The following is a 144,179-nucleotide window of genomic DNA, read 5'->3' on the forward strand; positions in this document are numbered from 1 at the left end:
CATGTGAGCTGTCCCACCACATCTCAGTAATTGCAATGAGATCATGGCCCCGCGACCTCACACAGATCTCCAGCTCTTCCTGCTTATTCCCCATGCTGCGTGCATTGGTGTATAAGCATTTCAGAGAGGGAGTTGTGTGTGTAGTTTTCACCCTTGAGGGGTGGTATGCCTTCTGGCTTTCAGAAATACTGGCACACTGGCCCACGAGCGCTGAGCAACTATGCCCTGGCACCTCACTGGCAAGCCCAGTACCATCCCCACCCCCCTTCAAATCTAGTTTAAAGCTCTCTCAATGAGCCCTGATAACTCTTGTCCTAGAACCCTTTTGCCCCTGGAAGTCAAGGTATTCCCACCTATTACCAGCAGGCCTGGCATCTTGTAAGTCAGGCCATGGTCAAAGAACCCAAAGTCCTGCCAGTAGCACCAGGCTCGGAGCCAGGCATTGATCTGCTGGCTCTTCCTATTTACCCCCTCATCATTCCCCACAACTGGAGGGATAGAGGAGAACACAACTTGTGCTCCTGATCCCTTGACTAGCCATCCCAGGGTCTTGAAATTTCTCTTCATTGCCCTTGGACTTCTTTTCACTCCCTCCCTGAAAGATCAAAAGTGGGTAGTAGTCTGAGGGCCATACCAGGGAAGGAAGCATCCTCTTCACGTCCTTGACCCAGGCCCCAGGGAGGCAGCAGACCTCCCTATGTACCAGGTCCAGCCTGCATATTGGGCCTTCTGCTCCCTTCAGTAGGGAGTCACCTATGACAGTTACCTGTCTGTTCTTCTTAACCACAGAGGTTTTGATGCAGGGGGAGGTCTGACTAGACCTCGCTGACACCTCCAAGGTAGGAGAACTATCGTGCTTATCGCCATCCAGGTTCCTTTGCAGAGCACTGTACCTGTTAAATAATAGCACCCAGGAAGATGGGGTAGTTGCCAGGCAGTCCTGAGTGCAGCGCCTGTTGCGCCATGCAGGAACTTCCTGACATTGCCCCCTGTCCTCCAGGTTACTGCCTTCAGTTGAGGTGACAGAGGACAGGGAGTTCTCTGTTGCAGGGGTTCTGTCTGACTGCTAGGTTTCTGTTGTGGGATGCAGGATCCTACTCCAAGCATCTATTTTCCTCTCACATTCCCTGATGGCCCTCAACATGCTTACCTCCTCCCTGAGCTCCATCACTAAGCAGGGGAGATCCTCTAGCTGGGCACATCTCCCATAGGCGTGCCCATCACTACCATCCGACACCAGCATAAGAGCAGGGCACACCCTGCAGCCTGATGTCTGTGTGGTAGCATGTTCCCACAGGAGCTCCATCTGAGAGGCTGCATCAGAGCTGGTGGTTGTGGAGCTCATGGATACCACAGTCTTCTTGCGAGTAGTTACCATTGCTAGGTGGCCAGGTTGGCTGTCTTTCAGCTCTATCCTGCGTGAACTGCTGTGCAGATTACTGTCATGGGACTGGTGTGTCACACCCTGTTTGGCTGCCCAGCCCAGGAAGTACACCCTCCTCTAATACTCTCAAGTGGTTCCGTGGTGACACCCAGGCACCGCCCACTTGCTGCTTGTTTGCTCAGTGCCCAATGACCTGGTTGCTGTTCTCCTGAAGGGCTTCTTTTATGAGGGGGGAGAGTGGTCCCATCCCCTGCTCATTCACACCTGCCGCTGGGGGTGGTGGCTCCGCCCTCAGCTCCTCAGCTGCCTCTGCCCCCCGGAAGTGCTGGGTAGCTGCTTGGGCTGGGCGCTTTTCCTGGCTTTAAAACCCTCAAAAACGAGCCCCTAGCCGACCCTTTTTTTGCCGTGATTCTCTTCCCCAGTACAGACTTACCTGCACTAGAGCTGGTCTCCTCGGTGAGTGACCGTTGGCGTGTTTACGCCTCGTTTAAATCTGCTGCTGGGAGTGGTGGCTCTGCCTCCTGGAAGTGCCGGGTAGCGGCTCGGGCTGGGTGCTTTTCCTGGCTTTAAAAGCCTCGAAAGTGAGCCCCTAGGTGACCCTTTTTTGCTGTGATTCCCTTCTGCAGTGTGGACTTTACCTGCACTGGAGCTGGTCTCGGTGAATGGGGACACCTGACTCAAAGCATTATTGTAGATAAATCAATAGCCGCTCAATTTTGCAGCGTAGCATGCTGAATGCTATCAACATCAGTAAGCAAGCTAGATATGATTTCAGTTGTGAGGTTTATCTGTTTACTTGCCCAACACCCTATCTTATTCAAGATATTTAATGCCGTTGCTGTTCCTAGCGATGGAAGAATACTTAGCTCTATTCTTTGTCCGAGATTCGGAAATGTTATATGGTCGCCACAGGATGGAGTGAAGGTATGAACTGTTCTCTTGGCTCTGTGTTTCCTGTGTGCTCTGCTCACTGTGTCTTTGGCTGTATGCAGGCCTCTGCTCGTAGATCTGCCCCATCTCCCCCTTTTTTGTTTAACACCAGACCATTTATTAACAAGGTCGCCATGACTTGTGCTTCTACTCGTTGTGACGCTCTTAGCAGGTTATATACTAAACACAATTAAAAACAGAATCAAAAAGAACCCTGCTAAGGCAATAAATACCCAGATTCCTAAATTTAGCCCAGAAAGCCAATTTCTTTGGATTTACCCACGAGAAATCCTTTTGTAATATTTCAAATGCATTGCGGTTCATTAAGTCTTGAATCTTTAGTATTTGAGCTTTTAGCTGATCATGTAAAGGATGAATATTTTGTTGCAACGACATGTCAAAAGCACCTTGGAGATGGTGTTTAACCATTTCCCAGCCATGTAGCAACGTATTCCAGGGGAGAGATGTAACACAAAGTCTTCGAGAGTTGTACTCCCAATCGCAATACAGAGAAAGACGTGTTTTTAATGCATTTTGCCGATTCCCTATCCATGTTACTGCTGTTTTATACCTTACTCGCGTTAAATTTACACAATAAGATTGATTACATTCTTGTATACTTGCATTTTGAACCAAAGCAAACATACGGATGAGAAGTACAAATCATTACAGAATTTTCTTGCTCACAACTTCTATTTGTTGCAGTATTATCTGTGGTTGGCATGCACCCTGATTTAAGGTGCTTCTAATACACCTTCGGTTGTTCAGGCCATTGAACAGTTCTTCCAAAATGTCGATCTACTGCTGTGGATGACAAAGAAGACATGTTTAGAAAATTTAAAACATGAGTTGCTTTATACAATCACTCTTGAGGGGTCATACCTATGGGATTCCCCCTTTTTTGTTTAGCAAGCATGGTTTTTAAAGTATGATGCATACGTTCCACAATTGCTTGCCCAGCCGGGGAATGAGGAATACTGGTGACATGTTTAATACCCCATGTCTGTAAAAAAAAAAAAGACCTGTACTTTAGCGGACACATAAGCTGGTTCATTATCAGTTTTTATAGTTTTCGGTACTCCCATGACTGCAATGCATTGCAACCAATGTCGAATAACATCACAAGCCTTCTCTCCTGTATGAGCAGTAGCCACAACAAAGTGAGAAAACAAATCAGCTGAAACATGTCCAAATTCCATAATGTGAGTAACATCAGATTGCCAAAGTTCATCAGGTGTAAGCCCTCGTGGGTTAACCCCCACAAATGATGGCAGAGGAGCCAGCTGCTGACAATCGGCACAAGTTCACACAATATCATGTGCTTGTTGTTGTGTTAAAGAAAATTGCTTCCTATTAAGGAAATGCCTTCGCATTTTGATGAAAAAAATCATACAACATTTTAGCTTGCTGCATAATGTTCAGAGTTGTTACTGACAGAGTGTGATAATCTGCAACTGTGTTTCCCTCAGTTAAAGGACCAAGTAAACAGCTATGAGAGTGTATGTGGATGATAAAATAAGGAAACTGTCTTTTTCATAAAAGCAACATTAATTGCAGTAAGAGACTAAATAACAATTGGTTCTCTACTTGTTTTATAGATGCTCCTTCAAGTCTTTGAACAATACCAGTAACATATTGAGATTCTGCCTACATTTAACAGTTCCTGTTGAAATAAGTCAAAAGCCTTTACTGTGTCCCTGAACCATCTACAAACACCGTACAGGTGCCAGCAAGAGGCTTTGGCGCTAGCAGGATGCGCGGCTGTAAAGGAATTTGTGAAAGTGACTGTAATAGTCTGTGCCAGGGCAAAGAATAATTTATTTGCCCAATATAATCTCCTAAGGCAATTTGTAGGTTAAGACTTTGTGATAACCAAGGGTCAAGGTCATCCTTTTTGATGGGGACATGTATGTGGCTTGGATCCATTCCAGAAAGTTGCTGACAGCACAAACGACCCTGGAAAAACAATCGTGGAAACATTTCAACCATCATAGTTACTGGTTTTGAAAAGGTATGTGGCAAAAATACCCACTCTAATGCAGTCAGGCTCTTTGCGAGTGCATCATCCCACTGTCCTATCAGGGCGTAAAGTTGAAATTCTTGTAGGAAGGTGTTCAATGCGTCTTGCAGCAGTAGTAGACTATATCTTATCTGCAACATGCTGTAATGCCTTCTGAGCTGTTTGGGTTAATGAACATAGAACTTATGGGGGGGGGGGCGGGGGCAGACACAGTGCTTCAGGGCATCCCCTGTATCTTCAAAGTATGCTCATGTCTCTCTCCCCCTCTCTGACCCGAGACAGCCCCCTTATATCCTGCACTGGATTGACTGGAGAAGTACAGGCTAGAGTCGCTGCATGCATGGCCAGTGCACGCAGCGAGTCCCACCAGACTCTCCTGCACTGGATCGAGTAGAAAAGTACAGGCTACGAGTCACTGCACGCATGGCCAGCGTATGCAGCGAGTCTCACCAAACTCATGATCCAGCTTTGCTAACAGTGGCTGTCTGATACGTGACTACATTGTTGTAATCCCTTCTTGTTATCTTCTTCTGTGAAGGTCGGGTTCTCATGGATACACACATAGTTTTTACAGCAACATATTCTACAACTCGTACAAGGGTATGATGCAAAGTGGCATCTACAACTGATCGTATAATGCTTATTAAACATGGCAAACAGCATACTCAACATAACAGACAAATTCCTTCCACACAGGCGATGAGTATAATTTGCTTCAACCAACCCCACCCCCAAGTCCATCCAGCAAAGAGATTTCACCCAGTGGTCTCCACAAGTTGCCGGTTTGGTCGGTGCAGTTCCTGCAACTGGGCGTGGATGGATTTGGAGTGGTCACTTAGATTCATACAATACAGTCCTTTAAAATCTTGACAACCATGTCTGTGAGCTGAAAGCAAAAAATCAGTAGCAGTTCTGTTTTGCAACATCACATCTCAAATACTATCTGCATCTAGCAATACCTCGGAAATAGCTGGACTAGTAGCATTGCTAAACTTATCCTTGGCAGCAAGAGAGTCCTTGTTATCACAAATCCTTGGCAGCAAAAGAGTCCTTGTTAGCAAGAGCGCATGCGGACTCCCTGTTCTTGCTGGTGCTGTGCTTTGATCTTCTTCCACAACAGGCCAAGATTCTCAAGCAGCTAGATAAGGTGTCTGTGAGTCCATTACAGGCTTATGTCATCCAAATGTTTTTCTTGCCAGCACCCGAGACTGAATAACAATTGGTGTGATATATGTGTTTTCCAGCACCCAGGTGCGAGTCCCTTGAGTGTATTTACAGTCCTCCTCGCCGATCTTCCATTGCTTTCCCATATTCCACTCCCTTGCTCAAGAGACCGCTTCTGCTGGGGTTCATTTTAGTCTCGCAGGGTATAACACAGAGCAATCTACTAAGGCATGCAATAACATAGACACATATAGGAAAAAACCAAAACCATATCTCTATGGTACTGCTTTGAATCAGGTGTCCTATTTCTCTTTTTCTGATGCTTTCTCGTAATGCGTATGGCATACTTTTGTGCTAACGTGGCACATTTCCCATCTAATTGTTCCTGTTTGGTTTCTCTTTTTTTTTTCTTTTTCTCTTTTTTTTCCCTTTTTTTCTTTTTTACTCTTTTTTTCTCTCTGTTCCCCCCCCCATCACTTACAACTGACATAAAAGTCTGCCTTTGCAACAAGAGCTCAGTTTCTCATTTTTCCTTAAGTTTCTCATTTTCCTACAGAGCATCCTATAGATTTTGGCTCAACTCCTTTTCCCAATCAACCATGATCTTATAGGCAAACAACAAACAGCCAGCGATACGCCCTGCACGGGCGAGCCGTTCCCAAGACCGTAAACGTGTTGGCTGGTGAAAACTCCACAAATATTTCAGGACTTCCATCGGTTCTACAGCCCATCCTGGTGTATCTACCTGGGGTGCGCTCGCCTTTACGTCTAAACATTGTGTATATATAAACTTCTTCACTTGACGGAGTGTCAGCCCTAGTTGCATACGAGAACAGTACCACATTGGGCAGAACACCTGCTCAAGGGGAGTCACCTAACGACACTGCACACAACAAAAACCAAACAGTAGCATACATGCTGATCAGCAGGTATAAGCTGGCGCCCACACACACTTACACAGCAGACATACAAAAACAGCACTTCTATCTCAGGGAGACGACTGGGGAGGGGAGGGTCTGAGGCGGGCAATGGCAGGAGCAAACAGCTCCGGCTCTGTCCTGCTCTGCTGACATTCTGCCTCCTCCATCGGCCTCAGGTGGAGCAGAGGGGATCAGCAGGGGATCGTCCCAGACCTTCGGACCTGGCCTGTTCGATCCCCCTCCCGTGGGTTGTAATGCTGCAAAAGCCCCGTCTGCCATGGCTCGCTCCGCCTTCATATCTTCTAAGGTCGATAACACCAACCACCATGTCATTGCTAACGGTGATGCCTCTTTGTCTCCTTTACTTATCACTTCCCACAGTTTTTTTCCCAACAGCCTCCCATATTTCTGGTTTAAAAGCTATCTGGGGCTCTGGTGCGAATCCGTTCTCTCTGCACCAGGTTAACAACCTTCGGAGCATACGCTCATCGTATTTCACCCCTCTCTTAGAGAGGATATGCAGGAGAAGTCTTAACATAACCCCTTCTTCTTTTGTTACTTGCTGCCCCATCTCCTGCCCTGGCTGCTCACCTCTCTCTGGGTGTCCGTGGCCACGTCGTCTGTTTCCTCTATTCCGGATTGCCGCCCAATCCGCCCGGTCTCAGTCCAGTTGAGCCGTCCTCCAGCCGGTGGGTCTCCTTCTGGGTCTTCCGCCCCTCGCATTCCGCTGCTCAAGCCAAGCGCCGATCGGTATCACGTCGGGGTCACCATCTGAGGAGAAATAACTGGACTCCAGCCGATCCAATGTGAATCAACAGAATCCGTTTATTAAGCACAGATCATCATCTTTTATACCCTGTGTTGTAGCCGTACATGCCACTTGCTTATTTCTGATTAGCTAGTTACACTGTCCACGCGCTGTCCATGCAGTTCATTCACACATCAGATTGGTTACAAGAGTTCACATAGTAAATTGCTTAGTCATTAGCACAACATGTTTTCTGCCTTCTCAGTCCTGTTTTTCCCATGTATTAATTCCATCTTCTACCACCTGTTTTGCCCTTAATCTAATCTCTCATAGTAGGGAGGCTGGCTCACATGACCATTTTCTCTCAGATACATTCCTACAATATCACACCAATTGTTATTTAGCCTCGGGTGTTTGCAAGAAAAACATTTGGATGACTTAAGTCTGTAATGGACTCACGAACACCTTATCTAGCTGCTTGAGAATCTTGGCCTGTTTTGGAAGAAGATCAAAGCACAGTACCAGCACGACCAGGGAGTCCGCATGCGCTCTTGCTAACAAGGACTCTTTTGCTGCCAAGGATTCTTGCTAACAAGGACTCTCTTGCTGCCAAGGATAAGTTTAGCAATGCTACTAGTCCAGCTATTTCTCAGTTATTGCTAGATGTAGATAGTATTCGAGATGCGATGTTGCAAAACAGAGCTGCTACTGATTTTTTGCTTTCAGCTCACAGACATGGTTGTCAAGATTTTAAAGGACTGTATTGTATGAATCTAAGTGACCACTCCAAATCCATCCATGCCCAGTTGCAGGAACTGCACCGACCGAACTGGTTAGAGAAATGCGAAAAACAATTATGCAGCACGGACTAACCTCCCCTTATGCACAAGGACTATTAAATAACATTATGAAAGGACACATACTAACTCCATTCGATATCAAGCAGCTAGCCGAAGTTATTTCTACCCCAACACAGCGAGTTCTTTTTATGGCTCACTGGAGAGACGCGTGCAGCATCGCCGCAGTAGATAATTTGTCAAGAGGGGACGGCGATCCATTACAGGGAGCGAGCATCCCTCAATTGTTAGGGGAAGCACCTGTTGATACCCCACAGCTGCAGGCGAGATTAATTCCAGAGATACTAAAACAGTCATCAGACCTTGCTTTACAAGCTATCGTAAAAGTTCCTGACATGGAAAAGTCAACTCAGTCTTTTACAACTGTCAAGCAGGGTCCTAATGAACCCTACATGGCATTTATTGACCGCCTGCAGGAAGCTATTCATAAACAAGTGGAGAACATAGAAGCCAAGGAAGCACTGATGTTAAAGCTTGCAGTGGAGAATGCTAATATCGATTGTAGGCGTATATTAAAAGCCTTAAAGAATCCAGGCTTAATAGATATGATAGAAGCTTGCAACCAAGTGGGATCTCTCTCTTATCAAACCAATTGGTGGCAAATTCTAGAGATGATACGGAAACAGGAGGATATCAGGTAAGATGTGAGCAATAACGATGCTGCTCTGTCTGGGGCAACCACTGCACCTCCTAATTTTAAAGCAGATGATTGCCCCCCCGTCTTGCCGAAATCAGAACAAGCCAAAGGGAAAGGAGGCACTCAAGTTCACTCTACCCTATTCTGTAATAGCCCTGAGGATGATCCTGGGAACCCCTTTGATCCTGGTCCAATAAATCCAGAGACTGAACCTGATTTATATTCACCTTTAACCCCAATTAAAGCTATGCCTGCATCTGCTCCAACCACAGAGGAGATTTTACAGCAACAGCGACGAAAGTCGTTATTGCGCTCCTCCATTCTTAATCCTTCTCCATTTGCGCCAGGTACTGCATCTGTTCCTCCTTATCAACCGCTTATACGTGCGCAGCCGGAATCGGGGTATTGCGGTGTATTGTCAGAATGTCAGCAGAGAAGGATGCAGCCAGAGCCGCTTCGCTCCTGCCATTGCCCGCCTCAGACCCTCCCCTCCCCAGTCGTCTCCCTGAGATAGAAGTGCTGGTTTTTGTATGTCTGCTGTGTAAGTGTGTGTGGGCGCCAGCTTATACCTGCTGATCAGCATCTGTGCCTACTGTTTGTTTTTTGTTGTGTGCAGTGTCGTTAGGTGACTCCACTTGAGCAGGTGTTCTGCCCGGTGTGGTACTGTTCTCGTATGCAACTAGGGCTGACACTCCGTCAAGTGAAGAAGTTTATATATACACAATGTTTAGACGTAAAGGCGAGCGCACCCCAGGTAGATACACCAGGATGGGCTGTAGAACCGATGGAAGTCCTGAAATATTTGTGGAGTTTTCACCAGCCAACACGTTTACGGTCTTGGGAACGGCTCGCCCGTGCAGGGCGTATCGCTGGCTGTTTGTTGTTTGCCTATAAGATCATGGTTGATTGGGAAAAGGAGTTGAGCCAAAATCTATAGGATGCTCTGTAGGAAAATGAGAAACTTAAGGAAAAATGAGAAACTGAGCTCTTGTTGCAAAGGCAGACTTTTATGTCAGTTGTAAGTGATGGGGGGGGGAACAGAGAGAAAAAAAGAGTAAAAAAGAAAAAAAGGGAAAAAAAAGAGAAAAAGAAAAAAAAAAGAGAAACCAAACAGGAACAATTAGATGGGAAATGTGCCACGTTAGCACAAAAGTATGCCATACGCATTACGAGAAAGCATCAGAAAAAGAGAAATAGGACACCTGATTCAAAGCAGTACCATAGAGATATGGTTTTGGTTTTTTCCTATATGTGTCTATGTTATTGCATGCCTTAGTAGATTGCTCTGTGTTATACCCTGCGAGACTAAAACGAACCCCAGCAGAAGCGGTCTCTTGAGCAAGGGAGTGGAATATGGGAAAGCAATGGAAGATCGGCGAGGAGGACTGTAAATACACTCAAGGGACTCGCACCTGGGTGCTGGAAAACACATATATCACACCAATTGTTATTCAGTCTCGGGTGCTGGCAAGAAAAACATTTGGATGACATAAGTCTGTAATGGACTCACAGACACCTTATCTAGCTGCTTGAGAATCTTGGCCTGTGGTGGAAGAAGATCAAAGCACAGCACCAGCAAGAACAGGGAGTCCGCATGCGCTCTTGCTAACAAGGACTCTTTTGCTGCCAAGGTTTCTTGATAACAAGGACTCTCTTGCTGCCAAGGATAAGTTTAACAATGCTACTAGTACCGCTATTTCTGAGGTATTGCTAGATGTAGATAGTATTTGAGATGTGATGTTGCAAAACAGAGCTGCTACTGATTTTTTGCTTTCAGCTCACAGACATGGTTGTCAAGATTTTAAAGGACTGTATTGTATGAATCTAAGTGACCACTCCAAATCCATCCACGCCCAGTTGCAGGAACTGCACCGACCGAACCGGCAACTTGTGGAGACCACTGGGTGAAATCTCTTTGCTGGATGGACTTGGGGGTGGGGTTGGTTGAAGCAAATTATACTCATCGCCTGTGTGGAAGGAATTTGTCTGTTATGTTGAGTATGCTGTTTGCCATGTTTAATAAGCATTATACGATCAGTTGTAGATGCCACTTTGCATCGTACCCTTGTACGAGTTGTAGAATATGTTGCTGTAAAAACTATGTGTGTATCCATGAGAACCCGACCTTCACAGAAGAAGATAACAAGAAGGGATTACAACAATGTAGTCACGTATCAGACAGCCGCTGTTAGCAAAGCTGGATCATGAGTTTGGTGAGACTCGCTGCATACGCTGGCCACGCGTGCAGTGACTCGTAGCCTGTACTTTTCTACTCGATCCAGTGCAGGAGAGTCTGGTGGGACTCGCTGCGTGCACTGGCCATGCATGCAGCGACTCTAGCCTGTACTTCTCCAGTCAATCCAGTGCAGGATATAAGGGGGCTGTCTCGGGTCAGAGAGGGGGAGAGAGACATGAGCATACTTTGAAGATACAGGGGACACCCTGAAGCACTGTGTCTGCCCCCCGCCCACCCCCCCCCCAATAAGTTCTATGTTCATTAACCCCAACAGCTCCGAAGGCATTACAGCATGTTGCAGATAAGATATAGTCTACTACTGCTGCAAGACGCATTGAACACCTTCCTACAAGAATTTCAACTTTACACCCTGATAGGACAGTGGGATGATGCACTCGCAAAGAGCCTGACTGCATTAGAGTGGGTATTTTTGCCACATACCTTTTCAAAACCAGTAACTATGATGGTTGAAATGTTACCACGATTGTTTTTCCAGGGTCGTTTGTGCTGTCAGCAACTTTCTGGAATGGATCCAAGCCACATACATGTCCCCATCAAAAAGGATGACCTTGACCCTTGGTTATCACAAAGTCTTAACCTACAAATTGCCTTAGGAGATTATATTGGGCAAATAAATTATTCTTTGCCCTGGCACAGACTATTACAGTCACTTTCACAAATTCCTTTACAGCCACGCATCCTGCTAGCGCCAAAGCCTCTTGATGGCACCTGTACGGTGTTTGTAGATGGTTCAGGGACACAGTAAAGGCTTTTGACTTATTTCAACAGGAACTGTTAAATGTAGGCAGAATCTCAATATGTTACTGGTATTGTTCAAAGACTTGAAGGAGCATCTATAAAACAAGTAGAGAACCAATTGTTATTTAGTCTCTTACTGCAATTAATGTTGCTTTTATGAAAAAGACAGTTTCCTTATTTTATCATCCACATACACTCTCATAGCTGTTTACTTGGTCCTTTAACTGAGGGAAACACAGTTGCAGATTATCACACTCTGTCAGTAACAACTCTGAACATTATGCAGCAAGCTAAAATGTTGTATGATTTTTTTCATCAAAATGCGAAGGCATTTCCTTAATAGGAAGCAATTTTCTTTAACACAACAACAAGCACATGATATTGTGTGAACTTGTGCCGATTGTCAGCAGCTGGCTCCTCTGCCATCATTTGTGGGGGTTAACCCACGAGGGCTTACACCTGATGAACTTTGGCAATCTGATGTTACTCACATTATGGAATTTGGACATGTTTCAGCTGATTTGTTTTCTCACTTTGTTGTGGCTACTGCTCATACAGGAGAGAAGGCTTGTGATGTTATTCGACATTGGTTGCAATGCATTGCAGTCATGGGAGTACCGAAAACTATAAAAACTGATAATGAACCAGCTTATGTGTCCGCTAAAGTACAGGTCTTTTTTTTTTTACAGACATGGGGTATTAAACATGTCACCAGTATTCCTCATTCCCCGGCTGGGCAAGCAATTGTGGAGCGTATGCATCATACTTTAAAAACCATGCTTGCTAAACAAAAAAGGGTGAATCCTGTAGCAGTAGATTGACATTTTGTAAGAACTGTTGAATTGCCTGAACAACCGAAGGTGTATTAGAAGCACCTTAAATCAGGGTGCATGCTAACCACAGATAATACTGCAACAAATAGAAGTTGTGAGCAAGAGAATTCTGTAATGATTTGTACTTCTCATCCGTATGTTTGCTTTGGTTCAAAATGCAAGTATACAAGAATGTAATCAATCTTATTGTGTAAATTTAACACGAGTAAGGTATAAAACAGCAGTAACATGGATAGGGAATCGGCAAAATGCATTAAAAACACGTCTTTCTCTGTATTGCGATTGGGAGTACAACTCTCGAAGACTTTGTGTTACACCTCTCCCCTGGAATATGTCGCTACATGGCTGGGAGATGGTTAAACACCATCTCCAAGGTGCTTTTGACATGTCGTTGCAACAAAATATTCATCCTTTACATGATCAGCTAAAAGCTCAAATACTAAAGATTCAAGACTTAATGAACCGCAATGCATTTGAAACATTAAAAAAGGATTTCTCATGGGTAAATCCAAAGAAATTGGCTTTCTGCGCTAAATTTAGGAATCTGGGTATTTATTGCCTTAGCAGGGTTCTTTTTGATTCTGTTTTTAATTGTGTTTAGTATATAACCTGCTAAGAGCGTCACAACGAGTAGAAGCACAAGTCATGGCGACCTTGTTAATAAATGGTCTGGTGTTAAACAAAAAAGGGGGAGATGGGGCAGATCTACGAGCAGAGGCCTGCATACAGCCAAAGACACAGTGAGCAGAGCACACAGGAAACACAGAGCCAAGAGAACAATTCATACCTTCACTCCATCCTGTGGCGACCATATAACATTTCCGAATCTCGGACAAAGAATAGGGCTAAGTATTCTTCCATCGCTAGGAACAGCAACGGCATTAAATATGTTGAATAAGATAGGGTGTTGGGCAAGTAAACAGATAAACCTCACAACTGAAATCATATCTAGCTTGCTTACTGATGTTGATAGCATTCAGCATGCTACGCTGCAAAATTGAGCGGCTATTGATTTTTTGCTGTTGGCTCAGGGTCATGGATGTGAAGATTTTGAAGGTATGTGTTGTATGAACCTTTCTGACCACTCATCATCCATTCATAAGCAGTTACGGGATCTGAAGGATAACATGTCCAAATTAAAAGTGTTCAAAAATGGTTTCGATGATTGGTTAAGATCATGGGGTATAACGGGATGGTTATCAGATTTATAAAAGCAAGGGCTCATGCTACTGTTGGTTATATTATTATTGATTATGGTAGCCTCGTGTGTTCTCCGCAAAGTGACTGACATGATAGAAAATGCCATGCATAAGGTCTGGCTGGCTCAAGAAGAAAAAGGGGGTATTGCAGGAATGTGTCTGAGAGAAAATGGTCACGTGAGCCAGCCTCCCTACTATGAGAGATTAGATTAAGGGCAAAACAGGTGGTAGAAGATGGAATTAGTACATGGGAAAAACGGGAACTGAGAAGGTAGAAAACATGTTGTGCTAATGACTAAGCAATTTACTATGTGAATTCTTGTAACCAATCTGATCTGTGAATGAACTGCATGGACAGCGCGTGGACAGTGTAACTAGCTAATCAGAAATAAGCGAGTCGTGTGTACGGCTACAACACAGGATATAAAAGATGATGATCTGTGCTTAATAAACGGCTTCTGTTGATTCACATTGGATTATCTGGAGTCCAGTTATTTCTCCTCATAGTTTTATATAATCTGAAAAAAGACTGCTACCCCTCTGTTCAAAATGCCAAACCTCATAGATTTCACAAACCCTGAAGCCCTTCTCCAGAGCCTTGTTCAGTTCTGGGGTACACCAGGCACCTACAGGGGCTCTTTCTTCATCACTGTGGGTGAAGAGATCCTGGCAGGTTTCACCACAAGTGCGTCACAAGGGAAATAGCTTTCCATTTACCCTCATAGGAAGCACAGGGAGAAAGAGCACATGAGGTGAGTAAATCTTTATTTTGACCATTACGAAGTAGGCTGTTAGGGTGTCAACATTTTCAGAAATAACTTTGGGGTGTCCAAGAGGGTATAGTTTTGTTTTGTTGATGAAGCAATAGAGGCTAGTAAAATCATAGTAATGTATCTTTTCATCAGAAGCTGCTTTGTAATACATACAAATGGCATTTACCCTGCCACCGAAAAGCACATCTCTGGAGACCAGCAGTGTGTGAAGTTTTTTCCTGGCTAAGAACTCTGCAAGCTCCCCATCTGATTTTGTCATAGCGACCCACTCATGCTCCCATATAGATCTGATGTTAAAACCCGCTCACTTTAGGTGGTCTGTCTTGTGTTGTGTAATACAAATATCCAAAGGTGGCTCCCACCAGAGGATTCGTTTTCATGGTAGCATTTGATACAGCCATGGAAAAAGCACCCATTAAATTCAAAAGCTGTTAGCACTCCATCAATGACTGCATAGCCATCCAAGAAGTAGGATCCTACTTGATATTCACCACCTTGTAACACATGATGGATTTGAATATTTTCCTCTTCGGCCACGTACATGAACCATTGAACAGAGGGGGTTGAATTTCTCTTTTTCCTCCAATGATAACTGTAAGGAGGAATGCAATCGTGTTAGGTTAAAGGAACATAAACTGGTATGGGGCCATGCAAGTAGGGGTCCACATAGTATACTGCAAGGGATCTATACAGTGTTTATCCCTTCACCTTTTCACTGTCCTCTTTCTCATACAACGTGCAATGGGTATTCACCATAATCTCATGTATGATCAGCAGGCCTCCCTCAAAATTTTTACATCTCATTGTCACCAGTAACTCAGGTTTTTTTGCAAGTCAAAAATCTTCTCCTGATTAGCTGTGTGCCATTGCTAAGATATGTTTTTACTCTTCAAGTCACATGCTGCCCACCCCATAATATTCTGGTAGTGGAAGAGGTCCACATAACGTGGATATTTAACAGTGTTGAAAAAATGGGGAGAAAAACCTTTGCAGCCCTCTGTACTGGTTTTGGCTGAGATAGAGTTAAATTTCTTCACAGTAGCTTGTATGGAGCTATGTTTTGGATTTGCAATGAAAGTAAGTGTTGATAACACGCTGATGTTTTAGTTACTGATGAACAGTGCTTACATAGCGTCAAGGCCTTTTTTGCTTATCACTCTGCCTCGCCAGCAAGTAGGCTGGGGGTGCACAAGAAATTGAGGGGACACAGTTGGGACAGCTGACCTCAAACGACCAAAGGGATATCCCATATCATATGACGTTGTGTTCAGCAATAAAACTGGGCAGTGGAGGTTGGTAGGAGCTGCCGTTGCTTGGGGACTGGCTGGGCTTCAGTTGGTTGGTGGTGAGCAATTGTTTTCTTTTGCATCGCTTGTTTTTCTAGGGTTTTATTTTCCTCTCTCTTTGTTGTTATTTTTCTTACTTTTTTTTAATTTCTTTTTAATTATTAAACTGTTATCTCAACCCATGAGTTTTTCTCACTTTTTACCCTTCTGATTCTCCCCCTGATCCCACTGGCGAGGAGTACTTAGTTGCCGGCTGGGGTTAAACCACAACACCCTCAATAGCCAAAACTTGGGAAAAACTGCTTAGTTTCCTGGGTATGAAACACATACTGTCTATGAAACACATACTCAGGCTGGGTACTTCTATATACATCAGTTTATCACTTTGGGTGATTAACTGCACATCCATTTTTTCCTTCAGAAGCCAAGTAACAACAAAGTAGAATCATAGAATCATAGAATGGTTCGGGTTGGAAGGGACCTTAAAGATCATCTAGTTCCAAACCCCCTGCCATGGGCAGGGACACCTCCCACTAGACCAGGCTGCTCAAAGCCTCATCCAGCCTGGCCTTGAACACCTCCAGGGATGGGGCATCCACAACTTCCCTGGGCAACCTGTTCCAGTGCCTCACCACCCTCACAGTAAAGAATTTCTTCCTAATATCCAGTCTAAATCTACCCTATTCCAGTTTGAGGCCGTTACCCCGTGTCCTATCATTACACTCCCTGATAAAGAGTCCCTCCCCATCCTTCCTGTAGGCCCCCTTCAGGTACTGGAAGGCTGCTATAAGGTCTCCCCAGAGCCTTCTCTTCTCCAGGCTGAACAACCCCAACTCTCTCAGCCTGTCTTCATAGGAGAGGTGCTCCAGCCCTCTCATCACCTTCGTGGTCCTCCGCTGGACCCGTTCCAACAGGTCCATGTCCTTCTTCTGCTGAGGGCTCCAGAGCTGGATACAGTACTCCAGGTGGGGTCTCACCAGAGCAGAGCAGAGGGGCAGAATCACCTCCCTCGACCTGGTGGCCACGCTTCTCCCGATGCAGCCCAGGATGCAGTTGGCTTTCTGGGCTGCAAGTGTGCATTGAAAGCTCATGTTGAGCTTCTCATCCACCAACACCCCCAAGTCCTTCTCCTCAGGGCTGCTCTCAAGCCATTCTCTGCGCAGCCTGTATTTGTGCCTGGGATTGACATGACTCAGGAGAAGGACCTTGCACTTGGCCTTGTTGACCTTCATGAGTTCTGCACAGGCCCACCTCTCAAGCCTGTCCAGGTCCCTCTGGATGGCATCCCTTCCCTCCAGCGTGTCGACCGCAACACACAGCTTGGTGTCATCGGCAAACTTGCTGAGGGTGCACTCAGTCCCACTGTCCATGTCACCAACAAAGATGGTCCCAGTACTGACCCCTGAGGAACACCACTCATCACTGATTTCCACGTGGACATTGAGCCATGGACTGCAACCCTCTGAGTGTGGCCATCTAGCCAGTTCCTTATCAACCAAGTGGTCCATCCATCAAATCCATGCTTTTCCAATTTAGAGACCAGGATGTCGTGCGGGACAGTGTCAAATGCTTTGCATAAGTCCAGGTAAATGACCTCTGTTGCTCTCCCCTTATCTACCAATGCTGTAGCACCATCGTAGAAGGCCACTAGATTTGTCAGGCATGACTTGCCCTTGGTGAAGCCATGTTGGCTGTCACCAATCACCTCCTCATTTTCCATGTGCCTTAGCAGAGATTCCAGGAGGATCTGCTCCATGATCTTGCCAGGAACAGAGGTGAGACTGACCGGTCTGTAGTCCCCTGGGTCTTCCTTTTTTCCCTTTTTGAAAATGGGCGTTATGTTTCCCCTTTTCCAGTCAGCGGGAACTTCACCAGACTGCCGTGACTTCTCAAATATAATGGAAAGCAGCTTGGCGACTTCATCTGCCAGCTCCCTCAAGACCCATGGATGGATTTCGTCAGGTCCCATGGACTTATGCACCTTCAAGTTCCTCAGATGGTCCCGAACCTGATCTACTCCTACAGTGGGTGGTTCTTCATTCTCATAGACCCTGCCTTTGCATCCTGCAGCTTGGGTGGTGTGGTTGGAGCCCTTCCTGGTGAAGACTGAGGCGAAAAAGTCATTCAGTACCTCAGCCTTCTCCATATCCTGGGTGACCAGGTCTCCTCTCTCCTTCCAGAGAGGGCCCACATCTTCCCTAGTCTTGCCTTTACCCCTGACGTACTTATAGAAGTTTTTCTTGTTGTCCTTGATGCCCCTAGACAGATTTAATTCTATCTGGGCTTGAGCTTGCCTAATCTGGTTCCTGGTCACTCAGACAGTTTCTCTGTATTCCACCCAGTCAACCCATCCTTGCTTCTACCCTCTGTAGGCCTCCTTTTTGCTTTTGAGCTTGTCCAGGAGCTCCTTATTCATCCATGCAGGCCTCCTGGCTGTTTTGCCTGACTTCTTCCTTCTTGGGATGCACCGCTCCTGAGCTTGGAGGAGGTGATCCTTGAATACTAACCAGCTCTCTTGGGCCCCTCATCCCTCCAGTACTTTTTCCCATGTTACCCTGCCAAGCAGATCCCTCAAGAGGCCAAAGTGTGCTCTCCTGAAGTCCAGGGTAGTGAGCTTGCTGTGTGCCCTCCTCGCTGCCTGAAGGATCTTGAATTCTACCATTTCATGGTCACTGCAGCTGAGGCTACCCTTGAGCTTGTATAGCCTTTGGCATGACGCTCTAAGAAAATATAGGTCAGCATGGAGCTTAGCATAATCACCAGGTTCAAGCAACTGGCATAAATGATCAAAAATTTGCTCTACACCTCAAACAAATGTTTCACAAGCTTCATGTAGTAATACCTGATCTAAATTAACAAATTGGCATTCTTCTGCATATGGTTTAGCTCCGAACCTCTGGATCAGCCAGTCCCACTGCTGAACATGCTCCATGGAAGCCACAAGGTGGACTGCTGCCTCTTCCTCCACCACCTCAGCTACATTTGAGGGTGGGAGTAAAGCTGGGCTTTCAAATTTCCCCTCAGGACTTGAGAGTGTAGCAGGCGGCCTCCACAGTGAAACATCCTCATTGTGTTTGACAGCCTCTTGCTAATGGGGAAGTCCCTTCTAGGGGGTCATCTTCTGTCCTCATGGGAGTCATGCTCACTGGCCCACCATGGTCAGAAAACCAGTTTGCATTTAAGGGCCCTTGTGGTCCCCATAACCCCTTGCCAATAAGATGCTTGCAGCAACACAAAATTTGTTTAGCTTTCCTAATTAACAGTCTTTGTTTTAACAGTTTTTTTTCTGTTTTGCTAGTCTGAAGCCAAGAACTCAGAACTAACAGACCCACCAGCCCTTTTATCACCACCATCCTGCCTGCTATTCATCTGTGCTCAAAAATAATCATGGTATTTGAGTGCTAAAACCATTTGCTTACTGTTACATCTGCCCCCCAAAACTGGTGTAGCTGTACTAATTAATGGCCTTGTTTATAACTGTGTGCTTTGCTTCGATGTCCTGTGAACAATAGCCACAACCTTATCAGCACAGCCAGCACTTGTATGACCCCCTTGACATCCAACAGCCTCTGTCATAGCACCATCGCCAGCACTTTTATCAACAGCATCCTGCTGGCTACTCCTCTGAACCAGATAATAATCATGGTTTTCAGCTCTGCAACACAACCAGTGCTATTACTGATCCACTTGCTCTTTCTGCAGTAGCTGTAGACTCTAAGAGCACGGGGCTGCTGCCTGTGTCCCAAAGCCTGAGCCTTGCTGCTTTTGCAGGAATCAGGACAATCTAACAGGACAGTCTTGCTCAGTCTTCTGCCTCTTATTTGCAGCATTGAGCAAGGAAACACATTTAAACTGCACCCCAAAATGGTGTTACAGGTAGCTGTAAGATCCCCCACAACCATAGGGGAAAGGGAGCTCCTCCACTACCACCCACCTTCTCTGTGTGACACTGACCTCGAAATCCAGTTTGCAGTTTACAGGGCTGTTGGCCAGTTCTTCTGGTTCTTGTGGTCTTTTCTGGGATCCCCTTCATGCCTTTTCCTTATTGTCCCCATGCACATGTTCTTCTGAAGCTGGAATCTGGTTCTGGTTTTCCATTTTTGCAGACAGCATTGCCTGTGTCTTGCAGCACTGTGCAAAGCCCAAAGTCTACCCCACTAATACTGTATGGTCATTCTGTTGGGCTGGGGCCTGATGCAGGTACCTCTCAGTCTGGCTCACAGGATTGGGCTCTTCTTTGCACGTGACAGGATTTCTGTTGGAGGCCCCTTGGTGGGTCTCTTTGGGGCTGTAGCCCTCAGGCATGTTCCGACTTGTCCATGCATCCCCATCCTTTTGGCGCACCTCCACCCTCTTGAAGTTCCCCTCCACCCCAAACAGGACAGGGCTTGTTCTGCAGCTTGGTAAAGTGGGAATCTCTGACCTGGCCTTTTACTTTTGCTTCTATTCACATTTAAACACTAATTATTCATTCCATTAGCCCTTATTAAAGAATGTTTTATCCTTTTTATACCTATGATTTTATATATTTATATATTTATAAATGTGTATATATTAAAAATGTATACACATATATACATATATAGAAGTATGTATATAAAAAGTTTGTCTATGTATATATAAATTTAAACATACTTGTACATGCCTTTACATGTATATTTCTATGTATGTGTATATTATATATACTGTATATAAATGAATATGTTTTCATGTCTGAGCACTTCCTGGTCCAAAGGAGGAGGGCAGCCAATCACAGGTTTGCCTGAGAAAATGTGGGTATGATGGTGTCAAGAAATGGCTGTCAGCCAATCACAGTGCAATATGAAAACATGTGGGGACTGAGGCTGTCAGAAGTGGCAGCCTCCCTGTATGTAATGACAGGGGGCTTCCTTTTCTGATGTGCTTCCGCGTACACCAGGTGGGGTGGCTAGTCTTGCCAGCCAATCACAGGGCTGCCTGAGAAAACATAGGCATGATGGTGTCAAGAAATGGCCATCAGACAATCATAGAGCACTATAACATTTAACATAATGGTAGTTCCCTGCTACACAATAGTGGCCAAAAAAAATGGTGTTCCACTGTGTATGTAGGGGGAAGGCCTTCCACGTCTGATATAATTCTGGCTAAACCCAAAGGAGTGCCCAGTCCTACCAGCTAATCACAACAGAACATGTGACTGGAAGAGGGGAGTGACTTCTGGGTGAAATAACCCCTGAAGCAGCTGGGAGAGGGTGGAATTTCTGTCAGAAGCTGGGTGTGGGACACCTGTCACTTCTTATCTTGTATATCAGTGGTACCTATACTGCTTGGGCATTTTAATGTTCCTGGACTAGCTATAGAAAAAGCTACCTAGTGCAATTGTGAAACTCAAGCATCATTTCTATTCACATAGATAGCCAGCTGTCCTGGTTTGAGGTAAAACAGAACCAATTTTCTTTTCAGTAATTTTACTTTTTAGTTAAGCCTCTTCCAACTAACTGCACTTTCTGAAATTAACAGCATATTCTTCAGACAGGGTCTGCTTCCAGAGTGATAATGCCTGATGTTTATGGTTAATGCCAAGGAATGGCATGCAGAGAGGCTCTTGCTTATACTTATTGCTATAACAACCATAGTCAATTAAATTTGTTGTGTGTCACATTGGAGGGCCAGAAGCGGAAGAGTGTAAAGCAGTTGCACCTGTGGGGAGGAGCAGACAGGACAGGTGACCCAAAACTGAACAATGGGGTATTCCATCCCAGCTGCCTCATGTTCAGTATAAAAGCTGAGGTATCAGAGGGGTTATCCTCTTTCTTCAATGGCTGGGGAGGACTCTCTGCTCATCTGACTTTGATCCTGATCTGTGTGTTGCTGAGTCCAGTCTGGGACTTTCACAGTGCCTGCTAGTGATGTGATCATCATCCTGGGAGACTGATATTGTGTTTGTATATATTGTTTATATATTTCATTATTTTTTAATTATTATCTCTTTTTTTATTATTAATATTTCATTATAGTACTTTTAGTTTTCTTTTCTACCCATAAGTCTTACTCCCTTATTTTCTCTTCCTTCCCTTCTGGGAAGGGAGAGAGAGATTAAAAGAGAGCATCTGTTGTTTGTTTAATGCCCAGCCCAAACCACGACACCAGCACACTGTAAATACCTCTTCTGAAATACAGTATTATGTCTGAGAAAATAGGAAAAGAAGGATGGACTATGGCTGTTAGCATCATTCATATTCATTATCAAGGATTAATTTGGTTAATTTACTGGTTCTTAACCTTTTGCCTTGTGATTTTTAAATGGTTACTCTCTGCTCAAAAGGGATTCCCCTCCACAGTTGGAATAAAATATATTCAGTTGTTTCTTATTTTTGCCTCAGTGAATACACTATGCTTTCCTTTTTAATAAAGAAATATACAAATTTTTGTAACTGGATTTTTTTCTTCTTAGCATAACTCAGAAATAACAAAAATTTAATATGTGAGATTAGCATGTAAGTAGTCCCCAGTGGATAGTACACAAATGATCCCAAAGGGTGCTGGAAGGGGGTTGGATTTATGCCAGAAGCTGCGAGTTGAGGACCTGTCACTTCTTATCTTGTTGATCTGTTTAACCCCAGCTGGCAACTATGCAGCTGCTCACTCGCTTCTGCCTCTGCCAGCAGGATAGGGAGAAGAATCAGAAAAAAAAAAGGAAAACTCATGGATTTTAAAGATGGTTTAATAGGTAAAGCAAATGCCACGCACGCAAGCAAAGCAAGGAATTCATTCACCACTTCCGATTGACAGGCAGGTGTTCAGCCATCTTCAAGAAAACAGGGCTCCATCACATATAACAGTTACTTGTGAAGACAAATACCTTAACTCTGAACTACCCACCCTTCCTCCTTTTTCCCCCAGCTTTATATGCTGAGCATGACATCATATGGTATGGAATATCCCTGGGGTCAGTTGTCCCAGCTGCGTCTCCTCCCACATTTTTGTGCACTCACAGCCTACTTGCTGGTGGGGTGGTATGAGGAGCCGAAAAGGCCTTGATTGCTTAGTAACAATCAAAACCATCAGTGTGCCATCAATACCACTCCCATCCCAAATACAAAACACAGCACCACACCAGCTGCCAACAAGAAAGTCAACTCCATCCCAGCTGAAACCATGACAGCATTAGTGGTACCTATACTACTGGCCTACCCTGTTGGACTCAGCAAGTTTTTCCTAATGTAACTGATGAGCTCTCCAAGAGAGCCTTAAAAATGTTTCAGTGTTGCTGTGCTGATCAAAAGCTGATGGCTGTCGTTAGGAGTTTTAAGTCTGACTTTATCATGTTGCTATACATCAGAGTTCAACTCTTTGTTCATCCTTGTATATGATTGTCACCTCAACTTCTTAATTTAACTCTGAAGTCCCCTGTAGGCTGAATATACCGTATTGCTGAGGTACACAGATATGCTGTGTGTACATTTACAAAGAAACTGCTCCAAATACATGTGTCCTTCCCCAGCAATTGCTTCTCAGCTGAACAGTGTGTATAGCATTTTATTTCATACTGAATTAGTTTTTCTCTGGCTATAGCATTATTCCTGCCCTTTCTGTAAACAGAGCTATAATCCAACCAAGCCCAGAAAATTATGTATCACAGGGAAAGATAATATGTGACACCTTGTCCACGTTGATTAGGCTTGTTAGAACCTGCTTTGATTCTTACATCGGCAAATCCAAAGCTCTTATCTGAGAGATTAATGAGTATCTGAAAAGAATAGTGTTACTAATGAGGATCTACTGAAATTAATCATCTGTTATTATTAACAACTGCAAAAGCTAAACTTCTAAAGATTAGATTATTTAAGACAAAATAGAAGCAGCCAAAGTGAAATGTTACAATTTAACAGGTTATTTTCAAACCAAAACCAGGGCATCAGTTGTATTTTTGAGGGAGGAATTCCAGCTATTTACTTCTAAGATAAATTTTGATCCTTTTGGAAGGTTTATTTACACTGAAAATTTTAAAAGAAGGAACTAGAAAAATTTCATTTGAAGTTGAATAATGAAACTTCTTTATCATAGTGGATAACCTAACAAAGGTTGTTGCTTTGAATACTGCTTCTGCAGATGTTTAAAGAAGCTGCTTCTGCTGACATCATTGCAGTACTAAAAAGAGGACAGATGAGAGAAAAAGAAAGCATATGTTGGTTTAATAATACTTTCCTGATTCACTCAGTATGTGATTTTTTTATCCTTTTCCTTCCTCTGTCTGACCATATGTTAGTTTTAAATCAGGTGGGTTAAGCAATCCTGGAAGGAAAAATAGCTCTTCTTAGTAATTCATCTGGATTTAAAACTAATTATTTGCTGTGTATCTGGCTTAATTTTTAGGTGGAGTTGTGAGGTTACCTTTTCCATTCATTTTATGTCATACCTCTGTTATGTCCTCTCTTATTCCTTATCTTCCTAAACAGCCTTACTCTTTTAAATAACTGTTCTAATGAGCATTTTCTATGTTGTAATAATTTTCATTGCCCTTTCTTAGACTTTTTCATTTTTCTCATGTTCTCTGATATTTTATCATTTGAGATAGGTTGGTCAGAATTGAACACTATATTTAAGGCATTTCAGTGATTTTCTTTTTCAAATAACATTAGAACACTTCCAGTGTTATTTCTAGTATTTTTCCTAAGACAACCTAACAGCTTGGTTTCTGTTGTTTTTTCCCCTCAGTGCTACATATGCTGAAGATCCCAGCATCTAAGTTTTGAGCAGTCCCCCAGGGTCCTTGGCTTCTATAGGTGCTCAAGATCAAACCTGTTCCCTATCGATCTCAGACCTTGACCCAGCTAGACATGATCTAAACAAGCTCTAAACAACCACACAGAAGAGGCAGCTGGATGAGGTACAACTGATAGCTCTAGCCCAGGGATCAATGCACTCAGCTAGAAATGAGGCATGCACTGTTTCCAATCTCTTCTCTGTCCAAGAAGAGTCGAACCACTGTCTCCTATCTCTTTGGTGAATGTTCTAGCTGGTAAGTTATTAGGCAGCTATTACTTCTGTCAAGGGCTATTTTTGCATCTTGCTCAGGATTTTTTGTAAGAAGAAAAAAGACTTTTAAGGACGTGAATGTAGGAAGATCAAGATTATTGTCCCCTTGCAGCATAGATTTAGGTCTCTAATTTAGGGAAGGAGAGATCTGTCCTACAGATCTTTCCTATGATAGGTATTTTGAATGACACTCATGGTCACCCAACTGTCAACAACTTATGTTCTACAGCAGCACTTAGGACTTCATCTTGGGATTGTGGCTTCCACTTGGAGAGACCTTGAGATGCTGGATTTGCAGACTTGTGGAACTGAAGCTTTTGTCCCCATACCTTCCCTTTCCCTCTGTAAATCCAGGTCTTCTCTGGGACTTCCCAGTCAACTCTACCTCAGGCCTTTTCCTTGCAGGCTCTGCTTGCCTCTTTTATGTATGCTATAATTTTAATGCTTTTCATATAGCCAAAAAGCCAAAAAGATGTACTGGCCAAAATCAGGTCTTGGTGACACCAGATGGACTCAGATTGTGCCTGTGGCTTTACTTTTATTATACATGAATACAAATTGGCAACAGCACAGTTCATTCCATAAACTCTAACCGACAGGAGAATTTGGCCCACTATATATAATGGCATGTATTCACAACATAAACCAATAATTATATTACCACACAGTACAGCAAATTGGAATTTTAGGCAATAAAAAAGCATTATCAGTTCCAAAGGAGCAATTACACTGCACACTGTGAATGCATATTAGGAATAATACACAAAACTCATTTTGGTGTAAATTGACATGATGGCAGATCTGAAGACAGAAGAGTGTAGGAGACTTGGGCATTCTGTGCATTAAAGAAATTCTCATCAATGCAATTAAATTGACATAAAAACATACGTGCATACCTTGGGGGAAGATCTTCTGCTGATGTAAAATACTGTTGATTTCAGTGGAACTAGGTTAGCTTAAACCAACTGCTCTTTACCCTTTAGCAGAGATAAAGTAAAATGGTACAAAAGGGGGCTTATGCTTTATTTACCTAATGAAATAGAGCTTAGCAGCATAAATTCTACTTTTATTAATGCATCTGCATTGCATTAATGGCTTTTCAATGCTAATTCTGTAAACACACGGGATGTTACTGATGGGTCCAACTATGCCCTCTGTGCTGTCCGTGCATATCCTATGAAGGCAATGGAAGTAGCATGAGCGTAAATGAGATTCGTGTTTGAGACCCAACCACTGTCTTGCCTGGACAGATGGACCCTGATCTGTTCTACTGCTTGGGTGAAGGTAGCAGACATAATTACTCCTTCTATTATTTTTTTTTTCCCCTCCTAAAAGTTATCTTGAAAGTATAAGAGGTGGGAAGATTTGACATAGCACAACCCTGAAGAGAACGTTTGCAAATCCCCTGATTCCACTTAGGTTGTTTCATTCAAAAATCATTGTTTCTCATGCAGCCTGTGAGTCAATTTGTAGGCTTTGTAGGGCTAGGTTTAGAATCTGCCATATTTATTACACTTGTTATGGAACAGACATGGAGAACACTAACCATAATATGTGAAATCAGATTCTTTCACTCTTGCATTGCAAATCTCATTGGAAGCAATGAATTTCCTTTATTCCATATTCATAAGTAGGGAAATATAGATTTTATATTTTTTTTCATTCTTATTACCAAGAAAGACTTGTTAGTGATTTACTTTTGATGTTTATGGATTTTTCTTAAGCACATACAGTATATAGCAAATTGGTTTTAGACAATAAACAATAACTGTATTTTAGGACTCAAAGATTTCAGTACAATATTATATTCACAACCCTGGTAAATTTGTCTGTTCTGCTTTTCTTATGGAGACAGGAAAATAAAAGACAAATAATAGACAAATAACAGTAATACCTTTCCTTCTTGTTTTATCTTTCAATTCACATTTTTAAGTTAATGATACTTACTAAAATGTGCTAAATATAAAAAAATGTTGCAAACAGATGTTTGCAATTATGGTGCCTGTTACCCTTCAAGGACTCAGTAGAAAAATAGAAGGTTTTAATCTAAAGCAGCTTCACAGGCCACCAGAGCTAATAGTTAATTAAAAATTAAATCCATATTCTATGTAAGTTATTTATGTTAAATCATGTGTTGCTGTATAAATAATATACATTTAAACAGGCTATTGTAAACATAAAATAATTCACAATAAATAGAAAGTATTATTCTGCAATAGAATGTTTTGGCCAAATCCAATTTAATTTTCTCACTTAAAACAATAAATTAAGATCTTACATTTGTACTTTATATGCAAGTCACAATGGTTCTGTTCATAACCACACTGTCTCTCTTTCATATATACAATCCATTTGCAAACCTTCCATGCTCTACACAACAAAACCCCATACATTACTATCATTTTAGGGGCTTGGATTTTTACCTCCCAAAATCATTTAACTTAATTTTATTGCAAAACAAATGAAAGTCTAAATTAGGAATAATTTGAGATTAAAATCAAGCCTTGTTTAAAAGTCTAAGAATTCAGCCCATCTATACTGAAAACAAATGTCATGCATAACTTTGGAGACCATTCAATTTTTATTGTAATCAGGCTACTGAATCATAGAATCGTAGAATCACAGAATCATAGGGTTGGAAAGGACCTCTGGAGATCATCTAGTCCAACCCCCCTGCCAGAGCAGGGTCATCTAGAGCAGGTTGCACAGGAATGCATCCAGGCAGGTTTTGAATGTCTCCAGAGTTGGAGACTCCACCACCTCTCTGGGCAGCCTGTTCCAGTGCTCTGCCACCCTCAAAGTAAAGAAGTTCCTCCTCATGTTTAGGTGGAACTTCCTATGCTCAAGTTTGTGCCCATTACCTCTTGTCCTGTCCCCGGGCACCACTGAAAAGAGCCTGGCCCCATCCTCCTGACACCCACCCTTTAAGTATTTATAAGTAGTGATAAGGTCCCCCCTCAGCCGTCTTTTTTCCAGACTGAAGAGACCCAAATCCCTCAGCCTTTCTTCATAAGAGAGGTGCTCCAGTCCCCTAATCATCTTGGTAGCCCTTTGCTGCACCCTCTCCAGCAGTTCCCTGTCCTTCTTGAACCGGGGAGCCCAGAACTGGACACAGTACTCCAGATGCGGCCTCACCAGGGCAGAGTAGAGGGGGAGGATGACCTGCCTCCCTCAATCTGCTGGCCACACTCTTCTTGATGCGTCCCAGGATGCCTTTGGCCTTCTTGGCCACAAGGGCACATTGCTGCCTCATGGTCTTCCTGTTGTCCACCAGGACTCCCAGGTCTCTTTCCACAGGGCTGCTCTCCAGCAGGTCAGCCCCCAACCTGTACTGGTGCATGGGGTTATTCCTCCCCAGGTGCAGCACCAACTTATATAATAGAAACTTATATAGAAACTTATATAATACTCTATGCACAGCCTATGTTAAATATAATTTAATGAAGAGTTTCTACCTAAATGCATCTACCTGAGAACTTATCTATGAAACATTAATTGATTTTTTTATTATTATTCATGTCTGGTAGTAACAAATACTGAGCAGCTTTTGCTTTGTTTGTGTAGGTGTTGTTAATGCACTTTCCGCATCCATTTAAATGTAAATCCCTGTGCAAATCATTTGGAGGAGAAAAAATAAAGGAATGTATTCAGCTGGAGAAAAAGCTGGAAGAACAATAGAAACCATGAACAGAGTGTCAGTGGAAGGCTTTACATTAAAACATCCTTTTTGAAACTCCAATGTAAACACATTCGTGATTGAATAGAAAGATTTTACAAACCAATCAAGTTTGGGACTGTTTTTTAATTAGATGGATGATTTCCAAAGAAAACCTAGGTACTGTAGGACTTGATGCTGATGAAATGGTAAGTGGCACATTTCTCTGTAGTATGGCTTTTATTAATGCTTCACTGTAGGCCCTCCTTAGACTTAACTTAAACATATGCTTAAATTTAAGCACAAGTATTCACTGTGAAGTCAGTGGGATTATTCATATACTTAAATTTAAATAGGTGCTTAAATGATTTTCTGGATTGAGGTCTGAATCCTTGGAAAGGTGCCTGCTGCAGAAGATGTCCATTAGGACAGGAGGAAAAGGGAGTCCCTAGTTGTCTACAATTGTGTTCCCGTGACATGCTTTGTAAAGATATGATACAATAGATGGTGATACAGTAGCCTTGAACAGCACAAAACACTGGGGTGGAAGGCCCCTCAGGCCTTACTGATACCGAGTTAAAAAGAACATACGGTTCCCTCCTTACTGGAATAATGTAGCTAAGTTTGAAATACTTTGTAAGCGGATGGGTTAAACATCTGCTAGGTTTAGTTTGATAAAAGGAAGCCTTGAGACATTGTATCCTTGAGTAGAATAGATAGGGAGAGATGCTAGAATAAGCTAGTTTTGTGAAAACAAGAGTTGCAAACTAGGCCAAAAACAAACTGAGTATGCACGAAGACCGAGTTCAGCGGACACAGTGAGGAAGACTATCGATGACCACCAGAGGACCCTGGAAGACCACCAATGGACATGGATGCGCATGCGTCAAGGACATTTACATATATTAATGAGTTCTAGGTGATAATATGAATATGTTAATAATTTCTGGGAAATGTAATGAATATGTATATTCTGATTGCTTATAACCTTTGTAGTTGAGCAACTCGGCGCGCACACTAGGCGGAGTGATCCCCTGTGCACCCAGCACTGCAATAAAGAATGTCTGCTTTCTAACACTCCAAAATTGAGTCTTAGAGAGTCCTTAATTGCCGGCTTATGGTATCAGATAAAGTAGGTAGCACTTGAGTAGCCACTTTATTTAGAAATAATTACATTAATTAGCTATCATAATGCTAGTGTAAACTGTTCATGCTAATAAAAAGAAATGTGTTAAACCTATGAGATTTTTCCAACAGGAACAAAATGTTTCCAAGATTATATTCAGAGGTAAATTCAAGTGGATACTTCCTCTTTGGGTTTTTACAAATGTCTTCCTGAACACTGCACTATGGCTTGGCCAGATCTCTTTGAATTCTTGCCTTTTCATTTGGAAAAAGGGGTGGGGGTTTTTTTTCAGTTTCTGGTAAGGTAATGTTCTAGATAGAAAACGAATGCAGCATTTGACTGGGACCACAAAACTCTACTGCCAAGAGCAAGGGTATCTGTGGAATAAGCAGTGATCTGTATCACAGTTTGTAGAATAACACTTCAGGGTACTTCATGATGGATGGTGCTATACGTATGTAAGTTATTTCTTGGAAAAAGCCAAGACTTAAAATTGTATTCCACTCATATAATTTTGAGTTAGAAGTAGAAAACCCAGGAGCGTACTTTTCAGTGCATCTGTTTTTGTTGTTGCCTAAGAGGTGTGCAATTGGTGGGCATCTAGCATATGACAGAATATATTTGAAAAGATTAAGCTTTAACATATTCTGTGATGTGGAAAACATACAGTGTGGAGCATTTGCAAACAAAAACTGATCTCTATTTAACATGGCTGCAAAACATAGCCTGTAACCATTAATAATGTTTGTTGATTGGCTGTGTTTGATATACTAGAGCATACAGAATTCTGTTTGAATAGAGACAACATAAACATTCAACATCTTTATTTTGGATTTAATAGGGTTGTCTTGGTTGCATAAAACAAGCAATGATAAGCTTGATTAAGTGACTTTATTTCACTTTTGTATTTAAATAGCTGAGTATGTAATTTGTAGCTTAACCTACTCAGTTAACTTTGTGTTACCGTGGCAAAAATATACACACTGGAATTACATTTGACATTCTTTTAATTTTTATAATTTCCAATCTAGACAGCTCTATGAGCTTAAATATGTTAAAAAAGGAATCAGAGGATAGACCTGTTTGTGGCTATTAAGCATAACTGCCTGGATGCAATCTCTAGCACAGAAAGTCACTAAATTGCTGTGGGGATGAAGCTAGAAGGAAATGTGAGGGGACAAATAATTTCTTATATGCCCTATTGCTTTTTTTTTTTTCAAAGCATCTGCTACTGGCCTTTTTTCACACAAAGGACGCATGTTTGATGGACCTTTCATGTGACTCCATTTGGCAATTCTTAGGTATCACTGTCTGGTAGGGAAAAAGCATTCACTTGAAAGGCAGGTCACATCAAAAGAATTCTGCTCTAGATAACACGATTATATCAATATTTTAGGACAACTATTTTTAGACAAAATGCTCCTGCAGCAGTTTATCATATTAACTGTGATGGCCTGAAAAGAGGTCCTGGAAATTTGCAAGGTCCAAAATATGAATCATTAAATTCAAATAAGGTTTGGGGGATAGTTTTCCTGTTTATGACATGTCTTTTGCTAGGGTAATGCTTAAATCTCCTCTGGGGCTCTTAAAATAGCCAAAATAGTCAGTTGCCAAGGGCAGCTGCTCCGGAGCCATCCCGATCTGCAGTGGAGTGGCAGATCTTGGCACACAGGGAGTTTTCCTGAGGTAAGGGGATGCCAGGGCAGCGGAGGGACCTGCCAGGAGCCAGCAGCTCTCGCAGGAGGCACTGACGAAGCCTGGGAGTTGCCAAAGCAACTGCAACCACCCCCTATAAAAAACAGCCCGGGGAGTGCTAGCAACCAGATTGTGGCATGGCAGTTTTCACAGGAAGGGCATGTGAAAAGGGCACCTCTTTGAAGGAGGAGTACTCCACTGGTCAAGCACCAGGCACTGTTCTGTGACTATCTGCACGGGTCAAGGGCACTCATCGTACTTGACCCTCAAGGCAGAATGGTGGGCACTTGTCTGCAAGCAAAGGCTGCAGATTTGGCTCGGGGATCTGCACCATCTACCCCAGCAGTGGCTGATGCCTTGACCCAGATGGAGCTGCTGAAGGGAGAGGCTGCAGTGAAGACCTCAGACTGCAGGAAGTGCCTCGACCTTTCTCCTGGGGCAGGGATAGGTGGCACACTTGCCTGCAAAAGGTATGCCCAGGTGGAGGACCTCCTGCAGCAGGTGGCTGAGCTGCAGGAGATGGTGAGGAGGCTACGTAACGTCAGGGAAGCTGAGAAGGAGATAAATAGCTGGTTCTAAGTGCAGTCTGCAGTGGATCAACAGCCAATGGCCAGTCAAAAACTCCCACTCTGGCACAGACAGAAGGGAAGGATGCCAGTAACACAGAAGAATGGAAGCTTATGATGGCAAGGACCAGCAGGAGGAAAAGACTTCCCCCGAAGCCTGAGGTGCCCTTGCAGAACCACTTCACTGCTCTGCAGAGTGAAGACCCACTGCACCAGGAGAGATGCTGCAACTGAGTAAGGCAACCTGATCTGCTCCCTGAATAACAACCAGCGCAACTAAGAAAAGGCGACGGGTGACAGCACTAGGCAACTCTCTTCTGAGAGGTACGGAGGCACCCATTTGCCAACTTGATGCATTCTCTAGGGAAGCGTGCTGCTTACCAGGGGCTTGTATCAGGGATGTCACCAAGAGACTACCAAGTCTTGTACAGTCCTCTGATTATTATCTGCTGCTGCTATTTCACATGGGCACCACTGATCCAGCCAGGAGCAACCTGAGGAATATCAAGAAGGATTACAGACCCCTGGGAGCAGCAGTCAGGGACTCTGGGGTGAAGGTATCTTTTTCATCAATCCTCCTGGTCAAAGGGAAGGGGGTGGATAGGGCCAATTGAATGTGACAAATCAACAAATGGCTACAGGACTGGTGCCACAGCCAGGGATTTGGCTTCTTAGACCATGGGACTTGCTTTGAGAAACCTGGTCTACTGGGGCCTGAGGGGGTCCACCTGTCAGAGAAGGGGAAGAGCATCTTTGGTCAGAGGCTTGCCAAGCTCGTGAAGAAGGCTTTAAACTAGAGTTGCCAGGGGAGGGGAACCTCAATCCATCCCACTCCTACCAGTATGATGCCAATACCAGTAATAGATGCCCAGAGCCTGGAGGAGGGTCGCAGGTTGATAGGAGAGCACCTGGAAAGCAGCACAAAGGAATACCAGCCACTCCAGCCAGTAAGTCAGCTTCATTGGGGCCCAACTTAAATGCCTCTATGCAAACGCATGTAGCATGGGGGATAAACAGGAGGAGTCAGAGACGTGTGCACACCTCCAGGGCTATGATATTATTGGCATCATGGAGACGTGGCGGGATGGCTCCTATGACTGGAGTGTTGGAATGTAAGGATACAGGCTCTTCAGGAAGGACAGGATGGGGAGATGAGGAGGGGGTGTCATCCTCTACATCTGGAGTGCATGGAGCTCCACCAGGGGATGGATGAGGAGCCGACTGAGAACTTATGGGTCAGGACTGAAGGGAGATCAGGGGCAGGTGACATGACAGTGGGTGTCTGCTACAGGCCACCCGACCAGGAAGACTGAGCGAATGAGGCCTTCTATAGACAGATAGCAGCAGCCCCACATTCACAAGCCAGGGGGACTTCAACCAGCCCGATATCTATTGGGGGGACAACAAAGCAGGGCACAAGCAATCCAGGAGGTTCCTGGAATGCATGAACAACAACTTCCATCTCAGAATCACACACAGAATCACAGAATGGTTCAGGTTGGAAGGGACCTTAAAGAATATCTAGTTCCAACCCCCCTGCCATGGGCAGGGACACCTCCCACTAGACCAGGCTGCTCAAAGCCTCATCCAGCCTGGCCTTGAACACCTCCAGGGATGGGGCATTCACAACTTCCCTGGGCAACCTGTTCCAGTGTCTCACCACCCTCACAGTAAAGAATTTCTTCCTAATATCCAGTCTAAATCTACCCTATTCCAGTTTGAGGCCGTTGCCCTGTGTCCTATCATTACACTCCCTGATAAAGAGTCCCTCCCCATCCTTCCTGTAGGCCCCCTTCAGGTACTGGAAGGCTGCTATAAGGTCTCCTCGGAGCCTTCTCTTCTCCAGGCTGAACAGCCCCAGCTCTCTCAGCCTGTCCTCATAGCACAGGTGCTCCAGCCCTCTCATCATCTTCGTGGTCCTCCGCTGGACCCGTTCCAACAGGTCCATGTCCTTCTTGTGCTGAGGACTCCAGAGCTGGACACAGTACTCCAGGTGGGGTCTCACCAGAGCAGAGTAGAGGGGGAGAATCATCTCTCTGGATCTGCTGGCCATGCTTCTTTTGATGCAGCCCAGAATGCGGTTGGCTTTCTCGGCTGCGAGTGTGCATTGACGGCTCATGTTGATCTTCTCATCCACCTGCACGCCCAAGCCCTTTTCCTCAGGGATGCTCTCAAGCCATTCTCCACCCAGCCTGTATTTGTGCCTGGGATTGCCATGACCCAGGTGCAGGACCTTGCACTTGGCCTGGTTGAACTTCATGAGGTTTGCATGGGCCCACCTCTCAAGCCTGTCCAGGTCCCTCTGGATGGCATCCCTTCCCTCCAGCGTGTCAACCATGCCACACAGCTTGGTGTCATCGGCAAACTTGCTGAGGGTGCACTCAATCCCAATGCTTATGTCACTGATGAAGATATGAAACAGTACAGGTCCCAATACGGACTCCTGAGGGACACCACTCGTCACAGATGGACGTTGACCCATTGACTACTACCCTCTGGATGCGACCATCCAGTTGCAGTGTAGAGCACATTTCTAATGTCCCATCCTGTTCGGACTGGTCCAAGTGCAAATGCATGCACAATCTCTTGTTTAATTTGCTCAAAGGCTTGTCATTGCTCAGTGCCCCACGTAAACTCATTTTTCTTTTGAGTCATTTCATAGAGAGGTTTCACAATCTGATTATAACCTGGAATATGCATTCTCCAGAAACCCACAACCCCTAAGAAGGCTTGTGTTTCCTGTGGGGACATAGCTGTTATTTTGTTAATCACATCCATTGGGATCTGACAACAGCCATCTTGCCACTTAATTCCCGAGATCTGGATGTCTCATGCAGGTCCCTTGACCTTACCTCTTTTGATGGCAAAACCTGCTTTCAATAGAATCTTGATTATTTTCTTACCTTTCTTGAAAACTTCTTCTGCTGTATTACCCCACTGCTGTAGCCACCCCCACAGAGCATTTGTCACCATCCATGAGTCAGTGTAGAGACAAAGTACCAGCCATTTTGCTCACTTGTCAATGTCTAAAGCCAGCTGAATGGCTTTCACCTCTGCAAACTGGCTTGATTCACTGTAACCTTCAGTGGCTTTTGCAACGTGTCATGTAGGACTCCACACAGCAGTCTTCCACTTTCGATGCTTTCCCACAATCCGGCAGGATCAATCAGTGAAGAGGGCATATTTCTTCACATTTTCTGTTAGTGGGGCCTCTTCTGCATGCATCACCTCCTCCTCTGGTGACATTCCGAAATCCTTGCCTTCTGGCCAGTCCATGATCACTTCCAGAATTCCTGGGCGACTGGGGTTTCCCATTCGAGTTCGCTGTGTGATCAGTGCAATCCACTTTCTCCATGTACCATCAGTTGCATGATGTGTGGTGGGGACCCTTTCTTTGAACATCCAGCCCAGCACCGGCAGTCGAGGTGCTAAGAGGAGCTGTGCTTCTGTACCAACCACTTCCGAAGCAGCTCGAACCCCTTCATATGCTGCCAATATCTCTTTTTCTGTTGGAGTATAGCAAGCTTCGGCTCCTCTGTATGCCCGACTCCAAAACCCTAGGGGTCGGCCTCGGGTCTCCCCTGGTGCTTTCTGACAGAGGCTCCAGGTGGGACTGTTCTCCCCGGCTGCGGTGTAGAGCACATTCTTAACATCTTGTCCTGCCCGGACTGGCACCAGAGTTACTGCATGGACTATTTCCTGTTTGATTTGTTCAAAAGCTTGTCGTTGCTCAGGATCCCATTTAAAATCATTCTTCTTCTGGGTCACTTGACAGTGAGGGCTTACAATCAGACTGTAATCTGGGATATGCATCCTCCAAAAACCCACAATGCCTAAGAAAGCTTGTGTTTCCTTTTTACTAGTTGGTGGAGACATAGCTGCTATTTTGTTGATCACATCCATTGGGATTTGACGGCATCCATCTTGCCATTTTATTCCTAAAAACTGGATCTCCTGCGCAGGTCCCTTGACATTATAGAATCATAGAATCATTTAGGTTGGAAAAGACCCTTGGGATCATCGAGTCCAACCATCATCTCCACTCTACAAAGTTCTCCCTTACACCATACCCCTCAACACCACATCTAAACGAATCTTAAATACATTCAGGGATGGTGACTCCACCACCTCCCTGGGCAGCCTATTCCAGTGTCTAACCACTCTTTCTGTGAAGAATTTTTTCCTAATGTCCAGCCTAAACCTACCCTGCTGCAGCTTGAACCCATTCCCTCTTGTTCTATCGCTAATTACCTGTGAGAAGATGTAGGAATGTGTCTGAGAGAAAATGGTCACGTGAGCCAGCCTCCCTACTATGAGAGATTAGATTAAGGGCAAAACAGGTGGTAGAAGATGGAATTAGTACATGGGAAAAACGGGGACTGAGAAGGTAGAAAACATGTTGTGCTAATGACTAAGCAATTTACTATGTGAATTCTTGTAACCAATCTGATCTGTGAATGAACTGCATGGACAGTGCGTGAACAGAGACTGTAAGCCAATCATATAGCTGCCGCTAGCGCGTGCTCTTATTGCCTGTCTATATATACTCTGTGAAAACTTGAATAAAGGGAGAACGATCATACTCATATTGAGACTCCATCGTTACTCCGGGTCCGTCTCCCACTCCGACATCCTCCGACATCTGGTAGCAGAGGATGGTTCAGCGCGACTGAGTTCTCCGAGACTGCGGTAAGCAGCTAGAGGAGGGGAGTGGGAAACTTCGGCTGGGAGACGTGCTGCTTGGGCGCATCAGCGGGAGCAGACAACGGCGTGAGGTCGCTCCTCACCTCCCAGGCGCAGCTATGGAAACAGAAGCTGCGGCCACGCTACTCGCTGGGATCCTCTCTAAGAGAGGGATTGAAACACCAGCGAAACTGTTGCTCAAACTGATTAAGCCGGGGCAGGAGATGGGGCAACAAGTAACAAAAGAAGAAGGGGCTATATTAAGACTTCTCCTGCATATCCTCTCTAAGAGAGGGGTGAAATACGATGAGCGTATGCTCCGAAGGTTGTTAACCTGGTGCAGAGAGAACGGATTTGCACCAGAGCCCCAGACAGCTTTTAAACCAGAAATATGGGAGGCTGTTGGGAATAAACTGTGGGAAGTGATAAGTAAAGGAGACAAAGAGGCATCACCGTTAGCGACGACATGGTGGTTGGTGTTATCGACCTTACAAGATATGAACGCGGAGCGAGCCACGGCAGCCGGGGCTTTTGCAGCGTTACAACCCACGGGAGGGGGATCGAACAGGCCAGGTCCGAAGGTCTGGGACGACCCCCTGCTGATCCCCTCTGCTCCACCTGAGGCCGATGGAGGAGGCAGAATGTCAGCAGAGAAGGACAGAGCCGGAGCTGTTTGCTCCTGACATTGCCCGCCTCACCCCCTCCCCTCCCCAGTCGTCTCCCTGAGATAAAAGTGCTGGTTTTGTATGTCTGCTGTGTAAGTGTGTGTGGGCGCCAGCTTATACCTGCTGATCAGCATGTGTGCTACTGTTTGCTTTTTGTTGTGTGCAGTGTCGTTAGGTGACTCCACTGGAGCAGGCGTTCTGCCCGGTGTGGTACTGTTCTCGTATGCATCTAGGGCTGACACTCCGTCAAGTGAAGAAGTTTGTATATACACAATGTTTAGACGTACGGCGAGTGCGCCCCAGGTAGATACACCAGGATGGGCTGTAGAACCGATGAAAGTCCTGAAATATTGGGGGAGTTTTCACCAGTCAACACGTTTACACTCTCGGGAACAGCTCGCCCGTGCAGGGCGTATCGCTGGTTGTTTGTTGTTTGTCTATAAGGTCATGGTTGATTGGGAAAAGGAGTTGAGACAAAATCTATAGGATGCTCTGTAGGAAAATGAGAAACTTAAGGAAAAATGAGAAACTGAGCTCTTGTTGCAAAGGCAGACTTTTATGTCAGTCGTAAGTGATGGGGAAAAAAAAAAAAAAAAAAAAAAAAGAAACCAAACAGGAACAATTAGATGGGAAATGTGCCACGTTAGCACAAAAGTATGCCATAAGCATTACGAGAAAGCATCAGAAAGAGAAATAGGACACCTGATTCAAAGCAGTACCATAGAGATATGTTTTTGGGTTTTTTCCTATATGTGTATGTGTTATTGCATGCCTTAGTAGATTGCTCTGTGTTATACCCTGCGAGACTAAAATGAACCCAGCAGAAGCGGTCTCCTGAGCAAGGGGGTGGAATATGGGAAAGCAACGGAAAATCGGCGAGGAGGACTGCAAATACACGCAAGGGACTCGCACCTGGGTGCTGGAAAACACATATATCACACCAATTGTTATTCAGTCTCGGGTGCTTGCACGAAAAACATTTGGATGACATAAGCCTGTAATGGACTCACAGACACCTTATCTAGCTGCTTGAGAATCTTGGCCTGTTGTGGAAGAAGATCAAAGCACAGCACCAGCAAGAGCAGGGAGTCCGCATGCGCTCTTGCTAACAAGGACTCTTTTGCTGCCAAGGATTTGTGATAACAAGGACTCTCTTGCTGCCAAGGATAAGTTTAACAATGCTACTAGTACTGCTATTTCTGAGTTATTGCTAGATGTAGATAGTATTCGATATGCGATGTTGCAAAACAGAACTGCTACTGATTTTTTGCTTTCAGCTCACAGACATGGTTGTCAAGATTTTAAAGGACTGTATTGTATGAATCTAAGTGACCACTCCAAATCCATCCACGCCCAGTTGCAGGAACTGCACCGACTGAACCAGCAACTTGTGGAGACCACTTTTGAAAATCTTTTTGCTGGATGGACTTGGGGGTGGGGTTGGTTGAAGCAAATTATACTCATTGCCTGCGTGGAAGGAATTTGTCTGTTATGTTTAGTATGCTGTTTGCCGTGTTTAATAAGCATTATACGATCAGCTGTAAATGCCGCTTTGCATCGTACCCTTGAACAAGTTGTAGAATATGTTGCTCTAAAAACTATGTGTGTATCCATGAGAACCCGACCTTCACAGAAGAAGATAACAAGAAGGGATTACAACAATGTAGTCACATATCAGACAGCCGCTGTCAGCAAAGCTGGATCATGAGTTTGGTGAGACTCGCTGCGTACGCTGGCCACGTGTGCAGTGACTCTAGCCTGTACTTTTCTACTCGATCCAGTGCAGGAGAGTCTGGTGGGACTCGCTGCGTGCACTGGCCATGCATGCAGCGACTCTAGCCTGTACTTCTCCACTCAATGCAGTGCAGGATATAAGGAGGCTGTCTCGGGTCAGAGAGGGGGAGAGAGACATGAGCGCACTTTGAAGGTACAGGGGATGCCCTGAAGCACTGTGTCTGCCCCTGCCTCCCCCCCCCCATAAGTTCTATGTTCATTAACCCCAACAGCTCAGAAGGCATTACAGTATGTTGCAAGATAAGATATAGTCTACTACTGCTGCAAGACGCACTGAACACCTTCCTACAAGAATTTCAACTTTATGCCCTGATAGGACAGTGGGATGATGCACTCGCAAAGAGCCTGACTGCGTTAGAGTGGGTATTTTTGCCACATACCTTTTCAAAACCAGTAACTATGATGATCGAAATGTTACCACGATTGTTTTTCCAGGGTCGCTTGTGCTGTCAGCAACCGCAATGTATTTGAAATATTACAAAAGGATTTCTCGTGGGTAAATCCAAAGAAATTGGCTTTCTGGGCTAAATTTAGGAATCTGGGTATTTATTGCCTTAGCAGGGTTCTTTTTGATTCTGTTTTTAATTGTGTTTAGTATATGACCTGCTAAGAGCGTCACAACAAGGATAACATGTCCAAATTAAAAGTGGTCAAAAATGGTTTCGATGATTGGTCAAACTCATGGGGTATAACGGGATGGTTATCAGACTTACTAAAACAAGGCCTCATGCTACTGTTGGTTATATTATTATTGATTATGGTAGCCTCATGTGTTCTCCGCAAAGTGACTGACATGATAGAAAATGCCATGCATAAGGTCTGGCTGGCTCAAGAAGAAAAAGGGGGGATTGTAGGAATGTGTCTGAGAGAAAATGGCCATGTGAGCCAGCCTCCCTACTATGAGAGATTAGATTAAGGGCAAAACAGGTGGTAGAAGATGGAATTAGTACATGGGAAAAACGGGGACTGAGAAGGTAGAAAACATGTTGTGCTAATGACTAAGCAATTTACTATGTGAATTCTTGTAACCAATCTGATCTGTGAATGAACTGCATGGACAGTGCGTGAACAGAGACTGTAAGCCAATCATATAGCTGCCGCTAGCGCGTGCTCTTATTGCCTGTCTATATATACTCTGTGAAAACTGGAATAAAGGGAGAACGATCATACTCATATTGAGACTCCATCGTTACTCCGGGTCCGTCTCCCACTCCGACATCCTCCGACAAGAAGAGACCAGCACCAACCTCTCTACAACGTCCTTTCAAGTAGTTGTAGAGAGCGATGAGGTCTCCCCTCAGCCTCCTCTTCCTCAAACTAAACAGTCCCAGCTCCTTCAATCGCTCCTCATAAGATTTATTCTGCAGGCCCTTCACCAGCTTCGTTGCCCTCCTCTGCACTCGCTCCAGCACCTCGATATCTCTCTCATATTGAGGTGCCCAGAACTGGACACAATACTCAAGGTGTGGCCTCACCAGTGCTGAGTACAGGGGGACAATCACCTCCCTCCTTCTGCTGGTCACACTATTTCTAATACTAGCCAGGATGCCATTGGCTTTCTTGGCCACCTGGGCACACTGCTGGCTCATGTTCAGCCGCTTGTCAATTAGAACCCCCAGGTCCTTTTCTGCCAGGCAGCTCTCCAGCCACACTTCCCCAAGCCTGTAGCGATGCATGGGGTTGTTGTGGCCCAAGCGCAGGACCCGGCACTTGGCCTTGTTGAAGCTCATACCGTTAACATTGGCCCATCGATCCAATCTATCCAAGTCTCTCTGTAGAGCCTCCCTATCCTCATGTAGATCAACACTCCCGCTTAGCTTCATGTCATCTGCAAACTTGCTGATGATACACTCTATGTCCTTATCAAGGTCATCAATAAAGATGTTAAACAGAAATGGTCCCAACACGGAGCCCTGAGGGACACCACTTGTGACCGGCCACCAGCTGCATTTAACTCCATTGACCACCACTCTTTGGGACCGCCCATCCTGCCAGTGCTTGATCCAGCAGATCGTATGCTCATCCAGGCCATGAGCCACCAGTTTTTCCATGAGAATTCTATGGGGGACTGCGTCAAATGCTTTTCGAAAGTCTAGGTAGACAATGTCCACAGCCTTTCCCTCATCCAATAATCGGGTCATCTTGTCATAGAAGGAGATCAGGTTCGTCAGGCAGGACCTGCCTTTCCTAAACCCATGCTGACTAGGCCTGATCCCCTGCTTGTCCATTATATGACTTGTAATGGCACTCAAGATGATCTGCTCCATGACCTTCCCTGCTACCGAGGTCAGACTGACAGGTCTATAGTTTCCCGGATCCTCCTTTCTGCCTTTTTTGTAGATGGGTGCTACATTTGCTACCCTCCAGTCCATTGGGTCCTCCACAGTTAGCCATGACATTGCTTCAATTTATGGCAAAACTGGATTTCAGAAGGATTCAAACTATTTTATTCCCTCTCTCAAAAATTTATTCTGCTGTGTTACCTCATACGATGATGTCATCAATGTATTGCAGATCATAGAATCACAGAATGTGTTGGGTTGGAGGGGACCTTTAAAGGTCATCTAGTCCAACCCCCCTGCAGTAAGCAGGGACATCTTTCACTAGATCAGATTGCTCAGAGCCTCATCAAGCCTGGCCTTGAATGTCTCCAGGGATGGGGCCTCCACCACCTCTCTGGGCAACCTGTGCCAGTGTCTCACCACCCTCATTGTAAAGAACTTCTTCCTAATGTCTAATCTAAACCTACCCTGCTCTAGTTTAAAACCATTGCCCCTCATCCTTTCGCTACATGCCCTTGCAAACAGCCCCTCCCCAGCTTTCTTGTAGGCCCCCTTCAGGTACTGGAAGGCCACTATAAGGTCTCCCTGGAGCCTTCTCTTCTCCAGGCTGAACAACCCCAAATCTCTCAGCCTGTCCTCATAGGAGAGGTGCTCCATCCTTCTGATCATCCTCGTGGCCCTCCGCTGGACCCATTCCAACAGGTCCATGTCCTTCTTGTGCTGAGGACTCCAGAGCTGGACACAGTACTCCAGGTGGGGTCTCACCAGAGCAGAGTAGAGGGGGAGAATCACCTCTCTGGATCTGCTGGCCATGCTTCTTTTGATGCAGCCCAGGATGCAATTGGCCTTCTGGGCTGCAAGTGCCCATTGTTGGCTCATGTCCAGCTTTTCATCCACCAGTACCCTCAAGTCCTTTTCCACAGGGCTGCTCTCTATCACATCATCCCCCAGCCTGTATTGATTGGATTGTCCCAACCCAAATGTAGGACCTTGCACTTGGCCTGGTTGAACTCCATGAGGTTTGCACAGGCCCACCTCTCTAGCTTGTCCAGGTCCCTCTGGATGACATCCCGTCCCTCTGGCATGTCAATCGCACCACTCAGCTTAGTGTCGTTGTCAAACTTGCTGAGGGTGCACTTGATCCCACTGTCTATGACATTGACGAAGATGTTGAACAGCACGGGTCCCAGTACAGATCCCTGAGGGACACCACTTGTGATCCCTCTCCATCTGGATGTCGAGCCATTGACCACCACCCTCTTGATGTGACCATCCAGACAGTTCCTTATCCACCGAACAGTCCACCCATCAAATCCATATCTCTCCAACTTAGAGAGAAGGATGTTGTGGGGGACCATGTCAAAGGCCTTGCAGAAGTCCAGATAGATGATATCTTGTCCACTGATGCAGTCACTCCATTGTAGAAAGGCACCAGGTTGGTCAGGCAGGGCTTGTCCTTAGTAAAGCCATGCTGGCTGTCTCGAATCACCTCCCTGTCCTCCATGTGCCTTAGCATAGCTTCTAGGAGGATCTGTTCCACGATCTTCCCAGGCACAGAGGTGAGGCTGACAGGGCGGTAGTTCCCAGGGTCCTCTTTCCTACCCTTTTTAAAAATGGGTGCGATGATGGTTCCCTTTTTCCAGTCACCAGGGACTTCACCTGACTGCCATGACTTTTCAAATATCACGGAGAGTGTCTTGGCAACTGCATCAGCCATTTCCCTCAGGACTCTGGGGTGCATCTCATCAGGTCCCATGGACTTGTGTATGTTCAGGTTCCTCAGGTGGTCACGAACCTTGTCTTCACTTACAGTGGGAGGGACTTTGTCCCCCAGGTCCCCGTCTTGCAATCCTTCAGCTTGGGAGGCATGAGGAGAGAGGCTGGCAGTAAAGACCGAGGCAAAAAATTGTTGAGAACCTCAGCCTTCTCCTCGTCTGTTGTTACCAGTTTACCATTCTTGATCATCAGGGAGGGTATGCTTTCTTTGACCTTCCTTTTCTGGTTGATGTACCTGTAGAAGCCCTTCTTGCTATTCTTGGCATCCCTTGCCAAGTTCAGCTCCAGCCGTGCCTTGGCCTTCCTGACCTCATCCCTACATAACCAGGCAGCATCCCTATACTCTTCCCAGGACACCTGATGCTGCTTGAACTGCCTGTGCAGTTCCTTCTTGCCTTTTAGTTTGACCAGCAGGTCCCAGCTCAGCCATGCTGGTCTCTTCCCTTTCTTGCTTGATTTCTTAACACCTGGGGATCGAGAGCTCTTGGGCTCTAAGGAAAGCATCCTTGAAGAGCTGCCAGCTCTGTTCTGCCCCCTTGCCCCTGAGGACCGTTTCCCGGGGGGTCCTATTGACTAAGTCCTTGAAGAGCTGGAGGTTTGCTTTCCTGAAATTCAGGGTCCTGATTAGGCTCCTCATCTGGCACGTATCCCTCAGGACCATAAACTCCACCAGTGCGTGGTCACTGCAGCTGTTCTGGAGCTTCACCCTGTTCCAGTGCAGTCTGGATCAGTCCATGGCAAATGGTGGGGCTGTGTTTCCACCCCTGGGGCAGTCGATTCCAGATATACTGGATGCCCCTCCAAGTGAAAGCAAACTGTGTCCTGCACTCTGCTGCCAAACGGATTGAGAAAAATGCATTCGCTATATCAGTTGTGGCATACCACTTGGCTGCCTTGGACTCCAGTTCATACTGGAGTTCTAGCATGTCTGGCACAGCAGCACTCAGCAGAGGCGTGACTTCATTCAGGCCATGATAGTCTACAGTTAGCCTCCACTCTCCATTACATTTTCGCACCGGCCATATGGGACTGTTAAAGGGTGAGTGAGTCTTGCTGATCACTCCTTGAGTTGATGAATCAGGTTCTGGATGGGAATCAGGGAGTCTCGGTTATTATCGGTTATTATCGTCAGTGATATTGCTGATGATGCACCGTTGTGGTGCCTGTTGTTCTTTGACCCTCAACAACCCCACAACAGAAGTGTCCTCCAAGAGACCAGGCAAGGGAGCCTCTGGGCCAGTCACAATGGGATGCTTTTGCCACTCATTCCCAGGCAGGTTCACTTCTGCCTCCACTACAGTCAACTCTTGGGATCCCCCTGTCACCCCAGAAATACAAATGGGTTCTGCCCCTCTATAGCTTGATGGCATTAGGGTACACTGTGCACCCGTGTCCACTAGAGCCTTATACTCCTGTGGGTCTGATGTGCCAGGCCATCTAATCCACACCGTCCAATAAACCCGGTTGTCCCTTTCCTCCACCTGGCCGGAGGTAGGGTCCCTCTAATCCTGGTTGTTGGAGTGGGATACGGACCCGGAGTAACGAAGGAGTCTCAATATGAGTATGATCGTTCTCCCTTTATTCAAGTTTTCACAGAGTATATATAGACAGGCAATAAGAGCAAGCGTTAGCAACAGCTATGTGATTGGTTTACAACCTATGTTTATGTGATTAAGGCAATTATTTCATTGGTACACGTCCTGTGTCCACCCCTTGCTATGTAGCACAACTTTCTTTCTCTATTCACAGATGTGGTTTCTCTTATCTTGTTTACCGCCTTGTTACTTCTGCTCCTTGAAGAATTTCAAGGAGAGTTCATGGTCACATTCGGGCCTGTAGTTAAACAGGCTTCTCCTCAAGGCTCATGTGAAAGGCTGGATTGTTCATCGCAATCAGGTCATGTCCCTTCTCACTCAGCCATTCCTCCACACCTGGTCATAGTATCCATTACTCACTTCTTGCAGAAATGACTTGGAAGTTCCTTCAAGAGGATCAGAAGGAAGATCAGGCCTTCTGCTCTGTCTGGGGAACTGCCCACTGGAAACACTGGGGCAGCACTTTTCCTGGAGGGATCCCCTTTTGTGGTTGTCCTTCCTTGCAACTCCTGTACCCTTGTCTTCAGGATCCAAGTAGGTTGTCCATCCCACTTCCTCATGTCCTCTCCGTGGTCACTCAGGCAGAACCACAGGGTGCCTCGTGGTGTGTACCCTCTGTGTAGTCTCTCTCTTGAGTGGGGAAATGCCTGCTTCTAATAGCTGAGATGCTGGCCCGTGCAGGTGGGGAGCAGGATATATTCTCTTCAAGTTGCTGGACCTTCTGGGACAGTTTCTCCACAGCTGAGACAAGGGGGGAAGAGAGACTTCCTTCATATTGCCGGAGCCGGCCAGCCACCTCATCCACCGTTGGTCCCTCTTCGCCTTTCCATTCCATTACTGCCAGTGAGTTGGCATATGACGATGGTGCGCTCCATACAAACTTCTGCCACATGGGCCTTGTGCATTGGACCTCATCGGGGTCTGTGGGTAAGCCTGCATTGTCCAAGTCATAATAAATCATCTCCCACACAGCTAATTCTCTCAGGTACTGGATACCTCTTTCCATGGTAGTCCACTTGCTTGGGTGACATACAACATCCTCACTGAAGGGGTACCTCTCCCTCACGCCTGACAGGAGTCGTTTCCAGAGGCTGAGGGCTTGGGTGGTCTTCCCAATAGCCTCGTCAATGCCCCCTTCCCTAGACAGGGATCCCAGCTGCCTGGCTTCCCTACCCTCTATTTCCAGGCTACTGGCCCCATTATCCCAACACTGGAGCAGCCAGGTGACAATGTGCTTGCCTGAAAGTCAGCTAAAATCTTTTCGCATATCCCGCAGCTCGCTCAAGGATAGGGATCGGGTAATTATCTCTGGTTCTGCCTCTTCCTCCTGCTCTCGTGATGACCCTGGTTCATCATCATCCCTTACTAAGCAAACTGATTTCTTCGTGTACTTCTTCTTCTGTATGGGGGCAACTGATACTGGTATGGGATGGTTCCCTGGTTCAGCAGCAGTAGCTGCCACCGGGGTTGGAGTAGCTGCAGTGGCTGCCGCAGGGGTTGCAGTAGCCGCAGTGGCTGCCGGTCTGGTCTCCATCTCTTCCCCCTGAGGGTGCTGCATAATACTGAGCAGTGCCTGGTAGATACTGGCCAGGGCCCAGCACAGTGCGGTGAGTTGTGCCTCTCTAGAATAGCCACAGCATTTTCCCTTCAGAGACAGGACCACTTTGTCAGGGTCCTGTAATTGTTCAGGGGTGAAGTCCCAGGCCATTGGAGGTGAGAAGTTCTCTAGGTACCTGCCCATGTTCTCCCACATGCCATGCCACCCCTGACTATCCAGCCTCGGGGCAGATCTCTGGGTGGTAGTCTTAAATAGTTGCTTAACCCTAAACAAGTCCTGAAACACATTCAGGAGACCTAGCAGTAGGACCAGGCTGGTTTGAGCATTCCAAGGATATTCAAAATTCTCAAAAACTATCATACCTGACCCGAAGGGGAAAAGGGAGGCAAAAGAGCTGGGGAAAGTGTCCCCCCCTGTTTCCCCCACAGACTGGGTGTAATTATTAATAAATTCTGAGAGACGGTGCCCAAGGTATGGACAGGACAGCAATACCACATAAACGCCCCAAAATAACTGTCTAACAAGTGATGTTATCATATCATAAGCCAATATCAGACAGGATAGCAAAATGATAATCCTCATCCCTCTCCCAGAAGTAACAAAAATCATCGCAGGGAGTACATAAGCCATATAGGAATTCATATAACACAGCCATGAGAACAAGCTAAGCAACATGGTGACCAGCGACTATTTGCCTAATACAATAAATGCATACAACAAATTCATTTTTACAAGCTCTAGTTGGATTCTGTCGTTATCTCAACCCTTCGAGCCCCACGTTGGGTGCCAAAAAGGACTGTCGTGGTTTAGCCTCAGACGGCAACAAGGAACCACGTGCCACTTGGTCGGGCCTTCCCAATACGGGAAGAATCAGAAGAAAAAGGCAAGACTCTTGCGTTGAGACAAAGGCAGTTTAAGAGAACAGCAAAAAGAAACAAGAAAAACAACAACGTCAGAACGGATAGAGGAATATACAAACACGATTACGGAACTGCCACTCGTCACCGCACATGGCATGGAATACTTGTGTCCCTGCCGGAGCCTGGGGAGATTTAACCCTATCCCCGCCGGAACCAGGACAATATTATGTAGAGCTGTTTATGTTTTAGAAGTAAGTAGGTGAGTTCTTTGCAAGACTACATCAAATCAGTACTGAACAATAACAGGAAACTTTTCTTTTAAATACAAGATATTCAAGATCTAACCATAAACATTGTCTCTAACAGATATACATCCATGGCACATGCAACAGAAACATAAGCACAGAACTAGATGCTTGGATTTTCTGGTTGAAATACTCATATGAATCAGCAGAAATCTTCTCCTTCTCATGCCCATACCATCCCATTTCCTTTATAGCTCCCTAAATCCTATTCACCTGACCCGACTATATCTTGAAAGACAGCCCATTAGGGCTGTCATTTAACACAAAAAACTGAAACACTCTAAACTGTGTTTCAAATCTACTTTGTCCTCTCACAACGATTATTTTGCTTGAAATTTCTCATTTCTGAACTTAGTAAATTGCTTAGAATTTACATCTAAAAGAGAAATCTAATTCTATTTTATTCTTGATGCAATTTAAAATAGTCTATTTATATTTTAAGCTTGGATTCTGTCACCACCTTGCTAGCTTTTTTCCTTTCAAACAGCTCAATGGAAAGGCCTATTGTTCTATTCACAGACTACATTACTATCCAGCATGAAAAAAGCATGGCGGAGATTGGTTGGCTGCAAAGGTAAAAGAACATAGCAAAATCAGAGACAAAATGTCACATGATTTAATTATAAGTCAAGACATATTTGTTCTATTTCCCGTGATCTCACCTGTTTAAATCTCGTGGTTGGATCAACTCCTGTTTGCTTCATGGAGTTCATAACAGATTTCATCTCCACAGCCTCCTTTATGAGCTGGTGGTTTTCCATTTGTTTGGCTTTGAAACTGTCAGACTGAAGCTGCTGCTGGTGATTGGAAAGGATCTGCGATTTGCTCATCTCCTCACCTTTGTTAGCAACTGATGACCCTATTTTAGTGTTATTTTTGTTTGACTCTGGAGTTGAAGGGGCATTTGAAATAGTAGCAGATGGGTTATTTTTCTGATTATTATCACCATTGCCAATTTCCTTCAAGGGGGATTCATTTTTCCCTTCACAGTCTCTCCCAGTTTGTGCCATTTTCTGTTCTGCTAGTCTCTGATCCTCATAGTATTTTTCATACTGCTGTTTGTAAGCAGGGTTAGAGGCCATTAAGGACTTTTGGTCCATATAGAGTCCATAAGCATACTGTTCATAAAAAAGTGACTGGGCAAGTGCAGGGTGTCTTTGCATTATTATTGACTGATGTTGTGGCTGCAAATTAGTGGAATCAGTTTCACCTATCTTGGAATATGACAATTCTGTCTTCTCTTTCTTTTCAGCCTCTTCATCAGCTGTTTTTTTGATCTTCAGTCCCTGTAGGGTGCTGTTGTTCCCAGCTGCTGGGGCACTGACCTGTCCAGAGTGCATGTAACTTGGAGAATTATAAGGTCCGTAGCCACAGTAATAGGGAGAACGGGACTCTTTTGCTTGAGCTGATTGTGTTGTGGTTGAAGAATGTTCTCTTACAACACTGTCCTTATTAGATATAATATCTGAAGGAGAGATGGCTGTAGGAATGTGTCTGAGAGAAAATGGTCACGTGAGCCAGCCTCCCTACTATGAGAGATTAGATTAAGGGCAAAACAGGTGGTAGAAGATGGAATTAGTACATGGGAAAAACGGGGACTGAGAAGGTAGAAAACATGTTGTGCTAATGACCAAGCAATTTACTATGTGAATTCTTGTAACCAATCTGATCTGTGAATGAACTGCATGGACAGCGCGTGAACAGAGACTGTAAGCCAATCATATAGCTGCCGCTAGCGCGTGCTCTTATTGCCTGTCTATATATACTCTGTGAAAACTGGAATAAAGGGAGAACGATCATACTCATATTGAGATTCCATCGTTACTCCGGGTCCGTCTCCCACTCCGACATCCTCCGACATCTGGTAGCAGAGGATGGTTCAGCGCGACTGAGTTCTCCGAGACTGCGGTAAGCAGCTAGAGGAGGGGAGTGGGAAACTTCGGCTGGGAGATGTGCTGCTTGGGCGCATCAGCGGGAGCAGACAACGGCGTGAGGTCGCTCCTCACCTCCCAGGCGCAGCTATGGAAACAGAAGCTGCGGCCACGCTACTCGCTGGGATCCTCTCTAAGAGAGGGATTGAAACACCAGCGAAACTGTTGCTCAAACTGATTAAGCCGGGGCAGGAGATGGGGCAACAAGTAACAAAAGAAGAAGGGGCTATATTAAGACTTCTCCTGCATATCCTCTCTAAGAGAGGGGTGAAATACGATGAGCGTATGCTCCGAAGGTTGTTAACCTGGTGCAGAGAGAACAGATTCGCACCAGAGCCCCAGACAGCTTTTAAACCAGAAATATGGGAGGCTGTTGGGAATAAACTGTGGGAAGTGATAAGTAAAGGAGACAAAGAGGCATCACCGTTAGCGACAACATGGTGGTTGGTGTTATCGACCTTACAAGATATGAACGCGGAGCGAGCCACAGCAGCTGGGGCTTTTGCAGCATTACAACCCACGGGAGGGGGATTGAACAGGCCAGGTCCGAAGGTCTGGGACGATCCCCTGCTGATCCCCTCTGCTCCACCTGAGGCCGATGGAGGAGGCAGAATGTCAGCAGAGAAGGACAGAGCCGGAGCTGTTTGCTCCTGACATTGCCCACCTCACCCCCTCCCCTCCCCAGTCGTCTCCCTGAGATAAAAGTGCTGTTTTTGTATGTCTGCTGTGTAAGTGTGTGTGGGCGCCGGCTTATACCTGCTGATCAGCATGTGTGCTACTGTTTGCCTTTTGTGGTGTGCAGTGTCGTTAGGTGACTCCCCTTGAGCAGGTGTTCTGCCCGGTGTGGTACTGTTCTCGTATGCAACTAGGGCTGACACTCCGTCAAGTGAAGAAGTTTGTGTGTACACAATGTTTAGACGTAAGGCGAGCGCGCCCCAGGTAGATACACCAGGATGGGCTGTAGAACCGATGGAAGTCCTGAAATATTTGTGGAGTTTTCACCAGCCGACATGTTTACGGTCTCGGGAACGGCTCGTCCATGCAGGGCGTATCGCTGGTTGCTTGTTGTTTGTCTATAAGGTCATGGTTGATTGGGAAAAGGAGTTGAGCCAAAATCTATAGGATGCTCTGTATGAAAATGAGAAACTTAAGGAAAAATGAGAAACTGAGCTCTTGTTGCAAAGGCAGACTTTTAGGTCAATCGTAAGTGATGGGGGAAAAAAAAAAAAAAAAAAAAAAAAAAAAAAAAGAAACCAAACAGGAACAATTAGATGGGAAATGTGCCACGTTAGCACAAAAGTATGCCATAAGCATTACGGGAAAGCATCAGAAAAAGAGAAATAGGACACCTGATTCAAAGCAGTACCATAGAGATATGTTTTTTGGTTTTTTTCCTATATGTGTATATGTTATTGCATGCCTTAGTAGATTGCTCTGTGTTATACCCTGCGAGACTAAAATGAACCCAGCAGAAGCGGTCTCCTGAGCAAGGGGGTGGAATATGGGAAAGCAATGGAAAATCGGCGAGGAGGACTGTAAATACACGCAAGGGACTCGCACCTGGGTGCTGGAAAACACATATATCACACCAATTGTTATTCAGTCTCAGGTGCTTGCAAGAAAAACATTTGGATGACATAAGCCTGTAATGGACTCACAGACACCTTATCTAGCTGTTTGAGAATCTTGGCCTGTTGTGGAAGAAGATCAAAGCACAGCACCAGCAAGAGCAGGGAGTCCGCATGCTCTCTTGCTAACAAGGACTTTTTTGCTGCCAAGGATTTGTGATTACAAGGACTCTCTTGCTGCCAAGGATAAGTTTAAGAATGCTACTAGTACCGCTATTTCTGAGTTATTGCTAGATGTAGATAGTATTCAATATGCGATGTTGCAAAACAGAACTGCTACTGGTTTTTGCTTTCAGCTCACAGACATGGTTGTCAAGATTTTAAAGGACTGTATTGTATGAATCTAAGTGACCACTCCAAATCCATCCATGCCCAGCTGCAGGAACTGCACCGACTGAACCAGCAACTTGTGGAGACCACGGGGTGAAATCTCTTTGCTGGATGGACTTGGGGGTGGGGTTGGTTGAAGCAAATTGTACTCATCGCCTGCGTGGAAGGAATTTGTCTGTTATGTTTAGTATGCTGTTTGCCGCGTTTAATAAGCATTATATGATCAGCTGTAAATGCCGCTTTGCGTCGTACCCTTGTACGAGTTGTAGAATATGTTGCTCTGAAAACTATGTGTGTATCCATGAGAACCCGACCTTCACAGAAGAAGATAACAAGAAGGGATTACAACAATGTAGTCACGTATCAGACAGCCGCTGTCAGCAAAGCTGGATCATGAGTTTGGTGAGACTCGCTGTGTACGCTGGCCACGTGTGCAGTGACTCTAGCCTGTACTTTTCTACTCGATCCAGCGCAGGAGAGTCTGGTGGGACTCGCTGCGTGCACTGGCCATGCATGCAGCGACTCTAGCCTGTACTTCTCCACTCAATCCAGTGCAGGATATAAGGAGGCTGTCTTAGGTCAGAGAGGGGGAGAGAGACATGAGCGCACTTTGAAGGTACAGGGGATGCCCTGAAGCACTGTGTCTGCCCCCGCCCCCCCCCCCCCCCCCCGAGTTCTATGTTCATTAACCCCAACAGCTCTGAAGGCATTACAGTATGTTGCAAGATAAGATATAGTCTACTACTGCTGCAAGACGCATTGAACACCTTCCTACAAGAATTTCAACTTTATGCCCTGATAGGACAGTGGGATGATGCACTCGCAAAGAGCCTGACTGCGTTAGAGTGGGTATTTTTGCCACATACCTTTTCAAAACCAGTAACTATGATGATTGAAATGTTACCACGATTGTTTTTCCAGGGTCGCTCGTGCTGTCAGCAACCGCAAAGTATTTGAAATATTACAAAAGGATTTCTCGTGGGTAAATCCAAAGAAATTGGCTTTCTGGGCTAAATTTAGGAATCTGGGTATTTATTGCCTCAGCAGGGTTCTTTTTGATTCTGTTTTTAATTGTGTTTAGTATATAACCTGCTAAGAGCGTCACAACAAGGATAACATGTCCAAATTAAAAGCGGTTAAAAAGGGTTTCGATTGGTTAAGCTCATGGGGTATAACGGGATGGTTATCAGACTTACTAAAACAAGGGCTCATGCTACTGTTGGTTATATTATTATTGATTATGGTAGCCTCGTGTGTTCTCCGCAAAGTGACTGACATGATAGAAAATGCCATGCATAAGGTCTGGCTGGCTCAAGAAGAAAAAGGGGGGATTGTAGGAATGTGTCTGAGAGAAAATGGTCACGTGAGCCAGCCTCCCTACTATGAGAGATTAGATTAAGGGCAAAACAGGTGGTAGAAGATGGAATTAGTACATGGGAAAAACGGGGACTGAGAAGGTAGAAAACATGTTGTGCTAATGACCAAGCAATTTACTATGTGAATTCTTGTAACCAATCTGATCTGTGAATGAACTGCATGGACAGCGCGTGAACAGAGACTGTAAGCCAATCATATAGCTGCCGCTAGCGCGTGCTCTTATTGCCTGTCTATATATACTCTGTGAAAACTTGAATAAAGGGAGAACGATCATACTCATATTGAGATTCCATCGTTACTCCGGGTCCGTCTCCCACTCCGACATCCTCCGACAGATGGCCTTTGAATTCATCCCCTCTGACCTGCTGTCAGAGCCACTATCATCAGATGTATCAGAAATATCCGAGTAAGCAGGGCTGTTGGTTTTAGTGGCTGCAGTATCTGCACCAACCATCAACACATGCAGTGGCCCAATTGAAGATTGTCCATTCACTGAAGTGCTGCATTCCATCCTGGAGGCACTTCCTATAGAAGGGCTGGGTGCATTGTCTGTGAACGTGTAAACTTTATCAGCTTCAGCCTTAATACTTGCCATCCTGCTCTCTTGAGACTCTGACAGTCCATTAGTTAACACTTCATTTTTATTGAGATGGTCCTTTAAAAAACGTCCAGATAAATCTTTCCTAGACCCTTTTGAATCCTCCAGCTTTCCCAGATTAGAATCCATTTTAGGGCTTCCAGTCTCTTTGCTTTCTTACCTGGGAGGGGCCCAATCATGCTTTGTGCAGTCCAGCAGTGTTCCCACATAAGTCTTGTTCTTCCATGTAACATTTACTACTAGGACACCTACCAGTAGGAGAAAAACAATAATCACGGTGAGAACAAGAACTGGGGCAGGTTTTTTGTCTTGTTCTTTTTTTCATTTGTATTTCTTCACCAAAGAGTGAGAAATTTATTCTCATTTCTTTTCTAAAGTTGCAGTCTATATTCTTCCTCTTTTCTGGTTGCAGTGACCTCAAGTTAAAACCTACTTGAAAGAGAGTGAACAAGAAAGAACAAGAGTGCATGTGTAAATGCATGTGGGTTTAAGAGAGAATGTGTGACTGAGAGTGTGTGTAATCAAGATATGGCTGACAGAAGGAAATGGTATTGCATAGAATCATAGAATGTGTTGGGTTGGAAGGGGCCTTTAAAGGTCATCTAGTCCAACCCCCCTGCAATAAGCAGGGACATCTTCAACTAGATCAGTTTACTCAGAGCCCCATCCAACCTGACCTTGAATGTTTCCAGGGATGGGGCATCTACCACCTCTCTGGGCAACCAGTTCCAGTGTTTCACCACCTCCGCATAAAAAATTTCTTCCTTATGTCCAATCTAAATCTACCCTCTTTTAGTTTAAAACCATTACCCCTTCTCCTGTCACTACTGGCCCTGGTAAAAAGCCTCTCTGTCTTTCTTATAAGCCCCCTTTAAGTATTGAAAGGCTGCAATAAGATCTCCCCAGAGCCTTCTCTTCTCCAGGCTAAACAACCCCAACTCTCTCAGCCTGTCCTCATGGGAGAGGTGTTCCATCCCTCTGATCATTTTTGTGGCCCTCCTCTGGATGCAGTCCAACAAGTCCATATCTTTCTTGTACTGAGGACTCCAGAGCTGGATGCAGTACTCCAGGTGGGGTCTCACCAGAGCAGAGCAGAGGGGCAGAATCACCTCCCTCGACCTGCTGGCCATGCTTCTTTTGATGCAGCCCAGGATATGGTTGGCCTTCTGGGCTGCAAGCACGCATTGCTGGCTCATGTCCAGCTTTTCATCCACCAGTATCGTCAAATCCTTCTCTGCAGGGCTGCTCTCAACCCCTTCATCCCCCAGCCTGTATTGATACTGGGGATTTCTCTGACCCAGGGGCAGCGCATTGCACTTGGCCTTTTTGAAGCTCATGAGGTTCACATGGGCCCACTTCTTGAACTTGTCCAGGTCCTTCTGGATGTCATTCTGTCCCTCAGTCATGTCAGCCGCTCCACTCAGCTTGGTGTCACCTGCAAACTTGGTGAGGGTGCACTCAATCCCACTGTCTATGTCATTGATGAAGATATTGAGCAGTACTGGTCCCAATACAGACCCCTGAGGGACAGCACTTGTCACCAATCTCCACCTGGATATCGAGCTGTTGACCACTACCCTCTGGATGCAACTGTCCAACCAATTCCTCATTCACCGAACAGTCCACCCATAAAATTCATATCTCTCCAATTTAGATAGAAGGATGTTGTGGGGGACCATGTCAAAGGCCTTACAGAAGTCCAGATAGATGACATTTGTAGCTCTTCCCTTGTCCACTGATGTAGTCACTCCATCATAGAAGGCCACTATATTAGTCAGGCAAGACTTGCCCTTGGTGAAACTATGCTGGCTGTCTCAAATCACCTCCCTGTCCTCCATGTGATTCGAGATGTAGGACATGCATTTGCCATGTCCTACTGTAAAATGGCAACATTCACCTCTTAATTTTGCTTTATTTGCACATAATTGCTTTTGTTTGTCAGCCAGTCAGCATGAACTGAGCACCAGTTACCATTTTTAAATTAGTAGGTGACTGAGAAGAACCTGCTTTACTTGGAATAATATGATAATGATGCTTCTATTTATTTGAAATTGCATATATACAAAATACACAAAAACACACGCATATATTGGGGTCAGTACTGGGTCCAGTCCTGTTCAATATATTCATCAATGACCTGGAGGAAGGGATAGAGTGCGCCCTCAGCAAGTTTGCTGATGACACAAAGCTGGGAGGGGTGGCTGACACACCGGAAGGCTGTGCCTCCACACAGAGAGACCTGGACAGGCTGGAGAGTTGGGCAAAGAGGAACCTCATGAAATTCAACAAGGGCAAGTGTAGGGTGCTGCACATGGGGAGGAATAACCCCATGCACCAGTACAGGTTGGGGGCTGACCTGCTGGAGAGCAGCTCTGTGGAAAGAGACCTGGGAGTCCTGGTGGACAGCAGGATGACCATGAGTCAGCAATGTGCCCTCGTGGCCAAGAAGGCCAAGGGCATCCTGGGGTGCAATAATAAGAGTGTGGCCAGCAGGCCGAGGGAGGTCATCCTCCCCCTCTACTCTGCCCTGGTGAGGCCGCATCTGGCGTACTGTGTCCAGTTCTGGGCTCCCCAGTTCAAGAAGGACAGGGAACTGCTGGAGAGGGTGCAGCAAAGGGCTACCAAGATGATTAGGGGACTGGAACACCTCTCTTATGAAGAAAGGCTGAGGGATTTGGGTCTCTTCAGTCTGGAAAAAAGACGGCTGAGGGGGGACCTTATCACCACTTATAAATACTTAAAGGGTGGGTGTCAGGAGGATGGGGCCAGGCTCTTTTCAGTGGTGCCCGGGGACAGGACAAGAGGTAATGGGCACAAACTTGAACATAGGAAGTTCCACCTAAACATGAGGAGGAACTTCTTTACTTTGAGGTTGGCAGAGCACTGGAACAGGCTGCCCAGAGAGGTGGTGGAGTCTCCTTCTCTGGAGACATTCAAAACCCACCTGGATGCGTTCCCGTGTAACCTGCTCTAGATGACCCTGCTCTGGCAGGGGGGTTGGACTAGATGATCTCCAGAGGTCCCTTCCAACCCCTACCATTCTGTGATTCTGTGATATGCATTGTAAGCTTTTTGTTTAGCAGAGAGAGATACAAATATGTATTATTTCTCTTACCTTTTCCTCTGTGGAAAGAGAAGGATTACACATGAAATTGCAACCATGTAGTAAAGCTAAGAGGAATCAAAATACAGATATTTAGAAAGAGGACTAGTTTTAAAAAATGTATTGTCATTTATCTGCTTTTCTAATTAAGACTTCTATTAAAATGTCAGTACATCTGCCCACCTAAGGTAGACAGAATTTTGGTTTATTCAAAATATCAGCATAAAATGTATAAAAAATAAAATAAATTGGGGAGGGCAGTTCATTGAAATGTTTTTAGGCTCCCCTCAAACACTCCTTCACAGAGGTAATTTATCATCATGTTTATGGACTAGTCAACAGAATTACCCTTTTAATTCATTAACTACTGCAGATAAATATGTGGTAATATACTTGAATCAGCCATCTTTTCTCTTTAGAACATACACCAAAATAAACAATGATTTTCCTGTTCAAAGGAAGTCATGTGGTGCAAACTGTTTCCAATTTATAAGAGGCATTGCATTAGACACTAAATTACAGCCTTGTGACTTGTTTTTTTCTTTACGCTTTCCTTGTTCTTGCTCTATCTTTTCTACAGTTGATATAATAATGCCTTTGTGACAAAATATTTATAGCCTGTCTGCTTGTTCTGTCTTACAAGTGTGATTTCTAATTTTGCACCAGAAGTCTCCCTCTATGTTGCGCCAAGGCAAAGTAAGCATGTAACCAGCAGCTTAATTTCTCAGGAATCTTAACAGCAGAGAAGTATTTGAAGTTGTGTTGGCTGAGGTATATTGGAAGAAGGGGGTTCCTTGAAAATTCTCAATAGCAGATACGAAAATTATTTCCCATATCATTTTAAGTTGCCATTATGATAAGGTGACTGTAGAATTTCATACATTTCATACAACATGGTCTAAGGGATAAAAAATAAACTACTCTCTCAGTCAGGGTCAAAACCAGACTTTGGATACATAACAGGATTAAGCTAAAAATTGATACATATGTAGGCAATCAGAATCAAGTTTATTTTTATGATCTATGCAAATTTAGTAGCCTGGAAAAATATATTTTAGTCTTACTCCCTTCGAATAAAAGCAAACACCAGAAAAAGCTATTGGGGGGAAACAATGTTTCTCTCATCTTTTGCTCTGTAGTGCTTCATGTATGGTGTCTGACTGCTTAAAATTCTTCAGCATGTCAAATATATTTACAGCACTGGAATATATTTGTGTTTCCAGAAGGGTACTCTGTTTTTGCCTCAGACATGATAGGTTGAATTGCTGTGTTCCAAAGCCTCTGATATAGCAAAAATGCCTAATTAAAATTGCTTGAAATGAAACATGAAAGAAACAACAGTCCCTCCATTTTAGAGTAATAAAATTATCGTGTTTTGTAACCTCAAAACCTACTCAAACATATGGACAAAAACTTAAAATGATGAAAATTCCAGTAGAACCACATAGGAGGTTCTAGCGACTCCAGAGAAGGGCCACGAAGATGATCAAAGGGCTGAAGCACCTCTCCTACGAAGACAGGCTGAGAGAGTTGGGGTTGTTCAGACTGGAGAAGAGAAGGCTCTGGGGAGACCTTATAGCAGCCTTCCAGTACCTGAAGGGGGCCTACAGGAAACATGGGGAGGGACTTTTTACAAGGGCATGTAGTGATAGGATGAGGGGAAATGGCTTCAAACTGGAAGAGGGTGGATTCAGATTGGATATTAGGAAGAAATACTTTACTGTGAGGGTGGTGGGACTGGAACAGGTTGCCCAGAGAAGTTGTGGATGCCCCATCCCTGGAAGTGTTCAAGGCCAGGCTGGATGGGGCTTTGAGCAACCTGATCTAGTGGGAGGTGTCCCTGCCCATGGCAGGGGGCTTTCAACTAGATGATCTTCAAGGTCCCTTCCAAACCAAACCATTCTATGATTTTATGATTCAATGATTTGTGAGTGGAAATTTGGTTCCTCTAAACCAGCATCTCCAAACTAAATGACCACTTGCCACTTGTGTAAGAGAGATGCATTACAATGGTTTCTCTGGTAACCTTGATGCTTTCATCTCACTTTAATAGCTTGTCAGCTGTGATTCCATAAAGCTAAGAGTCAAAATTATGGGTATTTTCCATCTCTAAATTCTATTATGTCATACAGTCCATCTCCCTGCAGCAGCAGAATTTTTCCCTCCAGTCCATTTACCAGGGTTTGTCCAATTTTCTTCTAAATATACAAAGCAAGGAGGGCTTTCTGACTTCACAGAGATGATTATGAGAGAATTAAGCATGCTTTTTATTTCCTGCCAACTACTCTACCTGTATTTATCTTTTTAAAATGTAATTGTTACTTTTTTAAAAAATCACAATATATTCCTAAATATTTGTATTCTTGTCTATCTCTTTATGTGTCCCATATTTATTTATATAATGGAGACATGGAGAGTCTGTTATCTATTAATAGAATAGAAGGCAAAAGAGAAAGTAGGTATAATAAAAAATAATTAAAAAAAAACAAATCAGTAAACATTTTGGTAATTCTTAGAAGACGTTCAAATGACCTTCCAGTGTAAGAAAATCAATACTTCAAAGCAAACACGAGTAAATTCCTCCCTTAAAGTCAGTTACATTTAGCATTTTATTAATTTTGTTAATCTTAGCTAAGGTCTCAGAATGGAAGTAGGAGGGAAGATCAATCCCCATGCTATGTTAAGTAATTGTGGTAAGAAACAAATTTCCTTTCCTTAACGAATAGTACGTTACTAAGCCACAGGTAAGATTTCATAGAATAAGCAGTGGAAACAGTGTAATATGGGAGCTAGTGTAACATGGGAGCTAGGACTGACCCCTAAGAAAACATGCAACTAGAAAGCTTATTAGACCAAAGCACTGGTAAATGAAAATAGATATAAGAAAGATATATGCTAGACACATTACTGAAAAGAAAGGACTATTCTTGCTGAATCCAGTCAGGGTGAACTGTTACAGGTTTCTTTGATCCAAATATTTGTCCTGACACAGAACTTAATTACATCTGCTTCAAAACAAGAATCTCTACTGAAACTTCTTTCCAGGTTTCAGAGGCAGTACACAAATATAGCTGTCAATACACTTCTGCATAATGCATCTGAATACACAGGGCAGGTAGTCATGGATCCACGAGTCCTTCTCTAATTTGTTCACACTCTTTTGTGTGTGTGTGTGCTGGGGCGTAGCTTTCCACATAGTAACTCTATCTCATGAGGTAAGTAACATATTACACACAGGACCAAACCTCACTGGGGCTGTGGGGCTGTGTCAAGCCATAAGAAATCTCTGTAATGAGGGTGGAGGGGTTTTCCTCTACATTAGACTGCATGTCCTGTAATATTTACTTAGCATTGTCTCAACAAGAGGGAAAATGGGGAGACAGTCTGAGGAACCCACAGGTTCCACACTATCTGAACATGTTAATGTATTTTCACAAGATAAAAACCACAGAAGGCTAAACTATTCCAAAGAACTACTAGTGAAGAATGGAAGAAAATTCAGATGGTTGTAATGCAGTGTATATAAGGGTATCTGGACTCCAAGATTCCAATTCAGGGAACCTAAAATGTTTAATACAGTTCTTGTGAGGTCGGGGCAAATAATATATTTAGATTATATACAAATGTTTCTTCTACCAAGTAAAGGTGTCAACTCAGAGTTTCACCAATTACCAGAGCACAGTTAATAAGATTTGGATTTAAGAGAAAAAAACATTCCAAAGTGTAAATTTCTTAATTTAATTTGGTTTATCATTCCATTTGCAAATAACTATTCACAATTACAATATTTCTGAAATTAGTAATATCCTCCACAGTCCTCAGTGTCAAATTAAATTAATTAAAGCACCAAGAATAAGAAAGCATCTTCTGTATATTTTAAAAGTTACTACCCATGCTACTCTTTATTATTAATGAGTAGACAGTAACTGGTGAACATATGCTCAGGGATTGGAAAACGTAATCTAATACAGGAAAACAGGGTCATGTTACCTAGAAGTTTTATAATTCACCTATGTTAGTCAGTAACTTTTCTGACAAAATTCATTATTAGCCAAGACAGGATTATACACAAAGCCTGCCTTATAAGGCAAAGATGCACACAGGATGTTACCCAATGCCCACCATTGTCCATGGAAATCACTCCTTTAACATCAAGGGGAGTTTTATCAGCCTGTTAGGAGCAAGAAAAGATCTTGTATTTGGGTATTGTCTTTCACACTATATGTACCATTATGAGCTTTTTTCTTTACTCATCACATTCATAACCACGATGTAGAGAAGCTAGATTCATGGCAAAAAGTAACCCAACAACAGTTAGGAAAAACTAACTCATGCCTAGATGAGCATAAATATGTTGTACATGAGTAGTCCTGATAGACAGATGTAATGTAATAAACTTGTGGTGGGTCAACCTTGGCTGGCTGCCAGGTGCCCATCCAGCTGCTATCTCACTCTCCCTCCTCAGCAGGATAGGGCGAGAAAATAGGAGGAAAAAGCTTGTGGATCAAGATAAAGATAGGGAGATCACTTACCATTTACCATCACCAGCAGAACAGACGACTTGAGGAGGAAGATTCATTTAATTTATTGCCAATTAATAACAGAGTAGGATGGTAAGAAACAAAGACAAAATAAAAAACACCTTTCCCCCAGCCCATACCCTTCTTCCCGGCCTCAACTTCACTTCTTCATTCCCAACTCTACCTCCACAGCCAAGCAGCACAATGGAATGGGGAATGGGGGTTGTGGTCAGTTCACAATACTTCATCTCTGCTGCTCCTTTTTCCTCACACTTTTCCCCTGCTTCGGTGTAAGGTCCCTCCCACGGGATTAAGTCCTTCACAAACTGCTCCAATGTGGGTCCGTTTCCATGGGATACAGTCCATCAGGAACAGACTGCTCCATCATGGGTCCCCCACAATCTGTAGGTTCTTTCCAGAGAACCTGCTCCTGTATGGGCTCCTCTCCACAGGCCGCAGCTCCTGCCAGGAGTCTTTTCCAGTGTGGGCTCTCCACAGGCTGCAGCTTCCTTCAGGGCATATCCACCTGCTCTGGTATGAGGTTCTCCACAGACTGCATTGTGGATATCTGCTCCACCATGGTCATCCATGGGCTGCAGAGGGACAACCTACTTCACCATGGGCTTCATAGAATCATAGAATGATTAGAATTGGAAGGGACCTTAAAGATCATCTAGTTCCAAACCCCCTGCCATGGGCAGGTACATCTTCCACGACACTAGGTTGCTCAAAGCCCCATCCAGCCTGGCCTTGAACACCTCCAGGGATGGGGCATTGACAGCTTCCCTGGGCAACCTGTTCCAGTGCCTCACCACCCTCACAGTAAAGAATTTCTTCCTAATATCCAGTCTAAATCTACCCTCTTTCAGTTTGAGGCCATTTCCCTGTGTCCTATCATTACACTCCCTGATAAAGAGTCCCTCCCCATCCTTCCTGTAGGCCCCCTTTAGGTACTGGAAGGCTGCTATAAGGTCTCCCCGGAGCCTTCTCTTGTCCAGGCTGAACAACCCCAACTCTCTCAGCCTGTCTTCAGAGGAGAGGTGCTCCAGCCCTCTCATCATCTTCACAGCCCTCTGCTGGACTTGCTCCAACAGGTCCATGTCCTTCTTGTGCTGAGGACTCCAGAGCTGGACACAGTACTCCAGGTGGGGTCTCACCAGAGCAGACTAGAGTGGCATAATCACCTCCCTCGAACTGCTGGCCATGCTTCTTTTGATGCAGCCCAGAATGCGGTTGGCTTTCTGGGCTGCAAGCGTGCATTGCCAGCTCATGTTGAGCTTCTCATCCACCAACACCCCCAAGTCCTTCTCCTCAGGGCTGCTTTCTATCCATTCTCCGCGCAGCCTGTATTTGTGCCTGGGATTGCTGTGACCCAGGTGCAGGACCTTGCACTTGGCCTGGTTGAACTTCATGAGGTTTGCACAGGCCCACCTCTCAAGCCTGTCCAGGTCCCTCTGGATGGCATCCCTTCCCTCCAGCATGTCAACCATGCCACACAGCTTGGTGTCATCGGCAAACTTGCTGAGGGTGCACTCAATCCCACTGTCCATGTCACCAACAAGGCTGTTAAACAGAACCAGTCCCAGTACTGGTCCCTGAGGAACACCACTCATCACTGGTCGCCACTTGAACATTGAGCCATTGACCGCAACTCTTTGAGTGGGGCCATCCAAGCAACTCCTTATCCACTGAGTGATCCCTCTGTCAAATCCATGTTTTCTCCAATTTAGAGACCAGGATGTCATGTGGGACAGTGTCAAATGCTTTGCACAAGTCCAGGCAGATGATGTCATTTGCTCTTCCCTTATCTACCAATGCTGTAACCCCATCATAGAAGGCCACCAAAGGCTTCTCCGTGGGCTACAGGGGAATCTCTGCTCTGGCACCTGGAGCACCACCTCCCCCTCCTTCATCATTGACCTTGGTGTCTGCAGAGTTGTTTCTCTCACATATTCTCACTCCTCTTTCCCAGCTGCTGTTGCGCAGTGTTTTTTACCCTTTCTTAAATATGTTATCACAGAGGTGCCACCAGCATCATTGATTGGCCAGCGGTGGGCCTGTTTTGGAGCTGGCTGAAACTGGCTGTGTCTGGCATGGGGTCAGGTCTCTTCTCACAGAGGCCACCCCCGCATTCCCCCCCCCAACTACCAAAACCTTGCCAAGGAAACCCAATACAAAACTGTACCAAATAAGTGTGACAATTTGTACTTGGATTTTATTATGGGGTGAAAGGGTCATGTCACAAAAGTGATTTGTAATAAAATCACTTCACTTTCACAAATCTCACAGAAAGAAGCATTTTTAGGAGTTTTGTGGACGTGATGTATCTACTTTCTTTCCCTCCCCTTTCTTCCTTCTTTTCAGTGACTGCATAACAAAGAACAGCACTAAAATGTCAGTAGTTATTTACTATTAATTAAATTTAGAGAATAAGGTATGTCATCACAATTTGGCAATGAAGATATCTAAATTATTTCCTAATTTCTTTGAAGACAAAATTAAAGCTAATTCACAGTGCTTCTGTGTAAGTTATCATTAAGTTCCTTCTTAATTAGATGTATGCTGTAAACAATATAAGACACTGGTAATGACATTAACAAGACTGAAATTATAAATACCCTGTAGAATGTCTAGCCTTGGTTCTTCAACTGTATGATATTGGTCTTCTGTAGGTCTCATACCCTGAAGTGCAGAATAGCGCTGAGAAAGTGCACAAGACTTGTATTCACTACTTAAAACAACACAAAAAAGCCATGTTCTTTTAACATTGAATAACACATGCAGATGTGCTATTTTGATGTAAAAACACTGCAGTGACAAGGCATCTTTTGCACCATGCCAGGATACTGTGCATACTACACACTCTTGCAGATATTCTTTCATGTAAAGAAGAAAAGACCAAAGGAACTAGTCTCATTTGAGAAATGAGATCATGTGTTTAGGAATGAAGTTATCACATTAATTGCTTAAAGGCAGGCCCAAATTTTTGAAAATGGTGGCTTCAGAAAACAAAGACGTTCAAAGTCTAATATAAGCAGACATTACACAATTAATTAGACTGGAAAGCCTGACAATGTTTACAGCATAGGCTGCTTTGGTGTTCAGATCGCAGCAACTGCTACAAAGATCTATTTTAGTTCAAGTTGATTATTTTCTCAGAGAACTCAAAAGACCACTTAGCTGAGAAAATGTGTGTGGCTTGATTTTTGTAAAAGGAGCTCTATTCTTAGCAAAGAATCTGGCCCAGACTATTTGCAAAATTCTGGTGAAAGCAGATACGCACAAAGTCTTTCCTAACACATCTGTAACTGATTTGTGAAAGATTATCCAGATGATCTTCCAACACAAGGAATCATTTCTTTGTTTTTCAGGTATCAACAACTATTATTTAAACCTAAGTGGAGTCCTACTTGCTCAAAATTCCCATTTGGATAATAGTTGTCCCTACTACCTTTACTGTGCTGAGTATTATTTTAGATAATTTTTGCTGATGCCAAAGGAAGACCTACCAAATTAGACTGTGTTTTGTAGTAATTTTTAAAGATTACTTTAAAAAAGTTTAATATGACAAAGTCTTGTAGCAATACTCCTGTGGTACAGCAAGTCTTCAAAGTTCAGATGCAATTCTCAATATTGAGAAGGTGTCCTATGACATAATGACATAACTGTATTGGATGTATATGGAAAGATTTTGATAGCGGGGGTGGGGGGTACTGCAGGGGTATCCTCTGTGAGAAGAGGTGCATTGGGTCTGGCTGGTATGGAGTTAGTTTTCTTCATAGCAGCCTGTAGAGTGCTGTGTTTTAGATTGGTGGCTAAAAATGTGTTGATAACAGACCAGTGTTTCAACTGTTGCTGAGCAGTGCTTGCACAGCATGAAGGCTTTGTCTTTTTCCCATGATGCCCCCTGAAGCAAGTAGGTTGGGGATGGGCAAGAAGCTAGGAGGGAACACAGACAGGACAGCTGACCCCAACTGACCAAAGGGATATTCTATATCATATGATGTCATGCTTAGCAATAGAAGCTGAAGGGAGGGTTATTTTTGGGGAAGGTAGCTATTGCTCCGAGACTGGCTGAGTGTAGGAATGTGTCTGAGAGAAAATGGCCATGTGAGCCAGCCTCCCTACTATGAGAGATTAGATTAAGGGCAAAACAGGTGGTAGAAGATGGAATTAGTACATGGGAAAAACGGGACTGAGAAGGCAGAAAACATGTTGTGCTAATGACTAAACAATTTACTATGTGAATTCTTGTAACCAATCTGATGTGTGAATGAACTGCATGGACAGCGCGTGGACAGTGTAACTAGCTAATCAGAAATAAGCAAGTGGCATGTACGGCTACAACACAGGGTATAAAAGATGATGATCTGTGCTTAATAAACGGCTTCTGTTGATTCACATTGGATCATCTGGAGTCCAGTTATTTCTCCTCAGATGGTGGCCCCGACGTGATACCGATCGGCGCTTAGCTTGAGCAGCGGAACGCGAGGGGCGGAAGACCCAGAAGGAGATCCACCGGCTGGAGGACGGCTCAGCTGGACTGAGACCGGGCAGATTGGGCGGCAATCCGGAATAGAGGAAACAGATGACGTGGCCACGGACACCCAGAGAGAGGTGAGCAGCCAGGGCAGGAGATGGGGCAGCAAGTAACAAAAGAAGAAGGGGCTGTATTAAAACTTCTCCTGCATATCCTCTCTAAGAGAGGGGTGAAATACGATGAGTGTATGCTCCGAAGGTTGTTAACCTGGTGCAGAGAGAACGGATTCGCACCAGAGCCCCAGACAGCTTTTAAACCAGAAATATGGGAGGCTGTTGGGGAAAAACTGTGGGAAGTGATAAGTAAAGGAGACAAAGAGGCATCACCGTTAGCGACGACATGGCGGTTGGTGTTATCGACCTTACAAGATATGAAGGCGGAGCGAGCCACGGCGGCCGGGGCTTTTGCAGCATTACAACCCACGGGAGGGGGATCGAACAGGCCAGGTCCGAAGGTCTGGGACGATCCCCTGCTGATCCCCTCTGCTCCACCTGAGGCCGATGGAGGAGGCAGAATGTCAGCAGAGCAGGACAGAGCCAGAGCTGTTTGCTCCTGCCATTGCCCGCCTCGCCCCCTCCCCTCCCCAGTCGTCTCCCTGAGATAGAAGTGCTGGTTTTTGTATGTCTGCTGTGTAAGTGTGTGTGGGCGCCAGCTTATACCTGCTGATCAGCATGTGTGCTACTGTTTGTTTTTTGTTGTGTGCAGTGTCGTTAGGTGACTCCCCTTGAGCAGGTGTTCTGCCCGGTGTGGTACTGTTCTCATACGTGACTAGGGCTGACACTCCGTCAAGTGAAGAAGTTTGTATATACACAATGTTTAGACGTAAGGCGAGGGCGCCCCAGGTAGATACACCAGGATGGGCTGTAGAACCGATGGAAGTCCTGAAATATTGGGGGAGTTTTCACCAGCCGACACGTTTACGGTCTTGGGAACAGCTCGCCCGTGCAGGGCGTATCGCTGGTTGTTTGTTGTTTGCCTATAAGATCATGGTTGATTGGGAAAAGGAGTTGAGCCAAAATCTATAGGATGCTCTGTAGGAAAATGAGAAACTTAAGGAAAAATGAGAAACTGAGCTCTTGTTGCAAAGGCAGACTTTTATGTCAGTTGTAAGCGAAGGGAAAGAAAAAAAAAGAGAGAGAGAAAAAAAGAGTAAAAAAGAAAAAAAGGGAAAAAAGAGAAAAAGAGAAAAAAGAGAAAAAAGAGAAAAAGAAAAAAAGAAGAAAAAAAAGAAAAGAAAAGAAAAAAAGAAACCAAACAGGAACAATTAGATGGGAAATATGCCACGTTCGCACAAAAGTATGCCATACGCATTACGAGAAAGCATCAGAAAAAGAGAAATAGGACACCTGATTCAAAGCAGTACCATAGAGATATGTTTTTGGGTTTTTTCCTATATGTGTATATGTTATTGCATGCCTTAGTAGATTGCTCTGTGTTATACCCTGCGAGACTAAAAGGAACCCCAGCAGAAGCGGTCTCTTGAGCAAGGGGGTGGAATATGGGAAAGCAATGGAAGATCGGCGAGGAGGACTGTAAATACACTCAAGGGACTCGCACCTGGGTGCTGGAAAACATATATATCACACCAATTGTTATTCAGTCTCGGGTGCTGGCAAGAAAAACATTTGGATGACATAAGCCTGTAATGGACTCACAGACACCTTATCTAGCTGCTTGAGAATCTTGGCCTGTTGTGGAAGAAGATCAAAGCACAGCACCAGCAAGAGCAGGGAGTCCGCATGCGCTCTTGCTAACAAGGACTCTTTTGCTGCCAAGGATTCTTGATAACAAGGACTCTCTTGCTGCCAAGGATAAGTTTAACAATGCTACTAGTACCGCTATTTCTGAGGTATTGCTAGATGTAGATAGTATTTGAGATGTGATGTTGCAAAACAGAACTGCTACAGATTTTTTGCTTTTAGCTCACAGACATGGTTGTCAAGATTTTAAAGGACTGTATTGTATGAATCTAAGTGAGCACTCCAAATCCATCCATGCCCAGCTGCAGGAACTGCACCGACCGAACCAGCAACTTGTGGAGACCACTGGGTGAAATCTCTTTGCTGGATGGACTTGGGGGGTGGGGTTGGTTGAAGCAAATTATACTCATTGCCTGCGTGGAAGGAATTTGTCTGTTATGTTTAATATGCTGTTTGCCATGTTTAATAAGCATTATATGATCAGTTGTAAATGCCGCTTTGCATCGTACCCTTGTACGAGTTGTAGAACATGTTGCTCTAAAAACTATGTGTGTATCCATGAGAACCTGACCTTCAAAGAAGAAGATAACAAGAAGGGATTACAACAATGTAGTCACATATCAGGCAGCTGCTGTTAGCAAAGCTGGATCATGAGTTTGGTGAGACTCGCTGCATACGCTGGCCACGCGTGCAGCGACTCTAGCCTGTACTTTTCTACTCAGTCCAGTGCAGGATATAAGGGGGCTGTCTTGGGTCAGAGAGAGGGAGAGAGACATGAGCGAGGCGGAGAGAGACATGAGCGCACTTTGAAGATACAGGGGAAAGATGGAATTAGTACATGGGAAAAACGGGAACTGAGAAGGTAGAAAACATGTTGTGCTAATGACTAAGCAATTTACTATGTGAATTCTTGTAACCAATCTGATCGGTGAATGAACTGCATGGACAGCGCGTGGACAGTGTAACTAGCTAATCAGAAATAAGCAAGTGGCATGTACGGCTACAACACAGGGTATAAAAGATGATGATCTGTGCTTAATAAACGGCTTCTGTTGATTCACATTGGACCGTCTGGAGTCCAGTTATTTCTCCTCAGCTGAGCATCAGTCTACTTGTGGTAGATGGTGAGTTGCCTTCGCATCACTTGTTTTGTTGTTTTTTTTCTTTCTTCTTCCTCTTTCCCTCGCTTATTAAACTATCCTTATCTTGACACATGATTTCTCTTGCTTTTGCTCTTCCTATTTTCTTCTCTGTCCCACTGCAGGGAGCAGTAAGTAAGTGGCTGTGTGTTTCTTATCTGTCAGCCAGGGTTAACCCACCAGAAGGGGTCAGGGACTGCCCCGTGTCAGACACAGACGGTTCCAGACAGCTTGGCAACAGACCCACTGCAGGCCACATTTTAACCAATCAGTGAAGTTGGTGGAGCCTCTGTGAAAACATATTTAAGAAAGGGCAAAACTCTGCACAAACAGAGGACTAAGGAATTCCCCTGTAGCCCATGGAAGAGCCCATGCTAGAGCAGATTTTCGTGACAGGACTTGTAGCCCGTGAGGAACCTGTGCTGGAGCAGGTTTATTCTGGAGGATCGCAGCCCATGGAGAGGGCCCATGCTGGAGCAGGGGAAAAGTGTGAGAAGGATGGAGCAGCAGAGAGAAACTGTTATGAACTATTATGTACTGCCTGTAACCCTCCATCCCTCATCCCCCCTGTGCTGCTTGTGGAGGTGTGTAGAAGAATCGGTAGTGAAGTTGAGCCTGGGAAGGTGCTGTTTTCATTTTTTTATCTTTGTTTCTCGCTACTCTATTTTACTTGGCAAGAAATGCCAATTAGGTGGGAGTGTTGATCTGCTTGAGGGTAGGAAGGCTCTACAGAGGGACCTGGACAGGCTGGATCGATGGGCCAAGGCCAACTGTATGAGGTTTAATAAGGCCAAGTGCCGGGTCCTGCATTTCGGTCCCAACAACCCCAAGCAACGCTACAGGCTTGGGGAAGAGTGGCTGGAGAGCTGCCCAGCAGAAAAGGACCTGGGGGTGCTGGTGGACGGCCAGCTTAACATGAGCCAGCGGTGTGCCCAGGTGGCCAAGAAGGCCAACAGCATTCTGGCTTGTATCAGGAATACCGTGGCCAGCAGGAGTAGGGAAGTGATCGTGCCTCTGTACTCGGCACTGGTGAGGCCTCACCTCGAGTACTGTGTTCAGTTCTGGGCCCCTCTGTACAAGAGGGACATTGAGGTGCTGGAGCGTGTCCAGAGGAGAGCTACCAGGCTGGTGAGGGGTCTGGAGACCAGGTCATATGAGGAGAGGCTGAGGGAGCTGGGCATGTTTAGCTTGGAGAAGAGGAGGCTGAGAAGAGGAGACCTCATTGCCTTCTACAACTACCTGAAAGGAGGTTGGAGAGAGGTGGGTGTTGGCCTCTTCTCCCAGGTGAATAATGACAGGACCAGAGGAAATGGTCTGAAGCTGCGACAGGGGAGGTTTAGGTTAGATATTAGGAGGAATTACTTTATCGAAAGAGTGGTCAGGCACTGGAACAGCCTGCCCAGGGAGGTGGTTGAGTCACCATCCCTAGAAGTGTTTAAGAAACATCTAGATTTGGCGCTTCAGGGCATGCTCTAGTGGCAGAGATTGTAGGGGGTTTTTTTGTGTGTGTATGGTTGGACTCGATGATCTCAAAGGTCCTTTCCAACCATGAAGATTCTATGATTCTATGATTCTAAATTAAATTAATTTTCCCTAAGTTGAGTCTGTTTTGCCCATGACAGTAACTGGTAAGCAATCTCCCTGTCTTTGTCTTGACCCATGAGCTTTTTCATCCTATTTCTCCCCCTTTCCTGTTGAGGAGGGGGAGTGAGTGGTTGGATGGGCATCTGGCTGCTGGCCAAGGTTAACCCACCACAATAACATCACAGCAAAATCAATTCTTCACCTCTTTACAATTGATGAATCTATAAATTCATTTGCAAACCAACCTCAAGTTGCCTTTTGTTCCAGTCTTGCTAAGTACAAACAATACAAACATGCCTGGGAAAGCCAAATCATGTCATATCCTTCATCTGTGAATACAGGATGAAAATCCATAACCTTGAGTGTCGGAGGATGTCGGAGTGGGAGACGGACCCGGAGTAACGATGGAGTCTCAATATGAGTATGATCGTTCTCCCTTTATTCAAGTTTTCACAGAGTATATATAGACAGGCAATAAGAGCACGCGCTAGCGGCAGCTATATGATTGGCTTACAGTCTCTGTTCACGCGCTGTCCATGCAGTTCATTCACAGATCAGGTTGGTTACAAGAATTCACATAGTAAATTGCTTAGTCATTAGCACAACATGTTTTCTACCTTCTCAGTCCCCGTTTTTCCCATGTACTAATTCCATCTTCTACCACCTGTTTTGCCCTTAATCTAATCTCTCATAGTAGGGAGGCTGGCTCACGTGACCATTTTCTCTCAGACACATTCCTACAATCCCCCCTTTTTCTTCTTGAGCCAGCCAGACCTTATGCATGGCATTTTCTATCATGTCAGTCACTTTGCGGAGAACACACGAGGCTACCATAATCAATAATAATATAACCAACAGTAGCATGCGGCCTTGCTTTAGTAAGTCTGATAACCATCCCGTTATACCCCATGAGTTTGACCAATCATCGAAACCATTTTTGACCGCTTTTAATTTGGACATGTTATCCTTGTTGTGATGCTCTTAGCAGGTCATATACTAAACACAATTAAAAACAGAATCAAAAAGAACCCTGCTAAGGCAATAAATACCCAGATTCCTAAATTTAGCCCAGAAAGCCAATTTCTTTGGATTTACCCACGAGAAATCCTTTTGTAATATTTCAAATACTTTGCGGTTGCTGACAGCACAAGCGACCCTGGAAAAACAATCGTGGTAACATTTCAGTCATCATAGTTACTGGTTTTGAAAAGGTATGTGGCAAAAATACCCACTCTAACGCAGTCAGGCTCTTTGCGAGTGCATCATCCCACTGTCCTATCAGGGCATAAAGTTGAAATTCTTGTAGGAAGGTGTTCAGTGCGTCTTGCAGCAGTAGTAGACTATATCTTATCTTGCAACATACTGTAATGCCTTCAGAGCTGTTGGGGTTAATGAACATAGAACTTATGGGGGGAGGCAGGGGCAGACACAGTGCTTCAGGGCATCCCCTGTACCTTCAAAGTGCGCTCATGTCTCTCTCCCCCTCTCTGACCCGAGACAGCCTCCTTATATCCTGCACTGCATTGAGTGGAGAAGTACAGGCTAGAGTCGCTGCATGCATGGCCAGTGCACGCAGCAAGTCCCACCAGACTCTCCTGCGCTGGATCGAGTAGAAAAGTACAGGCTAGAGTCGCTGCACACGTGGCCAGTGTATGCAGCGAGTCTCACCAAACTCATGATCCAGCTTTGCTGACAGCGGCTGTCTGATACGTGACTACATTGTTGTAATCCCTTCTTGTTATCTTCTTCTGTGAAGGTCGGGTTCTCATGGATACACACATAGTTTTCAGAGCAACATATTCTACAACTCGTACAAGGGTACGATGCAAAGCAGCATTTATAGCTGATCGTATAATGCTTATTAAACACGGCAAACAGCATATTAAACATAACAGACAAATTCCTTCCACACAGGCGATGAGTACAATTTGCTTCAACCAACCCCATCCCCAAGTCCATCCAGCAAAGAGATTTCACCCAGTGGTCTCCACAAGTTGCTGGTTCGGTCGGTGCAGTTCCTGCAGCTGGGCATGGATGGATTTGGAGTGGTCACTTAGATTCACACAATACAGTCCTTTAAAATCTTGACAACCATGTCTGTGAGCTGAAAGCAAAAAATCAGTAGCAGTTCTGTTTTGCAACATCGCATATCGAATACTATCTACATCTAGCAATAACTCAGAAATAGCGGTACTAGTAGCATTGTTAAACTTATCCTTGGCAGCAAGAGAGTCCTTGTTATCACAAATCCTTGGCAGCAAAAGAGTCCTTGTTAGCTAGAGAGCATGCGGACTCCCTGTTCTTGCAGGTACTGTGCTTTGATCTTCTTCCACAACAGGCCAAGATTCTCAAGCAGCTAGATAAGGTGTCTGTGAGTCCATTACAGGCTTATGTCATCCAAATGTTTTTCTTGCCAGCACCCGAGACTGAATAACAATTGGTGTGATATATGTGTTTTCCAGCACCCAGGTGCGAGTCCCTTGAGTGTATTTACAATCCTCCTCGCCGATCTGACGTTGCTTTCCCATATTCCACCCCCTTGCTCAAGAGACCGCTTCTGCTGGGGTTCCTTTTAGTCTCGCAGGGTATAACACAGAGCAATCTACTAAGGCATGCAATAACACATACACATATAGGAAAAAACCAAAACCATATCTCTATGGTACTGCTTTGAATCAGGTGTCCTATTTCTCTTTTTCTGATGCTTTCTCATAATGCTTATGGCATACTTTTGTGCTAACATGGCACATTTCCCATCTAATTGTTCCTGTTTGGTTTCTTCTTTTTTTTTTTTTTTTTTTTTTTTTTTCATCACTTACGACTGACCTAAAAGTCTGCCTTTGCAACAAGAGCTCAGTTTCTCATTTTTCCTTAAGTTTCTCATTTTCCTACAGAGCATCCTATAGATTTTGGCTCAACTCCTTTTCCCAATCAACCATGATCTTATAGACAAACAACAAACAACCAGCGATACGCCCTGCATGGACGAGCCGTTCCCGAGACCGTAAACGTGTCGGCTCGTGAAAACTCCCCCAATATTTCAGGACTTCCATTGGTTCTACAGCCCATCCTGGTGTATCTACCTGGGGCGCGCTCGCCTTACGTCTAAACATTGTGTATACACAAACTTCTTCACTTGACGGAGTGTCAGCCCTAGTTGCATACGAGAACAGTACCACACCGGGCAGAACGCCTGCTCCAGTGGAGTCACCTAACGACACTGCACACAACAAAAAGCAAACAGTAGCACACATGCTGATCAGCAGGTATAAGCTGGCGCCCACACACACTTACACAGCAGACATACAAAACCAGCACTTTTATCTCAGGGAGACGACTGGGGAGGGGAGGGGGTGAGGCGGGCAATGTCAGGAGCAAACAGCTCCGGCTCTGTCCTTCTCTGCTGACATTCTGCCTCCTCCATCGGCCTCAGGTGGAGCAGAGGGGATCAGCAGGGGATTGTCCCAGACCTTCGGACCTGGCCTGTTCGATCCCCCTCCCGTGGGTTGTAACGCTGCAAAAGTCCCGGCTGCCGTGGCTCGCTCCACCTTCATATCTTGTAAGGTCGATAACACCAACCACCATGTCGTCGCTAACGGTGATGCCTCTTTGTCTCCTTTACTTATCACTTCCCACAGTTTTTCCCCAACAGCCTCCCATATTTCTGGTTTAAAAGCTGTCTGGGGCTCTGGTGCGAATCCGTTCTCTCTGCACCAGGTTAACAACCTTCGGAGCATACGCTCATCGTATTTCACCCCTCTCTTAGAGAGGATATGCAGGAGAAGTCTTAATATAGCCCCTTCTTCTTTTGTTACTTGTTGCCCCATCTCCTGCCCCGGCTTAATCAGTTTGAGCAACAGTTTCGCTGGTGTTTCAATCCCTCTCTTAGAGAGGATCCCAGCGAGTAGCGTGGCCGCAGCTTCTGTTTCCATAGCTGCGCCTGGGAGGTGAGGAGCGACCTCACGCCGTTGTCTGCTCCCGCTGATGCGCCCAAGCAGCACGTCTCCCAGCCGAAGTTTCCCACTCCCCTCCTCTAGCTGCTTACCGCAGTCTCGGAGAACTCAGTCGCGCTGAACCATCCTCTGCTACCAGATGTCGGAGGATGTCGGAGTGGGAGACGGACCCGGAGTAACGATGGAATCTCAATATGAGTATGATCGTTCTCTCTTTATTCAAGTTTTCACAGAGTATATATAGACAGGCAATAAGAGCACGCGCTAGCGGCAGCTATATGATTGGCTTACAGTCTCTGTTCACGCGCTGTCCATGCAGTTCATTCACAGATCAGGTTGGTTACAAGAATTCACATAGTAAATTGCTTAGTCATTAGCACAACATGTTTTCTACCTTCTCAGTCCCCGTTTTTCCCATGTACTAATTCCATCTTCTACCACCTGTTTTGCCCTTAATCTAATCTCTCATAGTAGGGAGGCTGGCTCACGTGACCATTTTCTCTCAGACACATTCCTACACTTGGGATTATCTCAAGCTTTTTTATTGCCATCAGTTTAGTAAGAGCAGAATAACTCATTTGCCTCACAACATGCACCACATTGTTGTCAATCCCAGATCCACATATATACCTGAAATCCATCCAAGCATAAAAAAAACACAGAACAATGTTTATATTTGACTTGCAATGCAAATGTCCTACTTTTTCCTAATTGCTTCTATCAGGAAGGTAATCTAAAATTAACAGTAAACATTCTAAAAATAAAGTCAAGTTTTCTATGCTGAATACTGATCTGGTAGTCATACAATGTACTACTTCAATCATATACTGTGTCCAACATGGCACAAGATCTTAACTGCATCTACAGCAGGTGCACATGTAACAGACATCAAGATCAGAAAATCTGAGAATGTGATGATTGTCAAGTGGTATGGAAATGCAAGACTTGAGATTTTTATTTTGTCGTGGTTTGTTTTTTGGTTTTTTGGGGTTTTTTTTGCTGGGCTGAATGTTTGAAGAGTTGCTTTAACCACATCCTGAAGTCAAACCATCTGGAGCACAGATTTACAATTAGTCATCCTAAACACTGAACTTTATCTGAACAAATACTGTACAGCAATGAAGCTGAGAAGACTGGACAGCATTAAGGAAAAGAAGCATAATGAAATACTGCTTCTACAGTCATAAACCTTTGAGACACTTAGTTGTGGTGTTAATTTACTACTTTATGAAAGCACAGTAAGCTTAAAGGTTAGAGGGCTGAAAGACTAAAAACTGCTAGTTTAGGTACAGTTGCCCTGTTGGTGACTAAAGCAGGTTGGCTTACTCTAGACACATAAATTCTGGTCTCTTCAACAGCATAACAAATTCAATTCATATCCATATGATTTCGAGTGAATTTTGAGTAACACCAACCTAAATTTGATGGGTACTTTATCCAAAAGTCATTCCCTTTCTTTCCCCCTTAATTATGAAATCATCTATACAAGTGTCTTGGTTCCGGCAGGGATAGGGTTAATTTTTCCTGGTATTCCATGCCATGTGAGCCATGCCCACCCTGAGCTGCCGGGGGAGGGGGCAGGAAGTTGCAGCTTGGAGCGGGCTGGGGCATCCCGGGTCCGTCGGGGAGCGGCGGTTCCGTAATCGTGTTTGTATATGCCTCTATCCGTGTTATTGTTGTTGTTTTCTTGTTCCCTTTGCTGTTCTCTTAAACTGCCTTTATCTCAACCCAAGAGTCTTGCCTTTTTCTTCTGATTCTTCCTGTATCGGGAAGGCCCGAGTGAGCAGCACGTGGTTCTTTGTTGCCGTCTGAGGCTAAACCATGACAGTCCTTTTTGGCGCCCAACGTGGGGCTTGAAGGGTTGAGATAACGACAGAATCCAACTAGAGCTTGGAAAAACCAATGTGTTGTATGCGTTTATTGTATTAGGCAAATAGTCGCTGGTCACCATGTTGCTTGGTTTGTTCTCATGGCTGTGTTATGTGAATTCCTATATGGCTTATGTACTCCTTCCGATGATTTTTGTTACTTCTGGGAGAGGGATGAGGATTATCATTTTGTTGTCCTGTGCAATATCGGCTTATGAGATGATAACAGCACTTCTTAGACAGTTACTTTGGGGTGTTTATCTGGTATTGCTGTCCTGTCCGTACCTTGGGCACCGTCTCTCAGAATTTATTAATAATTACACCCAGTCTGTGGGGGAAACAGGGGGGGACACTTTCCCCAGCTCTTTTGCCTCCCTTTTCTCCTTCGGGTCAGGTAGGACAGCTTTTGAGAATTTTGAATATCCTTGGGATACTCAAACCAGCCTGGTCCTATTGTTATGTCTGCTGAATGTGTTCCAGGTCCTGTTTAGGGTTAAACAGCTATTTAAGACTACCACCCAGAGATCTGCCCCGAGGCTGGATAGTCAGGGGTGGCATGGCATGTGGGAGAACATGGGCAGGTACCTAGAGAACTTCTCACCTCCAATGGTCTGGGACTTCACCCCTGAACAATTACAGGACCCTGATAAAGTGGTAGAATATTTGAAGGGAAAATGCTGTGGCTATTCTAGAGAGGCACAACTCACCGCACTGTGCTGGGCCCTGGCCAGTATCTACCAGGCACTGCTCAGAATTATGCAGCACCCTCAGGGGGAAGAGATGGAAACCAGACCAGCAGCCACTGTGGCTGCTGCAACCCCTGCGACGGACACTGTGGCAACTGCAACCCCTGCGACGGACGCTGCGGCTACTGCAACCCCTGTGGCAGCCACTGCGGCTACTCCAACCCCAGTGGCAGCCACTGCCGCTGAACCAGGGAACCAACCCATGCCAGTATCAATTGCCCCCATACAGAAGAAGAAGTACACAAAGAAATCAGTTCGCTTAGTAAGGGATGATGATGAACCAGGGTCATCACGAGAGCAGGAGGAAGAGGCAGAACCATAGATAATTACCCGATCCCTATCCTTGAGTGAGTTGTGGGATATGCGAAAAGATTTTAGCCGACTTTCAGGCGAGCACATTGTCACCTGGCTGCTCCGGTGCTGGGATAACGGGGCCAGTAGCCTGGAATTAGAGGGTAGGGAGGCCAGGCAGCTGGGATCCCTGTCTAGGGAAGGCGGCATTGACAAGGCGATTGGGAAGAAGACCCAAGCCCTCAGCCTCTGGAAACGACTCCTGTCAGGCGTGAGGGAGAGGTACCCCTTCAGTGAGGATGTTGTATGTCACCCAAGCAAGTGGACTACCATGGAAACAGGTATCCAGTACCTGAGAGAATTAGCCGTGCAGGAGATGATTTATTATGACTTGGACAATGCAGACTTACCCACAGACCCTGATGAGGTGCAATGCACAAGGCCCATGTGGCAGAAGTTTGTATGGAGCGCACCATCGTCATATGCCAACTCACTGGCAGTAATGGAATGGAAAGGCGAAGAGGGACCAACGGTGGATGAGGTGGCTGGCCGGCTCCGGCGATATGAAGAAAGTCTCTCTTTCCCCCTTGTCTCAGCTGTGGAGAAACTGTCCCGGAAGGTCCAGCAACTTGAAGAGAATGTGTCCTACTCCCCACCTGCACGGGCCAGCATCTCAGCTATTAGAAGCAGGCATTTCCCCACTCAAGAGAGAGACTACACAGAGGGTACACACCACGAGGCACCCTGTGGTTCTGCCTGAGTGACCACGGAGAGGACATGAGGAAGTGGGATGGACAACCTACTTGGATCCTGAAGACACGGGTACAGGAGTTGCAAGGAAGGACAACCACAAAAGGGGATCCCTCCAGGAAAAGTGCTGCCCCAGTGTTTCCAGTGGGCAGTTCCCCAGACAGAGCAGAAGGCCTGATCTTGCTTCGGATCCTCTTGAAGGAACTTCCAAGTCATTTCTGCAAGAAGTGAGTAATGGATACTATGACCAGGATTAGAGGGGCCCTGCCTCCGGCCAGGTGGAGGAAAGGGACAACTGGGTTTATTGGACGGTGTGGATTCGATGGCCTGGCACATCAGACCCACAGGAGTATAAGGCTCTAGTGGACACGGGTGCACAGTGTACTTTAATACCATCAAGCTATAGAGGGGCAGAACCCATTTGTATTTCTGGGGTCACAGGGGGATCCCAAGAGTTGACTGTACTGGAGGCAGAAGTGAGCCTAACTGGGAATGAGTGGCAAAAGCATCCCATTGTGACTGGCCCAGAGGCTCCATGCATCCTTGGCATAGATTACCTCAGGAGAGGGTATTTTAAGGACCCAAAAGGGTACTGTTGGGTCTTTGGCATAGCTGCCTTGGAGACGGAGGAAGTTAAACAGTTGTCTGCCTTGCCTGGTCTCTCGGAGGATTCTTCTGTTGTGGGGTTGTTGAGGGTCGAAGAACAACAGGTGCCGATTGCTACCACAACGGTGCATCGGCAGCAATATCGCACTAACCGAGACTCTCTGATTCCCATCCATAAGCTGATTTGTCAACTAGAAGTTCAAGGAGTGATCAGCAAGACTCGCTCACCCTTTAACAGTCCCATATGGCCGGTGCGAAAGTCTAATGGAGAGTGGAGGCTAACTGTAGACTACCGTGGCCTGAATGAAGTCACACCAGCACTGAGCGCCGCCGTGCCGGACATGCTAGAACTCCAGTACGAACTGGAGTCCAAGGCAGCCAAGTGGTATGCCACAACTGATAGAGCGAATGCATTCTTCTCAATCCCTTTGGCAGCGGAGTGCAGGCCACAGTTTGCTTACACTTGGAGGGGCGTCCAATACACCTGGAATCGACTGCCCCAGGGGTGGAAACACAGCCCCACCATTTGCCATGGACTGATCCAGACTGCACTGGAACACGGTGAAGCTCCAGAACATCTGCAATACATTGATGACATCATTGTATGGGGAAACACAGCAGAAGAAGTTTTTGAGAAAGGGAGTAAAATAGTCCAAATCCTTCTGAACGCTGGTTTGGCTATAAAACCAAGTAAGGTCAAGGGACCTGCACAGGAGATCCAGTTTTTAGGAGTAAAATGGCAAGATGGATGCCATAAGATTCCAATGGATGTGATCAACAAAATAGCAGCTATGTCTCCATGGACTAGTAAAAAGGAAACACAAGCTTTCTTAGGCATTGTGGGTTTTTGGAGAATGCATGTCCCAGATTACAGTCTAATTGTAAGCCCTCTATACCAAGTAACCTGGAAGAAGAATGATTTTAAATGGGGTCCTGAGCAACGACAAGCTTTTGAACAAATCAAACAGGAAATAGTCCATGCAGTGGCCCTGGGGCCAGTCCGGGCAGGACAAGATGTTAAAAATGTGCTCTACACCGCAGCCGGGGAGAACGGTCCCACCTGGAGCCTCTGGCAGAAAGCAGCAGGGGAGACCCGAGGCCGACCCCTAGGGTTTTGGAGTCGGGCATACAGAGGAGCCGAAGCTTGCTATACTCCAACAGAAAAAGAGATATTGGCAGCATATGAAGGGGTTCGAGCTGCTTCGGAAGTGGTTGGCACAGAAGCACAGCTCCTCTTAGCACCTCGACTGCCGGTGCTGGGCTGGATGTTCAAAGAAAGGGTCCCCACCACACATCATGCAACTGATGGTACATGGAGTAAGTGGATTGCACTGATCACACAGCGAACTCAAATGGGAAACCCCAGTCACCCAGGAATTCTGGAAGGGATCATGGACTGGCCAGAAGGCAAGGATTTCGGAATGTCACCAGAGGAGGAGGTGACGCGTGCAGAAGAGGCCCCATCTTATAATAAACTGCCAGAAAATGAGAAGAAATATGCCCTCTTCACTGATGGGTCCGGCCGGATTGTGGGAAAGCATCGAAAGTGGAAGGCTGCTGTGTGGAGTCCTACACGACAAGTTGCAGAGGCCAGTGAAGGACAAGGTGAATCGAGCCAGTTTGCAGAGGTGAAAGCCATTCAGCTGGCTTTGGACATTGCTGAGCGAGAAAAATGGCCAGTCCTTTATCTCTACACTGACTCATGGATGGTGGCAAATGCTCTCTGGGGGTGGTTACAGCAGTGGAAGCAGGGCAACTGGCAGCGCAGAGGCAAACCCATCTGGGCTGCTGAACTCTGGCAAGATATGGATTGTTAAAAACTACACTGAGAACAATGGGTGGTGGGACTTTAAAACATTGGGATACACATTTAGCAAAAGCTACCTGGTCAGTTAACACCAGGGGATCTAACAATTGGGCTGGCCCTGCCCTATCAAAACTTCCACGTACTGTAGAAGGGGATAAAGTCCCTGTAGTGCACATGAAGAATATGCTAGGGAAGACAGTCTGGGTTCGTCCTGCCTCAGGCAAAGGCAAACCCATCCGTGGGATTGTTTTTGCCCAAGGACCTGGGTGCACTTGGTGGGTGATGCGGAAGGATGGGGAAGTCCGATGTGTACCTCATGGGGATCTGATTTTGGGTGAGAATAGCCAATGAATCAAATTGTGTGTTGTTGATTGCTAAGTAACCCTGTCACTGTATGTCCTCATTACTATAATTGCTATCAGTTGTACTACGAGTAAGGCACAGGGGTGATGGGATCAGAACTGACCTCAGCAGCTGGCGCCCAGCAACTTCCTCAAGATCTACATCTTCAGCCCATGGACTGTGGGCATGAGCCACACCGGGTGCACCAGTCACAAGCTCCAAAAAATACAGCATGCAACAGGCCAGCACCACCCAGCATCTCACCTGCCCTGAGAGACTGTTCTAACAGATGGAGCCCAAAGCCATGGATTACAAGAACTCAACGGACACTTTTGGAGGGATGGCCCATAAACTAAGGGCATTATATCTGCATGAATATATATGTATATATATATGACAGGGAAAAGTGGTGGCAATTCATTGGAACCTGTAAGATCTGGGCATGGCATAGATGGTATGGAATAAGGGGTGGATAATGTCCTGGTTCCGGCGGGGATAGGGTCAATTTTTCCTGGTATTCCATGCCATGTGAGCCATGCCCACCCTGAGCTGCCGGGGGAGGGGGCAGGAAGTCGTGGCTTGGAGCGGGCTGGGGCATCCCGGGTCCGGTCGGTGAGCGGCGGGGAGCGGCGGCTCCATAATCGTGTTTGTATATTCCTCTGTCCGTGTTATTGTTGTTGTTTTCTTGTTCCCTTTGCTGTTCTGTTAAACTGCCTTTATCTCAGCCCAAGAGTCTTGCCTTTTTCTTCTGATTCTTCCTGTATCGGGAAGGCCCGAGCGAGCGGCATGTGGTTCTTTGTTGCCGTCTGAGGCTAAACCACGACAACAAGATATTTAAAGTAGCAACCGCCATTGTAGCTTGAAAAAGCTGTGTTACACCTCTAATAAGATACAAGCACAACATACATTCCCTGGACTCACATTACATACTTTCATTTACATTCAGAAAATAAACAGCAATTACACAGTAAGGAGTACCACTTGAAGCCATAGAGTTGGGCCATTGAGGAGACAACCTTTCATCTATAATAATAATTCTTAATCTAAAGGTTTATCCCAGAGCATATAGAAGAATAATCAATGAAATAACTGAAGAAGACTTGTTTCCCCATGAGCCCATGTGCTTAATATACAAAAGAACACACAGACACTCCCATCATTGTCGCAGCCTTTGTTCTGAAGCCTGATGAGCTGTATTGACTTGGGAAAATCGTTGAGCCTCTTGGAAAACTAGACTCTAGCTTATTCACCACCATCTATTTCTTTCTCGTGTAGACAGTTGGTCAATATTCAGTTGACTGGTCAGCTAAAAGAAGCTCTGGTTTCTTTTCTTTTTCTTACCTCCCTAGTAACATTATCCTTTTCCAGCTTCAGTATAAAATAAAACACCACATTAGGAAGGCTTGTTGCTAGGGGTGATATGAAATGGTAATGCCTCTTGACAAAGTAATGACCTAAGTGATGAAGTTAGGTTGGCTCTGAAAGATGGGGCAGCATCTAATTAAAGAGCTTATGTCCTTTATTGGTTATAATAATGGCACTATAATGTTTCCAGTGTATATTACTTTTAAAGACAATTTTTAGTCTGCCTAAAAATAAGCAGTAAGCAAAATCTAAATGTAAATGGAGAGCTGAAAAAAAACCTTCACAAATGGTCCCAATTAAATATGAGACTAAATTCTAAACTCATTAAAAGAGCAATCAAAAACTCACAGAAAACTGGGAAATACCCCCAGAAAGTACACCAGATTGGGACCCACATGGCTTGTAGGTTTATCCAAAACTGAGTAGTTCTACTAAAATATGAGCTTCTTAGAATGGTGATTTCCAGAACTATGAAGCCACAGTGATCAACACAGTTTTCTCCTGTCAGATTTATATCAAAATCATTAGATCTTGGCAGGGCTAGAATTTTTTTTTTGATAAATTGCTGTTACACTTCTTGAATGTCAGACCACGTTTGCAATGTTTACAGGAAAAAATGCAATTAATGTTACTCTAAACTAACCACAGGTTTTTGACCTCCAGAGTAAAACTAAAGATTTATTTTTATACAAAGCTTAGCTTTTCTTTGGCCAGAGTAACTGAACCACTTCATTGTTCTACTGAAGCTGGAGGATGAAACTGCAGTCTTACTCTATTTCAGCTGATACTAAAAAAGTAAGTTTAAAATCATTTAACATCTGTGTGTTCTGAAGAAAACCAAAATTGTTTCAGAAATAAAGTATTTCGTTTCTAGCAGATTTTTTTCTTTAATTTCAATAATCATAACTGTGATTCATATACCCTGACACTAAAAAAAGTCACATAGTCTCAATTTTAGAAGAAGAAAATGCTCTTCTGTAATCCCCTAAATTTCCCACTCACATCTCAAATATTATTTTATCCCCTGCATTGCTACTTGGTGGAATACATGGCCACTCTTCTGCCTTCTACTAGAACGAAAGAAAAAAAACCCATAACCCACTGCTTTTTCTTGTACTCCTAGTACCATATGTCACTCGAGATAAGCAACAGAACACAGCTTTTCAGCTCATTTGTTGCACTTGCTTCCTGCAAATTATATTAATTACAGGATCTCTTCAGCTAATTATTTCTCTCCTAAACTCTTTCACCCTTAAAAGCAAGTAAACAGAAAAGCAAAACAAGACTGGAGAGTAGGGAAAGCACTATTGTTTAAACATGAGAAGTAAGACCAAAAAGGGAAAAACAAAACCTTTTTTTCTCACCCTGACAAGCATTCAGGAGTTCATTTAATAATTATCTCCCTCCTTCCTATTCTTCATCTCAGACACAAGACCACAGAAGTACTGTTTTCATCAACAGACTGTTGAGAAACAGTTGCAGAAATAGGGGAGCTGGTATAATAATATATATAATATATATTTGTGTGTGTGTGTGCACGCATATGCGTGTGTGTGTATCTATCTAAAAAAAAACCCCAAAACTTTAAGGAGCTTATACTTTGTTTTTCTTCTTAAGGTCAATATTAGTACATCTCAACAGAAGCTTGTGTCCCAGCTCTGAACTCTGCTACTGTAGGAACAATTCACTGGGAGAGTTAAAAACAAACGACAGATGACAAAAGAAACCCCTATAAACTTTCAAGCATCTTTGGTGATTAGCCCTCCAGTGCTCTACATCATGATAAAGAGCTGCCAGATGCAAACAGTGGCACAATTATTTACTGAACAGTAGAGCAGCTAATGAAACATAAAGGAACAGGAAAAAGAAGAGATGGAATTTGTGGAAAAGAAAGCAGCATGAAAAAAAGAAAAAAATCCCAAGCCAAAACCATGAAAATGTTTCCAAATTTGTAGACTGAAATGCAGTAAATTCTGCTAAATCTCAAAAAGCTGCTGCTGATCCATGTACCTCATTGAGACTGAGAAGCAGAGATTTTTATAAATTAGAATGCTTTATTTAAAATCAAAGCTTTTTTTTTTTTTGTTACAGCTTTGGAGTCTTTTCATCTCTAGCTATCAGGCCCAAGAGAAAACACATTCCTATAGCTCTGCTGGCAGCCAGCTGTGGCCTCAGTAAATCATAAAGCCTCCCAACAAGCTGTTTTTTACAAAGATCAACTACAGCTACTAGACATGATAACTTCTCTGTTATTCCACTCACTGGAATTTAAAATAGCAATTTAAAGCAGTGGCAGAAAACACCGAAATCTCCTGAATTGCATTTTACCTGTGTATGTATGTGTGCATATGTGTGTCTGCATTAAGCTTCATTTATCATGTGAAGACTTCATTGTCCTCAGCCTGGAAAAAGGGTAAGTAAACACCCGAGACAAAACCATCCAAGACAAAGGACAGGGAAATAGTTGGGATTTCTTTTCACAGCTCCCTCAGGATTTCTTATTACAGCTAATAAGAGACAAGCATCTCTTTCTTTCATTCAGTTTGTGGGGCTTTCAAGGCCATATCTTTATGTTTGTGAAGGTAAACTCTTCTTAAGATCTTAAGAAAGTAATATTCCACCATGAAATATCACAGTAAAATGCATACAGCTAAAATTGGTGAATGGGACATACATTAAAGTCCCATGAATATTGCAATTGTAAATTAAGAGTCTCATTCCCATCCATATGCCTAAAAGGTATCAAATAAGTATAGTACAGTGAGGCCCACCATTCCCCTTTTTCCTCTGTCTAGGAAAAACAGATAAAAAACCTTACAAGTCTAAGGCCCTTCTTCATATACAATTCTTAAAATGATTGCTTCAGTTTAGGATTTGTGGTAGCAGTTACAGTAAACAGATGAGAAACAAAACTCTACTTGAAACTCTACCTTCTAGATTTCAAAACCACAAAACAAATATTATGCATTGTCAAGCTCTTAAAAAAGAATCTAAAAATAAAGATGTCTAAATGCTACATACATTTTACAATTTTTATCTCATAGACTAGGTTTTGGGTTTTTTTATCAAAAATTGTAGGTATTGGTATCCTTCCCATTATAAATTTCCTATCTTTTAGTGTGGAAAAAGACGCCCAGAACAGTTACAAGTATTTCAGTAACACACTTAAACACCAGTTCTCTTTTGTAAACCGGCTTAATGAAGTATGGCTAATACTGTTCTCCTTGAGCAAAAGAAAGGCAAAAGGGCCTTTGCTAGCATCTACTGAAGCAAAATAGTCATTTTGCTGAGACAGAAGAATAGTTAGCTACTTATCAATTGACCAACTTTAATAGGTGTTAGAGTTCTGCAGATTAGTTCAACTTGTTTTTTTTTCTCCCTCTTTTAAATTACCTTCCAAGTGGATAAATAAGTAAAATGTCCAGTTAACCAGTTGGCTTTTCCTAGCTGTTCATCAGTACCGATGCTATGCAAAGGGAAGTTACCAACAAACTAATTTCCCGTTACTGTTCACTACACTTCCAGGTAGACTTCTTTTCTACTGACAGTGATTACTTCGTTATTTTTCCTACAAGTGTCCTTTGCACAGCATGTTCCAATTTCTCCATTTATTAGTAAAAGATAGGCAAGTTTCCCCTGACCTACTGCGATCCATGCAGCTACTACAGCTTCACTCGGCTTTTTCATGCACTAGAGATGATCCATCCTTTGGCCTTCATTCATTTAGAAACAAAACTATTTAGACACTGAAGGCAGAGCAATGTTGCATAAAATTTAAGGAAAATCTTGGGGTTCTAGCAATTCTAATATAATCAATTAAAAATATCTACATTTCTTTTGGCAATGAAACATCCCCCAAATTAGGCATGCCCTCCCTCATTAAAGTACAACACTAATGCAATGACAGAAGCACATATTTCAACATTATTAAACTATTTTCCCATGTCACGAAAAGCAAAATGAAGCTGAACTTTCAGACATGACTTAAATCTTTTCTTGGTCAGAAAAACAGTATCAAGATAAAGCTTGCTTTAGTCCAGATTCTACACACAAATTTCTGTATAAATTATTGACTGTACTTTGGCCCCATCTGAAACATTAGCCTTTGAGGCTGATAAGCTCTGACCCCAGATGGCACATCCATCCCTCTCACAAGAGGTAGAAACATTATTGCTTTGCACTGAGGACTGCAGCGTGAAAGCAAATCAGTCAAGATCCTTGACAGCTTTTACAGCCTCACATCAGGCTTAAGTCAAACTCCATGGCTCCTATTGTTCACATTACTCTCTTTTTCTCTGCTCAGATGAAACTAGGGCAAGTCCAAGGCTTCAATAAGAAAAAAAGGCTATTATGAGCAGCTCAGAGTACATTGTCTCTAACTGTGTTGGACTGAATGACAGCTGAGAGGGCAAGCTGCTGTATCAGGGGAACTGCTATTCTCTCAACCAACACCTTTCCAGAAAGCTCACTGAATCTCTCACCAGTTCCAGTCCAGTTGTGAAGTAAGTGCACTAACAAATATGTGGATGAAACTGTGTAACTGAAAATACCCTTCACTATCTTAGTACTGATATTCAGATTTAAGAAAGTAAATAAATATTCATGTACTGCTGTAAAGCTCTGTTTTATAATTTAAAATGAGATAATGCTTTCCTAAAGGCTGAAGATTTTATGGCAGAATCATCTAAAGCTACAGCTAAGATAAAAAAAGAGCCACTCTCTTCCTGTTTTTTCAGTATCCAGGGAAATTGATTTCTGGAGTTGGTTTCTGCTAGTTAATGAAGAGTTCCATTCCTACCAAAACAACTCCTTAAAAAAATTGTTCCCCACTTTCCTTTTTTTTTAATTCCAGTTTTAACTTTGATAAGTAGGAAATTAGATGTGACATCTTTGCCCACTGTAAAATCTAGTCATGTTAAGCAATGCTTGAATTCTTATGCAAAGAGGGGTTTGTGTGCATTTGCTGACAGCACATTATGACAATGTAAATGACCTGATGGTGGTAGTAAGATTTATGCATTCAACTAAAGTGGCATATAGTTGTTTAAAAATAATTGTAATAATTAAGAGTTAATAATATTGATGACAAGTCAGTATTCTATCATGTCACATGTGTAGGAGTTTGATTTGAATGATCTTTAGATCTCAGAAGAGAATGCTAGGGAGACATAATAACATTATGAATCAGTTCTGAAAGTAGATTTCCATTTTGAGGACAACATGATATTGATCTTGCAATGCCAGAGAGTTAATAAAGAAAAACATATCTGTTCAGAGTTAGCATAGCATGATTAAACAAAGGATATTTTTAATCAAATCTGGTTTGGTCACTTATTTTTTTAATATACTAGTTGTATTACGGAACATATCAATATTTGTATGTCAGTTCTATGTGACTGAAAGGTTATAGTTCTTGCTGTATGTAAAATTATCTTAGGAAATAGAATCATAGAATGGTTCGGGTTGGAAGGGACCTTAAAGATCATCTAGTTCCAACCCCCCTGCCATGGGCAGGGACATGTCCTGCTAGACCAGGCTGCTCAAAGCCTCATCCAGCCTGGCCTTGAACACCTCCAGGGAATGGGGCATCCACAGCTTCCCTGGGCAACCTGTTCCAGTGCCTCACCACCCTCACAGTAAAGAATTTCTTCCTAATATCTAATATAAATCTCCCCTCTTTCAGTTTAAAACTGCTACCCCTTGTCCTATCGCTCCACTCCCTGATAAAGAGTCCCTCCCCATCCTTCCTGTAGGCCCCCTTTAGATACTGGAAGGCTGCTATAAGGTCTCCCTGGAGCCTTCTCTTCTCCAGGCTGAACTGCCTGAACTCTCAGCCTGTCCTCATAGGAGAGGTGCTCCAGCCCTCTCATCATCTTTGTGGCCCTCATTTGGACTCGCTCCAACAGGTCCATGTCCTTCTTGTGTTGAGGACTCCAGAGCTGGACTCAGTACTCCAGGTGAGGTGTCACCAGAGCAGAGTAGAGGGGAAGAATCACCTCCCTCGACCTGCTGTCCACGCTTCTTTTGATGCAGCCCAGGATACAGTTGGCTTTCTGGGCTCCAAGCACACATTGTTGGGTGTAACTGGTTCTTTTTTAAAGATTCCAAGGTACAAACTGGAGCCCACACAAAAGGAAAAAAAAAAGGTTAACTCTGCTTTATTGCGAAGCCTTGCTAAGCAGTTCACAAATAGTACTGCTGAGCAGCAGGATAACGAGGAGCTACATCAGTAGGCAGAGGAAGGGAAGGCACAGCGCTTGTTCAGGGTGTCCCCTGTATCTTCAAAGTGCGCTCGTGTCTCTCTGTCTCTCTCCGGCCCGAGACAGCCTCCTTATATCCTACACCGGACTGAGTGGAAAAGTACAGGCTAGAGTCGCTGCACACATGGCCAGTGCATGCAGCGAGCCTAACCAGACTCATGATCCAGCTTTGCTAACAGCGGCTGTCTGATACCTGACTACACTGTTGTCCTCCCTTCTTGTTATCTTCTTCTTCGAAGGTCAGGTTCTCACAGATACACACATAGTTTTTGCAGCAACAGTACTGAGGTCCTTTTTCTCGGCACGTATACTGGGTTTGGTTCAACTAGTAATTTTCTGTTGTGTCTCACTCGGACCATCCTCTGTTATCCCTAACACACTGGGTGATGTTGAGCTTTTCATCAACACCCTCAAGTCCTTCTCCTCAGGGATGCTCTCAAGCCATTCTCTACATAGCCTGTATTTGTGCTTGGGATTGCCACGACCCAGGTGTAGGACCTTGCACTTGGCCTGGTTGAACTTCATGAGGTTTACATGGGCCCACCCCTCAAGCCTGTCAAGGTCCCTCTGGATGGCATCCCTTCCCTACAGCATGTCGACCACAACACACAGCTTGGTGTCATCGGCAAACTTGCTGAGGGTGCCCTTAATCCCACTGTCCATGTCGCCGACAAAGATATTAAATAATACTTGTCCCAATATGGACTCCTGAGGGACACCACTTGTCACTGGTCTCTACCTAGACATCAAGCCATTGACCACAAGTCTTTGAGAACGACCATCCAGCCAATTTCTTATCCACCGAGTGGTCTATCTGTCAAATCCATGCCTCCAATTTAGAGAGAAGGATGTCGTGCGTGACAGTATAAAATGCTTTGCACAAGTCCAGGAAGATGATGTCAGTTGCTCTTCCCTTATCCACCAATGCTGTAACCTCATCATAGAAGGCCACCAAATTTGTCAGGCATGATTTGTCCTTGGTGAAGCCATGTTGGCTGTCACAAATCACCTCCTTATTTTCCATGTGCCTTAGTAGAGATTCCAGGAGGATCTGCTCCATGATCTTGCTGGGCACAGAGGTGAAACTGACTGGCCTGTAGTTCCCCAGGTCTTCTGTTTTTTCCATTTTTGAAAATGGGGGCTATGTTTCCCCTCTTCCAGTCAGCGTGAACTTCACTGGACTGCTACGACTTCTCAAATATGATGGGTAGTGGCTTAGCAACTTCATCGGCCAGTTCCCTCAGGACCCTCAGCCGCATCAGGTCCCATGGACTTGTGCACCTTCAGGTTCCTCAGATGGTCTCGAAACTGATCTCCCACGAAGGGTGGTTCTTCATTCTCACAGTCCCTGCTTTTGCCTTCTGTGACTTGGGCAGTGTGGCTAGAGCTCTTGCCGGTGAAGACCGAGGCAAAAACGTTATTGAGTACCTCAGCCTTCTCCATATCCCAGGTAACCAGGTCTCCTGTTTCCTTCTGGAGAGGGCCCACATCTTCCCTAGTCTTCCTTTTGTCACTGACGTACCTATAGAAGCTTTTCTTGTTGCCCTTGATGTCCCTGGCCAGATTTAATTCTATCAGGGCTTTAGCTTTCCTAACCTGATCCCTGGCTGCTCGGACAATTTCTCTGTGTTCCTCCCAGGCTACCTGTCCTTGCTTCCACCCTCTGTAGGCCTCCTTTTTGTGCTTGAGTTTGTCCAGGAGCTCCTTGTTCATACATGCAGGCCTCCTGGCATTTTTGCCCAACTACTCCTGAGCTTGGAGGAGGTGATCCTTGAATATTAACCAGCTTTCTTGGGCCCCTATCCCCTCCAGGGCTTTGTCCCATGTTACTCTGCCAAGCAGATCCCTCAAGAGGCCAAACTGTGCTCTCCTGAAGTCCAGGGTAGTGAGCTTACTGTGCGCCCTTCTCACTGCCCTAAGGATCTTGAACTCCAACATCTCATGGTCACTGCAGCCAAGGCTGCCCTTGAGCTTCACATTCCCCACTAGCCCCTCCTTGTTGGTAAGAACAAGGTCCAGCATGACACCTCTCCTCGTTGGTTCCTCTATCACTTGGAGAAGGAAGTTATCATCGATGCATTCCAGGAACCTCCTGGATTGCTTATGCCCTGCTCTGCCATCCCTCCAACAGATATCGGGGTGGTTGAAGTCCCCCATGAGGACCAGGGCTTGTGAACGTGAGGCTGCTCCTATCTGTCTATAGAGGGCCTCATCCGTTCCGTCATTCTGGTCAGGTGGCCTGTAGCAGACCCCTATTGTATCACCTGTCCCTGCCCTCCTTTTAATCCTGACACATAAGCTCTCGGTCAGCTCCTCATCCATCCCCAGGCAGATCTCCACACACTCCAACTGGTCATTGACATAGAGGGCAACACCCCTTCCTCATCTCCCCTGCCTGTCCTTCTTTTGCATCACTTGTTTTTCTTGGTGGTTGGTTTGGGGTTTTTTTCCCCGTCTGTTGTTTTTTTCCTTCTTTTTTTAAATTTATTAAACTGTCTTTATCTCAACCCACACCTTTTCTTATTTTACTCTTACGATTCTCCTCCCCATCCTGGTGGGGGGGAAATAAGTAAGCAGCTCTGTGGTACTTAATTGCCTACTGGGGTTAAACCACAACAAGGTCATACTTGAACAATTAACATGATGTCAAGGACCGTAAATGTCCACTTACTTCTCCACCAAAGGCCTACTTTTCTTGTTTCAAGGAGGAACAACCACTTTTTCTGTAATAACCACTTTTTTTTGCTTTGTCCTGTCTGAATATATTCAGTGGAAAACATGAACATTTATTAACAGGCCAAAACAAACCAGAACTGAGTACAAATATTTGTAACAAAGAACTTTGTAGGGCACACTGTCAGATCTGTGATTTCTTTTTAAATTCCCCCTCTCTCTTTATAATACTTAAAAAATGAAAGACATACCAATTTAGTCTGCATTCATTTAAAACATTTGCTGTTTTAGTATGATAATAGTAAACATTTTGTTTGTTTGCTCTGGCTCTGTGATGGCTATGTTTAATGGAAGAATGATGTTTTTACACAGGTTTAGCAAGTAGCATGTAAACTATCAAGCAGGCCATTCATCAGCATTTCTCAGTTTTATAAAGTTAGAATCATAGAATTGTTTGGGTTGTAAGGGACTTTAAAAATCATCTAGCCCAACCATCCTGCCATGGGCATGGACATCTTTCACTACATCAGGTTGCTCAAAGTCCCGTCCAACCCCACTTTGAACACTTTCAATGATGGGGCATCCAAAACATTTCTGGACACCCTGTTTCAGTATCTCACCATCCTCCGCATAAAAAATTTCTTCCTTATGTCCAATCTAAATCTACCCTCTTTCAGTTTAAAACCATTGCCCCTTGTTCTGTCACTACAGGCTCTGGTAAAATGTCTGTCTTCATCTTTCTTATAAGCCCCCTTTAAGTATTGAAAGGCCACAATAAGGTTTCCCTGGAGCCTTCTCTTCTCCAGTCTGAACAACCCCAACTCTCTCAGCCTGTCTTCATAGGAGAGGTGCTCCAGCCCTCTGATCATCTTTGTGGCCCTTCTCTGGACCCACTACAACAGGTCCGTGTCTTTCTTATTCTGGGGACCCCAGAGCAGAATGCAGTACTCCAGGTGGGGTCTCTCAAGAGTGGAGTAGAGGGGGACAATCACCTCCCTTGACCTGCTGTCCACACTTCTTTTGATACAGCCCAGGATATGACTGGCCTTCTGGACTGCAAGCTCATGTCCAATTTTTCATCCACCAGTATCGTCAAGTCCTCCTCTGCAGGGCTGCTCTCAAGCCATTCATCCTCCAGTCTGTATTGATGTTGGGGATTGCCCCGACCCAGGGGCAGGTCCTAGCACTTGGCCTTGTTGAACTTCATGAGGTTTGCACGGGCCCACTCCTCAAGCATGTCAAGGTAGATGACATCCGCAGCTCTTCCCTTGTCCACTGATGCATCATAGTAGGCCACTAGATTAGTCAAGCATGATTTGCCCTCGGTGAAGCCTTCTTGGCTGTCTCTAATTACCCCCCCGTCTTTCATACGTTTCGACATAACTTCCAGGAGGATCTGTTCCACAATCTTACTGGGCACAGAGGTGAGGCTGACAGGTCGGTAGTTCCAGGGTCCTTCTTTTTAAACTTTTTTTTAAAAGTGGGTGTGATGTTTCCCTTTTTCCAGTCACTGGGGACTTCACCTGACTGACATGACTTTTTAAATATAATGGAGAGTGGCTTGGCAACTACATCAGCCAATTCCCGCAGGACCCTGGGATGCATCTCGTCGGGTCCCATAGACTTGTGTATGTTCAGGTTCCTTAGGTGGTCTTGAACCTGATCTTCTCCTACAATGGGAGGGACTTCATTCCACCAGTGCCTGCCTTGAGGTTCAGAGGCTGGAGAGATGTGGGAACAGTGATTGGCAGTGAAAACAGAGGCAAAAAAAAATTTTGAGTAACTCAGGTTTCTCCATGTCAATTGTCACTTGTTGTCTTATTTATGGGGGGGGGTACATTTTCTTAATCTTCCTTTTCTGAACAACATACCTGTAGAAGCCCATCTTATTATTCTTCACATCCCTTGCAAAATTCAGCTCCAGCTGTGCCTTAGCTTTCTGGATCCCATCCCTACACATGCAGGCAGTGTTCATATATTCTTCCAGGATATACGTCCATGGTTCCACTGCCTGTGCATTTCCTTCTTACACTGCAGTTTTACCATGAGGTCCTTACTCAGCCATTCCGGTGTTCTGCCTTCCTTGCCTGGTTTCCTACACATGAGAATCAAGAGCTCTGTTCAGTTCCTTTGTCCCTGATGGCAGTTTCCCAGGGAGTCCAATCCACTAATTCCTTAAACAACTGAATATTTGCTCTCCTAAAATTTAGGTTCCTGATTCTGCTCTTTACCTAGCCCATATCCCCCAACATTGTAAATCCAAGCAGCTCATGATCACTGCAACCCAGGCTGCCACCAATTTTGAAATCCGTGTTGGTAAGCAACAGGTCTAGTAACACTTCTCCTCTGGTCGGGCTGTCTATCACCTGGATTAAGAAATTATCCTTGACACTGTGGCGGGCGGAGTGGTTAACTTCACTTGTAAGAGAGAAGTAGTGAAATATCTATTAACATAAAACAGTGATTTAACAAAGCTAGTAGTGAATGCAACAGTGTTTTACGAGATTTGATGCCAGGGTACACTTGATTATTTACTGCATAGAGGACAGGGTCAGACAAGCTGTCAGGGAGACCCTCCCGTTGAGTCACAAGGTTCAGAAAGGACCCCCTTGCTTTCTAAACTCCTTCTCAGAGAGGAGTCTAGGTGTGGCTGGATCCAATCCTAGTCCCAGACTTGGTCAACGGTTTATGTCTAAAGGATTATATATGCGCAATCAATCCTTTATATCACTTAGCTAAGATTTCAAAGTTTAGCATGCTATTAGTCACTTACCGAGAATCTGTTGCAGCAAGGAATCTCTCAACCTCGAGGAGAAGAACCTTAAGTGAGCGTCCCCACTCAAGGGGAGGTCCTGTCGTGCAGCCCGCTGCCGTGCAGGAGAGCTCAAAGAGCTCTTGGGCTGTCCACTATTTATGGAGTAAGATAATTGACCTATAGTCATATTCTCATGGGAACAAGATACCTAGGTTCCCACTCCAGACAGTGTTTTGGTTATGTTGCCAGCCACCTCCCACAGTTCAAGTGCAACTCATAACAACTCCCGCTGATGGCCATGGCTTGAGCAGGAGCCGGGGGTGGGGGGGGAAGGGGGAGCACACTGCCACAGACATACTCCAAGACTCTCCTGGATCACTTACAGCTTCCTGTGCCACTTTTCCAGCAGATGTCAGGGTGACTGAAATCCCTAATATGATGCTTCCTGTAGTTGAAATAAGAACCCTTCGTCAACAACCTCCCCTTGATGGGATAGCTTTAGTAATCACCAATCATGAGGTTTCTTTGGTTGGCTTGGCTCCTAAGTTTTACCCATAAGCTCTCAACCTGTTCATCTGGTTTTCATAGAATCTTATAATCATAGAATGGTTTGGGTTGGAAGGGACCTTAAAGATCATTTAGTTCCAAGCCTCCTGCCACGGGTAGGGACATCTTTCATTAGATCAGGTTGCTCAAAGCCCCATCCAGCCTGGCCTTGAACACCTCCAGGGACAGGACATCCACAACCTCTCTGGGCAACCTGTTCCACTGCCTCACCACCCTCACAGCAAAGAATGTCTTCCTGATAGCTAATCTAAATCTACCCTCTTCCAGTTTGAAGCCATTACCCTTCATCATATCAGTACACTCCCTGATAAAGAGTCCCTCCCCATCCTTCCTGTAGGCCCCCTTTAGGTACTGGAAGGCTGCTATAAGGTCTCCCCAGAGCCTTCTCTTCTCCAGGCTGCACAACCCCAACTCTCTCAGCCTGTCTTCATAGGAGAGGTGCTACAGGCCTCTGATCATCTTCATGGCCCTCCTCTGGACTCGCTCCAACAAATCCATGTCCTTCTTATGTTGGGGGCTCCAGTGGTGGATGCAGTACTCCACTCTGAGGGTGGTGAGAGTGTGCTCTTCATTCTCCAACACCCAGAGCGTCATATCTGCTACATAGGGGCACTTTAGGGGAGGGGAAGGTTCTTTCTTCTGCCCTGAGCAGAGACAAGGGTCCAGTCTCCTTCATCTTGTGAGTTACTTGTGTCATTCAGCTCAAGGTTGAATCCAGGCTCAGAATCCTCTTGTGCTGCCGTAAGGTAGGGTTGGGCTGTTGCTCAGCCTGGGAGAGTGCACAATAGCATATATCGATCTTCTGCTCACATTCCTGGATGCTGCGCTGCCTGTCAGGCTCCTCTTGTAACATAGCTACTTGTTTGAAGAGTTCTTCTAGCTGGGCACGCTTGTAGCTATGACAGCCACTGCTGCCTTCAGGTGCTAGGGGGACTTCCAGGTGCTGGAGCTACATGCAACCTCAGTTCTGGGCAGCTATTTCAGTCTTTGGGAGGTCTGTTTGGGTGGAGACATCAGTATAGATAGGCTGCAGTGCTTCTGTTTGGGTTTTGGCCTCAGCCTTGTAGTTGTGGTGGGTTGATGCCATTTTCTTTCAGCAGGTCACAGTCTCCTTATGGTTATCAGAAAAAAAATGTCCCATTTACTTGCTTATAATATTATCATTCTTTTGAAAGAGATCATCCTTCTAATTCTAATTTCCTGGAGACCTCAAGTTTCCAGGTAGGCTTGCACAGCTACCAGCTAGCTGGGGTGACCGTCAGGGTTGCAGCGTAACCCTGTGGGTGAGCAGAGCAGGCAGCAGCCTGACAACTGACAGAGTGCCGTGCCTTTCTTGTGCAAACTGCTGCGCAAACTCACTGCTGCTCCCTAGGGTCCAGTTATATGCAGCTTCCCGCGGTTTGAACTAGCTGTGGGGACCGCTGACACCATCCCAACTCTCGACCGCCCCTCTCGCAAGACCTGTCGCGCGCCGGCTGGTCCCTCTACATACACAGCCCAAGGGTATTAGTGGCCCAGAAGCCCCTTCAGACACCTCCCAGGGACCTTACAAGCCTCACGCTCCTCTCAGCATGCTGCAATAACTGCTGCTGCTGCCACTGCTAGCATTAGCTTCCACTACTATTAAACCAAAAATTGCAGTAGCTTAAAGTACATGTGCAGTGTTTTTATCATTAACAAGAGAAAGCTGGCATTTTAATAATTAGCTTTTAAAAACCAAAATGGAAAAATCTGCATATCACAGCATAATCCTATTTCTACTTACTTTGGTCTAAATCACAGCTAATCAACAGTATTCCCCAAAGCTCTACAGCACCTCTACTTGGCCAAATGTCTTCAAAGGATATTAAAGAAATCAGTCTGGTTTCTTGGCACTTGTTCACCAAATAGAACAAGAATGTTTTCCTCAAAGCATGTTTCAAACAAACAAAATGCAAACAATAATCATGACATCAAATACATTGGGGGAGGGGCCATCTCTGGGTCTTCTGTTATAATGGTGACATTTTTGATCATAGTATCTGAGTTCCACAATTATTCAGCTTTGTAATTTTTTCTCCTAAACTATTCACCCAGTCCTATCACATATAGTCCCCTCATATTGTACATTTACATAAAATCCTTCTGTTCAGTGCATTTATGCTATTCTGATATTTCTTCACAGACTTTTCTCAATACAGCAACAGAAAACAATTCAATTGCTAATTGGAGTTACATGGAAGGTCATTTGGAAAATATGATTGCTTAAATAATAAAAAAAATATGCTGTTTGCTTGGAAAAGAAAAACTCACTAGTTGAGCTATAAAACTGTGACTGTTGTTCTACATAAAGGTGGACCAACAGACTAGCAAGCCTCCAGTTAGCATCCAGCAGCAGTGTCCTCATTAAGATAACTAGTAGACAAGCCTAATGGAAAAAATAGTTTACCTTCTTAATTTTCATGCCACACAATTCCTTCCAAGTTCACACTGGTCCCAGGCTCACAGGGTCTAAGGCATTCCAGTTCTGTTACTACTCCAACCTCACAAGTATTTACACCCAGTGAACGAGTCCGTACCAAAAGCTGCTTGACTGGTGCTGCAATATTAGATGAAGATGGGGAAAAGTAGGAAGGCAGAATCTGAGGTGTGATACTGCTGGAAATTGGAGGTGGAGGTTCAGGCACTGTAAACAGGGGATCAAACTGAAAACAACAGACAAACTTACTATAATGGTGTTTTGAGATATTTGTTTTTTTATTTGCTTAAACTGTATATATGTATGCAGGGATTCAGTGTATCATGGCTAATTTCAGTCTTATGAGCCTGTTAATTTTTTTAATATCAGCCCAAATGCTGCACATGAAAAATTGTGTGAAAAAAATTATCACACTAAACAAGACAAATTGCTACATTTCTACAAGACTATTCCCTCTTGTTGGCATGAAATAATAATGAAATTTTTAAAAAGGATGAAAGCCATTTTTTCTTGGTGCTGACAGAGACTGCTTTGTGGATAGAAATTAATTTTGCAAACTGGGAACTGCATTTTCTGTTTCAAGAAAAACATTATAAAGACAGCACAAAGACACATAAATGCCATTTTTTCCCCAGTGCATCACAGAGAAAGTAACACTTGGAACAATTCTAATATTCATATGCCATCAAATATAATCTCTTATCATCCAGTCATTTAAAATACATTAGGATCACCCACCTAATAACTTAAAGATAACATTTCCATCTTTCTACCTGAAATAACAAATTAAGACTTTTACAAGAATCTATCTGAACAATCTAATTTCTAAGGGTTTCCAAAATGAGTATATGGAAAGATAAAACTCACCAGACAATCAATGTGGACACAGACAACTCACGTAGAGAAAATATCTATATATAAATTGAGAAAGTTACTGTTCTTGTGCAACTTCCATTTTCCCCATTAACAGATTTTCTGTATAGAGGTTAGGTCCTGAAGGTGATTGCTATTTTATTGTGATGTCATGGTTTAACTCAGCAGACAGCCAAAAAACACACAGCTGCTCAATCACCCTCCCCCCCAGTGGGATAGGGGAGAGAACCAGGGAAAAAAAGTAAAATTTGTGGGTTCAGATAAAAACAGTTTAATAGGGCAGTGAAGGAAGAGAAAATAATAGCAATAATAATGAGAAAAGAATATTCAAAACAAGTGATGCACGATGCAATTGGTCACCACCTGCTGACCGATGCTGTAACCAGTTCTTTTTTAAAGATTTAAAGATTTAAAGCGTCATCTACAACTGATCGTATAATGCTTATTAAACACGGCAAACAGCATACTAAACATAACAGACAAATTCCTTCCACACAGGCAATGAGTATAATTTGCTTCAACCAACCCCACCCCCAAGTCCATCCAGCAAACGGGTTCCACCCAGTGGTCTACACAAGATGCTGGTTCAGTGTGTGCAGTTCTTGCAACTGGGCATGGATGGATGTGATTGCTTAGATTCATACAATACAGTCCTTTAAAATCTTGACAACCATGTCCATGAGCCAAAGGCATCCCTATGGTGGGGAAGAAAGGCTCAGTCCGTCGACTGGTCCCAGAAGTCAAAGGCAGTCTGTGATGGAGTCCTCCTTGACTTGTTCATGATGGTGTCTTCCCTGATATTTCCCCTTTCTTGGGCTATTTTTATACTATTTTTTATCTTCAAGGTGGAGTTTGAGTGACTTTAGTCATAAATACTTTTATTATGATTGGTGTAAAATGCTCTCGTCTCACATTTAAAGGTATAGTTTATGAAAAATTCAGGGCACAGACTAAAGGAGGAGTGGTCGCATCTTGGAGGTGGGTAGCCTTTGGGATGGAGTTGTGTTTTGGCATTATAATGACATTATAATGAGCAAAGTTCACACAAAGGACAGCATTTCATCAAAATTTGACAAACCGTTGGCTTAGGGTAGTAAGTATGCAGTTTATCAGTTCCATAGGACCATCTCGTTCCCATATCTGCTGGATTATCACAGGGCGTGGCCGTAGAATTTCCATCCCACTCCATTCCCCATGTTGCTTTGCAAGCAATATTGTACAGGGAATCACAGATGCAGTGGATTCCTCGCATACCAGCTGTGGCTGTATTCTACCCTAGAAACTTTTTGATTTTATACCTTTCCTTAATGTGTGAACAATGCTGTATTTTTGATCATCAATCAATTATTCTGCAACTAGTAGCATTATTAAACTTGGCTAACCAGCATCCAAGTTTATTCAGGATCGTCAGCACTTGTGCACTGGCAACTCCCGGAGCTAAAAAGGATGCGACCATGGTCCTGGCAGGACACCAGAATTCAGTTTGGTCGTTGCAGTATAGGGGAAATGCAGGTACATCGCGTCGATGTTGGTGTAATGTTCGGTTCTGTTGTAACCATAAAGCTACAGTGACTCTGGGATTAAAAATAGTCAGTCAGCCTATATGTACATGGTGTTCCTTTAATTGCTTTGGGAATTCTGGCCCACACCCAGTCCCCACAGATCAAAAACAGTCCTGGTGAGGGAGTCATATCTGTTGAGTAACTCTTCGTGATATTTGGACTAGTAGTATTACACCATTGTGGGTTATTCTAGTACCACGAGGTGGTGGCATTGACCCACCAGGAGACTGTGTTGTTTGTACTGGTGAAGAAGGGAAAAAAAAATTGCATAGGTCTGCATTTAGTGTTCCTAAAATGCGGAGCTCCTGGGGTGGTAATGCAGGGGACTCCCCAATATATGAGAGCCAAGTGTCTCATACTTTGATGATGCTTGCATCTGACTGGAGGCCGGGGCCGGCGGTGGTGCCCTTGATCGTCATGTTGAATTCACTAGTTGTTAGCGGCACTCCCACTAGGTACGTCGTGAATGGATTTTGGAGTGTGGCTGTGCTAAGACACAGCGTATCTTGTCCTGCCACATTAGCCAGTTACCCAGATGTTTTGATCACGGAGGTAGTGCGTTTGCAGGTACCTATTCAATGATATAAACAGAAGAAATGGTTGGAGTTCACCCTCCCCGCCCCCCCAGCCTTCTAATCTCTGCACCGTAATTGCTGAGCAGGCACACGTAGCCACTGTGCTTCCCCTGGTACCGTTCTTGTAACTGCCTGTGTGTCATCTGTTACCACTACTTCAGCTGCAGTGGGCCCCACTTCTCTTGGGGCTTGATACCAGACACGTGCACCTGCAAATATCTTTGGTATAGGGGGGACTGGTGATACAAAGTGGGGGCATTATCCAAAAGTAAATATAGGCCAACAGCCCTGTGCTCAGTGGGCACCGCGGAGTGAGAGAGAGTCCTTGTTAGCAAGAATCCTTGGCAGCGAAAGAGTCCTTGTTAGCAAGAGAGCGTGCGGACTCCCTGTTCTCTCTGGTATTTAAAAGGGTTCAAACAGGCTTAGTTTTCCCACTGTGCTTTGATCTTCTTCCACAACAGGCCAGGATTCTCAAGCAGCTAGATAAGGTGTCTGTGAGTCCGTTACAGACTTATGTCATCTAAGTGCAAGTGTTTTTCGTGCAAGCACCCGAGACTGAATAACAATTGGTGTGATATATGTGTTTTCCAGCACCCAGGTGCGAGTCCCTTGAGTGTATTTACAGTCCTCCTCACCGATCTGACGTTGCTTTCCCATATTCCACCCCCCCCGCTCAAGAGACCGCTTCTGCTGGGGTTCATTCAGTCTCGCGGGGTATAACACAGAGTAATTTACAAAGGCATGAAATAACATATACATATATAAAAAGGAAAAAAACCCATATCTCTACAGTACTGCTTTGAATCAGGTGTCCTATTTCTCTTTTTCTGCCGCTTTCTCGTAGCACGTATGGCATACTTTTGTGCTAACGCGGCACATTTCTCATCTAATTGTTCCTGACATTTTTGTTATTTTTTTTCCTTATCACTTACGACTGACATAAAAGTCTGCCTTTGCAACAAGAGCTCACCCTTAAGTTTCTCATTTTCCTGCAGAGCATCCTATAAATTTTGGCTCAACTCCTTTTCCCAATCAACCTTATAGACAAACAACAAACAACCAGCCATACGCCCTGCACGGACGAGCCGTTCCCAAGACCGTAAACGTGTTGGCTGGTGAAAACTCCCCCAATATTTCAGGACTTCCATCGGTTCTACAGCCCATCCTGGTGTATCTACCTGGGGCGCGCTCGCCTTATGTCTAAACATTGTGTATATACAAACTTCTTCACTTGACGGAGTGTCAGCCCTAGTTGCATACGAGAACAGTACCACACCGGGCAGAACACCTGCTCAAGTGGAGTCGTCTAATGACACTGCACACAACAAAAAACAAACAGTAGCACACATGCTGATCAGCAGGTATAAGCTGGTGCCCACACACACTTACACAGCAGACATACAAAAACAGCACTTCTATCTCAGGGAGACAATGCTCCCATCATGGGCCCCCCCATACAGGGACGGCACAATCTTGGGGCAGCTATGCTCTCTACTGACCAAGCCCCATCCACTATTCACCCGTGTGGGGGACAGCGTGATCTTGGTGCAGCTGTGCACTCCACTAACCAAGCCCCATCCACTGTGCACCAGGTTGGGGACGGCACGATCTTGGTGCAGCTGTGCACTCCACTAACCAAGCCCCATCCGTATCTCTACTGTAATATTTTTGCAACACAGAATTTGAGATTTCTGTTTAAAGCATAGTGTGAATTTGTTTTCTGGACCTGTGGCCCTTCCCACTGTATTTCTTTTTAAAGTGGGAAATGTTAGCTTTAGGCTTTTCATTATTTTTTTTTTAAACATTGCATAGTCATTTGCTGTCATCCAGTTAGCTATTTGCATATTACCACAGCTAAAGAAACATAATTAACTCACAAAATGATGTTAAATAATGACTTCTTTGATGATACAAGTAGTATTCGAAGCCTAAGATGTCAGTATTTTACCTGTTAGCATAAACCAATCATCATATACAGTTTAAAATGCAGCTCTTCAACCTGTATTGTATGACATTCTATAATTCCATTTTTTCTTCCATTCTATCCATTATAATGTAAATGTACAGTGAGGAATATAGTTTTCAGTCCTACTTACTTAAAATACTTTACATTAGAAGTTAAAAGTATGTAACTGTTTTGTATTATTGGAATCCCATCCACGTCGCCAATTATGTAACCGGTTCTTTTTTAAAGATTCTAACATACAAATCGGAGCCCACACAAAGGAAAAAAAAAAGGGTTAACTCTGCTTTAATGTGAAGCCTTGCTACAGAGAAAAAAAAGCAGTGAATTCAGCTTTATTGCAAAGCCTTGCTAAGCAGTTACCAAATGTCCCAAAAGTTACTTAAGAGTCTTACCAACCCCATAGACCGTAGTAGCATCACCGAGCAGCAGGATAACGAGGAGCTCCATCAGTAGGCAGAGGAAGGGAAGGCACAGTGCGTTCAGGGCGTCCCCTGTATCTTCAAAGTGCGCTCGTGTCTCTCTCTCCCTCTCCGGCCCGAGACAGCCCCCCTTATATCCTGCACTGGACTGAGTGGAAAAGTACAGGCTAGAGTCGCTGCACACATGGCCAGTGCATGCAGCGAGCCTAACCAGACTCATGATCCAGCTTTGCTAACAGCGGCTGTCTGATACCTGACTACACTGTTGTCCTCCCTTCTTGTTATCTTCTTCTTCGAAGGTCAGGTTCTCACAGATACACACATAGTTTTTGCAGCAACAGTACTGAGGTCCTTTTTCTCGGCACATATACTGGGTTTGGTTCAACTAGTAATTTTCTGTTGTGTCTCACTCGGACCATCCTCTATTATCCCTAACACAGATGCCCAGCCTGTTCCCAAGCAGCAATCACTTATTTCTGCTCCCCGGCAAACCCCTGTTTATATACTGAGCATGACGTCTATGGTATGGAATATTCCTTTGTCCAGCTTGGGTCAGTTGTCCTGTCTATGGTCCCTCTCAGCTTCTATGGGAAGCTGAAAAAATCCTTGACTGCTTAGCAACAACTAAAAACATTAGTGTGTTATCAACATTTTTCTCATCCTAAATCCAAAAGATAGCACTATACCAGCTGCTAGTTAGAAAGTTAACTCTCTCTCAGCCAAAACCAGGACATGTGGCCACAAGTTCCTTTGTCGCATAAAAGATAGTTATATGAGGATATCAGTGCCCCCACTGAAATAGCTAAAACAATTATCTGTACCCCCTAAAATTCATGTTTATTTGGCCCACTGGATCATAGATACCACACCAAGAAATCCTTCTTCAAACCAATGGTTTAAAAAATGGCATTACCTGCTTTCAAATACATAATGAAATGTCTTTAAGTCTATGTTGGCTATCATTCTGAACCCCTGTAAAAAGGTCCAACAGAAAAGACATGCTGACTCACTGCACATGGCCATCTAGGTTTCATTTAAATGGATCATAATATAGATCAAAGTTGATTTTGCTTTCTTTTAAAGCCAAGTTGGTGAATGGGGAGACAAAGATAGGAAAGGACTGAAGAGTATATCCTTGTATCATATACTTTTTCTATCACAGCTCATATCACTTCATCGTGTGGCCAGTTTTCATAATGAGAAAATGAAATGGAAATCTAAATGAAAAAGAAAATCACAAATGGTCCTTGTAACAGTGGAGTCTTTTGCTTTAAGCATCATTCATACAAACTGAGAGCCGGCACTTTTTGTTTGTGCACACAAGCCTAATTGTGCTAAATATTTTAAAAAAATTAATTGTACGATCATTTATTTTTTGTAAAAATTCACATCTTCATTCTTCTCTTTATGCTGTCAGCCTTGAAAAATTAGGCAGAGTACATGCAAGAATGCTTTGTGGAGCAGACTTGAGTGGATGTAGGCAAGTCAAATATCAAATGCCCCTCAACAGCAGTTTCACCCTGGACTAAGTAAGCATGACAAAACAATAACCCTGTATGCCTAGGATGAGGGGACACTGATTTCTTGCTATACAGATTCTAGCTGTCAGGTGCCAAGTGGAGGCAAGTAGAGACAAAGAGTTACATGGCACAGAGCCCTGCTCCCTAGTACAGGGAGCGTAATGAGGTTCTGTCAATGGAAAGGGGGCAATATGTACCCCAGGCACAAATTAGAGGAGCTCCTAACATATTTGAACTCAAGCTGGAAGAGAATAAGGAACAGAAACTGTCAGGTCAATGGAGCCCAGGTGCAAAAGAAAAGCTAAGCCATGTACTATGAAGGGACACGTATCCAGGGAAGAATATAGGGACACCGTCTGGATGTATATGAATGAGACCCAGAAAGTTAAGCACAGATAGAGTCGAATTTGGCAAGGGATGTGAAGAAGGGCTTCTACAGGTATTCTTTACAGGACTTGTTTACTGCTTCATAGAAAGAATGTAGTATTTCCTGTACCATTCAAAAACAAGTGAATATTAACTCATATTCCCAAATCGTGTTAAAGAAACTGGTGATAATGTCAGAATGGATACAGCCAATGTTTATGGCATACTATGACTAATTTCCAGAACAAAGTGCAATTAATTTGCTTTGTGGTTCTAAAACCTAGAAATGTTAATATCACGGACATATTTCTTTTGGTCTGAATTTAGGTTCTAAAAGCCACTTCTGAGCAAGCTATTCATTATGAAAATGTATTGACAATTTTCAGTAACCCCATGATCACTCCATCTCAGTTTCACCTTCTATTAAATGGGGATAGCCTTTTTTCCCCACTCTGGGTATTACGAAGTGGCCACTCTGAGGCCAGAGTGCGTATGGTATTTAATTATAACTTATAATTTAAAACACAGAACTGATGCGAGATCAATTAAAAGACAAGACCAGATATTCAGAAGAAAAAAGCACACTGGGAGCACATCTTTCCTTCAGAGTCTCATTATGGCAAAAGCATGTGCTAGACTGTTGAAAATATTGCCAAATTTGTAGGTGTTAACCACATAAAAAGCCGGTTTTCAAAAAATGAACTCGTAACTCTGGGAGGTCCCTGCTGACTGGAAACTAGCCAATGTTATTTCAATTTAAAAGAAGGGCATGAGAGAAGACCCAGGAAACTACCTGTTAGTCTAACCTCACTACCTGGAAAAATTATGGGGAAGATTATACTGGGTACTGTTGAAAAGCATTTAAAGAATAATGCAATCATCAGGCACAGTCAACATAGGTTCACAAAGGGAAAGTCCTTTTTAACGAATTTGATACCCTTCTATGATAAGATCATTCGTGTAGTCGATGAAGGGAAAGCAGTGGATGCAGTTTTTCTGAATTTTAGTAAGGCTTTTGATACTGTCCCTCACAGCATCCTTCTGGACAAGTTGTCCAACGGTGGGATAAGCAGGTTCATGGTGCACTGGGTGAAGAATTGGCTGAAGGGCAGGGCTCAAAGGACTGTAGTGAATGGGGCTACATCTGGCTGGCGACTGGTCACCAGTGGTGTTCCTCAGGGCTCAATTCTAGGGGCAGTTCTGTTCAATGTGTTTATCAATGATCTGGATGCAGGCATTGAATGCACCATTAGCAAGTTTTCTGGCGATACCAAACTGGGAGGTGCTGTTGATGCTCTTGAGGGACAAGAGGCCTTGCAGAGGGATCTAGATAGATTGTAGCATTGGGCAATCATCAGTGCCATGAAATGTAACAAGTCCAAATGCTGGATTCTGCACCTGGGACAGAGTAACGCTGGGGACAAGTATAGATTGGGAGAGGAGTGGCTGGAGAGCAGCCCTGCAGAAAGGGATCTGGGGGTGCTGGTTGACAGTAGGCTCAATAGGAGTCAGCATTGTGCCCTGGCAGCCAAGAGGGCAAACTGCATCCTGGGGTGCATCAAACACAGTATAACCAGCCAGTCAAAAGGGGTGATTATCCTGCTGTATTCAGCATCGGTGCAGCCTCACCTTGAATACAGCGTACAGTTCTGGGCCCAACAATTTAAGAAGGATGTTAAGGTCCTTGAATGCGTCCAGAGGAGGGCAACAAAGATGGTGAAAGGGCTGGAAGGCATGTCCTATGAGGAGCAGCTAAGGACTCTGGGTTTGTCTAGTTTTGAGAAAAGGAGGCTGAGGGGCAACCTCATTGCTCTCTACAGCTTCCTGAGGAGGGGAAGTGGAGAGGGAGGTGCTGATATCTTCTCCCTGGTATCCAGTGATAGGATGCATGGGAATGGTTCAAAGCTGGACCAGGGGAGGCTTAGACTGGACATTAGGAAGCATTTATTTACCGAGAGGGTGGTCAAACACTAGAAGGGGCTTCCTAAGGAGGTGGTTGATGCCCCATGCCTGTCAGTGTTTAAGAGGCATTTGGACAACTCCCTTAATAACATGCTTTAACTTGTGGTCAGCCCTGAAGTGGTCAGGCAGTTGGACTAGATGATCTTTATAGGTCTCTTCCAGCTGAACTATTCTATTCTATTCTATTCTATTCTATTCTATTCTATTCTATTCTATTCTCATGTCTAAGCACTTTGAGATCCTTGGAGGAAGAAGAAAACAACTAAGCAATTAAATATTTAGACCTAGGCCCTTTTTTCATTCACATAAAATTAATCTGGAATTACGTCTTTCATTTGTTTGGGGGAAAGGAAGAGAGTGTTTCTTGGCTTCCTTCTTCCTCAGTATCATACAAACCTTGCGGGTTTTTTTCGTGTGTTTGAGAAAGAAAGAACGAACGAACGAACAAACGAACTGGAGTGGGATGCCAGTGGATAAATCTGAGAAATTAAGCTGTTTCCTTCAGCCACACACAAGCTTTCAGCTCAGTCTCATAAGCCACAACAGCTCAATAGAGCATAATGTATTGTCTTTTTCTGCTACACTCAAATTTGCATGAAAAGGAGCAGTCAAATGATAACTAACCACTTAAAAAACACTGGTTCAGAATAGTGTCCTTCAAGAAACATTATTCAGAGCTTGGTAAATGACTTGGCCATCAAATACTAGTAGAAGAAAAAATGCTATGTGAAAAAGAGGCTTGTACTTATGATTCTGCATGGTTACCCCCTCTTTTAAGATTCACAGCTGCAGTTTCACAAGAACAGCTATGCATCTTAATCTGCAGACATTTTAGGCTGTCCTTGTGCTTTAAAGAGCAACCTGGTCAGTAAAAGAACCACTAATCTGTGAAGTAAAGTTCCCAATCAATGATTAATTTATTTAACAAAGATAATTAAGGAGGAAGTATTCAAATTTTTATACAGCAGCGAGAAAGAGTTGAGTTCTCTATATTTAGGTTCATTAGAGAATAAGCATTTCAATTATTAGATTTTGATTTCTAATTAAATATAACACAGGGACAGAGTAGCACATAAACTATATATTTAAAGAGGTCAGATAACTATTTTAAGATTATCATACCCATATGTTAATTAATGTCAGGAATTTGTTTCTTTCATACCATGCTGATCCTTTAAAAACAACAGTGACCTTTCAGAAAGTTAACATCTTGGGAAGAAATATAATTTCACTGTAATTTGAGACAGTTTCATAGTCAAATGCAAGCATATAGATAAATGTTAACATCCACTAAATTAGTCACAGATTTAATTGGGCAATCCCCAACATCAATACAGACTGTAGGATGAATGGCTTGAGAGCAGCCCTGCAGAGAAGGACTTGACAATACTGGCAGAGGAACAATTAGACATGAGCTGGCAACGTGCGCTTGTAGCCCAGAAGGCAACTCATATCCTGGATTGCATCAAAAGAAGTATGGCCAGCATGTCGAGGGAGGTGATTCTGCCCCTCTACTTTGCTCTTGTGAGACTCCACCTGGAGTATTGCATCCTGCTCTGGGGTCCCCAGCACAGAAAAGACACGGACCTCTTAGAGCATGTCTACAGGAGAGCCACGAAAATGATCAGAGGGTTGGAACACCTATCTTCTGAAAAAAGGCTGAGAGAGTTGGGGTTATTCAGCCTGGAGAAGAGAAGGCTCCGGGGAGACTTTATTGTGGCTTTTCAATATATAAAGGGGGTTTATAAGAAAGAAGGTGAGAGACTTTTCATGGAATCACGGAATTCTCAGAGTTGGAAGGGACCTCTAGAGATCATCTAGTCCAACTCCCCTGCTAGAGCAGGATTGCCTAGAGCACATCACTCAGGACTGCATCCAGGCGGGTCTTGAAAATCTCCAGAGAAGGGGACTCCACAACCTCCCTGGGCAGCCTGTTCCAGTGCTCTGTCACCCTCACTGTAAAGAAGTTTTTTTCTCATATTTGATTGGAACTTCCTATGTTCCAGCTTGTGCCCGTTGCCCCTTGTCCTGTCACTGGGAACCAATGAAAAGAGTCTGGCACCATCCTCCTTCAACCCACCCTTGAGATACTTGTAAACATTAATAAGGTCTCCCCTCAGCCTTCTCTTCTCCAGGCTAAAGAGTCCCAGCTCTCTCAGCCTTTCCTCATAAGGGAGATGCTCCAGTCCCTCAATCATCTTAGTTGCCCTACTCTGGACTCGCTCCAGTAGTTCCCTGTCTCTCTTGAACTGGGGAGCCCAAAACTGGACACAGTATTCCAGTTGTGGCCTCACCAGTGCAGAATAGAGGGGGAGAATGACCCCTCCCTTGACCTGCTGGCCACACTCTTCCCTATGCAGCCCAGAATTCCGTTGGCCTTCTTGGCGACAAGGGCACATTGCTTGCTCATGGATAATTTACTGTCTACCAAGACCCCCAGATCCTTTTCTTCAGCTTTCCAGCAGGTCCACCCCTAACCTATATTGGTGCCTGACATTGGTGCCTTTTTACCAAGGCCTGTAGCCTATCGGACAAGAGGCGATGGTTTTAAACTGAAAGAGGGTAGATTTAGATTGGACATAAGGAAGAAATTTTTTATTATGAGGGTGGTGAGACACTGGAACAGGTTGCCCAGAGAGGTGGTGGAGGCCCCATCATTGGAAGTGTTCAAAGCGGGGTTGATGGGACCTTGAGCAACCTGATGTTGTGAAAGATGTCCGTGCCCACGGCAGGGGGGTTGAGCAAGATGATATTTAAAGGTCCCTTCCAACCCATACCATTCTACGATTCTATGATATATTAATATCTTTGTCTCTTTGTATCTGATTGGCTCAGCTTTGGCCAGCGGTGGGTTTGTTTTGGCTCTGTCTGAAACTGGCTGTGACCAGCAAAGGCCAGGATGCCCTTCCCCCACTACCAAAACCTTGCCATGTATACTTGATATTGTACACTAAAACGATATCTATTCCTTTACTGTATTTCAAGTGTGACAAATTCTGTTTTTGTAACTGGCTCTTTTTTAAAGATTCCAACATACAAATCGGAGCCCACACAAAGGAAAAAAAAAAAGGGTTAACTCTGCTTTAATGTGAAGCCTTGCTACAGAGAAAAAAAAGCAGTGAATTCAGCTTTATTGCAAAGCCTTGCTAAGCAGTTACCAAATGTCCCAAAAGTTATTTCAGAGAGTATTACCACCCCATAGATCATAGTATTACTGCTGAGCAGCAGGATAACGAGGAGCTCCATCAGTAGGCAGAGGAAGGGAAGGCACAGTGCGTTCAGGGCGTCCCCTGTATCTTCAAAGTGCGCTCGTGTCTCTCTGTCTCTCTCTCCCTCTCCGCCCCAAGACAGCCTCCTTATATCCTACACCGGACTGAGTGGAAAAGTACAGGCTAGAGTCGCTGCACACATGGCCAGTGCATGCAGCGAGCCTAACCAGACTCATGATCCAGCTTTGCTAACAGCGGCTGTCTGATACCTGACTACACTGTTGTCCTCCCTTCTTGTTATCTTCTTCTTCGAAGGTCAGGTTCTCACAGATACACACATAGTTTTTGCAGCAACAGTACTGAGGTCCTTTTTCTCGGCACGTATACTGGGTTTGGTTCAACTAGTAATTTTCTGTTGTGTCTCACTCGGACCATCCTCTATTATCCCTGACACAGTTTTCACCATCTTTTGATTTTTCTTTACATAAACTTGTCATCATTAAAATGATCCAAATCTCAGTGTCTATTTTACTATATTTTGAAGGTGATAAAAATATGTTTTAAAAAGTACTTCAAATATGAAGATAACTTGCCAAACTCAGCTATGCCTATTTCTTCCCTCTCCCAAGGTTACTAAGGCCACTGTAGATGGAAAATGAAATATCTACAGCCTATTTTACATAGGCCCAACATCTTCAAAACATTCCTAATGTGTTCAAATCTAAGCCAGTTTTCACATAACTAGTCATGACATTTTTCAAGAAGGCTCTGCCTGCCAAGCTACTGACAATGTGGATTTTTTTAAATAAATAAAATATTTACTTTTAAATTATTTTTTTCCTAATATACCTTTTCTATTTTCAGACTTGGCAAATTCATTTTCATGGCAGTAATATAATGTTTTCTTGATTTGATCTTTAAATAAGTGATTCATGAAAACGATATTTTCAAATGTACAGGCCACCAGTAAGTGTTGCCTTTAAGTCTTTAAAAAAAACCCCAAAACTTTGTACAACAATAAAGCAGGAACCACAAGCCTTTTTTAACCATTTGGACTGACCACTAATTAATTAAGATACCGAAACAAAGGTCCATTTACACAACTTGCTTTTAAGGCAGGAACACTTTTGAGCAAGCCAAACTGCATTTCAGTGAGACAGGATCAAGAAAATGTATTATGTTTGCTCAAATTAATAGAGGCATTTCTCCCACACCAATTCAGACAAACAAAATAGGGCCGGTTTTCTTGCCACCAACTGATGTCCCTTAGCAAGAAGCAGCTACATTTAATAATAAAATAATTGTAAAATCAGCCTATAATTAAGTGAAATATTATAAATGAAAAGCTAAATTTACAGGTGCAAATCTCATTTAGAAATTACAAGTAATTAGTAATATCAACTTCAGCAATTTACTTTAAATGGAATTCTGCAAGCCTATTTTAAGTCTATTACAGCTGCTAACATCAATCTACCAAGCCGCAAAGCACTAAGATCTACAAAAAATTTGCACCTTGTGGTGGGTTAAACTTGGATGTCTGCCAGGTGTCAATCAAGCCACTCTCACTGCCCCTCCATGAACAGGACAGGGGGAGAAAATAAGATGAAAAAGTTTGTGGGTCAAGATAAGAACAGGGAGATCACTCGCCAATTACTGTCACGGGGAAAAGAGATTCAACTTGGTGAAAATTAATTTAATTTATTGCTAATTAAAACCAGAGTAGGATAGTGAGCAATAAAAACAAAACTAAAAACACCTCCCCACTGCACCTTCTTCCCAAACTCAATTTCACTGCTGACTCTTCTACCTCCTCCCACTGAGTAGTGCAGAGGGAATGGGGGTTGCAGTAAGTTCACAACTGTCCTCATTTAGGGTGAAGCAGAGCCAAATTTCTGTTCAGTGAGAGAGGCTTTTGCTTACACTTGTTGCTGTGGCAACCAGGATCAGCTGACTTGGTTGTTTACCCTGTGGAGGGGTTACACCTGTGGACAGGTCAGGTGACCCAAACTGACCAATAGAGTATTCCATCCCATCTGCCATGCTCATTATAAAAGCTGAGGGAGCAAAGGGATCAGGTTGCTTCCTCTCCAAGGGCTCTTCTTTTTTGGGTCTTTTCTAGTGGGTTCTTGGATGATGGTCCTGTCAGCTCATGTGCTTTTTTGGTCCTGGTCAGTGTGTTTCAGGTCCCATTTGTCACTGAGTCTAGTCTGAGACTTTCCCAGTGCCTGCCAGTGACGTTTCCCTGGGAGCTTGATATGATTTTGTGTATATTTGTATATATTGTATCTATTTCATTATTTCTTTTTTAAAAATTATTATTAATATTTTATTAAAGTAGTTTAGTTTTTTCTAAACTTACAAATCTATTTATCTTTCTTCTTCTTCTCCTTGGAGTGAGAGGTGGGGAGAGCATCTGTTGTCTTGTCATTGGCCAACCCAGCCCAAACCATGACAGGTTAATTGGCACCCAATGTGGGGCATGAGCTTTTAGTTTTCTCAGGGAATGTCATTCCTAAGTGTGGCAATTAGTCATAGACTCTGTTTGTGATCAGCATGAAATAATTTATTGCTTCTCAGGCCTTGGCTTTTATACCTGAGCTCTAAAACTTTCCATGCACCTGCTAGGCAAGTAAACACATATTTCAGATCACTAACCCGGATGCCTTATTCAGTTCCCACCAAGATAAGCATGCGAAGCTGTTTGCTTGTTCCATGTTTATATTGAACCAGTTCCTCTTCATTCCATCCGTATTGATATCTGCATTTCTGTTTCTGTGTGCTCTGCTCACTGTGTCCTTGGCCATACACAGGCCTCTGCTCGTAGATCTGCCACACTAAGTAAAATGTTATATCATGCATTTAGAGAGCTTTCTGTGAAGTTAATAGATACAATGCTGCTGAACTTGCTGAATATGTTGCATGCCTTACTTGCTCTTTGTATTTGTATGTGGTGGTTTCAATGTGCTATTTTTGTGAGGTTTGGCATTCAGATGTATAATATGGTTACTTGGATAATGGCTATGCTTGCATATTTTGGGCATCACATGATGGATTTTTATTACTAATTACACTTTTGGTTTCACCTGGGAAAGGTTTATCTTGCCCTTTAATGCTTATGCCAAAGAGATAGGGGATGGAAACCTTTTGGGATGCTTAGAAAATGAATGTTACATACTAAAGATTGTGATTTTGTTGCTGGTTTTCCTGAATGTGTTGCAGGGGTGGTTTTGTGTTAAAAATTGGTGCAGGTGTGGGTATTGTATGATACATGCTGCTGCTACTCAAATCCCATGGGCCAATTTGCAGCTGGCACAGACACAAGCCACTCCCCAAGCTACTCTCTCACTGGCACCAGCCAAGCCTTTGCCTCCACCTGTAACAGGGGAAGCTGCAGCAGCAGTCCTACCAGCCCCAGCAGCATTGGCAATGCCAACCACCCCCCCCACCAGCCACTCAACAGTGTGTGGTAAGTTACTCTGCTGCCTGCATCAGCACCAACTGTCACTACTCCAGCTGCTTCAACAATGAGTACCGCTGGTACTCAAACTCCAACAGAACTGATACAAGTTGCCCCAGTGACCAGGAAGCAGAAAAGTAAATCAGCTCCTTCCCATGTCTCTTCCGATGAAGATCCAGGAGAGGGTCCTGTTAAACCAGATAAAGGAAAGTGTCCTGCTAAGGCAGTGTCAATGCAGGAGGAGGACTCAGATGTAGAGATAATTGTTAATGCCTTCTCTGTGAAGGATTTGCGAAATATGAGGAAGGACTTTAGTTGTCAAGAAGGGGAGACACTTATCTCCTGGTTGCTCCGATGCTGGGATAATGGAGCTGATTCTGTAGACTTAGATGGTAGAGAAGCTAGGCAGTTGGGAAACCTGGCCAGAGATGAAGGGACTGATAAAGCGATTGGGAAGAAGACAAACACTCTCAGTCTCTGGAGGCGACTGCTATCAGCTGTAAAGGGCAGGTATCCCTTTAAGGATGATATGGAATGTTGTCCAAGTAAGTGGACCAGCATGGAGAAAGGTATAAAGTACCTGAGGGAACTGGCTGTGCAAGAGGTGATTTATGGTGACTGGCGAGTGAATGTAGACCCTGATGAAATGCCAGGCAAATGATCTTTGCTAAGAAAATTTGTGCACAGTGCACCATTGATGTATTCTCATACATTGTCAACAATGGTTTGGGGAGGATCCGATGTTGATGCACCAACTGTAAATGAAGTGGCTAACAGGGTATGACAGTAGGAAGACGGTCTCTCTTGTCCCCTTCGTGTAGCAGCTGTGGAGAAAATGACCGAGACAATAGCTGAACAAAATGAGAAAAATGATAAACTTTTATATAAACTGCTTGAAAAACTGTCTGAAAAGGGGAAAGAATCCCACTCTTCCTCTGAACAGACTCATGTCTCAGTCATTAAGAAAAAACACCTTCCTACAAAACTGATTCAAGAGAAACAGGGCCTGCTGTGGGACTTCCTGTGGCTTTGCCTTTGCAACTATGGAGAGGATGTGAGCAAATGGGATAAGAAACCTACTCTGGTCCTACAGGCAAGAGTGCTTGAGTTGCAAGGTAAAGTAGTTGGAAGGAAGAATTTTTGCAGGAGGATGGCTGCTCCAGTCCATGGTAAGCAGTTCTCTGGGCCGGGTAGGAACTCATCTGATAATTGTAGATGTTGTCCTCAACATTAGAGGGGCCTTGCCTCCAGCCAGGAGGAGGAGAGGGACAACAGATTTTATTGGACTGTGTGGATTCGATGGCCTGGCACATTAGAGCCACAAAAGTATAAAGCCCTGGTGGACATTGGTGCACAGTGTACCCTATTGCCATCAAATCATAAAGGGACAGAATCTGTTACTATTTCTGGAGGGACAGGTGGGTCTCAAGAACTGACTGCATTGGAGGCCAAAGTGAGCCTAACTGGGAATAAATGGGAGAAGCACCCAATTGTGACTGGCCCAGATGCTCTGTGCATCCTTAACATAGACTACCTCAAGAAAGGATATTTCAGAGATCAAAAAGGGTATCTGTGGGCTTTCGGTATAGCAGCTGTAGAGACTGAGGACATTACACAGCTGTCTACCTTACCTGACCTTTCAGATGACCCTTCTGTGGTGGGACTGCTGAGGGTTAAAGAACAGCAGGTGCCAGTGGCTGCTGCCACAGTGCATAGATGACAGTATTGCACTAACTAAGACTCCCTGATTCCCATCCAGAACCTGATTCATCAGCTAGAGACCCAAGGAGTGATCAGCAAGACTAACTCACCCTTTAACAGCCCTAGATGGCTAGTACAAAAGTCTGATGGAGAACGGTGGCTAACAGTAGACTATCGTGGCCTGAATGAGGTCACAGCACCACTGAGTGCTGCTGTGCCAGACATGCTAGAACTGCAGTATGAACTGGAGTCCAAGGCAGACAAGTGGTATGCTACAACTGACATTGCTAATGCCTTTTCCTCTATTCCTTTAGCAGCAGAGTGCAGGCCACAGTTTGCTTTCACCTGGAGAGGCATCCAGTACACCTGGAATCGACTGCCCCAGGGGTGGAAACACAGCCCTACTATTTGCCATGGACTGATCCAGACTGCACTGGAGAAGGGTGGAGCTCCAGAACACCTGCAGTACAGTGATGACATCATTGTGTGGGGAAACACAGCAGAAGAAGTTTTCAAGAAAGGTAAGAAAATAATCAAGATTCTTCTGAAAGCAGGTTTTGCTGTAAAAAGAGGTAAGGTCAAGGGACCTGCAGGAGACATCCAGTTCTTGGGAATTAAGTGGCAAGATGGCTGTTGTCAGATCCCAATGGATGTGATTAACAAAATAACAGCTATGTCCCCACCTACTAACAGAAAGGAAACACAAGCCTTTTTTAGGTGTTGTAGGTTTCTGGAGAGTGCATATTCCAGGTTATAGTCAGATTGTGAAACCTCTCTATGAAGTGACTCGAAAGAAAAATGAGTTTACGTGGGGCCCTGTGCAACAACAGGCCTTTGAGCAAATTAAACAAGAGATTGTGCATGCAGTGGCACTTGGACCAGTCTGAACAGGACAGGACATTAAAAATGTGCTCTACACTGCAGCTGGGGTCAATGGCCCTACCTGGAGCCTCTGGCAGAAAGCACCAGGGGAGACTCGAGGTAGACCCCTAGGGTTTTGGAGCTGGGGATACATAAGATGTGAGGCCAACTATACTCCAACTGAGAAAGAGATCTTGGCAGCCTATGAAGGAGTTAGAGCTGCTTCAGAGGTAATTGGTACTGAAGCACAGCTCCTCCTAGCACCCTAACTACCAGTGCTGGGCTGGATGTTCAAGGGTAAAGTTCCTTCTAATCATCATGCCACCGATGCTACCTGGACTAAGTGGGTTGCCTTAATCATGCAGCGAGCTCGAATAGGAAACCTGAATTGTCCAGGGATCGTAGAAGTGATCACAAACTGGCCTGAATGCAAAGACTTTGGAATGCAACCAGAGGACGTGGTGACTCATGCTTAGGAAGCCCCACCATATAATGAACTCAGATAAAGAGAAACAGTATGCCTTGTTCACTGATGGGTCTTGTTGTATTGTAGGAAAGCATCGAAGGTGGAAAGCTGCTGTATGGAGTCCTACATGACAGGTTGCAGAAGCTGCTGAAGGAGAAGGTGAATCGAGTCAATTTGCAGAGGTAAAAGCTGTCCAGCTGGCCTTAGACATTGCTGAAGGAGAAAAGTGGCCAATACTCTATGTCTGTACTGACTCATGGATGGTGGCAAATGCTCTGTGGGGATGGCTAAAGCAGTGGAAGCAGAGCAACTGGCAGCGCAGAGGTAAACCCATCTGGGCTGCTGAATTATGGGGAGATATTGCTGAGCGGCTAGGGAAACTAGTCGTGAAAGTACGTCACGTAGATGCCCATGTACCCATGAGTCAGGCCACTGAGGAACATCAAAACAATCAGGAAGTGGACTAGGCTGCTAAGATTTTCCAGAAAGATTTGGACTGGGAACATAAGGATGAACTATTTTTAGCTCCGTGGGCCCATGACCCTTCAGGTCATTGAGGAAGGAATGCAGTGTGGTGTATTAAGGCATGGACTCTGGCTGTGATTGGCACAAAATCATTTATTGCTTCTCAAGCCTCAGCTTTTATACCCGAGCTCTAAAAATTTCCATGCACCTGCTAGGCAAGGAAACAAATTTCAGATCACTAACTGTCATGGTTTAGTCTCAGATGGCAACAAAGAATCAGAAGAAAAAGGCAAAACTCATGGGTTGAGACAAAGGCAGTTTAACAGAACAGCAAAGTGAACAAGAAAACAACAACAATAACACAGAGGAATATACAAACACGATTACGGAACTGCTGCTCCCCGCTGCTCACCTACTGGACACGGGATGCCTCCGCCTGCTCCAAGCGGTGGCTTCCTGCCCCCTCCACCGGCAGCTCAGGGTGGGCATGGCTCACATGGCATGGAATACCTGTGTCCCTCCTGGAGCCTGTGGAAAATTAACCCTATCCCCGCCAGAACCAGGAAATTATCCACCCCTTATTCCATACCATCTATGCCATGCCCAGATCTTACAGGTTCCAATGAATTGCCACCACTTTCTCCTGCTGTATATCTACATACATATTCATACAGATATAATGCCCTTAGTCTATGGGCCGTCCATCGAGTTCATTTAATCCACGGCTTTGGGCTCCATCTGTTAGAACAGTCTCTCAGGGCAGGCGAGATGCTGTGTGCTGCTGGCCTGTTGCATGCTGTATTTTCGGAGCTTATAGCTGGTGTACCTGGTGCAGCTCATGCACACAGTCCTTGGGCTGAAGATGTAGATCTTGAGGAAGTTGCTGGGCGCCAGCTGCTGAGGTCAGTTCTGATCCCATCACCCCTGTGCCTTACTCGTAGTACAACTGATAGCAATTATAGTAATGAGGACATACAGTGACAGGGTTACTTAGCAATCAACAACACACAATTTGATTCATTGGCTACTCTCACCCAAAATCAGATCCCCATGAGGTACACATCGGACTTCCCCATCCTTCCGCATCACCCACCAAGTGCACCCAGGTCCTTGGGCAAAAGCAATCCCACAGATGGGTTTGCCTTTGCCGGAGGCAGGACTAACCCAGACTGTCTTCCCTAGCATATTCTTCATGTGCACTACGGGGACTTTATCCCCTTCTACAGTACGTGGAAGTTTTGATTGACAGGGCCAGCCCGATTGGTAGATCCCCTGGTGTTAACTAGCCGGGTAGCCTTTGCTAAATGTGTATCCCAATGTTTTAAAGTCCCACCACCCATTGCTCTCAGTGTAGTTTTTAACAGTCCATTGTATCGTTCTATCTTCCCAGAGGCCGGTGCGTGATAGGGGATGTGATATACCCTCTCAATACCATGCTCTTTGGCCCAGGTGTCTATGAGGCTGTTTCAGAAATGAGTCCCGTTGTCCGACTCAATTCTCTCTGGGGTGCCATGTCTCCAGAGGACTTGTTTTTCAAGGCCCAGGATAGTGTTCCGGGCAGTGGCATGGGGCACAGGGTATGTTTCCAGCCATCCAGTGGTTGCTTCCACCATTGTGAGCACACGGCGCTTGCCTTGATGGGTTTGTGGCAGTGTGATATAATCAATCTGCCAGGCCTCCCCATATTTATATTTCAGCCATCGTCCTCCATACCAAAGAGGCTTTAACTGCTCGGATTGTTTGATTGCAGCGCATGTCTCACATTCATGGATAACCTGTGCAATAGTGTCCATGGTCACGTCCACCCCTCGGTCACGAGCCCATCTATATGTTGCATCTCTTCCTTGATGGCCTGAGGTGTCATGGGCCCATTGAGCTATGAATAGTTCACCCCTATGTTGCCAGTCCAGATCCACCTGACCCACTTCAATCCTAGCAGCCCGATCCACCTGCTGGCTGTTCTGATGTTCCTCCATGGCGTGACTCTTGGGCACATGGGCATCTACGTGGCGTACTTTCACAACCAGATTCTCTATCCGGGCAGCAATATCTTGCCAGAGTTCAGCACCCCAGATGGGTTTGCCTCTGTGCTGCCAGTTGCCCAGCTTCCACTCCTGTAGCCACCCCCACAGAGCATTTGCCACCATCCATGAGTCAGTGTAGAGATAAAGTACTGGCCATTTTTCTCGCTCGGCAATGTCCAAAGCCAGCTGAAAGGCTTTCACCTCTGCAAACTGGCTCGATTCACCTTGTCCTTCACTGGCCTCTGCAACTTGTCGTGTAGGACTCCACACAGCAGCCTTCCACTTTCGATGCTTTCCCACAATCCGGCAGGACCCATCAGTGAACAGGGCATATTTCTCCTCATTTTCTGGCAGTTTATTATAAGATGGGGCCTCTTCCACACGCGTCACCTCCTCCTCTGGCGATATTCCGAAATCCTTGCCTTCTGGCCAGTCCATGATCACTTCCAGAATTCCTGGGCGACTGGGGTTTCCCATTCGAGTTCGCTGTGTGATCAGTGCAATCCACTTACTCCATGTACCATCAGTTGCATGATGTGTGGTGGGGACCCTTTCTTTGAACATCCAGCCCAGCACCGGCAGTCGAGGTGCTAAGAGGAGCTGTGCTTCTGTGCCAACCACTTCCGAAGCAGCTCGAACCCCTTCATATGCTGCCAATATCTCTTTTTCTGTTGGAGTATAGCAAGCTTCGGCTCCTCTGTATCCCCGACTCCAAAACCCTAGGGGTCGGCCTCGGGTCTCCCCTGGTGCTTTCTGCCAGAGGCTCCAGGTAGGGCCGTTCTCCCCGGCTGCGGTGTAAAGCACATTCTTAACATCTTGTCCTGCCCGGACTGGCCCCAGGGCCACTGCATGGACTATTTCCTGTTTGATTTGTTCAAAAGCTTGTCGTTGCTCAGGACCCCATTTAAAATCATTCTTCTTCCAGGTTACTTGGTATAGAGGGCTTACAATCAGACTGTAATCTGGGATATGCATCCTCCAAAAACCCACAATGCCTAAGAAAGCTTGTGTTTCCTTTTTACTAGTTGGTGGAGACATAGCTGCTATTTTGTTGATCACATCCATTGGGATCCGATGGCATCCATCTTGCCATTTTATTCCTAAAACCTGGATCTCCTGCGCAGGTCCCTTGACCTTACTTGGTTTTATGGCAAAACCAGCTTTCGCAAGCAATTGGACTATTTTACTCCCTTTCTCAAAAACTTCTTCTGCTGTGTTGCCCCATACGATGATGTCATCAATGTATTGCAGGTGTTCTGGAGCTTCACCCTGTTCCAGTGCAGTCTGGATCAGTCCATGGCAAATGGTGGGGCTGTGTTTCCACCCCTGGGGCAGTCGATTCCAGGTGTACTGGACGCCCCTCCAAGTGAAAGCAAACTGTGGCCTGCACTCCGCTGCCAAAGGGATTGAGAAGAATGCATTAGCTATATCAGTTGTGGCATACCACTTGGCTGCCTTGGACTCCAGTTCGTACTGGAGTTCTAGCATGTCCGGCACGGCAGCACTCAGCAGAGGCGTGACTTCACTCAGGCCACGATAGTCTACGGTTAGCCTCCACTCTCCATTAGATTTTCGTATTGGCCATATGGGACTGTTAAAGGGTGAGTGAGTCTTGCTGATCACTCCTTGAACCTCTAGTTGAGAAATCAGCTTATGGATGGGAATCAGAGAGTCTCGGTTAGTGCGATGTTGCCGCCGATGCACCGTTGTGGTAGCAATTGGCACCTGTTGTTCTTCGACCCTCAGCAACCCCACAACAGAAGGGTCCTCCAAGAGACCGGACAAGGTAGGCAACTGTTTAACTTCCTCCGTCTCCAAGGCAGCTATGCCAAAGGCCCACCGGTACCCTTTTGGGTCCTTAAAATACCCTCTCCTGAGGTAATCTATGCCAAGGATGCATGGGGCCTCTGGGCCAGTCACAATGGGATGCTTTTGCCACTCAGTCAACTCTTGGGATCCCCCTGTGACCCCAGAAATACAGATGGGGTTCTGCCCCTCTGTAGCTTGATGGTATTAGGGTGCACTGTGCACCTGTGTCCACTAGAGCCTTATACTCCTGTGGGTCTGATGTGCCTGGCCATCGAATCCACACCGTCCAATAAACCCGGTTGTCCCTTTCCTCCACCTGGCTGGAGGCAGGGCCCCTCTAATACCGGTCATAGTATCTGTTACTTCTTGCAGAAATGACTTGGAAGTTCCTTCAAGAGGATCAGAAGCAAGATCAGGCCTTCTGCTTTGTCTGGGCAACTGCCCGCTGGAAACTGGGGCAGCACTTTTCCTGGAGGGATCCCCTTTTGTGGTTGTTGTTCCTTGCAACTCCTGTACCCTTGTCTTCAGGATCGAAGTAGGTTGTCCATCCCACTTCCTCATGTCCTCCCCGTGGTCACACAGGTAGAACCACAGGGTGCCTCGTGGTGTGTACCCTCTGTGTAGTCTCTCTCTTGAGTGGGGAAATGCCTGCTCCTAATAGCTGAGATGCTGGCCCGTACAGGTGGGGAGTAGGACATATTCTCTTCAAGTTGCTGGACCTTCCGGGACAGTTTCTCCACAGCTGAGACAAGGGGGGAAGAGAGACTTCCTTCATATCACTGGAGCCAGCCAGCCACCTCATCCACCGTTGGTCCCTCTTCGCCTTTCCATTCCATTACTGCCAGTGAGTTGGCATATGACGATGGTGCGCTCCGTACAAACTTCCGCCACATGGGCCTTGTGCATTGCACCTCGTCAGGGTCTGTGGGTAAGTCTGCATTGTCCAAGTCATAATAAATCATCTCCCGCACGGCTAATTCTCTCAGGTACTGGATACCTCTTTCCATGGTAGTCCACTTGCTTGGGTGACATACAACATCCTCACTGAAGGGGTACCTCTCCCTCACGCCTGACAGGAGTCGTTTCCAGAGGCTGAGGGCTTGGGTGGTCTTCCCAATAGCCTTGTCAATGCCCGCTTCCCTACCCTCTAATTCCAGGCTACTGGCCCCATTATCCCAACACTGGAGCAGCCAGGTGACAATGTGCTCTCCTGAAAGTCAGATGAAATCTTCAATATCCTGCAGCTCACTCAAGAATAGGGATTGGGTAATTATCTCTGGTTCTGCCTCTTCCTCCTGCTCTCGTGATGACCCTGGTTCATCATCATCTCTTACTAAGCGAACTGATTTCTTTGTGTACTTCTTCTTCTGTATGGGGGCAACTGATACTGGTATGGGATGGTTCCCTGGTTCAGCGTCAGTGTCTGCTGCAGGGGTTGCAGTAGTCGCAGTGGCTGCCGCAGGGATTGCAGTAGCTGCAGTTTCTGTCAGCCTGTTTTCCATCTCTTTCCCCTGAGGGTGCTGCATAATATCCAACAGTGTTTGGTAAACACTGGCCAGGGCCCAGCACAGTGTAGTGAGTTGTGCCTCTCTAGAATAGCCACAGCATTTTCCCTTCAGAGATTCTACTACTCTGTCAGGGTCCTGTAATTGTTCAGGGGTGAAGTCCCAGACCATTGGAGGTGAGAAGTTCTCTAGGTACCTGCCCATGTTCTCCCACATGCCATGCCACCCCTGACTATCCAGCCTCGGGGCAGATCTCTGGGTGGTAGTCTTAAATAGCTGTTTAACCCTAAACAGGACCTGGAGCATATTCAGGAGACATAACACTAGGAACATGCTGGTCTGAGCATCCCAAGGATATTCAAAATTCTCAAAAGCTGTCCTACCTGACCCGAAGGAGAAAAGGGAGGCAAAAGAGCTGGGGAAAGTGTCCCCCCCTGTTTCCCCCACAGACTGGGTGCGATTATTAATAAATTCTGAGAGACGGTGCCCAAGGTACGGACAGGACAGCAATACCAGATAAACACCCCAAAGTAACTGTCTAATAAGTGATGTTATCATATCATAAGCCGATGTCGCACAGGACAGAAAAATGATAATCCTCATCCCTCTTCCAGAGGTGATAAACAGCATCGCAGGGAGTACACAAGTCATATAGGAATTTATAACACAGCCATGAGAACAAACCAAGCAACATGGTGACCAGCGACTATTTGCCTAATAAAATAAATGCATAAAACACATTCGTTTTTCCCAGCTCTAGTTGGATTCTGTCGTTATCTCAACCCTTCAAGCCCCACGTTGGGCGCCAAAAAGGACTGTCGTGGTTTAGCCTCAGATGGCAACAAGGAACCACGTGCCGCTTGCTCGGGCCTTCCCAATACGGGAAGAATCAGAAGAAAAAGTCAAAACTCTTGGGCTGAGATAAAGGCAGTTTAAGAGAACAGCAAAGGGAACAAGAAAACAACAACAATAACACGGACAGAGGAATATACAAACACGATTACGGAACCACCGCTCCCCGACTGGACCCGGGATGCACCTGCCTGCTACAAGCTGCAACTTCCTGCCCCCTTCCCCGGCAGCTCAGGGTGGGCAAGGCTCACATGGCATGGAATACCTGTGTCCCTGCAGAGCGTGTGGAAAATTAACTCTTTCCCCGCCTGAACCAGGACACTAACCCAGTCGCCTTATTCAGTTCCCACCAAGATAAGCACGTGAAGCTGTTTTCTTGTTCCATGTTTGTATTGAACCAGTTCTTCTTCGTTCCATCCATGTTGATATCTGCGTTCCTGTTTGTGTGCTCTGCTCACTGTGTTCTTGACTGTACGCAGGCCTCTGCTCGTAGATCTGCCACATCTCCCCCTTTTTTGTTTAACACCAGACCATTTATTAACAAGGTCGCCATGACTTGTGCTTCTACTCGTTGTGATGCTCTTAGCAGGTTATATACTAAACACAATTAAAAACAGAATCAAAAAGAACCCTGCTAAGGCAATAAATACCCAGATTCCTAAATTTAGCCCAGAAAGCCAATTTCTTTGGATTTACCCACGAGAAATCCTTTTTTAATGTTTCAAATGCATTGCGGTTCATTAAGTCTTGAATCTTTAGTATTTGAGCTTTTAGCTGATCATGTAAAGGACGAATATTTTGTTGCAACGACATGTCAAAAGCACCTTGGAGATGGTGTTTAACCATCTCCCAGCCATGTAGCAACGTATTCCAGGGGAGAGATGTAACACAAAGTCTTCGAGAGTTGTACTCCCAATCACAATACAGAGAAAGACATGTTTTTAATGCATTTTGCCGATTCCCTATCCATATTACTGCTGCTTCTAAGGCTTGTAATTTGGTTAATATTTCTTCATCTATGCGTTCTTGCGTATCAGTGTCATACCTATGGGAGGGGGAGGCAGTCACAGCACTTCAGGGCATCCCCTGTATCTTCAAAGTGCGCTCATGTCTCTCTCCCTCTCTCCAGCCCGAGACAGCCCCCTCATACCATGCATCGGATTGAGTGGAAGAGTACAGGCTAGAGTTGCTACATGTGTGGCCAGTGCATGCAGTGAGTCTCACCAGACTCATGATCCAGCTTTGCTAATAGCTGCTGTCTGATACACGACTACATTGTTGTTGAAGGGGAGCACCTGGCTAAACCGGTTTCAGAACACAAAAGGTGAGATGCAGGGAGCTGTCATTCGACTCAGCTCCATCTTGCCTTGGCAGATGCTTATTGATCCCTATCTATGCAGAGATAACTTGGGGGGAGCTGTGGAAATGGCTCAGCCTGGGGTGGTCTCAACACTGCATTACAATAAGAACTGAAACCAGAACTGAAACCCGAATGGTGCCTTTAACAAACAAAATGCTCTGAGTCAAGTCCCACCACTATTCAGTGAGTGTGAGACCAGACATCACAAAATAAACATTGCTATCTGAGGGGCCATCAAACCACCGGAGATAACCATCCCAGATAGTGTAATCCATTCAGGCACAGTCCCGGAAAAAGGATATTTAAGTCCAAAGTTTTGGGGAGAAAAGTGTGTGAATCTTCCAAAGATACAGCTGGCCTGTAGGAGATTCTGCCCCCACCTTGTCCAGGATGCTGTGCAAGGTAACTTCCCGGGACTGAGTGGCCTTACCTGAGAGAGAGAGAGAGGGTAAGTGATTTAATAACGTACGTATGATGTCTAGCATGCTCTAAGATTGTGATTTGTGCGCTCGTTTAAGGTATTCATATCTAGCGCGCTGGTGGTTTGTGTTGTTACTTTTCGGGATCACTTGTTAGGTGGTAATAGCATATTCTGTGAATTGTTTTGTTCTTTTCCCCTTAAATTGCAATAGTGCATTCTTCCATTGTATCCATAAGAACTTGCAATAGTGGCGTATCGGACCTGTGAGTGTAGTCCAAATAAATTGTTAATTTGAACCTCTCAGTGAAGTCGTCTTCTCTCCGTCACAGTTGTATTCCCTTCTTGTTATTTTCTTCTTTGAAGGTCAGGTTCTCATGGATACACACATAGTTTTTACAGCAACATATTCTACAACTCGTACAAGGGTACGATGCAAAACGGCATCTACAACTGATTGGATAATGCTTATTAAACACGGCAAACAGCATACTAAACATAACTAATTCTTCAGTTACATTAGATAAAGTTTCTCCTACAACCTTAGCAGTCTGGACAGATTCAGTAAATGCAGCGACGGCTACAGAAGCTGAAGCTAAAATAACAATTGCAGATACTATTGCAAAAATCATGAGAAGTACAAATTATTACAGAATCTTCTTGCTCACAACTTCTATTTGTTGTAGTATTATCTATTGTTAGCTTATGAAGACTTCTGTTTCCAAATACAAATCCCATTCACCAGCCCTCGGTATATAACCCAATATACAAAAAAATCTACACGAGACAGAAAAGAGATAAGCATTAAAAACTGAAAGATTAATAAAAATACCCATCCTTAGGTATGCCTGCTTTTACTCATTGATTGGCTTGACTGGTTCCAGGCCTCCCTTTTCCCATACTGGACTCGGCTGATGAGCCAGCTTAAAGAATTTTGCAGGAATCCAGTATGGACCTGAGGATAAAGACACACAAGCATACCCTCGACCCCATGTTATCAGGGGGACCGGTCCTTCCCAGCGCCCCAATTCAAGGTGCTTATAATACACCTTCGGTTGTTCAGGCCATTCAGCAGTTCTTACAAAATGTCGCTCTACTGCTGTGGATGACAAAGAAGACATGTTTAGAAAATTTGAAACATAAGTTGCTTTATACAATCACTCTTGAGGGGTCATACCTATGGGATTCCCCCTTTTTTGTTTAGCAAGCATGTTTTTTAAAGTATGATGCATACGCTCCACAATTGCTTGCCCAGTTGGGGAATGAGGAATACTGGTGACATGTTTAATACCCCATGTCTGTAAAAAGGCCTGTACTTTAGCGGACACATAAGCTGGTTCATTATCAGTTTTTATAGTTTTCGGTACTCCCATGACTGCAATGCATTGCAACCAACATTGAATAACACCACAAGCCTTCTCTCCAGTATGAGCAGTAGCTACAACAAGGTGAGAAAACGAATCAACTGAAACATGTACATAGCACAAACATCCAAATTCCATAATGCGCGTAACATCGGATTGCCAAAGTTCATCAGGTGTAAGCCCTCGTGGGTTAACCCCTGCAAATGATGGCAGAGGAGCCAGCTGCTGACAATTGGCACAAGTTCGCACAATATCATGTGCTTGTTGTTGTGTTAAAGAAAATTGCTTCCTCAATGCCTTCGCATTTTGATGAAAAAAATCATGCAACATTTTAGCTTGCTGCATAATGTTCGGATTTAGGCAGCACAAACAATCCTGTGCAAGTTGTAGAAGAACGGCCAATTAAAAGAGCTGCACTATTTCTTGGCAATGGCCCATAGACCCCCGTAGGCAAAAGGTGTACACTAGTATCTGTTATTATGGTTGGTTCGGAAGTGGCCAGGTCCAACCCTGCACTTCCTGCTGTGGCGGGTTGTAGGCCGGTGACACACTGCTTGTCTCTGATGTCTGGGGGGTTGCTACTTGCCCTGCAAAGGCCCGATTTATTGTTTTCGGGGTGCTGGGCCTCGCGCCCCTCCTCCCATTTCCTGGGAGGGTCCCAATAGGATTACCGAGCTTATCATATTTTGAATGACATTGGCTACTCCAATGATACCCTCTCTGACACCGAGGGCATAGTTGTGTTGGGGTAGCAGGCCTTCTTGAAGTTTGATGGTCGGTGTGTCAGCGACAATTCCGTTGCATTTAGCAGCGGCACAGGCTACCACCATCTGTTGAGCTAAAACAGTGGCTAACATTTCTGCTTTATGTTGCTCAGAGCCCACGTTTTGACAGGCTCTTATTAGCTCTGAATAGAGTTTTGGCCTTATTTCGAAAGGGCTCTAAAGCGTGCTTGCAATCCGCATTAGCATTCTCAATTGCTAATTGAAACAACAATTGCTGCACCTCTTCAGAATCTATTTGCCTTTGGATAGCAGTCTGCAATCTGTCTAAGGAGGTAACATAAGGTTCTTGCGCCCCCTGGCGCACAGCCGCCAAAGACGTTTCTCTTCTTCCTGTATCGGGAACTTGCCGCAATGCTCTAATAGCCAGCGTTGTGGCCTGACTAAAAACTCTTCCATCTAACTGGGCTTGTGCCTGCGCAGTGGCGTATGGCCCTTGTCCCAGCAACTCGTCCAGACCTATATTAATACCTTGAGTAAGATTGTCCATAATTTGAGCAGTGGCAACATCACAATACTCTGTGTCCCAGACTGCAAATTGTGCTGCAGTCAAGATTAACTGCAAAAGAGAATGTCAATCATACACTGTCATTGTATACGAGTCAGCTATGGCCTGAATAAGATTCATTGTGAAGGAGGAGTGCAATCTGCAATCTCTGGCAGAATTTCTTAACTCTTTAACTAACTCATAAGGTAAATGCTCATGATGAGGCGGTCGGTTGGGTCTATAAATTACAGGCATTGCTTGTAACATCTGAACACCTCCTCTGCGTAAAGCCTCCCGCCGACATTCTGACAATACACCACAATACCCCGATTCCAGTTGCGCACGTATAAGCGGTTGAGAAGGAGGAACAGATGTGGTACCTGGCGCAAATGGAGGAGGGTTAAGAATGGAGGAGCGCGATAACGACTTTCGTCGCTGTTGCTGTAAAATCTCCTCCGCAGTTGGAGCAGATGCAGGCATAGTTTTAATTGGGGTTAAAGGTGGATATAAATCAGGTTCAGTCTCTGGATTTATTGGACCAGGATCAAAGGGATCTTCTGGCTCTTTGCCTCCTGAATTCTGCTTTTGGTAATGTTCTGCAGGATTGGGAATTTCAGCAGATTCAGGCTCAGGGTCCGCAACTGGGGGTATCATTTCAAAAGACTGAGGTTCCTCTGGGGAAGCTTGTAGTGCCCCTCCAGTAACCCCTTGCAGGGCTTGCTCTGCAGGATGCAGTGTTCATATGGCAGTGTATACAGTTCGCCAAGTAATTATTATTCCTTCTGGCAAGGACAACTGCAGCGTTTCCCGCGTTTGCAATTCCTCCCCCACTTTTTGCAAGTGAGCTAAATCACAGGACCCCCCCCTTCAGGGAACCATGAGCAATAATCATGTATCCATACAAGCAAAGTTACTAATTTGACAGGGGCCACTTTAAAGCCCTGTTCTGTTAAAATGCGCTGCAGAAGTTCAAGTTGCAATTTCTGTTCTCGAGTAGCTGTTTGTCCCATTTTTAAAATCTACCATGGCTGCTCACCTTTTTCAACCAGCAAACGGCGATGAAAGTAATTGTTAGAGAGCTCTCGGTATGAATTCCTCTGTCCAGCCACGGGTTACACAACCGGATAATTAGTACTTCATATCTCTGTTCCTTTTAATCCTTGTTCTTTTAAACCCGATTCAGGTGCTATTTGTGGTGTATGAGGGCACGGACTCCGGCTGTGATAGGCACGAAATCGTTTATTGCTTCTCAGGCCTCAGCTTTTATACCCGAGCTCTAAAATTTTCCATGCACCTGCTAGGCAAGTAAACACATATTTCAGATCACTAACCCGGATGCCTTATTCAGTTCCCACCAAGATAAGCACGTGAAGCTGTTTTCTTGTTCCACGTTTATATTGAACCAGTTCCTCTTCATTCCATCCGTATCGATATCTGCGTTCCTGTTTCTGTGTGCTCTGCTCACTGTGTCCTTGGCCGTACACAGGCCTCTGCTCATAGATCTGCCACAACGCAACATATAAATGGTCCCGTGACCGAGGGGTGGATTTAACTGTGGACACTATTGCACAGGTTATCCACGATTGTGAAACATGCGCCAAAATCAAGCAAGCTAAAAGGTTAAAACCTTTGTGGTATGGGGGACGATGGTTAAAATATAAGTATGGGGAGGCTTGGCAAATTGACTATATCACACTCCCTCAAACCTGCCAGGGTAAGTGTTAATGTGCTTACAATGGCAGAAGGAAGCACAGGATGGTTGGAAACCTATGCTGTGCCCTGTGCCACTGTCCAGAATACCATCCTGGGCCTTGAAAGGCAAGTCTTGTGGTGACATGGAACTCCAGAAAGAATTGAATCAGACAATGGGACTCATTTCAAAAACAATCTTATAAGTAATTGGGCAAAAGAACATGGCACTGAGTGGGTATATCATATCCCCTATCATGCACCAGCTTCTGGGAAAATTGAGTGATACAATGGACTATTAAAAACTACCCTGAAAACAATGGGGGGTGGTGGATCTTTTAAAAATTGGGACAAGCATTTAGCACAAGCTACCTGGTTAGTTAACACCAGGGGATCCATCAATCGAGCCGGTCCTGCTCAGTCAGACCTTTTACATAATGTAGAAGGAGATAAAGTCCCTGTGGTGCATGAAAGGAATATGTTGGGGAAAACTGTTTGGGTTTTTCCTGCCTCAGGCAAAGGCAAACCTATTAATGGGACTGTTTTTGCTCAGGGACCTGGATGTACTTGGTGGGTGATGCTGGAGAATGGAGAAATTCAAGGTGTGCTTCAAGGAAATTTGACCCTTGGGGAGAATACTCAATCCTGAGTCTGCTATAATAGATGAGACTCTGCAATTATGAACTAAATGGACTTAATGAACTTTTATGTATATATATGTATATATTTGATGGATAATAAGTGTTAGAGATCTGCGCATGATGCAAATGATATGGAATAAGGGGTGGAATGTCCTGGTTTGGGGTGGAGCAGAGCCAGCTTTCTGTTCAGTGAGAGAGGCTCTTGCTTATACTTGTTGCTGTGGCAACCAGGGTCAGCTGACTTGGTTGTTTACCCTGTGGAAGGGTTACACCTGTGGACAGGTCAGGTGACCCAAACTGACCACTAAGGTATTCCATCCCATCTGCCATGTTCAGTATAAAAGCTGAGGGATCAAGGGGAGCACGTTGGTGGTTTTTTTTTTTTTGGATCTTTTTTAGTGGATTGGTTTTTTTATGGCCCTCTTTCTTCAGTGACTGACGTCTGAGGAGGACCCTGTCAGCTCATCTGCCTTTTGATCCTGGTCAGTGTGTTCTAGTTCCCATTTGTCAGTGAGTCCAGTCTGGAACTTTCACAGTGCCTGCTAGTGACGTCTCCCTGGGAGCTTGATATGGTTTTGTGTATGTTTGTATATATTGTATCTATTACACTATTTCCTTTTTAAAAATTTATTATTAATATTTCATTAAAGTAGTTTAGCTTTTTCTAAACCCATAGCTTGCTCTATCTCTCTTCTTCCTCTCCTTGGAGCGAGAGGTGGAGGAGAGCATCTGTTGTCTTGTCATTGGCCAACCCAGCCCAAACCATGTCATCCTCAGACATAAGTCATTGAAGGAAGAGAGCCATTGAAGAAGCAGTCCACTGAAGAAGAGCCCACTGGAGAAAAAACAAAGAAGAGCCAACATGACCCCTTTAATCCCTCAGCTTTTATACTGAGCAGGGCAGATGGGATGGAATACTGTATTGGTCAGCACCAAAAATCTTTAAGAGTAGTTAGCCTATCTGTCAAAGCTACTTATTAAGACATGTCACTGGTGGCTTAACCACAAAATGGGCTGCACGAATATAGCTCAAACATCTCAGAATTACAGCATAATTTGACTTTATCCACATATTAGGGGAGTAGTAATTTTTACAACATACTTGCAGTTTCTGCATAAAAGAGCTAGCAGAACAGAGTAATTGATTTAATTAGGTTTTATAAGATCCAATTTATCAGGTTTTACATTACTTTCTGCAGCAAGGAAACAGAATAAATCGACCAAAACCTGAAGCATGCTGTGAAAATTAAACAGTGACTACAATTCTTGGGAATCTGCTCCAAGCTTTTTGGAAACAGTAAATAAATGCAATATTCCACATCACATGCAAAAACCTTCAGATTTTGAATCAGCATTAACTCATTTGTATCTAGTGTGAGAAATAAGTTCTGGTCTGAATGAAATAGGCTCAGGCAGAATTCTCTGTGAAACACATTTTTATTCACGTTCTTGCAAGAGCGGGTGACCTAGCCAGTAGGCGCACTTTCAGTTCTTGAAACACACCTTTTTATTCCCTAATCCCGTCTGAATTTTTCCCTCCCCTGTTTCCCATTGGTTAGGTACTCCAGGGTTCACGGTCTGTCCGAGGTGCCTAAAATTCTTCCTGGATGTCTTGCCTCTGTTTACTTCTCCTTATGCTACACCTAAAGGGATTATCTGACTAGTTTATTTCTTTCCTTTTTGGTAAAAGATTGCTCAATGTCATTAGCCCTGGTTAAATGTTTGACTACCCTTCTAGACACTAATCCAGTAGGAATCAGTTTGTCCTTTTGTCTGTGTGGATAAGAGATGTTCTACAAGCCTTTGCTGGAGCCTCTTTGTCTTAGTCATTCCCTTATCATGCCACCTCTGATGGAAACGGCTTTTCTCCTCTGCAAAAGCAATACCTGCCTTTCTTACAGTAGGACAGAGCACTGCTCCAGTGCTCTGTCACCCTCACTGTAAAGAAGTTTTTTCTCATATTTGTTCGGAACTTCCTATGTTCCAGTTTGTGCCCGTTACCCCTCGTCCTGTTACTGGGAACCACTGAAAAGAGTCTGGCCCCATCCTCCTTAAACCCACCCTTGAGATACTTGTATGCCATAATAAGGTCTCCCCTCAGCCTTCTCTTCTCCAGGCTAAAGAGTCCCAGCTCTCTCAGCCTTTCCTCATAAGGGAGATGCTCCAGTCCCTCAATCATCTTAGTTGCCCTATGCTGGACCCGCTCCAGTAGTTCCCTGTCTCTCTTGAACTGGGGAGCCCAGAGCTGGACACAATATTCCAGTTGTGGCCTCACCAGTGCAGAGTAGAGGGGGAGAATGACCTCCTTCGACCTGCTGGCCACACTCTTACACTCTTCCCTATGCAGCCCAGGATTCCATTGGCCTTTTTGGCAACAAGGGCACATTGTTGGCTCATGGATAATTTACTGTCTACCAGGACCCCCAGATCCTTCTCCTCAGAACTACTTCCCAGCAGGTCCACCCCTAATCTATACTGGTGCTTAGCATTCTTCCTCCCCAGGTGCAGGACCCTACACTTGCTTTTGTTGAACCTCATTAGGTTCTTCTCTGCCCAGCTCTCCAGCCTGTCCAGGTCACGCTGGATGGCAGCACGGCCCTCTGGAGTGTCAGCCACCCCTCCCAGTTTGGTATCATCAGCGAACTTGCTGAGGATACACTCTGTCCCCTCGTCCAGGTCGTTGATGAATATGTTAAACAATACTGGTACAAGTATTGACCCCTGGGGGACACCACTGGTTACAGGCCTCCAACTCGACCCTGCTCCATTAATCACAACCCTCTGAGTCCTGTCACACAGCCAGCTCTCAATCCACCTCACTGTCCCCTCGTCTAGTCCACATTTCCTCAGCTTCCTAATGAGGATGTTATGAGAGACAGTGTCAAAAGCCTCGCTAAAGTCAAGGTAGATGACATCTGCTGCTCTGCGCTCATCCAGCCAACCAGTTATAACATCATAGAAGGCTATGAGATTGGTCAAGCATGATTTACCCTTGGTAAAAGGGTAAAATCCTGTTCCTCAACGTGTTTGGAGACGACATCCAGAATGAGTCGCTCCATTACCTTCCCAGGGACAGAGGTGAGACTAACCAGCCTGTAGTTCCCTGGCTCCTCCTCCTTGCCTTTTTTGAAGACTGGAGAGACATTGGCTTTCCTCCAGTCCTCAGGCACCTCTCCTGTTCCCCATGACCTTTCAAAGATGATGGAGAGTGGCCCAGCAATAACACCTGCCAGCTCTCTCAGCACTCGCGGGTGCACCTCGTCAGGGCCCATGGACTTGTGAATGTCCAGCTTGGCCAAGTGGTCTCTGACCCGGTCCTCCTCAACTGAGGAAAAATCTTCCTCTCTCCAGACCTTCCCCCTTGCCTCCAGGGCCTGGGATTCGTGAGGGACAGCTTTAGCAGTGAAGACTGAAGAAAAGAAGGCATTCAGTAACTCTGCCTTCTCTGTGTCTTCCACCACTAGGGCACCCGTCTCATTCGTTAGTGGGCCTACATTTTCCCTAGTCTTCCTTTTTCTATTGATATACTGAAAGAACCTCTTCTTGTTATCTTTAACCGTGGTGGCCAAGATGAGTTCTGCTTGAGCTTTGGCCCTTCTAATTTTCGCCCTGCATAGCTTCACTACATCTTGGTATTTTTCATTAGTAGCTAACCCCCTTTTTCAAAGATCATAAGCTTTCCTTTTTTCCCTGAGGTCCAGCCAAAGCTCTCTATTTAGCCAGGCTGGTCTTCTTCCCTGTCGGCTCGTTTTTCGAGACATGGGGATGGCCTTCTCCTGAGCTTTTAAGAGTTCCTCCTTGAAGTAAGACCAGCCTTCCTGGGCACCTTTGCTCTTCAAAACTGCCTCCCAAGGGACACTCTCAACCATGCTCCTAAGCAGGCTAAAGTTTTCCCTTCGGAAATCTAAGGTGTCAGTTCTGCTGGCTCCCCGCCTTGCTTCACCAAGAATCGAAAAGTCTATCATTTCATGGTCACTGTGCCCAAGACGACCTCCAGTCTTTACATCCCCTACAAGACCTTCTCTATTAACAAGCAGCAGGTCCAGTAGGGCACTTTCCCTAGTTGGGTCCCTCACCAGCTGTGTTAGGAAGTTGTCTTCCATACACTCCAGGAAGCTCCGGGACTGTTCCCTCTCTGCTGTGTTATATTTCCAGCAGACATCTGGGAAGTTGAAGTTCCCCACAAGAACAAGGGCGGGCGATCGCGAGACCTCTGCCAGCTGCTTATAGAATATTTCACCAGTCTCTACATCCTGATTAGGGGGTCTATAACAAACTCCCACCACGATGTCCGGCTTATTGGCCTTCCCCTTGATTCTTATCCATACACACTCAACAATGTCGTCATGCACATTGTTAAGTTCTTGGCATTCAAGACTGCCCCTGACATAGAGGGCCACCCCACCACCTCTCCTTCCTTGCCTATCCCTTCTGAAGAGTTGGTAGCCATCAATCACTGCACCCCACTTGTGTGTGTCTTCCCACCACGTTTCTGTGATGGCAACTATATCATAGTTTCCCTGCTATACAATGGCCTCCAACTCTTCCTGTTTGTTGCTCATGCTGCGTGCATTCATGTAGATGCACTTCAGCTGGGCTAATTGCCTTGCCACTTTATTGGGGGGACAAGCCCTTATTCCCACCTGTCCACGCTCAGACATTTCTGCAGTTGCCAACCTATCACTAGTCCTCATGTCTTTGCTAGCACATGGGTCATCATCTCCCACCTCCACTGCAATAACAGGCTGCAAGACCTTGCTAGCGCTTTTACCCACCAGCAATGGCATGCTGCTTCCAGGCACCACTTTAGTCACTCTGGTTACATCCCCGTCCCCCTTCAAACCTAGTTTAAAGCCCTTTCAATGAGTCCTGCTAACCAGCTGAATATGAGCCAGCAATGTGTCCAGGTGGCCAAGAAAGCCAACAGCATCCTGGCCTGTATCAGAAATAGTGTGGCCAGCAGGACAAAGGAAGTTATCATCCCCCTGTACTCAGCACCGGTGAGACCGCACCTCAAACACTGTGTTCAGCTTTGGGCCCCTCAATACAAGAAACATATTGAGGTACTGGAACGTGTCCAAAGAAGAGCAACAAAGCTGGTGAAGCGTATAGAGAACAAGTCTTTGAGGAGCAGCTGAGGGAACTGGGGTTGTTTAGCCTGGAGAAAAGGAGGCTCAGGGGAGACCTTATTGCACTCTACAACTACCTGAAAGGAGGTTGTAGCAAGGCAGGTGTTGGTCTCTTCTCCTAAGTAACAATCAGAATTGTTTGGGTTGGAAGGGACCTTTAAAGGTCATCCAGTCCCAATCTCCCTGCAATGAGCAGGGATATCTTCAACTAGATCAGGTTGCTCAGAGCGCTGTGCAACCTGTCCTTGAATGTTTCCAGGGATGGAATCACTACTCTGGGCAACCTGTTCCAGTTTTTCACCACCCTCATTATAAAAAATTTCTTCCTTATACCTAATCTAAGTCTATGCTCTTTTAGTTTAAAACCATTGCCCCTTGTCCTATTGCAAAAGGCCCTGCTAAAAAGTCTGTCCCCATCTTTCATATAAGCCCCTTTAAGTACTGAAAGGCTGCAATAAGGTCTCCCCAGTGCCTTCTCTTCTCCAAGCTGAACAACCCCAACTCTCTCAGCCTGTCCTCATGGAAGAGATACTCCATCCCTCTAATCATTTTAGTGGCCCTCCTCTGGACCCACTCCAACAGGTCCATGTATTTCCTGTGCTGAGGGCTCCAGAGCTGGACACAGTACTCCAGGTGGGGTCTCACCAGAGCAGAGTAGAGGGGCAGAATCACCTCCCTCGACCTGCTGGCCATGGTTCTTTTGATGCAGCCCAGGATGCGGTTGGCTTTCTGGGCTCCAAGCACACATTGCCGGCTCATGTTGAGCTTCTCATCAACCAGTACCCCCAAGTCCTTCTCAGCAGAGCTGCTCTCAATCCCTTCATCCCCCAGCCTGTATTGATACCAGGGGTTGCCCTGACCGAGGTGCAGAACCCTGCACTTGACCTGGTTGAATCTCATGAGGTTCAAATGGGCCCACTTCTTGAGCTTGTCCAGGTCTCTCTGGATGGCATCCTATCCCTCAGGCATGTCAACTGCACCACTCAGCTTGGTGTCATCTGCAAACTTGCTGAGGGTGCACTCGATCCCACTATGTCACTCATGAAGATATTGAACAGTACTGGTCCCTATACAGACCCCTGAGGGACACCACTTGTCATCGATCTCCATCTGGACATTGAGCCGTTGACTGCTACTCTCTGGATTCAACTATCCAACCAATTCCTCATTCAGCAAACAGTCCATCCATCAAATCCATACATCTACAATTTAGAGAGAAGGATGTTGTGGGGTCTGTATCAAAGGCCTTGCAGAAGTCCAGATAGATGATATCCATTGCTCTTCCCTTGTCTACTGATGCGGTCACTCCATCATAGAAGGCCACTAGGTTGGTCAGGCAGGACTTGCCCTTGGTGAAGCTGTGCTGACTGTCTCGAATCACCTCCCTGTCCTCTGTGTGCCTTAGCATAGCTTCTAGGAGGATCTGTTCCATGATCTTCCCAGGCACAGAGGTGAGGCTGACAGGGCGGTAGTTCCCAGGGTCGTCCTTCCTACCCTTTTTAAAAATGGGTGCGATGGTTCCCTTTTTCCAGTCACCAGGGACTTCACCTGACTGCCATGACTTTTCAAATATCACGGAGAGTGGCTTGGCAATGACATCAGCCAATTCCCTCAGGACTCTCGGATGCATCTCATCAGATCCCATAGACTTGTGTATGTTCAGGTTCCTCAGGTGGTCACGAACCTTGTCTTCACTTACAGTGGGAGGGACTTTGTCCCCCAGGTCCCCGTCTTGCAATCCTTCAGCTTGGGAGGCATGAGGAGAGAGGCTGGCAGTAAAGACCGAGGCAAAAAAGTTGTTGAGAACCTCAGCCTTCTCCTCGTCTGTTGTTACCAGTTTGCCATTCTTGCTCATCAGGTGGGGTACACTTTCTTTGACCTTCCTTTTCTGGCTGATGCTCCCATAGAACCCCTTCTTATTCTTTTCATCCTTTGCCAAGTTCAGCTCCAGCTTCGCCTTGGCCTTCCTGACCTCATCCCTACACAACCGGGCAGCATCCCTGTACTCTTCCCGGGATACCTGTCCCTGATTATATTGCCTGTGCATTTCTTTTTTGGCCTTTAGTTTGACCAGCAGGTCTTGACTCAGCCATGCTGGTCTCGCCTTTCTTTCCTGATGTCTTTGTTGCGTGAAACGGGGCCAAGCGGTTTTGGCAGAAGATAAACCCCCTTGCGTTCTAACACTCCTCACCGAGGTGGGAGGCTAGGTGCGGCTAGGTTTAAATTCTGAGTGATGCCCAATTCAGCACTATCAGTCCAATCGCGTTTAATATGTATTAAACTACTACGATTTGGATACACTAATAGTGGGCTGCACCTTCAGTCTAGTCGTGCTCCTGAACTAGCACGGCCTCTCTGTAGTTTTGGTCGCGTTCAGTGAGAAAGCGGAACGACTAGCTACTTAAACAGTGCAGTTTATTAAAACAACAGATATACAGGTTCTTTAGGATTGCCGGTGATAAATACACTGTCTGCAAAGCACGTGCAAATAAAGATATTGCTAAGTATACAAACGCGCAACAAAATTATAAACGATACAGCCTGGCTATAAATGTAGGGTAGAGATTCTCTAGAGAAATTTCTAAGTCCCCGAGAAAGCGCTCGGTGTAATCGAAGTCTTACCCAAAGGCGTCCCTATGGCAGGGGGAAGAGAGGCTCAGCCCATCGACTGATCCCGGAAATCAGCGGTGGAATTCTTCGCGATGGTGTCTTCCCTGACATCCCCTCTCTCTGGGCTATTTTTATATTATTTTTTTATCTTCAAAGTGGAGTTTGAGTGACTTTAGTCATACGTACTTTTATTATGATTAATGTATTCAAGGAGGAGTGTTCACACCTCGGGGGCGGATAGCCTCCGGGATGGAGGTGTGTTTTGGTACATTGTGGTGAGCAAAGTTCGCACAAAAGGACAGCATTTCATCAACATTTGACGAAATGTTGGCTCGGGTAGCGTGTAGGCCGTTTATCAGTTCCGTAGTACCATCTCGTCCCCATATCTGCTATTCGTCACAAGGGAAGGCCACGGAACAAGCGTGTTCCGTTCCATCCCTCGTGTAGTTTCGCAAACAACCTTGTACAGGGAATCACAGATGTTGCATTCTTCGTGTGCTAGCTGCGGCTGTATTCTACCTCAGAAGCCTCTTGATTTTATGACTTTCCTTAATGTGTGAACAATGCTGTATTTTTGTATTCTTGGCCAATTTAGTAATTATTCCACATAATCCACCCCGTGACTACAGTCACTCAAGCTCCACGATACTCAATACTGATGGGGAATATCACATGTCCTCTTTTGGCGAGGGATATCAAGTGCAAATACATCTTGTGGGGTGATTAAGCGAGTTAAGCGTTTCATCATAATCCAAAGTCTAACATACAAAACAATTGTCAAAGCAAAGCACAATACAGTGAGTACTAGTAGAACAACAACAGGATGGAGCATCTTGTTAAAAAGTCCTGTAGCTGTTGGTGACCATCCAAGGAGGGTGTCCCACCATCCATGTCCCCCATCTCTCTTGACTGTTTCCAGTACATGGTGTATTTCTTCAACATCATAATGGACAGTAATCAGAGTTCTTTGTCCATTTTCTTGGGCCTCTTTCAACAGTCGCTTCAAGTCTTCGTGTTGTAGCAACTTCTTCACTAGTGAGAGATTCATTCCGATAGGGGTAGGCAGCAAATCTCGAATCAATGTGTAATTAGATTGTAGCAATTGAAAAGACGTAACAGGAGCTGAATAACTGAAGTCACATCCGATAATGTTAGTAAAGTTACAAACACAAAGATTTGAGTTATTACTTATATCTACTGCTATGTCATCTACGAATACAAAAGTACAGGGAGACCTCATGCAAATGCACCCTTTCCCAATATATACAAGCACAGTTCCTGGGGTTTCATCGGGATGTATCTCAAAATGACAAACATTCTGGTTGGTGTCAAGACAAATGTCTTGTGCTTTGAGGGTATTACTCTCACAAATGAATCCTTGTTGATCTCGTGAAATGCATGCTTCAACATCAACAGTTTGCCATTTATTCTCATTTTGTTGTGCCCACACTCTATGCTCTACTGGATGGAGTATGGCTCCATGGTGATTCAACCCCAGTGCGATGATTGGGTATATGGTGTATACTGAGGCATTGCGTATCGTTAAGACAAAAGCTGTGGCTTTGCTCTCAGTGGGATCATAGGTGAAATTAACCAGATACCACCAGGATTGAAATTTTCTCTCAAACTCAATTGCATTATCCCATATTACTTTTCGAATTTCGGTGGGCAAGGTGCCTTCTTCACCTTCCCTTATGATTGCGGCTGTCATAGATTGCATCCACAGTTGGGCTTGGATACAACTAAGGGCCAAGGAAACATTGTTTTGGGTTGTACCAAGTGCATTTGTGATCAGCTGATGGTCTTTTTCACCTGTTTCCTCCCACTGAGGCAATATATTCGATAAAAGCCATTGGTGATTTCCCAATGCTGATAGAGAGGACTGTAGAGGATGTTTTAATTTGTCTAGATCACTAGTAGTTGTGACTAGTTTGTTTGCAAGTATCTCAGCATCTATACTATTTAAGACTCCCAGTCCTGTTCCTAAGATACCAGTCACCTCTCTCTTCAGTCGTTGTGAGGTGGCAACAGTTCGCCGGCCTAACCATGCTGACCATCCTGCATAAGATGTACTCAGGAATGGTGAGCAGGTGGGTTTGATCGCAGAGATATTAATCTGCATTGACAATTCTACTCGTTTGAGGGAATATGTTGGGTTAAACAGTATTTGTTGTTGACCTGTGTGTTTAATGGCATAAGGGCCAATGTTGAAGGTGTAAGGAGTTAGACTAATGGAGGGCTGAGTAGCTACACCCTTGAAAGTTTGTGGGGGTGTAGGTTTTGGGTTCATTTCAACAGGTTCAGATGTATTTGAGTCAATCATAAATTCAAATAACAATTCCGTGCCCCTGTAGCCCCAAATACAATATACTATGATAGGTTTGATAAAGGTGAAGTTGTGCCAGCAATCTGAGTTTGGCTCTATAATTTTGTAACAATCAGTGTTATATTTGTCCGGTTTAGTAGAGTCTACATGGATGGTTTCAATTACAGTTGGTCTATGGTGAGCAGACCCATTGATTACTCGGCAGCTAATTTGTATTTTCTTTCCTGGGACGGCTTCAAGCTTAGCCATTTGGAGTGAGTCTTTCCAACTCCATTTATCTCTGGAATATACTTCACTTCCTTGTATAACCAGAGTGGAGACATTTAAATCCCTCATGTTTTCTAGTGTCTCAGTGCTTGCAGTGTATCGTGACAGTGCATTATCCCAAAGCTCATCATCAAGGGGCAGATTCTTAAGTCCGCTCAATAAGGTGTCATTATCGGGGGTTTCAGATAGTGGCAGTGGAACCAGACTAGTCTGTGGAGTTGAGTCAGGTTCGACTATATCTATGCTTTGATCTATCTCATGTTTTGAAAACACCTCATTTTCATGTAGGACTACAGTGGCCAGGCTCAATTTTCCTTTTCCTGTTCCTGCCATCACATTGTGTTTTACATAAGCTTGAGACCACGGCCATTCTGGGTCTCTTTGACTACAAACAACAGGGAGTAAAAAGATAAAACTGAATAGCATCAATTCCATCTGCCAATTCGTCATTTTAGAATTTGGGCCTCCAGATGGCCATACATAACAAAAATAATATTATTGCCAGGATCAATGTCAGGATTCCCTGGAGACACTCAAGGTTAGCGTAGGCCAATGCGTCTGTCCACGTACAGTTCTTCCAAGGTTCCTGTAAGACACAAAGGAAAAGAAAATCTGCTCGGTCTCATTTGACCGACGGGGTTAAAAAGAGGGCGAGATCCACCGGGTGCTGATCCGGTGTATCTTCCCTGAACAGTCTTTGGCTTCCCATGCATGGGGGTTTTTGGGAGTAGCTAACACCATTGGTACTGTGCCAATTTGAGGCATTTTCACTAGCACAGGTTGCCCAGGGTGAAATTGTCCTAGGTATTTTCGTGGTTCATTGGGAACTTTTGGAGTGATGATATCAGCAGATACACAGAAAGCTTTCATTTTAGGACAGCCATCTCCACTCCATCTGTTATTTAATTGATAGATGGCATCATCCAATCGCAAATGCCAACCAGGTTCATGAGTTTTTGCAAAACGCTTAACCAATCCATTGGTGCGTTCAACAATGCCATTAGCCTGAGGATAATAGGGAGTATGAAATACCCATCGAATCCCTTCTTCTTTGGCCCAATCTTGTACCACTGTAGCGGTAAAGTGTGAACCGTTATCACTTTGGATTTCCTCAGGAAGGGGAAGTGTGCTGAACCACCCTTTTAGGCCTTTCACTGTGTTGTTCCCGGTAGCTGATTTGAAGCTGGTGGCCATAGTGAGGCCAGAGATAACCTCCACTCCGACTAGGACGTATCTTTTCTCACCTGATGATCTCAAGGGCCCAATATAATCAATTTGCCATGAATGCCACAATGTTTTCTTGTCCCAAATGTGTAAAGGAGGCGCCTTACTCGGATGATCTTTATTGAGTCGTAGGCGACATTGTGAACAGGCGGTTACTACTTGTTCACACAGCTTAACCGACACAGGCCACCCCCGGGCTAGACCTTCCTGATACAGATCAGCACGGCCTGTATGGCCACGCTTAATATGTAACCATTCGAGTAAGCGTTCCCATTCCCGACCATCATCTACAATGTCAATTTGCTGCAGCCGCGTGAGGCTATCTACCTGTTGGTTGAATTGAGCAGTGATCGAGTTTGAACGATCATGGCCTTTTACCCAACCAATGTGCAATGTTCTCTGTCCTCCCATTTCCAACAGTTGCTTCCAACTATCTGTCTCCCAGATTGGGACTCTATTCACCTGCCAATCATTGGCTGCCCAGTGTCCAATCCATTCAGTGGCTCCTTTAAAAACAGCATATGAGTCAGTGTAAATGTAAGTAGCCCCATGTTGTGCAGCTAGTAGGACAGCTCTGAGTTCCCCTACTTGTGCGCTACCTTCTCCTGTTTCAATTGCTCTTTCCCCCGTTGCTACTTCCAGTGCTACGGCCTTGTATTTCCACTTATTGTTCTCACGGTGAGATGACGCATCAGTAAACCACACTCCTGTAAGATCACTGCCTTCTTTCAGAGGAGGTGCTTCTTGGATTGGAGATGGTCTGTTTGGTGGGGATTGGAACAATAGGGCACCATCTATATCCTTCTGGAGCTTGGATACTTTGATACTACCTTCAGAGATTGGCATGATATCATTAATGCCTTCTAAATAAGCATACCACTTTCGAACTGTGGGTTTCTGGGCAATGCCGGCTGGTGGTGCTGTCCCTTTACGGACCACAACTAGGAGACGAAAAGGGCCCCGAACAATCACGCTCTGTTCTCTCCTTATCTGCTCTGCTCATTGCAATGCTCGCACCAGGGACAGTAAACCCTTCTCAAGGTCTGAATATCTGCTCTCAGTATCATTAAAGGAGTGAGAGCTAAATTCTAATGGTCTCTCCGGTCCTGCTGGTCCTTTCTGCCATAAGTTACAATGAGAACCATGTTTGCTGAACCCCCATTCCACATGGACAGGGTCAGTTGGATGTATGGGGCCAAGTTGTTGGAATAACCTTAGCTCCTTTATTAGCAATTCCAGTGCATTAGTATGTTGTTCAGTCCACTCCCAGGATTTACCTTTTTTGAGCAAACAATAAAGGGGGCGAGCAATGATGGAAAAGCCAGGGATGTGTTTACGCCAATAACTTAAAGTTCCCAGAACTTGCTGTAACTCCTTCGTGCTGGAAGGATTCTGTCCATGTTCCATTTTTTTCAGGGTATCCTGAGGGACAGAAGCAGCTCCCTTAATCCACCAGACCCCCAGGAATTTAACTTCCTGTGCGGGTCCCTGACATTTTGAGTCTGGAATTTCCAATCCCAAATCTGATAATGTTTTTCGGATGTTTTGCATCATGTCTTGTACACTTTCTTGGCTCTCTCCCCCTATTAAGATGTCGTCAATATATTGGTATACCGTACATCCCTGTGAAACAGGAATCTCTGATAGCACTTTAGCTAAAGCATTATGAGCAATGGTGGGGGAATGTTTGTATCCTTGTGGAAGTCGGTTAAAGGTATATTGGACTCCTTTCCACGTGAATGCAAACTGCGCTTTGTCCTGCTCAAGGAGGGGAATCATAAAAAACATGTCTTTTACATCTAAGGCAGCCATCCAAGGATGGGCAGCTCCTTTTATCATTGTCACAATTTCCGCGATACTCGGAACCGCAGCGGTCAGGGGTGCAGTGTTGGCGTTTAACTTTCGGTAATCTACTGTGAAATGCCATTGCCCGGTTGGTTTCTTTACCGGCCACACCGGTGAATTATAAGGCGAGTGAGTCCTCTTAATGATGTCTCTTTTTTCTAAATCTGATACCACCCCGTCTGCTCCTGCAAGTGCAGCTGCAGGCAGTGGGTACTGTCGGGCGTTGGTAATTTTAGAGGGAGGCAAAGGTATAGATGTTCCTAATAGGCCCAGTTTAACTGTGTCTAATCCTTTTTTGCGTCCTGCAAAACTCCACACAGTTCCATCTGGGAATTTCCACATTCACCGACGCAGCACGTCAAATCCTAGGAGGTTAGAATGTGAGGCACCCACTAACACTTCTGCCCTAGTCATTCGCTGCTCTCCCGGCAACCAGAGGTTAATTTTTGCAACGGGGCATGTTTTTACCACACCATCAATTCCTGTGAAGTTGACTCTGCGTCGGGTGGGATTTATACCTAGAAGTTGTGCTGTTTCGTTAGTGATTGCAGACATTTGGGCTCCGGTATCGATAATAAAATTTACCAATATCTTCCGGGGTCCGACAGGAATGATAATAACGAGTTCGGAGTCTTTATGAGAGAGCCATTGAATTGCTAGTACCTGCCGGACAGGGTGGCTCACTGCCCTCCCCGGGGATAGGAGTTTTTTGGCTGGGACTCTGACAAATCAATCAAGTTACGTTCCGGTGCAGAAGGCACAATTTTCTCACGACTTGGGGATTCTCTGGTTAGACTTTTCTCCCCAGCCGCATTATTCTTTCTAGTTAGAGATTGGACTAGTGTACGGAGGTCTCCCATAGGGACACCGTGCAAGAACTGTCGGGGCACCCCTAATTGTAGGGCTTTACGCCACAACTCATTCCGGTCCTTATCAGGCTTAAACCTTTCCTCCGATTTAGGGTTTTTAGTGTGAGTTCGGACTTGGCGAACCTTTCGGGGGTGTTCGGAGGATTTCTCACTAGTTAGGCTGGCCCAGCCCATTCGGCGCCCATATTGATCTATTTCCTGTACATATTCATTCCAGGTGGGCATGTAGTGACGACGGCCCCGCCCATGAGCACCCCGAGCCTCTCGTATACGATCTTGAGTACGAACAAGGAACGGTTTCAGGCAATCGGGAAGACCACGGATGAGAGGGGCTAATCGATCGGGGTCGATAGGGGCTGACATTGGGGATTTCCGAAATTCCTCTCTGTCATACATGGCTTGCAGACAAGCTGCTTTCCGTACAGCCGCAAACAGATCAGAGTAGCCTGTAGCTCTAATCTCTAATGGCTCTCCCCTCTCTCGCGGATCCATACCCCCTGCCCAATAGGCTGCTCGAGCAGTTAGGGAATAATTATGATCCCCAGGCATAGTGGTTAAAAACACTCCTGGTCCCCAAGAGTCTCCTGCTTCTTCCTCACTCAGCATAATTCTGTCTCCTCCTTCAGAGGAAACTCGCCACACGTACTCAACAGCTGACTCTTCTGGTCGCCTCGAATATTTCTCCCTTATTTTTATTAACTCGGTTGGTGTCCATGGAACGGTACGCACAGTGGTGTGAATTTCATCATCGTCATCAACCGCAGTTTCAGTTTTAACCAGAGGACGTAAAGGAAAAACTTGGGATTTCAAAGTAAAAGTCCTTTCCTCCTCATCTTCTTCGTCATCCTCACTATTAGACAAAAAATCTCCGGTCTGGGTTCCGGAATTTGGATAACACATTAACTTACGAATCTGTTGGACCTGGGTCGAGGGCTGCATTTTATCTAAGAGCCCAGTCACCCTTTCCAATAACATTTTAAGTTGGAGATTTTCACTCCCAAGCTTATCGACTTGAGTTCTTAATTTTTCTCCTGTCTCCTTTTGCAAGGCTAATGATGACTTCAGCACCTCATTCTCCAGAATCCCATAAGGCCTAGAAAAGCCTGTGTTTCATTCTTGTAAGCTGGTGGCGACATAGCTGCTATTGATCAAAGTTGCTATTGATCTTATGGATAACATCCACAGGGATGTGACAATGTCCAGCTTGCCATTTTACTCCCAAGATCTGGATCCCCTGTACAGGTCCTTTGACCTTATGTCCTGGTTTGGGGTGAAGCAGAGCCAACTTTCTGTTCAGTGAGAGAGGCTCTTGCTTATACTTGTTGCTGTGGCAACCAGGGTCAGCTGACTTGGTTGTTTAC

This window comes from Larus michahellis, chromosome W (genome assembly GCF_964199755.1).
Source record: "Larus michahellis chromosome W, bLarMic1.1, whole genome shotgun sequence".
Classification (NCBI taxonomy): Eukaryota; Metazoa; Chordata; class Aves; order Charadriiformes; family Laridae; genus Larus; species Larus michahellis.